Raw genomic sequence first — 144,179 nt, 5'->3', positions numbered from 1 at the left:
CAGGGGCTTCTGGATGCATGGGGTGAAATTTTTCCATATTACCTCAGCAAATTAACTGCTAGAATGCCAAAGGTCTGCAATGCTGTAATTGCTGCAAAGAGAGCATTCTTTGATGAAAGCAAAATTGAAGGAGAAAATTATTATTTCAAATAAAAATCTTTATTTTGAAGCTTGTCAATGTCTGGACTAGATTTTCAATTCATTTGGCAACTCATTTGATTAATAAAAGTATGATTTTTCATGGAAAACACAAAATTGTCTGGGTGACCCTAAACTTTTAAACGGTAGTGTATATCTCTAATTCCAATTATTTTGTCAGTGTGTGGATATTATTATTATTACAGCGCTATTTATTCAATGGCGCTTTACATGTGAGGAGGGGTATACATAATAAAAACAAGTACAATAATCTGAAAAAATACAAGTCACAACTGGTACAGTAGGAGAGAGGACCCTGCCCGTGAGGGCTCACAATCTACAAGGGATGGGTGAGGATACAGTAGGCGAGGGTAGAGCTGGTCGTGCAGCAGATTGGTCGATTGGTGGTTAATGAAGGTTGTACGCTTGTCAGAAGAGGTAGGTCTTCAGGTAGGTTCTTTTTGAAGGTTTCGATGGTAGAGGAGAGTCTGATATGTTGTGGTAGAGGGTTCCAGAGTAGGGGTGATGCACGAGAGAAATCTTGTTTGCACTTGTGGGAAGAGGAGATAAGAGGGGAGTAGAGAAGGAGATCTTGTGAGTATCAGAGGTTGCATGCAGGTAAGTACCAGGAGACGAGGTGACCGATGTATGGAGGAGACAGGTTGTGGATGGCTTTGTATGTAATGGTTAGGGTTTTGTACTGGAGGCTCTGGGCAGTGGGGAGCCAGTGAAGGGATTTACAGAGGGGAGAGGTTGGGGAATAGCTGAGGGACAGGTGGATTAGTCAGGCAGCAGAGTTTAGAATAGATTGGAAGGATGCGAGAGTGTTCGAGGGGAGGCCACAGAGCAGGAGGTTGCAGTAGTCAAGGCGGCAGATGATGAGGGCATGGACTAGGATTGTTGCCGATTCTTGATTTAGGAATGTACAGATTCATGAAATATTTTTGAGTTGAAGTCGGCAGGAAGTGGAAAGGGCTTGAATATGTGGTTTGAAGGAGAGATCAGTGTCAAGGATTACCCCGAGGCAGCGAGCTTGTGGGACTGGGGAGAGTGGGCAGCCGTTTACTGTAATGGATAGGTCCGTTGGGAGGTTAACATGAGATGGAGAAAGATGATGAATTCTGTTTTCTCCATGTTAAATTTTAGAAATCTAGCAGAGAAGAAGGATGAAACAGCAGACAGACATTCAGGGATTCTGGTTAGTAGGGTGGTGATATCTGGTCCAGAGATGTAGATCTGTGTGTCATCAGCATAGAGGTGATAATGAAAGCCGTGAGGCCAAAGGTGTAAATGGAGAAGAGCAGGGGCCCTAGGACTGAACCTTGCGGGATTCCAACAGATAGTGGGAGAGGTGAGTAGGTGGTGTGTGAGTGGGAGACGCTGAATGTTTGGTCTGTTAGATATGATGAGATCCAGGATAGGGCCAAGTCTGTGATTCCAAGGGATGAGAGGGTCTGTAATAATAGGGAATGGTCCACTATGTGAAAGGCAGAGGACAGGTCCAGGAGGAGGACAGAATAGTGTCTCTTGCTCTTGGCGGTTAATAGGTCACTGGTGACCTTAGTTAGGGCAGTTTCAGTGGAGTGGTGTGACCGGAAGCCAGATTGTAAGCGGTTGAAGAGGGAGCAGGAAGATAGATGGGAGGACAGTTCAAGATGGACGTGTTGTTCTAGCCGTTTTGAGGCATAGGGGAGAAGTGATATAGGGCGATAGCTAGATACAGAGGATGGGTCAAGAGAGGGCTTTTTGAGGATAGGTGTGATTGAGGCATGTTTAAAGCTTGAGGGGAAAATACCAATTGTTAGTTATAGGTTGAAGAGATGGGTTAGGGTTGGGATGAAGACTGTGGCGAGGTTTGGGATGAAGATGGGATCGGGTCAAGTGCACAGGTGGTGAGATGCGATCTTGTGAGTAGAGTGGAGAGTCGATCTTCTGCAATGGTGGAGAAGTTGATTTTGGAGGTGGAGGGCTGGGCAGTTGGGAGGAAGGGCTCTGGGGGTTGTTGACCAAAACTGTCTCTGATGTTATCAATCTTCTGCTTGAAAAATGAGGCAAAGTCTTCAGCTGAGATGACTGGGGAGGGAGGATGTGCTGGGGGATAGAGGAGAGAATTGAAGGTGTTGAATAACTGAATAACTGTTTAGGGTTGTGAGACGGAGAATATGAGAGATGAGAAGTAAATTTGTTTAGCTGTGGCGAGTGTGGTCTTGAAAATAGTGATGGACTGTTTGAATGCGATGAAGTGCTTGTTGGAGTGGGATCTTTTCCATCTCCGCTCAGCAGCCCTGGAAGCTCTCCTCAGTTCTTTAGTCAGGCTGGTGTGCCAGGGCTGTCTGTTGATTTTGCAAGCTTTGGTATGTGTGAGAGGGGCAACAGATTCCAATGCTCCAGCTATTGTGGTGTTATATAGAGTGGCAGCGGCATCCCCATTGTGTAGGGAATTTATGTCTGTGAGAGGGAGGAGGGATTCAGAAAGTGAGTGTAGATCAAGGTGTTTAAGATTTCTGTGAGGGTGTGCAAGTTTGTGGGTTGGCGATTGCAGACAAGGACTGGAGAGGGAAGAGAATGTGAGTAGGCTGTGGTCAGAAAGAGGAATTGGTGAGTTAGAGAGGTTAGATAGGGAGCAGAGGCGGTTGAAGATGAGGTCCAATGTGTCGCCATCTTTGTGGGTGGCTGCAGAAGACCATTGAGTGAGGTCGAAGGAGGAAGTGAGAAAGAGAAGTTTAGTGGCAGCTGAGAGTGAAGTGTCAATGGGGATGTTGAAGTCACCCAAGATGATAGTGGGGATGTTAGCAGAGAGAAAGTGCACAGAGTGCACCTCAAAGGAAGGGAGAGTGTTATGATAAGGTAATTCAGTACCACAATGGACATAGAAGTCAGAGCACATACAGTGACCTGACAATAACCCAAAAACATAGAACGAGCTCTGAGACGTGGGAACTCTGCTGACCGCAATCCCTAATCCTCTCCAACCACACTAGAGGCAGCCGTGGATTGCGCCTAACGCTCCCTATGCAACTCGGCACAGCCTGAGAAACTAGCTAGCCTGAAGATAGAAAATAAGCCTACCTTGCCTCAGAGAAATACCCCAAAGGAAAAGGCAGCCCCCACACATAATGACTGTGAGTTAAGATGAAAAGACAAACGTAGAGATGAAATAGATTTAGCAAAGTGAGGCCCGACTTTCTGAATAGAGTGAGGATAGGAAAGGTAACTTTGCGGTCAACACAAAACCCTACAAACAACCACGCAAAGGGGGCAAAAAGATCCTCCGTACCGACTAACGGCACGGAGGTACACCCTCTGCGTCCCAGAGCTTCCAGCAAGCAAGAAAAAGCAAATAAGCAAGCTGGACAGAAAAAAACAGCAAACAAAATAACAAAAGCGGAACTTAGCTATACAGAGCAGCAGGCCACAGGAACGATCCAGGAGGAAGCAAGTCCTATACTAGAACATTGACTGGAGGCCAGGATCAAAGCACTAGGTGGAGTTAAATAGAGCAGCACCTAACGACTTCCCCACATCACCTGAGGAAGGAAACTCAGAAGCCGCAGTACCACTCTCCTCCACCAACGGAAGCTCATAGAGAGAATCAGCCGAAGTACCACTTGTGACCACAGGAGGGAGCTCTGCCACAGAATTCACAACAGGAGGGTAACAGAGGGTGGTAATTGGATTGGGGTGAAGGAGCAGTTATCTGACAGGAAAAACCAACTCCTTCACCATGCTTGCTGCTGGGGCGGGGTGTGTGGGAAAAGTGGAATCCACCATACGATAGTGCAGCGGGGGGCTCTGTCAGAAGGGGTGAGCCAGGTTTCGGTGATGGCGAGGAAGGAAAGTTTGTGAGTAATGAAAAGATCATGGATGTAGGAGAGCTTGTTGCAAACAGAGCGAGGGTTCCACAGAGCTCCTGTTAGTGGGACTGGGGAGAAGCGGGGGTTGGGCGAATGGGTATAAGGATAGAGGTGTTACGGAAATTAAGGAAGTTACAGAAATATATTATTCTTCTAATTATTTTACTTGTTTAAAATAACATTTCATGCAAAATTTATCGGTAAATTTAATCCTATGCCATTATTTTCATCCATAAATATTTTCCTTTCATCAGAATCTATAACATGTTGGAATATACATACAAAAAAAATAAAAAAAACAGCAAATCTATGTGTATGATCCTGTTCTTTTCATAACTTTCACTAGGTGGCAACACTCCTGAACAACAAAGTGGAACCCCTCATGGCTCTGACTTTTTTTCTGATTTTTTCCCCATAGGCCACACATCAGAATGGGGAAATTTTACTTCCACAATCTTCAGTTATCTCAACTAAATAGAACTATGAAATCGATAAGGGAATGGAAAAGGGAAGATATATATATATATATATATATATATATACATATATATATGTATATATATATATATATACATATATATATATATATATATATATATATATATATATATATATATGTAAAATGCAGACAACACTACTAAAGAAACACCTAGAAGTAGATAGGGGTGAAAAGAGCAGGGTCATACATATACATAATTCTCTATTCATTTGTGTGTTTTTTGGATATTTTGGTCTATCTTCCAGCATGTTATAGATTCTGATGCAAAGGCCATATTTATGGATAAAAATAATGGCATGGGAATAAATTTACAGATGAATTTTGCATGAAAAGTGATTTTGGAGCAGAGAAATAATTAACCCCTTCATGACCCAGCCTATTTTGACCTTAACCCCTCTGTGACCTTAGACGTACTATCCCGTCGAGGTGCCCTGGGCTTATCTGACCCTGGACGGGATAGTACGTCCAGCGCGATCGGCAGCGCTCACGGGGGGAGCGCGGCCGATCGCGGCCGGGTGTCAGCTGCTTATCGCAGCTGACATCCGGCACTATGTGCCAGGAGCGGTCACGGACCGTCCCCAGCACATTAACCCCTGGCACACCGCGATCAAACATGATCGCGATGTGCCGGCGGTGCAGGGAAGCACCGCGCAGGGAGGGGGCTCCCTGCGGGCTTCCCTGAGCCCCCCGCAGCAACGCGATGTGATCGCGTTGCTGCGAGGGTCTCCTCACCTCCCTCCCTGCTCGAGCCCCGGATCCAAGATGGCCGCGGATCCGGGTCCTGCAGGGAGGGAGGTGGCTTCACAGCGCCTGCTCAGAGCAGGCACTGTGAAGGCTGCAGCGCTGCTAGTCAGATCAGTGATCTGACAGAGTGCTGTGCAAACTGTCAGATCACTGATCTGTGATGTCCCCACCTGGGACAAAGTAAAAAAGTAAAAAAAAAAATTTCCAAATGTGTAAAAAAAAAATTAAAAAAAATATTCCAAAATAATGAAAAAAAAAAAATTATTCCCATAAATACATTTCTTCATCTAAATAAAAAAAAAACCAATAAAAGTACACATATTTAGTATCGCCGCGTCCGTAATGACCCAACCTATAAAATTGGTCCACTAGTTAACCCCTTCAGTAAACACCGTAAGAAAAAAAAAAAAACCGAGGCAAAAAACAACGCTTTATTATCATACCGCCGAAGAAAAAGTGGAATAACACGTGAACAAAAGGACAGATATAAATAACCATGGTACCGCTGAAAACGTCATATTGTCCCGCAAAAAACGAGCCACCACACAGCATCATCAGCAAAAAAATAAAAAAGTTATAGTCCTGAGAATAAAGCGATGCAAAAATAATTATTTTTTCTGTAAAATAGTTTTTATCGTATAAAAGCTTCAAACCATAAAAAAAGATATAAATGAGGTATCGCTGTAATTGTACTGACCCGAAGAATAAAACTGATTTATCAATTTTACCAAACGCGGAACGGTATAAACGCCTCCCCCAATAGAAATTCATGAATAGCTGTTTTTTGGTAATTCTTCCTCATAAAAATCGGAATAAAAAGCGATCAAAAAATGTCACGTGCCCGAAAATGTTTTCAATAAAAACGTCAACTCGTCCCGCAAAAAACAAGACCTCACATGACTCTGTGGACCAAAATATGGAAAAATTATAGCTCTCAAAATGTGGTATTGCAAAAAATATTTTTTGCAATAAAAAGCGTCTTTCAGTGTGTGACGGCAGCCAATTATAAAAATCCGCTAACAAACTCGCTATAAAAGTAAATCAAACCCCCCTTCATCACCCCCTTAGTTAGGGAAAAATAAAAAAAAAATGTATTTATTTCCATTTTCCCATTAGGGCTAGGGTTAGGGCTAGGGTTAGGGCTAGGGTTAGGGCTAGGGTTAGGGCTAGGGTTAGGGTTAGGGTTAGGGTTAGGGCTAGGGTTAGGGTTAGGGCTAGGGTTAGGGCTAGGGCTAGGGTTAGGGCTAGGGCTAGGGTTAGGGCTAGGGCTAGGGTTAGGGCTAGGGTTAGGGTTAGGGCTAGGGTTAGGGTTAGGGCTAGAGTTAGGGCTAGGATTAGGGCTAGGGTTAGGGCTAGGGTTAGGGCTAGGGTTAGGGTTAGGGCTAGGGTTAGGGCTAGGGTTAGGGTTGGGGCTACAGTTAGGGTTGGGGCTAAAGTTAGGGTTAGGGTTTAGATTACATTTACAGTTGGGAATAGGGTTGGGATTAGGGTTAGGGGTGTGTCAGGGTTAGAGGTGTGGTTAGGGTTACCGTTGGAATTAGGGTTAGGGGTGTGTTTAGATTAGGGTTTCAGTTATAATTGGGGGGTTTCCACTGTTTCGGCACATCAGGGGCTCTCCAAACACGACATGGTGTCCGATCTCAATTCCAGGCAATTCTGCGTTGAAAAAGTAAAACAGTGCTCCTTCCCTTCCGAGCTCTCCTGTGTGCCCAAACAGGGGTTTACCCCAACATATGGGGTATCAGCGTACTCAGGACAAATTGGACAACAACTTTTGTGGACCAATTTCTCCTGTTACCCTTGGGAAAATACAAAACTGGGGGCTAAAAAATAATTTTTGTGGGAAAACAAAAAGATTTTTTATTTTCACGGCTCTGCGTTATAAACTGTAGTGAAACACTTGGGGGTTCAAAGTTCTCACAACACATCTAGATAAGTTCATTAAGGGGTCTAGTTTCCAATATGGGGTCACTTGTGGGGGGTTTCTACTGTTTAGGTACATTAGGGGCTCTGCAAACGCAATGTGACGCCTGCAGACCAATCCATCTAAGTCTGCATTCCAAATGATGCTCCTTCCCTTCCGAGCCCTCCCATGCGCCCAAACGGTGGTTCCCCCCCACATATCGGGTATCAGCGTACTCAGGACAAATTGGACAACAACATTTAGGGTCCAATTTCTCCTGCTAACCTTGGAAAAATACAAAACTGGGGGCTAAAATATAATTTTTGTGGAAAAAAAAATATTTTTTATTTGCACGGCTCTGCGTTATAAACTGTAGTGAAAAACTTGGGAGTTCAAAGCTCTCACAACACATCAAGATGAGTTCCTTAGGGGGTCTACATTCCAAAATGGTGTCACTTGTGGGGGGTTTCTACTGTTTAGGTACATTAGGGGCTCTGCAAACGCAATGTGACGCCTGTAGACCATTCCATCTAAGTCTGCATTCCAAATGGCGCTCCTTCCCTTCCGAGCCCTCCCATCCGCCAAAACGGTGGTTCCCCCCCCACATATGGGGTATCAGCGTACTCAGGACAAATTGGACAACAACTTTTGGGGTCCAATTTCTCCTGTTACCCTAGGGAAAAATACAAAACTGGGGGCTAAAAAATAATTTTTGTGGGAAAAAAATTTTGTTTTATTTTTATGGCTCTGCATTATAAACTTCTGTGAAGCACTTGGTGGGTCAAAGTGCTCACCACACATCCAGATTAGTTCCTTAGGGGGTCTACTTTCCAAAATGGTGTCACTTGTGGGGGGTTTCAATGTTTAGGCATATCAGTGGCTCTCCAAACGCAACATGGCGCCCCATCTCAATTCCTGTCAATTTTGCATTGAAAAGTCAAACGGCGCTCCTTCCCTTCCGAGCTCTCCCATGCGCCCAAACAGTGGTTTACTGCCACATATGGGGTATCAGCATACTCAGGACAAATTGGACAACAACTTTTGAGGTCCAATTTCTTCTCTTACCCTTGGAAAAATAAAAAATTGGGGGCAAAAATATAATTTTTGTGAAAAAATATGATTTTTTATTTTTACGGTTCTGCATTATAAACTTCTGTGAAGCACTGGGTGGGTCAAAGTGCTCACCACACCTCTAGATAAGTTCCTTAGGGGGTCTACTTTCCAAAATGTTGTCACTTGTGGGGGGTTTCAATGTTTAGGCACATTAGTGGCTCTCCAAACGCAACATGGCGTCCCATCTCAATTCCTGTCAATTTTGCATTGAAAAGTCAAACGGCGCTCCTTCCCTTCAGAGCTCTCCCATGCGCCCAAACAGTGGTTTACTGCCACATATGGGGTATCAGCGTACTCAGGACAAATTGGACAACAACCTTTGGGGTCCATTTTCTCCTGTTACCCTTGGTAAAATAAAACAAATTGGAGCTGAAGTAAATTTTTTGTGTAAAAAAGTTAAATGTTCATTTTTATTTAAACATTCCAAAAATTCCTATTAAACACCTGAAGGGTTAATAAACTTCTTGAATGTGGTTTTGAGCACCTTGAGGGGTGCAGTTTTTAGAATGGTGTCACACTTGGGCATTTTATATCATATAGACCCCTCAAAATGACTTCAAATGAGATGTGGTCCCTAAAAAAAAAATGGTGTTGTAAAAATGAGAAATTGCTGGTCAACTTTTAACCCTTATAACTACCTAACAAAAAAAAAATTTGGTTCCAAAATTATGCTGATGTAAAGGAGACATGTGGGAAATGTTACTTATTAAGTATTTTGTGTGACATATCTCTGTGATTTAATTGCATAAAAATTCAAAGTTTGAAAATTGCAAAATTTTCAAAATTTTCGCCAAATTTCCGTTTTTTTCACAAATAAACGCAGGTACTATCAAAGAAATTTTACCACTATCATGAAGTACAATATGTCACGAGAAAACAGTGTCAGAGTCACCAGGATCCGTTGATGCGTTCCAGAGTTATAACCTCATAAAGGGACAGTGGTCAGAATTATAAAAATTGGCCTGGTCATTGACGTGCAAACCACCCTTGGGGGTAAAGGGGTTAAAGACCTTGCCGTTTTTTGCAATTCTGACCAGTGTCCCTTTATGAGGTAATAACTCAGGAACGCTTCAACGGATCCTAGCGGTTCTGAGATTGTTTTTTCGTGACATATTGGGCTTCATGTTAGTGGTAAATTTAGGTCAATAAATTATGCGTTTATTTGTGATAAAAACGGAAATTTGGCGAAAATGTTGAAAATTTTGCAATTTTCACATTTTGAATTTTTATTCTGTTAAACCAGAGAGTTATGTGACACAAAATAGTTAATAAATAACATTTCCACATGTATTCTTTACATCAGCACAATTTTGGAAACAAAATTTTTTTTTGCTAGGAAGTTATAAGGGTTAAAATTTGACCAGCGATTTCTCATTTTTACAACGAAATTTACAAAACCATTTTTTTTAGGGACCACCTCACATTTGAAGTCAGTTTACGGGGTCTATATGGCTGAAAATACCCAAAAGTGACACCATTCTAAAAACTGCACCCCTCAAGGTGCACAAAACCACATTCAAGAAGTTTATTAACCCTTCAGGTGCTTCACAGCAGCAGAAGCAACATGGAAGGAAAAAATGAACATTTAATTTTTTAGTCACAAAAATTATCTTTTAGCAACAATTTCTTTGATTTCACAATGGTAAAAGGAGAAACTGAACCACGAAAGTTGTTGTCCAATTTGTCCTGAGTATGCTGATACCTCATATGTAGGGGTAAACCACTGTTTGGGCACACGGCAGGGCTTGGAAGGGAAGGAGCGCCATTTGACTTTTTGAATGAAAAATTGGCTCCACTCTTTAGCGGACACCATGTCACGTTTGGAGAGCCCCCGTGTGCCTAAAAATTTAAGCTCCCCCACAAGTGACCCCATTTTGGAAACTGGACACCCCAAGGAACTTATTTAGATGCATAGTGAGCACTTTGAACCCCCAGGTGCTTCACAAATTGATCCGTAAAAATGAAAAAGTACTTTTTTTCACAAAAAAATTCTTTTAGCCTAATTTTTTTCTTTTTCACATGGGTATCAGGATAAAATGGATACTAACATTTGTTGGGCAATTTCTCCTGAGTACACCGATACCTCACATGTGGGGGTAAACCACTGTTTGGGCACATGGTAAGGCTCGGAAGGGAAGGAGTGCCATTTGACTTTTTGAATGAAAAATTATGTCCATCGTTAGCGGACACCATGTCGCGTTTGGAGAGCCTCTGTGTGCCTAAACATTGGAGCTCCCCCACAAGTGACCCCCTTTTGGAAACTAGACCCCCCAAGGAACTTATCTAGATGCCTAGTGAGCACTTTAAACCCTCAGGTGCTTCACAAATTGATCTGTAAAAATGAAAAAGTACTTTTTTTTCACAAAAAATTTCTTTTCGCCTCAATTTTTTCATTTTCACATGGGCAATAGGATAAAATGGATCCTAAAATTTGTTGGGCAATTTCTCCCGAGTACGCCGATACTTTATATGTGGGGGTAAACCACTGTTTGGGCACACGGCAGGGCTCGGAACGGAAGGCGCGCCATTTGACTTTTTGAATGGAAAATTAGCTCCAATTGTTAGCGGACACCATGTCGCGTTTGGAGAGCCCCTGTGTGCCTAAACATTGGAGCTCCCCCACAAGTGACCCCATTTTGGACACTAGACCCCCCAAGGAACTTATCTAGATGCATATTGAGCACTTTAAACCCCCAGCTGCTTCACAGAAGTTTATAACGCAGAGCCAAGAAAATAAAAAATAACTTTTCTTTCCTCAAAAATGATTTTTTAGCCTGGAATTTCCTATTTTGCCAAGGGTATTAGGAGAAATTGGACCCCAAATGTTATTGTCCAGTTTGTACGCTGATACCCCATATGTGGGGGTAAACCACTGTTTGGGCGCACAGCAGGGCTCGGAAGGGAAGGCACGCCATTTGGCTTTTTAAATGGAAAATTAGCTCCAATCATTAGCGGACACCATGTCACGTTTGGAGAGCCCTTGTGTGCCTAAACATTAGAGATCCCCCACAAATGACCCCATTTTGGAAACTAGACCCCCAAAGGAACTAATCTAGATGTGTGGTGAGGACTTTGAACCCCCAAGTGCTTCACAGAAGTTTATAACGCAGAGCCATGAAAATAAAATAAAAAATTATTTTCTCAAAAATGATCTTTTAGCCTGAAATTTTTTATTTTCCCAAGGGTAACAGGAGAAATTTGACCCCAAAAGTTGTTGTCCAGTTTCTCCTGAGTACGGTAATACCCCATATGTGGGGGTAAACCACTGTTTGGGCACATGCCGGGGCTCGGAAATGAAGCAGTGACGTTTTGAAATGCAGACTTTAATGGAATGCTCTGCGGGCGTCACGTTGCGTTTGCAGAGCCTTTGATGTGGCTAAACAGTAGAAACCCCCCACAAGTGACCCCATTTTGGAAACTAGACCCCGAACGGAACTTATCTAGATGTGTGGTGAGCACTTTGAACCCCCAAGTGCTTCACAGAAGTTTATAACGCAGAGCCGTGAAAATAATAAATATGTTTTCTTTCCTCAAAAATAATTATTTAGCCCAGAATTTTTTAATTTTCCCAAGGGTAACAGGAGAAATTTGACCCCAATATTTGTTGTCCAGTTTCTCCTGAGTACGGTGATACCCCATATGTGGGGGTAAACCACTGTTTGGGCACACGTTGGGGCTCGGAAGTGAAGTAGTGACGTTTTGAAATGCAGACTTTGATGGAATGCTCTGTGGGCGTCACGTTGCGTTTGCAGAGCCCCTGATGTGGCTAAACAGTAGAAACCCCCCACAAGTGACCCCATTTTGGAAACTAGACCCCGAAAGGAACTTATCTAGATGTGTGGTGAGCACTTTGAACCCCCAAGTGCTTCACAGAAGTTTATAACGCAGAGCCGTGAAAATAATAAATACGTTTTCTTTCCTCAAAAATAATTATTTAGCCCAGAATTTTTTATTTTCCCAAGGGTTACAGGAGAAATTGGACCCCAATATTTGTCGTCCAGTTTTTCCTGAGTACGCTGATACCCCATGTGTGGGGGTAAACCACTGTTTGGGCACACGTCGGGGCTCGGAAGTGAGGGAGCACCATTTGACTTTTTGAATACAAGATTGGCTGGAATCAATGGTGGCGCCATGTTGCGTTTGGAGACCCCTGATGTGCCTAAACAGTGGAAACCCCTCAATTCTAACTCCAACACTAACCCCCTCACACCCCTAACCCTAATCCCAACTGTAGCCATAACCCTAATCACAACCCTAACCGCAACACACCCCTAACCACAACCCTAACCCCAACACACCCCTAACCCTAACCACAACCCTAATTTCAACCCTAACCCTAAGGCTATGTGCCCACATTGCGGATTCGTGTGAGATTTTTCAGCATCATTTTTGAAAAATCCGCGGGTAAAAGGCAATGCGTTTTACCTGCGGATTTACTGTGGATTTCCAGTGATTTTTATGCGGATTTCACCTGCGGATTCCTATTGAGGAACAGGTGTAAAACGCCGCGGAATCCGCACAAAGAATTGACATGCTGCGGAAAATACAACGCAGCGTTTCCGCGTGGTATTTTCTGCACCATGGGCACAGCGGATTTGGTTTTCCATAGGTTTACTTGGTACTGTAAACCTGATGGAACACTGCTGCGGATGCGCAGCCAAATCCGCACCGTGTGCACATGGCCTAATTCTATAGGTATGTGCACATGCTGCGGAAAACGCTGCGGATCCGCAGCAGCTTCCCATGAGTTTACAGTTCAATGTAAACCTATGGAAAACAAAAATCGCTGTACACATGCTGCAGAAAAACTGCACGGAAACGCAGCGGTTTACATTCCGCAGCATGTCGCTTCTTTCTGCGGATTCCGCAGCGGTTTTACAACTGCTACAATAGAAAATCGCAGTTGTAAATCCGCAGTGAAATGCGCAGAAAAACCGCGGTAAATCCGCGATAAATCCGCAGTAGTTTAGCACTGCGGATTTATCAAATCCGCAGTGGAAAAATCCGCAGAGGACCAGAATACGTGTGCACATACCGAAACCCTAACCCTAACCCTAGCCCTAACCCTAACCCTACCCCTAACCCTAGCCCTAACCCTACCCCTAACCCTACCCCTAACCCTACCCCTAACCCTACCCCTACCCCTAACCCTACCCCTAACCCTACCCCTAACCCTACCCCTAACCCTAACCCTACCCCTAACCCTATCCCTAATTCTTACCAAAACTTAGTGGAAGAAAAAAAAAATCTTTATTTTATTATTGTCCCTACCTATGGGGGTGACAAAGGGGGGGTCATTCAGTATTTTTTTAATTTTGATCACTGCGATAGGCTTTATCGCAGTGATCAAAATGCACTTGAAACGAATATGCTGGCCGGCAGATTCGGCGGGCGCACTGCGCATGCGCCCACCATTTTGGAAGATGGCGGCGCCCAGGAAAGAAGACCACGGACCACGGGAGGCTCGGTAAGTATGATGAGGTGGGGGGGAGCACGGGGGGTGGATCGGAGCATGGGGGGGTAAATCGGAGCACGGGTGGTGGATCGGAGCACTGGGGGGTGCATTGGAGCATCGGGGGGTGGATCGGACTGCAGGGGGGTGGATCGGACTGCAGGGGGGGTGGATCGGAGTGCAGGGGGGGGTGGTTGGAGCACGGGGGGTGATTGGAGCACAGGGGTGAGCGGACAAGAGCACGGGGGGGAGCGGACAGGAGGACGGAGGGGAGCGGAGCAGCGTAAAGGACAGATCGGAGGGCTGGGGGGGCGATCGGTGGGGTGGGCTGGGGGCACATCAATGTTTCCAGCCATGGCCGATGATATTGCAGCATCGGCCATGGCTGGATTGTAATATTTCACCAGTCATAATAGGTGAAATATTACAAATCGCTCTGATTGGCAGTTTCACTTTCAACAGCCAATCAGAGCGATCGTGGCCACGGGGGGGTGAAGCCACTCCCCCTGTCCCTGCAGATTGGGTGAAATGGGAGTTAACCCTTTCACCGGATCTGCAGAGACGCGATCATTCTGTGACACAGCATATGCGTCACAGGTCGGATTGGCACCGACTTTCATGACGCATACGCTGTGTCACAGGTCGGGAAGGGGTTAATAATAATAGGGATAATATATCCGTACACTGACAAAATTAATGAAACTAGAGATATATGTGGAAAATTTCCACTCTTGAGTTAGGTTACCCTATATGGGGAGCCCCACCCATTGAAATAAGAAAAATATAAATTGATGAAGGCGAAACATATTGTGTTGCTGACTTATATATTTCATATCTATCTATCTATCTATCTATCTATCTATCTATCTATCTAATTGTCTAAGGGGTACTTCCGTCTGTTTGTCTGTAACTAACTTCCGTAACGGAAATCCCGCATTGCTGATTGGTCGTGGCTGGCGACCAATAAGCGACAGGCTTAGTCCGGCCGCAAATTGGCCCCTCCCTACTCCCCTCCAGTCAGTGCCAGTGTGTCGCCCCATCCCAAACCAACTTTTTAATATTGATGCTGCCTATGCAGCATCAATAGTAAAAAGATATAATGTTAAAAATAATAATAATAAAAAAAATTGTGCTATTCTCACCTTCCAACATCCACCAATGCGCGCGATGCTGCCGCCAGCTTCCGTTCCCAGTGATGCATTGTGAAATTACCCAGATGACTTTTATTTTAATTTTTTTTAACAGGGATATGGTGCCCACACTGCTATATACTATGTGGGCTGTGTTATATACCGTGTGGGCTGTGTTATATACTACGTGGCTGCTATATACTATGTGGGCTGTTATATATTGCGTGGGCTGTGTTATATACTACGTGGCTGATATATACTACGTGGGCTGTGTTATATACTGCGTGGGCTGTGTTATATACTACATGGCTGCTATATACTACGTGGGCAGTGTTATATACTACATGGACAGTGTTATATACTGCAGTGCCTGTGTTATATACTACGTGGGCTGTGTTATATATACTATGTGGGCTGTGCTATATATTACGTGGGCTGTGCTATATATTACGTGGGCTGTGTTATATACTATGTGGGCTGTGTAATATACTGCCTGGCTGCTATATACTTTGTGGGCTGTGCTATATATTATGTGGGCTGTGCTATATATTATGTGGGCTGTGTTATATACTACATGGCTACTATATACTACGTGGCTGTTATATACTACATGGCTGTTATATACTACGTGGCTGCTATATACTAAGTGGCTGTGTTATATACTACGTGGTGGTCTGTGTTGCGTAGGCTGTGCTATATACTATGTGGCTGCTATATACTATTTGGCTGTCCTATATACTATGTGGCTGTGCTATATACTACGTGGCTGTCTGTGTTATATACTATGTGGCTGTGTTATATACTATGTGGCTGTGTTATTTACTACGTGACTGTGCTATATGGTACGTGGCTGTGTTATGCGCCACGTACATACATACATATTCTAGAATACCCGATGCTTTAGAATCGGGCCAGCATCTAGTTTTTAATATATTTTTCTAATAAATCTAATTTTATTTACAACCAATTTAATCCATAGCTTGCAAAAAGTTAAAAACATATGTGTCATTAAACATCAAGGGGCAAACATCCCCCTTATGCCTGACGCATTTCAGACTTCATGTCCTTACTCATAGGCATCTATAAATACAATGAGTATACAAAGTTTATAACACATACACAAACCCAGCCCCACATGTGAAAACACTTACAAAACAAATGGATCAATCATTATACAGGGTGGGCCATTTATACGGATACACCTAACTAAAATGGGAATGGTTGGTGATATCAACTTCCTGTTTGTGGCACTTTAGTATATGGGAGGGGGAAAACTTTTCAAGATGGGTGGTGACCATGGCAGCCATAGTGAAGTCGGACATTTTGGATCCAACTTAATTTTTTCCAATGGGAAGAGGGTCATGTGACACATCAAACTTATTGAGAATTTCACAAGAAAAACAATGGTGTGCTTGGTTTTAACGTAACTTTATTCTTTCATGAGTTATTTACAAGTTTATGACCACTTATAAAATGTGTTGAAATTGCTGCCCGTTGTGTTGGATTGTCAATGCAACCCTCTTCTCCCACTCTTGACACACTGATAGCAACACCGCAGAAGAAATGCTAGCACAGGCTTCCAGTATCCGTTGTTTCAGATGCTGGTCCCCTGTTGAAGGTGGTGCATTGTGGTGGGGATGGATGATGTATCATAAGCTCACTCTTCTTTTGTTGTCCTCGTGCTCCAAATCTTCCTCCTCTTCAGATCTAGGGAGTCTGTAGCCTCCTCTAAAAGTAATTTCAAGTATCTTGAATCTCTAAGCTATAAAACTAATTTTAAAGATCTTTAAATAATTTATAACTTCATAATACTATTTTCAAACACCTTGAAAAAATATCTAGTTTCAAAATCCCACCCGAATCATAGTTAGCTACACACTATCTGTTCATTAGTTCTTATGAGGTCTTTGAGGCCAGTTTTACCACTAGAATTAGTGGTATTACTCTGTATTACTCTGGGCAAAACCGTCAATGAAAAATACCTGGGTGTATGGGTGGATGACAAACTTATATTCAGTGGCCAGTGTCAGGCAGCTGCTACAAAGGCAAATAAAATAATGGGATGCATTAAAAGAGGCATAGTCGCTCATGAGGAGAATATAATTTTACCTCTATACAAGTCATTAGTTCGACCACACTTAGAATACTGTGCACAGTTCTGGTCTCCGGTGTATAAGAAAGACATAGCTGAACTGGAGCGGGTGCAGAGAAGAGCGACCAAGGTTATTAGAGGACTGGGGGGTCTGCAATACCAAGATAGGTTATTACACTTGGGGCTATTTAGTTTGGAAAAACGAAGACTAAGGGGTGATCTTATTTTAATGTATAAATATATGAGGGGACAGTACAAAGACCTTTCTGATGATCTTCTTAATCATAGACCTGAAACAGGGACAAGGGGGCATCCTCTGCGGTTGGAGGAAAAAAGGTTTAAGCATAATAACAGACGCGAATTCTTTACTGTAAGAGCAGTGAGACTATGGAACTCTCTGCCGTATGATGTTGTAATGAGTGATTCATTACTTAAATTTAAGAGGGGACTGGATACCTTTCTGGAAAAGTATAATGTTACAGGGTATATACACTAGATTCCTTGATAGGGCGTTAATCCAGGGAACTAGTCTGATTGCCGTATGTGGAGTCGGGAAGGAATTTTTTTCCCCAATGTAGAGCTTACTCTTTGCCACATGGGTTTTTTTTGCCTTCCTCTGGATCAACATGTTAGGGCATGTTAGGTTAGGCTATGGGTTGAACTAGATGGACATATAGTCTTCCTTCAACCTTAATAACTATCTAACTTTGTATGGTTTAAATAGGAGTCTGTCTGATACAAATTTAATTTGCCTTTAATTGCACAAATAAAATTAGGATTTTCTTGATTCTGCAAATTTTTTGTGTGTTTTGCCTTGTGCAAACTTAGCGAAAAGGTTGGTGGCTGCTAATCGGCTAATTTGCATAGGGCTCAGAAATAGGTGAAAAAAATAACAATACTCACCTCATCACTCCCGTGTCCCATCGCCCCCGGCAGCACATGTCATGACAACAGATACCTGTTCTGCGCCAGAAGCCCCAGCACATAGTGAAGATGGAATCAAGAGTACACTACAGGAGAGAAAAGTGCCAATAGGGTCTTATATGATGATTATTTCAAGTTCACAATCAGTTTGCACTCATCTGATATTTCTTAAAGTCAAAGTGTAAAAACTCCTTGGAGTTTGACAGCTGCTGCAGATCCACTGATCAAACTGATGACCGAATCATAGTTTTAAAATTGGAAAACTTGTGGATATCATCCACGCTGGTGTATAAATATTGGTCCAAGCATGTAGAAAATAGGAAATGGTGTTTTATTCTCAACTCGTTTCGAAGTCAATAGGACTTCTTCCTATAGCATCTCCTGAGGAAAAAGTCCTATTGACTTCGAAACGCATTGAGAATAAAACACCATTTCCTATCTTCTGCACGCTTGGACCATTATTTGTACAGCAGCGCAGATGATATCCACAAGTTTTCCAATTTTAAAAATAGTGAAGATGGAGAAAGAGGGTGCCGTACACCAGGGGTGTCAAACTGCATTCCTCGAGGGCTGCAAACAGGTCATGTTTTCAGGATTTCCTTGTACGGCACAGGTGATAATTTAATCACCAACTCATTATTTGTGTAGGTGATTAAATTATCACCTGTGCAGTACAAGGAAATCCTGAAAACATGACCTGTTTGCAGCCCTCGAGGAATGCAGTTTGACACCCCTGCCGTACACAGTGCAAAATGAAAAAGGCCGGAGGAGTTGTGTTGAGAGCCTAACAGGGCTGAGGTGGTGAAAAAGGTCAACATCAAGGTAATATTATCTTTTCTTCTCCCTACTCTTATTATGCTCAGGGGCTGGAAAGACCCCATAAGAAACATTCAAATCACTTGAAAAAATTCAATGAAAATCGGATCTCCTTGACAAATTTGTATGAGCTTCCTCATTTCGACAAATTCGCCGCACATCACATGTATAGTCGTAAACATGCTTGGTCCAGTCTCGTGTGCCACTCATAAGAAATCCACTGTAGAAGACACATGCAGTACTTTAAGTGCTCGGACACATCCCCATTGCACTTCTAGCCTAATTTGCATATGACGTTGAAGGTATAGCTGACTTCTCATGGTTATTGGGGATCAAGCGCCTATGCAGCCATATCACTACTTCCATATGTACAAATGTAGGTTCCCTTTAAGCAATTCTGTTATTGGGACAAGGTGTAGCTGAAAAGTAGAACAACAGATGAATTATCTTTGGTCTTTCCAGCCCAGAGCAAGAGATTACAAGGATGTGAGTAAATTGCAGTTTTTTTGTATACTTTATATCAGTGGTTATCCTGGTAGAAGCAATAATCCTAGACGGAGTAGGGAAATAATAGGGTATGGTAAATTGGTGACAATTTAGGCAAAATGTATCCCATCTATGTATGAAAGACATTTCCAGAGAGATCGGGCTGCTCGTCAACAAGTGTCTTAGATTATTTAAATGTTTATTTTTTTGGCTTAAGTTGCTAAGCAATTCACTATATTGTCACCTTGTTGCCACAGCAACTAATGAGCAAACTGAAAAACACAAAGCGAAATCTGCAATACTTCTTTTTTTCCATTTCTGTAAGTCATTTAATTCTAATATATAATGCTTGTAAGCAGACAGTAATTCAATTTTCCATGGCTAAACCAAACTCCATCACTACGTAATTTAAGCAAGGAAGATAGCTGAAGAAGTAGCGCTGCATTACATCATAAGATTTATGGAATGTCTATTTACATCACATTAAATGCTTCAATGTTATGGGCGATTAAAGACCGTTAAGTAGGAGTATTTAGGCCACTAAAATATTAGATTAAGCAATTGTGTGTATTTTATGTATCCTCAACAGAAAATTCCTTACAGTTAAAAGGTTTCATTACAAGCATCAAGCAGTGTCGGACTGGTGAGCTAAGGGCCCACCAGTAACCAACTCCAGGGCCCCACTTTTCAACTACTGTACATACAAGTGTGACATTATTCTCAATCACACATTAATATAATAATGAACTGGGTAGATTGTTACATGAATAAGATGCCGCCTGCGTCTCTACATAGTGATTAATGTGTATTGTGCCAAGTACTGCTCATATAAGAGGGAGGTGGCCCACTCCTGCATCGGGGCCCACCGGAGGATTCTCCTGAGGGACAGTCAGAGCCTGGTATCAAGACACTTAGCCTCAAAACTGCCACCAGTGTCTGTCACAACCCTATTTCTGCATTTTACCCGCTTAAGAAGGGGGCAATTATTCATTTTTGAAATTCCAAAATGTTCATTTTCCCACCGAAATAGCAGTATGAGGTTTTGTTTTTTTGCAGGATGATTTGTACTTTTTAATGACACCATCCATTTTTGCCATGCAATGTACTGGAAAACAGGAAACAAATTCAAAGTGCAGTGAAATTGCAAATAAAAAAGCAATTCCGCCATTGATTTTTATGTTTTTACTTTATGGCGTTTAAGTCACAGTAAAAATAACCTGGTCAATATGATGACAGGGATACCAAACTTGAATATTTTTGTTTTACTTTAGCAATTTCTAAATTTCTTTTCATTACTTAAGAAAAAGTATTTATCTTGTTTCACCACTTTCCAAATATTTTTTATTTGGCCAACAGAGCTTGCGTGATGGCTTGTTTTTTGCATGCAGAGCTAATGTTTTTATTTATACCATTTTGCGGCAGATACATTTTGATAGTTTCTTACTGCCTTTTTTGTCACTCATAGCGTAGGACAGACTAAGTGCAACACAAAGGGATGAGGGAAGGGGAACCAAACACTAGGGAAGGGGGAGAGTGGAGACCCCTAGACCGATCTAACGTCGCCCTGTCTGTCCTATTATCCCTATATAGGTTTCGCACCTATCGCCAAGCAGGATACCTAAACCCTGCCTGACCCTGGCAAAAAGCCCTGTATCGGGGAGGACAGGATGAGTGCTAGTCAATCCTCACTACCACTGAAGACAACTGGGAGATACAAAAGAAACAAGGGGACACTTAGCTTGAGAAGACTCAGAGAGAAACACCAAAGTCCTCCAAACTCCAAAAATGATGATAGCTGACAGCTACTAAATCACTAGGGAAGGGGAAAGTGGAGATCCCTAGACTGATATAATGTCACCCTGTCTGTCCTATCGTCCCTATGTAGGTTCCGCACCTATCACCGAGCAGGATACCTAGTTCCTGTGTAACCCTGGCGATAAGCCCTGCAACGGGAAGGACAGGATAACGCTAGTCAATACCACTAACACTAAAGACAGTAAGGATAAATGAAACCAGCGGAACACTTAGTTTGAGAAGACTCCGAGAGAAACGCCAACAATCTTCAAACTCGAAGAGGACGCCAGTGGACACCAGCAGCTCCAAGCTTCAACAGTGAATTGCAAACAGGAAATATCACCAGCTACTCCCAACAGGAAGTTGTGGGTTATAAACACCCAGGTGCAGGCATGGCCATTAGCACCTGGGCAGGTGGCCACTAGTCTGCAAAAGAAAACAACTGAGACCTTCTGCAGACAGATGCAATGGTCTACGCTCTGACACATCTGTGACATTTTCCTTCAAAGTTGATAGCAACCAAAAAAACTACAATTCTGGCATCATTCCAATTTTCTTTTGTCTTTACTGTTTAATGATCGGATTAAGGTTATATTTCAATAGACCAGACTTTTATGGATGTGGCGATACCAAATATGTGTATTTTTCTTACTTTTTAAAAAATATCTTTATCTTTACTATAAACTGCATTAATGGCAGTGGATATTGATGTAACTAACAGGCAAACAAGCTGCACTTCCCATCTCAGTTATGTGTCTTATGCATTGGGTCTTACTCACACTTTAGATGCATAAGTGGCACGGGAATACTTTTGCACAAAACATATCATTATAACAAAAAAATATATTAAGTAATGGAAAGTTTCATAAGTTCCTAGTAAGTTGAACCAAAAAAGTTAAAGTACCCCTCTAGCGTTTTCTTTTTATTGCATCGCTGGAGTGGTGCTTTAAATATAAGTTCCCTGACTCCTGTCTGATACTCATCTGCCACCTTCATTGTTATCCAGCATCGCTTCCCTGGCAAAAAAAGTGACCTGCCGGCTGCTCCAGTGTTTCATGGAGTGGGCCGGAGGTCACTTTTCAATACGTCCATGAGAGCCTTGTTCTGGGCTCATTTTAGCTCCCCTAGACTTTTATTGAGCTCTTGTGACATAACCTCTGTCTTCCGCCCAGTCATAAGTCACGGGAACAAGATGACGCTGCGGGACAGGAGCAGCGTCGGTAAAAAGTGAAGTAATCGGCGGGCGAGTATAAAACTTGGCTCAGGAGACTTAAATTTAAAGCACGACTCAGGTGCTGAAAAACAAAACAATACCGCAATTATTGTCTTACATCGTGAATCGTTCTTTTACAAATACACATAACCAAATGAATATTCAATATTTAATCAAGGCAGTCGTTCTTTTGGATGAAGAGCCTAATAATCCAATAGAAACTAGGGGGCACGTCTATAGCACGAGTTAGACTCTGCCCTGCTGAATGTGTATTATCTTGTACAGCTCTACAAAATCACAAAGTGTCACCAGTAAATATGTGGTGTATGATTTTATGGAAATATGGAGGATTTGTGGAGTTATTTCGCGCTGCAGGTTATTAAAGATGTCAACGGTCAGGAAATATTAAACATGCAGTCATATTCAACTCATTTCAAAGTACAACACATTTCTTCAGGAAGTAACCATATGAACACATAGACATAGAGGGCATGGAGGGTCATTCTGCCTGGTAATTTGTACTGCACAAAGAATGTTTTTAACCCCCCCCCCCAAAAAAAAAGAAGAAGTCAGAATTGCGATATTTACCAAACTTGGATTTTTCCCAATCTTCAGTAGACTAAATGGTAAATTGTATAGTGTCATTCAAAAATATAACTCAACCTGCAAAAAGTATAAATACACTGCTCAAAAAAACAAAGGGAACACTAAAATACCACATCCTAGATATCACTGAATGAAATATTTCAGTTGAAAATCTTTATTCATTACATAGTGGAATGTAAAAAAAATAAATAAAAGCAAAGCAATATTCCAGGGACCAAAAAAGAAGAAAAACATACACGGCAAAGAACTATTAAAAATATGGCTTTATTAAAAAGAATTGCCAATGATTTACTTAATTTAAAAACAGAAAAACCACATCCGCGAGGCAACAGGATTATGAAGCTGTATATATTAACAAGCAATGGCCCCCACAATATCAGAATAAAAATATTAAAATTAACAAGTTGTACACCAGACACTTTAACATATAAGAATAAAAATCTACGAGTGGAAAATATTATGTGTGTGAGTAAAAAAATATATATGTGGTAATATAAAAATTATCGTGTGCAAGATAAAAAAATAAAAATAAATAAATCAGACTAATGTTTCACCTAAAAAAATCCCATATATTGCACAAAAACAACAAAATTGTGTAAACCACAGAACCAGGGGTTTAATAAAACAGGGGATTTAATAAAATCCAATATTATAACTCCCACACACCAGTAAGGTGCAAACTTGTTAAAGTGATAATGTGCCGTCACACAACTCAGAAATAGTTAAATAACACAGGGGATTAATAAAATCCAATATTCTAACTACCGGAACACCAGTAAGGTGCAAACTTGTTAAAGTGATAATGTGCCATCACACGACTCAGAAATAGTTAAATAAAACAGGGGATTAATAGAATCCAATATTATAACTACCAGCACACCAGTAAGGTGCAAACTTGTTTAAAGTGATAATGTGCCGTCACACGACTCTGAAATAGTTAAAGTGCACACCTGCAACTCACTGTCAAGCAGACATAATCATAGCGTCTGTCTGAATGTGCATGGTATAAAGTGCGGTTGTACAAACAAAGTATACGATCTCTCTACCTGTGGGGGCTCTCTCCAGCGCCAGCGCATACCCGACGCACATTTCGGTCTTTAACCTTCGTCAGTGGAATGTGTTGAAAACAATAAAACATAAAATTACTAATACTAACCTTCTACTAACCTCACTCTACCCAACATCAAAATTACCCTGGAGGTTTCAACCATAACTCCCAAGCAGCATGCCCGCTGTCTTGGGGTCATATTCGACACCGATCTTTCCTTTAATCACTATATCCGATCACTCACTCGCTCTTGTCACCTGCATCTTAAAAACATCTCCAGAATCCGACCTTTTCTCACCTTTGAAACTGCTAATTCTCTTACTGTCGCTCTTTTTCATTCTCGTCTGGACTACTGCAACTCTCTTCTGATCGGTCTCCCTCTTACCAAACTTTCTCCTCTCCAATCCATCTTGAATGCGGCAGCCAGGGTCATATTTCTGTCCAGCCGCTTCACCGATGCCTCCATCTTGTGCCAGTCATTACACTGGCAACCCATTCACTACAGGGTCCAGTATAAACTCATCTCTCTCACCCACAAAGCTGTCCACAGTTCTGCACCGCCTTATATCTCCTCTCTCATCTCTGTCTATCGCCCTACACCTGCCCTCCATTCTCCAAATGACCTAAGACTAACATCCCCCGTAATCCGAACCTCGCATCTCCGGCTCCAAGACTTCTCTCGTGCTGCGCCAGCTCTCTGGAATGCACTTCCCCAGACGATCAGACTGATACCTAGCCCCGACCTATTCAAGCGCGCTTTAAAAACCCATCTCTTCAAACTAGCCTACCACATCAACTACTCAGTAAACTTTGTCCAGTTCCCTCCTTCCAAATATTACTCTGACTCTGCACCCTTCTATTCATCTGTCTCCACACCCTCCATGCACATGATAACTGCACTTGATACTTGACTATTGCACTTAAAAACACACGGGCTGATGACCGGATCATGCAGCTTTATATGAAAATCCCTATTTATTATAATTGCCAGACCTGAAATAACAAGCACTTTTCACCTATTGTGTCCCATTTACTTGTAGATTGTAAGCTTGTGAGCAGGGACCTCACCCCTAATGTCAGTTTAAATTGTCTTAACTTGTACTGAATTTATTGTCTGTACATGCCCCCACTTAATTGTAAAGTGCTGCGGAATATGTTGGCGCTATATAAATAAAAATTATTATTATTATAAAAATGAAAAATGAAATTCAAAATGAATATCCCATGGAGGTCTGGATTTGGAATGATACTCAAAATCAAAGTGGAAAATCAAATTACAGGCTGATCCAACTTCAGTGGAAATGCCTCACGAAAAGGAAATTATATTCATTTGTGTGTGTTGCCTCCATGTGCCTGTATGATCTCCCTACAATGCCTGGGCATGCTCCTGATGAGGTGGCGGATGGTCTCCTGAGGGATCTCCTCCCAGACCTGGACTAAAGCATCCAACTCCTGGACAGTCTGTGGTGCAACGTGACGTTGGTGGATAGTGGGACACATGTCCTAGATGTGTTCAATCGGATTCAGGTCTGGAGAACGGGCGGGCCAGTCCGTAGCTTCAATGCCTTCATCTTGCAGGAACTGCTGACACACTCCAGTCACGAGGTCTGGCATTGTCCTGCATTAGGAGGAACACAGGGCCAACCACACCAGCAAGTGGTCTCACAAGGGACCTGAGGATCTCATCACGGTACCTAATCGCAGTCAGGCTACCTCTGGCGAGCACAAGGAGGGATGTGCGGCCCTCCAAAAAAATGCCACCAGTACTTACCCACTGCCAAATCGTTCATGCTGAAGGATGTTGCAGACAGATTGCTCTACACGGTGTCTCCAGACTGTCACGTCTGTCACATGTGCTCAGTGTGAACCTGCTTTCACCTGTGAAGAGCACAGGGTGCCAGTGGTAAATGTGCCAATCCTGGTGTTCTGTGGCAAATGCCAAGCATTGTGCACGGTATTGGGCTGTGAGCACAACCCCCATCTGTGGACGTCGGGCACTCAGACCATCCTCATGGAGTCGGTTTCTAACCGTTTATGCAGACACATGCACATTTGTGGCCTGCAGGAGGTCATTTTGCAGGGCTCTGGCACTGCTCCTCCTTGCACAAAGGCTGAGGTAGCGGTTCTGCTGCTGGGTTGTTGCCCTCCTACAGCCCCCTCCACATCTCCTGGTAGCGCCTCCAGACACAGCAAACCTTCTTGCCACAGCTCGCAATGATGTGCCATCCTGGATGAGCTGCACTACCTGAGCCACTTGTGTGGGTTGTAGAGTCTGTCTCATGCTACCAGGAGTGTGAAGGCACAACCAACATTGAAAAGTGACCAAAACATCAGCCAGAAAACATTGGTAGTGAGATGTGGTCTGTAGTCCCACCTGTAGAACCACTCCTTTATTGAGTGTGTCTTGATAATTGCCAAAAAATTCCATCTGTTGTCTATTCCATTTGCACAACAGCATGTGAAATTGACTGTCAGTGTTGCTTCCTAAGTGAACAGTTTGATTTCACAGAAGTTTGATTTACTTGGAGTTACAGTTATATGAAAAAGTTTGGGCACCCCTATTAATCTTAAGCTTAATGTTTTATAAAAATTGTTTTTTTTTGCAACAGCCATTTCAGTTTCATATATCTAATAACTGTTGGACACATAGTAACATAGTAACATAGTTAGTAAGGCCGAAAAAAGACATTTGTCCATCCAGTTCAGCCTATATTCCATTATAATAAATACCCAGATCTACGTCCTTCTACAGAACCTAATAATTGTATGATACAATATTGTTCTGCTCCAGGAAGACATCCAGGCCTCTCTTGAACCCCTCGACTGAGTTCGCCATCACCACCTCCTCAGGCAAGCAATTCCAGATTCTCACCGCCCTAACAGTAAAGAATCCTCTTCTATGTTGGTGGAAAAACCTTCTCTCCTCCAGACGCAAAGAATGCCCCCTTGTGCCCGTCACCTTCCTTGGTATAAACAGATCCTCAGCGAGATATTTGTATTGTCCCCTTATATACTTATACATGGTTATTAGATCGCCCCTCAGTCGTCTTTTTTCTAGACTAAATAATCCTAATTTCGCTAATCTATCTGGGTATTGTAGTTCTCCCATCCCCTTTATTAATTTTGTTGCCCTCCTTTGTACTCTCTCTAGTTCCATTATATCCTTCCTGAGCACCGGTGCCCAAAACTGGACACAGTACTCCATGTGCGGTCTAACTAGGGATTTGTACAGAGGCAGTATAATGCTCTCATCATGTGTATCCAGACACAGTAATGTTTCTGCCTTGAAATGAGATTTATTGTACTAACAGAAAATGTGCAATCTGCATTCAAACAAAATTTGACAGGTGCATAAGTATGGGCACCCCACCAGAAAAGTAACATTAATATTTAGTAGATCCTCCTTTTGCAAAAAATAACAGCCTCTAGTCGCTTCCTGTAGCTTTTAATGAGTTCCTGGATGAAGGTATTTTTGACCATTCCTCTTTACAGAACAATTCCAGTTAAGTTTGATGGTCGCCGAGCATGGACAGCCCTCTTCAAATGATCTCACAGATGTTCAATGATATTCAGGTCTGGGGACTGGGATGGCCATTCAAGAACAGTGTAATTGTTCCGCTGCATGAATGCCTGAGTAGATTTGGAGTGGTAAAGAGTGGTATTCACCTGCGCTGTCTACAAAAACGAACAATAAAATGAAAAATAGATGAATGAATAAGAGAGCACTTACTTAATGAGTAATCATTGGTTATGCAGTGGATGTTGTAATAGGTCCTTAAAGTACTACCAGAATCTTAGGGGAATGAGGGGAAAAAAAAAAAAGGTAAATGTATTGGTGAATATAGTGAGACTAAATAGATTTATAATATATACTCACTCAGATATTAAATGGAAATGTGCAATGAAGAGACGTGATCCCTGTGTATCTGCAAGTGATGCGAGTATTGTGATGACCACGGTTGTTTAATTTTCAGAGGCTTATAGTAGATGCCCCTGCTTAAATAAATGTACAACCTTTATAGGTGTGGTTTTAAATAAATGCGGTCTAGTTTTCCCAGTACACAATAAACTTACTGCTGGTGGGAGTAGCGCAGGATTCCGTTAGGTTAAGGCTACTTTCACAATAGCGTTTTTTGCCATACGTCGCAATGCGTCGTTTAGGGGAAAAACGCATCCTGCAAAGCTGTTTGCAGGATGTGTTTTTGCCCCATAGAGTAACATTACCGACGCATTGCGACGTATTGTCACACATCGCAACCGTCGTGCGACGGTTGCGCCGTGTTGTGGCAGACCGCCGGGAGCAAAAAAACGTTAACTAACGTTTTTTGCTGCCGACGGACCGCTTTTTCCGACCGCGCATGCGCGGCCGGAACTAAGCACCCACCTCCCCGCACCTCACAGTGGGGCAGCGGATGCGGCGGAGAAATGCATCCGCTGCACTCGTTGTGCGGCGCATCAAACGCTAGCGTCGGAAACTCGGCCCGACGCAATGCGACGGGCCGAATCCGACGCTAGTGTGAAAGTAGCTTAAGGTACTAAGATGACCATCAGGTGCTGGCTGACAAGGATTACTGTGATTAGAATTGATTGCCCATATGTTGAGATGAGGAGAAATGCTCCCCTAGTATGTTGGAGCACTAATATGCCACAATTGCTATGTGCACATAAAATATGCTGTACTCACTGCAGTGAGTGCGGAGGGAAGCGGTTCCGGAAAGTCTGAGCCACCGCTAGGTGTACCGCTATGGCAGAGCGGTGGGTTAAGGAGTGGAGGCAGAAGCCGTGCGACCGCGAGACCTCGCGTGCCCCGGCCGGATGCAGCGCTGAGGTAGCGGTCGGAGAGGGTGGGCGGAGCTACTGGTGACGCCACCACGCGACGGGGCTAAAGAGGACAGGTGTGCTAGTATAGCTGACTGGTTTGCTGACTAGCACCGTCCCGGGCCGTGAACGAGATGGCTTTTTAAGGCTGCAATAAAGAATTTGTACCACACTTGGACCGGTGAGTGTTGCCGTATTGTTCTTCATATTTCCTGATGGTTTACTTTTTTCTATACGAGCACCTCTACCGTGATGTCAGGCTCATGCTGTCCTTGATCCGGCAGCAGCTGTGCAGTCGTGCTTTTTTTCTTATATAGAAAAAGGACACCTTTGCACCTCTAATAGTCTTGTAGTCAAGATGGTAGTGCGTTTCTATTCACAGTACCCGGTCTAGCAGCCATGTCAGTAATTTGTGGTCACCAAATACGAGCCTGGCAAACAGTCTCTTACCTAACGGCATCCCATGCTCTTTTGCTTAGCTGGTCTGGTGCAACATCATTGCTGATGCACGAGGGACTCACGGCTGGGAACTGTGGGTGTAAGGCTGGTGTCACACTTGCGAGTGCAATGCGAGAAACTTGGGCGAATCTCTCACATCAATACCCGGCACCCTCCAGTCCCGAGTGCCGGCGGCAGAGCCAGATATTGATGAGTGAGTTTCTCGCATTGCACTCGCAAGTGTGACACCGGTCTAACATGGATGCTATAGGGCCTTGGGAAGAGAAATAGAGAACAATTCCTAAGGCATTTTACAGAACCAATCAGTACAGACCTTTTTCTGTATTTAGAAAGGAAACAAGTCACATCATGTGACAAATTCTGCTCTATGTTATCTGTACTTTACGCCTTTTGCATAGTGAAATCATCAGTTCCCAGTGCATAAGTAGACTGACTGACATCCGGTAGCGCAATAGAGTAGACGACACAATAGCTGCTAATGGAAGAAGGAAAAAAAAAAAAGAAAAAGGGGCTACAAGGCTTTAATTCAGTCAACCAATTCAATTAGCAGAGGAAGATCAAACTTTATTGAAACTGCTTGCATACAAAATATATTGCACTATAACCAAACAAATGTCAACATAAAGTCCGATATATTGTAGCTATTATGTACAGAGGATGCCACACGGGCACTTACAAGGTTAGACTACCTTGGTTAATTATCTACAGTATTTTAAACCAAACCAGCGTAGAGATGATGTGTGCAATGTACCAATTCATTCAGTTTCCAAATACTATACATTCCCAAAAAATAAATAACTAAAATTAGTGTTTGGCAATACTTGTAAGTCTTTCCTTTTTTTTTATTATTCCTTTTTTTTTTTTTAAATCTGTTAAATTAAGTGCAGCAAATTGCCATTGTGTATTCACTTGAATGCAAGAAGATGGGAATCCAAACTAAAATGGGATCCCGTTAGAAGAAGGAGGGCTTATCTGAAAGTCTCTGGAGAGAAGGAGAAGCTCTTATTCCGAACATGCAAAATCATAGGCAAAAAAGAAATGGAGCATAGGAAATTAGAAGGACAGAAGCTACATGGTAGAGTTGGATTGTTGGTACAACTCATTCTTGGGATAGATTTACTTTACAGATATAGGAAACCATCCAACGTAATGGGTATAAAGTCTTCGGGTGAATACAAGCATCTACTAACCCTTCCTGCATGGCGGATGAGGGGACATTTAAAAAAAAAAAAAAAAAGTCCAGATACTAAATAGGTTCTCAAGCATCCGTAAGATACAAATCGCCGATTATCTCATCATTCACATCCTAAAAAAAATGGTCCCATCTATTCTGTCACTGAGTCCCTGGCATGATTAATAATTGCTAGAATATCGGTGCAGAACCAAGTTTCTACTGTTGGCAGCTGAGGCTTATGTCTACGTATGTATGGACAGCATGCACTCACCTTAAGAGTCCTATTGGGTTTTAAAGATTTGCTACATATATTTTTTACACTTACACTTTTCTCTCCCCCGATTCCTGAATTCAAATACTAGCCATACAAGTTGAGATATAAAAAAGGCACAGATCATACAACTTTTTTTTTTTTCTCTTTTTCTTTTTATACCAAATGAGAAATGCCAATACGTTGCACAATTATAATGTCCCACTAAGATATTGTCCAATGAGCTGGAGGTGACGGAATGACGTATCACATGAGTGGGACCATGAGCCCGGCTGAATGCATGAGTTCAGTATAGCAGTGGATTTGTTTGTTTTTTAGTCTACTGTTCTAATCAGCTGCCTGAAAATAGTGCAACTGAACACAATTATACCAACACACAGCTTAGTATTTTTTCATTTATTTTCTCTTTTAAACAAAAAATACTTTTTTATTATTTTTTTTTTATTTTTTAAGTCAAGTGCAATATGTACTTGAAAGCCTCAGAAGGTTTGATATTTAATGCAAATAAGTTTCCAATCTGACCTTTTGAAAACTGTTTTATAGCCAATACTAACAAAATAAGGCTAACAGGAACGCTCGGTTTCATGCCCCGTGTCTTCTCGCCTATTTGTCTTTGGCCTAACAGGCTTCTATAACGTGAATTATGATGTATCTTAGAATTTGCTTAGAGTGTTAAGGGTTGACAGGAGACATGTAAAGTTACGGTACGCCGTTAACAAGCATCTGCTGCCCGTCCACAGACTCAGACTTTTCTTTCTTCTGAATCCGATCTTTGCCGGTGCGAAGCCGATTACCCTCAATGGGCGTGCTCTGCAAGCTTTTAGTATGTACACTCCTCTCATTATTGCAGTCAATTCGGATCTGAAACATAGATAAATTTGATATACAACGTCAAAATAGTTTATATGGGCCCGACTCAAGCTGAATGCAAAATTAATGTGGTTTCCTGGAAGCTAGCAACATTTTAGAAACGTAATGTAAGGGCCGGTTCACGCAGTGTTTCTTTCCACTGCCACAACCCCCAGGCCTTAAGGCTATGTGCACACACTGCAGATCCGCAGCGGATTTGACGCTAAGGATCTGCAACAGTTTTCCATGAGTTTACAGTACCATGTAAACCTATGAAAAACAAAACCACAGTGCACATGCTGCGGAAAAAAACAAACGGAAACGCAGTGGTTTATATTCCGCAGCATGTCAATTCTTTGTGCGGATTCTGCAGTGGTTTACACCTGCTCCTTAATAGGAATCCGCAGAGGTAAAACCACAGGTGGAATCCGCACAAAAACCGCGGTCAATCCATGGTAAATCTGCACTGCAATTTACCTGCGGATTTAACAAAATCAGTGTGGAAAAATCCGCACACCATTCAGCAGCATGTGCACATACGCATACTGTCCTGTTGGGAAAAGACCCTATTTTTGTGTTCAATAAGTCTTTATTGATGAAGAGTAAGATCATGGTTTGCACGTTAATGATCAGGCCAATTTTTACAATTCTGACCACTGTTTCTTTATGAGGTAGTAACTCTGGAATGCTTCCATGGATCCCGGTGATTCTGACATTGTTTTCTCGTGACATATTTTACTTCACGTTACTGCTAAAATTTCTTTGATATGACTTGCATTTATTTGTGAAAAAAATAGAGATTTTTGTGTACTCACCGTAAAATCCTTTTCTCTGAGCCATTCATAGGAGGACACAGACCGTGGGTTTATGTTGTTGCCACTAGGAGGCTGACACTAAGTGATACAAATAAAGTTAGCTCCTCCTCTGCAGTATACACCCTCCTGCTGACTCTTAGAGAACCAATTCAGTGCAAAAGCAGTAGGAGACCAATAACAACATATGAGAGTATAACATGTCAAATCATAAAACAAGCACAAGCTAATAACAGGGTGGGAGCTATGTCCCCCAATGAATGGCTTGGAGAAAAGGATTTTACGGTGAGTACACAAAAATCCCTATTTCTCCTTCGTCTCATTGGGGGACACAGACCGTGGGACGTCCCAAAGCAGTCCTTAGGTGGGGACAACATCAGATCAGGCCCGGTGTAACCGCTACTTACAAGTGCGCCACCGCGGCCTGCAGAGTCTGCCTGCCCAGACTCACATCTGCGGAAGTCTGGGAATTATAGTGCTTCAAGAATGCATGTGGACTGGATGAACCACAAGCTTGCAGGCGTGCTTTGCCGACGCCTGGGGCCTAGAACCTAAGAAACCACGATAAGCAGGGTTGGAAATAGGCTGACATCTAACACGGAAGGACTCCTGGATGGTGAAATGAATCCACCAGGCTAACATGGCCGATGAAACGGCTAAACCCTTCCTGTAACCGTCAGGAAGCCTTCCTCTTACCGTCAGGAAGCCCAAATAAAGTGTCCAACCTTCGGAAGGACGCCGTCCTCGATACATACATACTCAGAGCACTCATTTCGTCCAGAATATGGGAAACCCATTATGTTTTGTGGACTGGAGCCGAGAGAGATGAGGGAAGAACGATGTCCTCGTAACAGTGGGAATACGATACCACCTTGGTAACAAGGGGCAGAGATGGCATGAGGACAACTTTGCCTTGATGGTAATAAGGAAAAAAGTCTGAAAGAACAGAGCAGCTAGCTCCGAAGACTTGTCAGGATGACGAGATCGCAGAGAAAGAGGGCGACCTTCCCTGATAGTAAAGTCTGTCCGGAACAAAAGGAGTCTACTGTAAGACTCCCAGGACCATTAAGGACCCAAAGATCTAACGATATGCGATAGGGAAGAACCACATGTGAAAACTCCCTGTGAGAAAGTCCCTACTTGCAGTTTCGTTACAATATGACGGAAAAGTACTAGCTCCCCAAACGAAAAACCTGACGTGGTCAGTGCGGATCTCCCAGGATCACTGGGGCCCTTCCTGCTTCCGAAAGGCTCTCAGAAGTAATGGAAGAGGAAACTGGTACCACGGAAGAACCAGCGCATGCACTGTAATGGCTTTTGGATTTCGAGGCCGAACCATGAACTTGAAGTACATTGGCGATCAGTCTGGGCGCCATCCAATCTACATCTGGAGTGCTCCAATGAAGGCAGATCTGATGGAAGACTTCCGGGTGAAGTTCCCACTCACTTGAGGTGGGACCCTGACGGCTGAATAAGTCTGCCACCCAGAGTTCTACTCCTGGGGTGTGTACTGCCAAGATCACTGAATGCTAGATCTCGGCCCATCAGAGAATGTGAGGTACCTCGGCCATGGCGTCTGACCGTGGGTACCTGCTAGATGATTGATGTATCGCACAGCCGTGGCAGTATTAGATTGCCCTCTGGCGGGTCACCCCATCCGAATTCAGTGGACCTGCTGTAGGACTAGCCGTTCGGATCCCCAGAAGAATGATCGGGAGAAGAAGGCATCGGTAGTCACTTATAACCATTGAACCGGGAGAAAAGATCTCCCCTGGATGGGGGAAGAACTCAGAGACTACCCTCTGAAAACTTGTTTGACCTGCAGAAATCGAGCGGAGTGAAGGAAACTGCTTCCAATGCCGTCACCATTTTTCCTCAGAACCCTCCTAGCAAATTGAATGGATGAGGGGATGAGTGATCAAGTGCGCGAGCTCCATGTTGAAGGGGCACGGCCTTGTCTCAAGGGAGAATTACCAACATTCTGGAAGTGTCCAGGATCATCCTCAAAAAGGATATCTGCTGGGCTGGAAATGAGGAAAACTTGTCTAAGTTTAGCTGCCAGCCCAGGTGAAAGAGGGTCTCGCAAGTGATATAGACAACTCAGAGCAGTCCTGGAGGAGTGGCTAGAAAGTCGACCAGATAGGGAAGGACTACCACGCCTCTAAAGTGCAAGAGGAACATGACAGCAGCCATGACCCTTGCGAACACTCTGGGTGCGGTAGCAAGGCCGAAGGGCATGGTCGTGACTTAAAAATGCTGTTCGCAAATAGAAAAGCGAAGGAATTTTTGAAGAGGGGAAAAATAGGAATGTGAGACTAAGCATGCCGAATGTCGATGGATGCCAGAAACTCCACCCTTTTCTATTGAAGTAATGGCTGAGCGGAGGAACTTCATCCGAAGATGGAGGACCTTGTCAAGTTTGATAGAAGTTTGAGGTCCAGGATCGGTCTTACTTTTCGGTCCCCTTTTTGAAACCAAGAAACCTTAGATCTAGACTGTCCTGGACAACGCTTCCACTGTTGAATGAGTCTATAGGAAACATGCGATCCTTTGTTCCTGCATGGGAAACGCTCCCAATTTCTCACCAAATAACAGACCACTCTGTTAAGTGAGTGATGTCAGAGGCTTTTTGAACGCAGAATATGTTTCCATTCTCAGAGCTATAATGCCCTTCTGAGTGTAATGGCATTTGCTGCTGACCGCGCCGTGCAACTAGGCCGCATCCAAAAGGCGTGAACCACAGTCTCCCGCTCAAGAGATTTGACTGGCCACCTGTACGGTCTACGGGAAAAGGTTACTGTTGTGAACCAAAGTAGTTAAGGTCTCCAACCAGGAGACCATTGCTCTAGAAACCCATGCGGCAGCTGAGGAAAAGCAGAGCGCTGAACCCGAGGCTGCAAGACGGAACGAACCAGATTTGCTGTCTGACAGTCCGTTGTATTTTTAATTGATGACTCATCGGCCAGGGATACTGGTAGGTATACCACAGGAGATTCTACCCGGTTAATCTGCCATGTGGCGGAGTGCGCGGCTGCATCCAGCAGGTCAGGAAAAAGCAGTCGATCGCCGCTCTCTTTTGACGGTGCAGAGTTAAAATGATGAACCCTCGATCCACCATCCTCTGAACAGGGAAGTGGAGAGGTATCGTCCGCCTTCTTGCATCATCTGCTAAAGAGTGGTCATGCAGAGGGGGGTGCTCGGACGCCAAAAAGGGAGCCTCTGTACATCCACAGAGTTCAGATCCCTGGGTGGACAGGGCTGGTTGTCTGGCGTTAGGCCTGACTGCAGAAGAGGATACATGGAGGCGACACTCCATGTGCTTGTCTGTTGATGGCGTGGGGAGATCGGTGCCCTTTAAAGGACCGGTCGCCCCTAAAAATCAGAACAGGTATGGTATTCCATGTCGTAGGTGGGCATACGTGGAGTGGACACCCCACGTGTTTGCATATTGGCTGAAAAAGGATACCGCGCTTGAAGAGGCTTCTGTCCAGTGAATCGCTTATCCGGACACTCCCTGTCCGGGTAAATGGCAAATGCTCTATGAGGGAGTTTAGTCTCCTTATGAGGGACACTGCATGATCTAAAGCAGAATCGGAGTCCTCGTCAATCTACAGAGATTGGTTGATGATGTAAATAGGAGAATCCATCCTTTTCTGAAGCTATGGCGAGACCAGATCCAAGGCAATATCCGATCCATACTCATAGTCTTGTTCTCAGCAAATCATTGGCGAGGGAGATCAGGAAATTAAGCTTCCGTTTTCTAGACGCCTGTATGTTTCTAGGCACCTGTACGTTTCTAGAATACTTGCGGCCCCTGCTAGTCGACGGCTCCCATGTAGGAAAGGGACCATCTATATAGGTCCTGCGAGCACTCCGAGCCACAGAAGATTAACAGAGGGATTCAATCTCTTGGTCCGAGAAGCCATGGATTGCGGTCTGGTCTGGTCATGTGCCTTTAAGACAAAGGAATACTGGTCATGTGCCTTTAAGACAAGGTTATACTGGTCATGTGCCTTAAAGACCAGGGGTGGTCATGTGCCTTTAAGACTAGGGGATACTGGTCATATGCCTTTAAGTACAGGTGAAAATGCAGGGGGAGAGTGCAGTACTTCCTTACCCGGGTATCTGATGCTGCAGAGTCGTTGCGCCCCTTTAATGAAAACCGTCGCCCCTGTGTGAGCCGGCCGGGTGGATCAAGATGGCCACCATGAGTTGCAGAGGTGGTAAAGTCTTGCAGAGAGTGTGAGGCGCCAATTCGGGGGGCGGAGCCTCATGACTTCCATGAATAGGCCCAAGCCGGGGCCTAAATTTCTGCAGCTGGTGGGTAGAAGTGAGGGGCGTTGGAGTGGCCGAGAAAAGTGAGCGCTCCCATGCCAGGCAAGAAGCGCCAGAAAAGTGGGCGGAGCAGCCTTAGCATGCCACAGTGTGGGTGTGGCTTCCGGGATGCGGCCTACACATCGGCCGAAGCCGGGGTTACATTTTTGCAGCCGGCCAGAGCGTAACCTCAGGGAGGTGGGTCACAGGGAAACCATGGCTGATGCTGCCTGACAGCATGTGAATATCCCACTGCAGAGGCCCACCGCCGACTGATCCACTCACCATCGGTGCGTGTCCCGACATAGAGCCGCTGCAGATGACTGGGCTTCAGCGCGCGCACACTACTGTTCTGCTGCAGGTCAGGTATTGCAGCATGGACGGTGCAGGGATAAAGGGGTAAACCTCAATCCACCATCCCTTTTTTAGGGAGATGGAGAGGAACCGTCCACCTCCTTTGTGCCATCCGCTTTAACAGTGGTGGTACAGTGGGGGCTGCTCGACCGCCAAAGAGAGGGTGCCTCTGTGCATCTTGGACAGGGGCAGTTGTGCGGCATTAGGCCTGGCTGCAGAAGAGGATACGTGGAGGAGACACTCCATGTGTTCGTCTGTTGATGTTGCGGGGAAATCGGTGCCCTTGAAGGGACCCATTGCCCCTAAGGATCAGCTCAGGCATCGCATCCCACGTCGCAGGAGAGGATACGGAGAGGCGACACTCTCCGTGCTCGTCTGTTGATGGTTCGAGGGAAATTGGAACCTTGAAAGGATCCATCGCCCCATTCGTGCGTGGAAAAATTAAAAATCAAAAAGAGTAAGGCCATGTTCACACAGTGCGGTTTTTACTGCGGAACCGCCGCGATTTTGCCGCTGCGGGTCCGCAGCTGCTTTCCATGCAGGGTACAGTACAATGTACCCTATGGAAAACAGGAACTGCTGTGCACATGATGCGGAAATTCACTAAAAAAGCCGCGATGAATAGCTGCGGTAAAAAAGAAGGACCATGTCACTTCTTTGTGCGGAACTGCAGCGGTTCTGCACCCATTGACCTCCATTGTGAGGGTCAAACCCGCAGTAAAACCCGCAGACGAAAAAAATATCTGCGGGTTTTCTGCGGCTTGTGGTGCAGAACCGCTGCAGCAGGAAGTGCGTGGGCAGAGTGTGGCTGTCCCCCGTGCCCCAATCCCACCCCCCCATGCCCTCATCTCCCCCCCTTATACTTACCGGGCCTCCCGGTGTCCGTCCGTCTTCTCCCTGGGCGCCGCCATCTTCCAAAATGGCGGGCGCATGCGCAGTGCGCCCGCCGAATCTGCCGGCCGGCAGATTCGTTCCAGGCACATTTTGATCACTGTGATAACCTCACAGTGATCAAAATAAAAAAAAAAGTAAATGACCCCCCCCCCCTTTATCACCCCCATAGGTAGTAACAATAATAAAATAAAGAAATTTTTTTTTTCCCCACTACAGTTAGAACTAGGGTTAGGGTTAGGGGTAGGGTTAGGGGTAGGGTATTTTCAGCCATTTTAACCCTAAAAAAAACTTCCTAGAAAACACACAGACTCTGCAGAGAAAACTGCATAAAAAAAGCACTAAAAACCGCATCAAAAAACGCATCAAAAAACGCACCAAAAACGCACCTGCGTTTTCTGCCAAGAGCTTTTTAGTGCAGAAAAAACAGCAGGGAAATCAGGAACGTGTGAACATGGCCTAAAAATTGAAAAGATAATAAATGATAAAAAAAGAGTTTTGGGTCTGAATAGCAGACCCGTCCGTGTGCCTCCTACGGACACTAAGCAAGAACTGGTTAGCCGAGAGCCAGCAGGAGGGTGTATACTGCAGAGGAGGAGCTAACTTTCTTTGTATCACTTAGTGTCAGCCTCGTAGTGGCAGCAGCATACACCCACGGTCTGTGTTCCCCAATAAGGCGAAGGAGAAAACGGAAATTTGGCAAAAATTTAGAAAATTTTACAATTTTCCAACTTTGAATTTTCATGCCCTTAAATCACAGAGATATGTCACACAAAATACTTAATAAGTAACATTTCCCACATGTCTATATTACATCAGCACAATTTTGGATCCAACATTTTTTTGTTAGGAAGTTATAAGGGTTAGAAGTTGACCAGCAATTTCTCATTTTTACAACACCATTTGAAGTCATTTTGAGAGGTCTATATGATAGAAAATACCCAAAAGTGACACCATTCTAAAAACTGCACCCCTCAAGTTTATTAACCCTTCAGGTGCTTCACAGGAATTTTTGGAATGTTTAAAAAAAAAAAAAAAAAATAAATAAATAAATAAATAAATAAATAAATAAATATATATATATATATATATATATATATATATATATATATATATATATATATATATATACACACACACACACACACACACACACACACACACACACACATATATATATATACACACACACACACACATTTAACTTTTTTTTTTTTCACAAAAAATTTACTTCAGATCCAATTTGTTTTATTTTACCAGGGGTAACTGGAGACATTGGACCTCAAAAGTTGTTGTGCAATTTCTCCCGAGTACGCCGATGCCTCATGTGGGGGTAAACCACTGTTTGGGTGCATGGCAGAGCTCGGAAGGGAAGGAGAGCCGTTTGACTTTTCAATGCAAAATTGGCTAGAATTGAGATAGGACGCCATATCGCGTTTGGAGAGCCCCTGATGTGCCTAAACAGTGGAAACCCCCCACAAGCGACACCATTTTGGAAAGTAGACCCCCTTAGGAACTTATCTGAATGTGTGGTGAGCACTTTAAACCCCCAATAAAAAAAAATAAATCATATTTTGACAAAAATGATATTTTTGCCCCCAATTTTTTATTTTCCCAAGGGTAACAGGAGAAATTGGACCCCAAAACTTGTGGTCTAAATTGTCATGAGTACGCCAATACCCCATATATGGGAGAAAACTACTGTTTGGGCGCACGACAAAGCTGGGAAGGAGCACCATTTTACTTTTTCAATGCAGAATTGGCTGAAATTGAGATCGAACGCAATGTCGCGTTTGGAGAGCCCCTGATGTGCCTAAACAGTGGAACCCCCCTAATTCTAACTCCAACCCTAACCCGAACACACCCCTAACCCCATCCCTAATCACACCCCTTACCTGAGCACACCCAACCCTAAGCATAACCCTAACCACACCCTTAACCCTGACACACCCCTAACCCTAATCCCAACCCTAACCTCAACCGTAAACATAATCCAAACCCTAACCCTAGCCCCAACTGTAACCCTAACTTTAGCCCCAAGCCTAACTTTAACCCCAACCGTAACCCTAACGGGAAAATGGAAATACATTTTTTAATTTTATTATTTTTCCCTAACTAAGGGGGTGATAAAGGGGGGTTTGCTTTACTATTTATAGCGGATTTTTATGTTTGACAGCTGTCACACACTAAAAGACGTTTTTTATTGCAAAAAATAGTTTGTGCATCACCACATTTGGAGAGTTATAATTTTTCCATATTTTGGCCCACAGAGTCATGTGAAGTCTTGTTTTTTTGCGGGACGAGTTGACGTTTTTATTGGTAACATTTTCGGGCACACGACATTTTTTGATCGCTTTTTATTACGATTGTTGAGAGGCAGAATGAACAAAAAACAGCTATTCATTAATTTCTTTTGGGTGGGGAGTTTATAAAGTTCCGCGTGTGATAAAATTGATAAAGCAGTTTTATTCTTCGGATTAGTACGATTACAGCAATAACTCTTTTTAGGTTTTGGCGCTTTTATACAATAAAATTTTTTTATATAAAAAATAATTATTTTTGCATTGCTTTATTCTGAGGGCTATAACTTTTTTATTTTTTCGATGATGACGCTGTATGGCAGCTCGTATTTTAGGGGACAAGATGACATTTTCAGCGGTACCATGCTTATTTATATCCGTCTTTTTGATTGCGTGTTATTCCACTTTTTGTTCGGTGGTATGATGATAAAGCATTGTTTTTTGCCTCATCGTTAAATTATTTTTTTTTTACGGTGTTCACTGAAGGGGTTAACTAGTGGGACAGTTTTATAGGTCGGGTTGTTACGGACACAGCGATACTAAATATGTGTACTTTTATTGTTCTTTTTTTATTTACATAAAGAAATATATTTATTGGAACAATATTTATTTATTTCTTCTTTACTTAGGAATTATTTTACAAATATTTTTACAGTATATATATATATATATATATATATATATATATATATATATATATATATATATATATATATATATATTTATTAACTTTTTCACATTGTCCCAGGGTGGGACATCACTGTATAAAGTCAGTGACTTCACAGCACTGTGTCAGATCAGCAATCTGACAGTGAAGGAGGCTTCTAAGGTCCTGCTCTCAGCAAGCACTGACAAGCCACCTCCCTGCAGGACCCGGAAGGACCCCGCGGCCATCTTGGATCCGGGGGTCTGAAGGCAGGGAGAACCTCAGAACAACGCAATCACATCGCGTTGTTCTGAGGGTCTCAGGGAAGCACGCAGGGAGCCCCCTCCCTGCACGATGCTTCTCTATGCCACCGGAACGCTGCGATCTTGCTTGATTGCAGTGTTCCGGGGGTTAAAGTGCCAGGAGAGGTCAGTGACAGCTCCTGGCACTTAGTCCCGGGTGTCAGCTGTGATAACCAGCTGACACCCACTCCCCCTGTGAGCGCGGCTGATCACGTATGACGTACTATCACGTCCATGGGAATTAAGTCCCAAGTCACATGAACGGGATAGTACACAATAAAAGAACGTTTTGTTTGAACTTGCTTGGGTCACTGCCGTTTCACTGTGTATGGTCCTACCGCTGCAACACAATATAATATATATATATAATTAGATGGTGGCCCGATTCTAACGCATCGGGTATTCTAGAATATGCATGTCCACGTAGTATATTGCCCAGCGATGTAGTATATTGGCCAGTCACGCAGTATATTGGCCAGTCACGCAGTATATTGGCCAGCCACGCAGTATATTGGCCAGCCACGCAGTATATAGCAGAGCCACGTAGTATATTGCCCAGTCACGTAGTATATTGCACAGCCCACGTAGTATATTGGCCAGTCACGTAGTATATTGGCCAGTCACGTAGTATATTGGCCAGTCACGTAGTATATTGCCCAGCTAAGTAGTATATTGCACAGCGATGTAGTATACAGCACAGAGCTACGTAGTATATTGCACAGCGACGGAGTATATTGTCCAGCCACATAGTATATTGCCCAGCCACGTAGTATATTGCACAGCGACGGAGTATATTGTCCAGCCACATAGTATATTGCCCAGCCACGTAGTATATTGCCCAGCCACGTAGTATATTGCCCAGTCACGTAGTATATTGCACAGCGACGGAGTATACAGAACAGAGCCACGTAGTATAGAGACTTAAAAAAAAAAAAAAAAAAAAAAAAAAAAAAAAAACCTGCTATACTCACCATCCGCCGCCTTTCCCGCTCCCGGGACCGCTCCATTGCAAGCGGCAGCTTCCGGTCCCAGGGCTGGTGTGCGACAAGGACCTGCCGTGACGTCATCACAGGTCCTGCTCATACCAGCCCTGGGAACGGAAGCTGCAGCTTAACCCTGTGTGAGTGGTGAGTGGAGGGGATCATGGAGCGGGCGCCGGGCAGTGAGTGCAGGGGAGGGACTAATCGGACTGTGCCCGTCGCTGATTGGTCCCGGCAGCCATGACAGGCAGCTGCTGAGACCAATCAGCGAATGAATAACCGTGACAGAAGGACAGACAGACAGACGGAAGTGCCCCTTGGACGATATATATATATATATATATATATATATATATATATATATATATATATATATATATATATATATATATATATATATATATATATATATATATATATATATATATATATATATATATATATATACTAGATTGTGGCCCGATTCTAACGCATCGGGTATTCTAGAATATGCATGTCCCCGTAGTATATGGACAATGATGATTCCAGAATTCGCGGCACACTGTGCCCGTCGCTGATTGGTCGAGGCAACCTTTATGACATCATCGTCGCCATGGCAACCATTATGACATCTACGTCGATACTGTGCCCGTTGCTGAATCAGAAACGTGAGATGTCTACGTCCTTTATGACATCATCGTCGCTGTGCCCGTTGCTGATTGGTCGAGGCCTGGCGGCCTCGACCAATCAGACGCGGGATTTCTACGTCCTTTATGACATCATCGTTGTTGTGCCTGTTGCTGATTGGTCGAGGCCTGGCGGCCTCGACCAATCAGAGACGCGGGATTTCTACGTCGATGCTGTGCCGCCAGGCCTCGACCAATCAGAGAGCCGGAATTTCCAGGACAGACAGACAGAGACGGAAAACCCCTTAGACAATTATATATATAGATATATATATAGATATATATATAGATATATATATATAGATATATATATAGATATATATAGATATATATATCTATATATATATATATATATATATCTATATATATATAGATATATAGATATATAGATATATCTATATATCTATATATCTATATATATATAGATATATATATATATATATATCGTCTAAGGGGCACTTCCGTCTGTCACGGAAATCCTGCGTCGCGACCAATCAGTGTCAGGCACACTCCGGCCGCAAATTCGCCCTTTCCTACTTTCTGTCAGTGCCTATGCAGCATCAATGGTAAAAAGATATGTTAAAAATAATAAAAAAAATAAAAAAATTATATACTCACCTTTTGGCGCCTTTCTCGCTCCTCGCGACGCTCCGGGCCATGCATTGCGGTCTCGCGAGATGATGACGTAGCGGTCTCGCCTGACCGCTACGTCATCATCTCGCGAGACCGCAAATGCATTCTTGGGACCGGAGCGTCGCGAGGAGCATCGCTAAACGCCTCGACTGGATCCGGGGGCCGCCCCGGAAGGTGAGTATATAACTTTTTTATTTTAATTCTTTTTTAACAGGGATATGGTGCCCACATTGCTATATACTACGTGGGCTGTGCTATATACTACGTGGCCTGTGCTATATACTATGTGGCCTGTGCTATATACTACGTGGCTATGCTATATGCTACGTGGGCTGTGTTATATGCTACGTGGGCTGTGGTATATTTCTCTGCTGTATCTGTGCATCATGAATCGTGGTATGTGTTAAAGAGGGGGGCCCACTGAGACACTCACCTGGAGCCCTCAAAAACCTGGAGCCGCCCTGGCTTCACTGATTGTTCGCGGCCGGCCGGGCGTGACCAATCAGCGATAGGGGCAGTCCGGCCACAAATTGGTGCAGAATTTGAACCACGCCTCACTAATTGGTCGCGCCCGGCTGGCCGAATCCTGTATATATATATATATTGCATTATTCTGAAAACTTCATAAATAAACTACATACATATTGTAGAATACCCGATTCGTTAGAATCGGGCCACCATCTAGTACAGTATATACAGGTCCTTCTCAAAAAATTAGCATATAGTGTTAAATTTCATTATTTACCATAATGTAATGATTACAATTAAACTTTCATATATTATAGATTCATTATCCACCAACTGAAATTTGTCAGGTCTTTTATTGTTTTAATACTGATGATTTTGGCATACAACTCCTGATAACCCAAAAAACCTGTCTCAATAAATTAGCATATTTCACCCATCCAATCAAATAAAAGTGTTTTTTAATAACAAACAAAAAAACCAACAAATAATAATGTTCAGTTATGCACTCAATACTTGGTCGGGAATCCTTTGGCAGAAATGACTGCTTCAATGCGGCGTGGCATGGAGGCAATCAGCCTGTGACACTGCTGAGATGTTATGGAGGCCCAGGATGCTTCAATAGCGGCCTTAAGCTCATCCAGAGTGTTGGGTCTTGCGTCTCTCAACTTTCTCTTCACAATATCCCACAGATTCTCTATGGGGTTCAGGTCAGGAGAGTTGGCAGGCCAATTGAGCACAGTAATACCATGGTCAGTAAACCATTTACCAGTGGTTTTGGCACTGTGAGCAGGTGCCAGGTCGTGCTGAAAAATGAAATCTTCATCTCCATAAAGCATTTCAGCCGATGGAAGCATGAAGTGCTCCAAAATCTCCTGATAGCTAGCTGCATTGACCCTGCCCTTGATGAAACACAGTGGACCAACACCAGCAGCTGACATGGCACCCCACACCATCACTGACTGTGGGTACTTGACACTGGACTTCAGGCATTTTGGCATTTCCTTCTCCCCAGTCTTCCTCCAGACTCTGGCACCTTGATTTCCGAATGACATGCAAAATTTGCTTTCATCAGAAAAAAGTACTTGGGACCACTTAGCAACAGTCCAGTGCTGCTTCTCTGTAGCCCAGGTCAGGCGCCTCTGCCGCTGTTTATGGTTCAAAAGTGGCTTTACCTGGGGAATGCGGCACCTGTAGCCCATTTCCTGCACACGCCTGTGCACGGTGGCTCTGGATGTTTCCACACCAGACTCAGTCCACTGCTTCCTCAGGTTCCCCAAGGTCTGGAATTTGTCCTTCTCCACAATCTTCCTCAGGGTCCGGTCTCCTCTTCTCGTTGTACAGCGTTTTCTGCCACATTGTTTCCTTCCAACAGACTTACCATTGAGGTGCCTTGATACAGCACTCTGGGAACAGCCTATTTGTTGAGAAATTTCTTTCTGGGCCTTACCCTCTTGCTTGAGGGTGTCAATGATGGCCTTCTTGACATCTGTCAGGTCGCTAGTCTTACCCATGATGGGGGTTTTGAGTAATGAACCAGGCAGGGAGTTTATAAAAGCCTCAGGTATCTTTTGCATGTGTTTAGAGTTAATTAGTTGATTCAGAAGATTAGGGTAATAGGTCGTTTAGAGAACCTTTTCTTGATATGCTAATTTATTGAGACAGGTTTTTTGGGTTATTAGGAGTTGTATGCCAAAATCATCAGTATTAAAACAATAAAAGACCTGACAAATTTCAGTTAGTGGATAATGAATCTATAATATATGAAAGTTTAATTGTAATCATTACATTATGGTAAATAATGAAATTTAACACTATATGCTAATTTTTTGAGAAGGACCTGTATGTCCTAAAAAAACTTGACAAAATATTAGCGTTGGTGCAAATTGATTCTCAGGACCATTGATCACGTCGGTGATCTGTGGCCGCTAGATGGGACAGTTGAGAACCGCCTGTTACCTCCTGGCATTCCCTGTAAAGATGACAAAAGGTGAACAGAGGAGACTGCAGTCACTGTGGAGATGATGGGAGGTGAAGAGGGGAAGCTGCTATCACTGTGGATATGACGGGAGGAGAACAGAGGAGGCTGCCGTCCCTGTGGAGATGACGGGAGGTGTACAGAGGAAGCTGCCATTATTGTGGAGATGACGGGAGGCGAACAGAGGAGGCTGCTGTCACTGTGGAGATTACGGGAGGTGTACAGAGGAGGCTGCTGTCCCTGTGGAGATGACGGGAGGTGAACAGAGGAGGCTGCCATTACAGTGGAGATGACGGGAGGTGAACAGAGGAGGCTGCTGTCAATGTGGAGATGACGGGGGGGGGAGAGGGGAAAAGAGGAGGCTGCTGTCACTGTGGAGATGACGGAAGGTGAACAGAGGAGGCTGCTGTCACTGTGGAGATGACGGGAGGGGAACAGAGGAGGCTGCTGTCACTGTGGAGATGACGGGAGGGGAACAGAGGAGGCTGCTGTCACTGTGGAGATGACGGGAGGTGTGCAGAGGAGGCTGCCATTACTGTGGAGATGACGGGAGGTGTACAGAGGAGGCTGCCATTATTGTGGAGATGACGGGAGGGGAACAGAGGAGGCTGCTGTCACTGTGGAGATGACGGGAGGTGTACAGAGGAGGCTGCCATTATTGTGGAGATGACGGGAGGCGAACAGAGGAGGCTGCTGTCCCTGTAGAGATGACGAGAGGGGAACAGAGGAGGATGCTGTCCCTGTAGAGATGACAGGAGGTGTACAGAGGAGGTTGGTGTCCCTGTGGAGATGACGGGAGGTGAACAGAGGAGGCTGCCATTACTGTTGAGATGACGGGAGGTGAACAGAGGAGGCTGGTGTCCCTGTGGAGATGACGGGAGGTGAACAGAGGAGGCCGCCATTACTGTGGAGATGACGGGAGGTGTACAGAGGAGGCTGGTGTCCCTGTGGAGATGACGGGAGGTGTGCAGAGGAGGCTGCCATTACTGTGGAGATGACGGGAGGTGTACAGAGGAGGCTGGTGTCCCTGTGGAGATGACGGGAGGTGAACAGAGGAGGCTGCTGTCCCTGTGGAGATGACGGGAGGTGAACAGAGGAGGATACTGTCCCTGTGGAGATGACAGGAGGGGAACAGAGGAGGCTGGTGTCCCTGTGGAGATGACGGGAGGTGAACAGAGGAGGATACTGTCCCTGTGGAGATGACGGGAGGTGTACAGAGGAGGATGCCATTACTGTGGAGATGACGGGAGGTGAACAGAGGAGGATACTGTCCCTGTGGAGATGACGGGAGGTGTACAGAGGAGGATGCCATTACTGTGGAGATGACGGGAGGTGTACAGAGGAGGCTGGTGTCCCTATGGAGATGACAGGAGGTGAACAGATGAGGCTGGTGTCCCTGTGGAGATGACGGGAGGTGAACAGAGGAGGCTGCCATTACTGTGGAGATGACGGGAGGTGAACAGTCACTGCATAGGTAGAACGGACAGAAGGTATAATAGGAGGGAAGGATTAGGGAACTGGATTGGACATTTTTATTGGTGTTTGGTACCACAACATAACAGCAAAATAAATGTGGGGGATTGCAGGGAGTACACACAATTCCCATCCCTCTCCAAGTCTTGGTCCATACCCGGAGACTGCAGCAGATACCCACCGCAGTCTGCATACTACAGGTAAACACTTACCTACAAAGCATTCACTACATGCCAAGTGGTCTCATAGTTTACATAATGGGTCACATGACTGATGCCATGCTTAGTCCTATCCAGTAAGGGATGCATTACTCTAATCTGGGGCATTTCTCCTTTTTTCATCAGACATACTATAACACTAGGAACAGATAGATATGGAAGCAGAATTGTGGATCGATGTCTAAATAGAAATATATACAAGATCTTATTCAAATATACAATTACACCACATGATCCGTTGTACTCCCTTTAAATACTCATTGACCGACCTGGAGAGAGCCATCTGCTGTCCTCGTTTTGGGCTCCCGGGAATTACGCTGTCTGTTGTCTGTCCGAGACTGGTCATCATTCGCTGAAAGATGCAGAAGAAAATATTACAGTGTTATAAAATCTGCATACTATAAGGGTATGTTCACACTATGCGGTTTTTACTGCGGAACCGCCGCGATTTTGCCGCTGCGGGTCCGCAGCTGTTTTCCATGCAGGGTACAGTACAATGTTACCCTATGGAAAACAAAAACCGCTGTGCCCACATTGCGGAAAATCCCGAAAAAACCCGCGCCGAATTGCTGCGGAAAAAAAGAAGGACCATGTCACTTCTTTGTGCAGAATCGCAGCGATTCTGCACCCATAGAAATGCATTGATCCGCTTACTTCTCGCATGGGGCTGTGCCCACCATGCGGGAAGTAATGCGGATAATGTGCGGGTTATACCCGGGGTGGAGGAGAGGAGACTCTCCTCCAGGCCCCGGGAACCATATTTGAGTAAAAAAAAAAAAGAATTAAAATAAAAAAATCATGATATACTCACCTCTGAAGTCTCAGCGCTGCACGCGGCCGTCCTGTCTCAGGTTTGCTATGCGACCAGGACCTGCGGTGACGTCGCGGTCACATGACCGTGACGTCACGAAGGTCCTGGTCGCACAGCATCTTTGGAACCGGACCGCCTCCTGCAGCGCCGAGGAGATCGGGACGTCGGAGGGTGAGTATATCATTATTTTATTATTTTTAACATTACTATTGATGCTGCATATGCAGCATCAATAGTAGGAGTAAAATCCAGCAGCGGAACCCGCAGGACAAACCGCGATAAATCTGCAGGGATAACCGCAGCGGGTTTGCCCTGCAGATTTATCAAATCTGCTGCGGGAGAACCCGCAGGGACAGGACGCAACGTGTGAATGTGGCCTAAGGGTATGTGCACACGATGCAGATTTAGTGCAGAACTGCAGCAGATTTTTCTGCAGCAGAAACGCAGCAGAACTGCACTGTGATTTACAGTACAATGTAAATCAAAGTAAAAAAAAAAAAGCTGTGCACGTGGTGCAGAAAAATCTGCGCAGGAACGCTGCAGATTTCAAAGAAGTGCATGTCACTTCTTTTGTGCAGTTTTGCAGCGTTTCTGCACCCCTCCATAATAGAAATTCATTGGTAAAATCTGCATAAAAAACGCACAAAAAACGCATAAAAAAACGCACCTGCGGATTCTGCCAGGAGATGCAGATTTAGTGCAGATTTTATGCAGAAAATTCTGCACCAAATCTGCATCGTGTGCACACAGCCCATTGTAACAAGTGTTGCATGGATTCTAGAAATGGAGAAAAGCCACAGTACTTTTTTCTGCTGCTAAATTAGAATTTTTTGTTCATTTGACTAGGACAAAAAACAAAAACAAAACTTAAGAGGACCTAGCTTCTGTCACAGTAGCTGCCTTATTATTTGAAGGGACTGTACCACCAAGTTTTTGCTACCCCATTTGAGAGCAGCATGACGTAGGGGGAAGAGACCGGAATTCCAACGATGTGTCACTTACTGGCTGCTTGCTATTGATTGTACAAAATCAGTGTTTTATTAGCAGGAGATTATCACTAGAGGACTAGTAAACCTGCTGTCAAGTAGTCTAGCCACACCCCCATCACGATTGGCAGCTTTTTGCCTATGCACAGTGTACACAGAAATCTGCCAATCAGTGATATGGGTGGGGTTTACATAGCACTTAGCCAGAGGCAGATATAAAGGTCGCAGAAAAAGAAAAAAAAAATGTTCTCCAGCATAGAGGAGTAAAACTTCACATTTATTCCAAACTTGATAAAACAAGGACATGTTGGCACACCAAAGAGATTCCAGGGGGGCTTGACCGACGCGTTTCGACTTAGAAAGTCTTAGTCATGGTTTGTCAAAGCTAAAAAGTAGTAATAAAAAAATAAAGTTACCTTTAAACCCCCCACGCCCCCTCAGTCCTTGACCTCGTGCTCCGCCACGCCTTCTTCCATCACCCCTCCGGATATAATTGTCGCGCTCTTCCTCTGCAGGTGCCAAGGACCAGTCGCTGAGCTCATCTCGGTGGTCAGACTCGTTCTCTGATGCATTCGATGCCTCAGAATTTGTACCTGCAATAAAATCGCATCATTACTTCACTTTAAATGTGGGATCAGTAACATCCAGACTTTAGTCGTTACAATAAATGTGAGCAGAAGGATGGGAAACCTCAGTCGTGCAGCATGTGGAGGGTGCTGGCCTACCTGATGCATAACCGGTTCCCCTCCTGTTGCGCCCCCTGCTGTTATAGGGCCGACTTCCTCGTCCAATCCCACTGCAGTCTTCGCTCAGATAGCCCTTCTCTTTGTCGGGGCGATTTGGTGGAGGCCTCGAGCTGGCGCCAATTTGCCGGAGCTGTTCGTCAATCTGCAGCCGCTCCAGGCGGAGTTGGTCCACTTCCTATGAGGATTAGAAATGAGGACATACGGGACACAGTGATATATAGGATGAGGATCATACAGGTATTTCTCTTCTACGTGACTACATCTTATTTCCTCATACAAGACATGCAGCAGTATTCACCCCGGTCACCTTGTACAAGGCTTCACCTTATTTGTATAGCAGTGGAGAATCCCGCCACCTCTCCCCAGAAAGCAGGGAGCGACAGGTTTTTTTCCCCCAAATAGAGGCAGATCTCATTGCTAGGATTTACAGCTGTCATAAATAGCAATTTAAAGAGGATATGTCTGCAGATGTCACAATATAAACAGCAGGTAAGATTGAATAGAGGCATTCATCCTGATGAGGCTGGTGTACTAACCATGATGTGGGTTTTGGAAGAAAATAAATAGAGAAAAAAGGAAAATTGGACATAATTTCACACAAATCCCCAAAATGGGCCCGCAAAATTGTTGCCACCCTCAACTTAATATTTGGTTTCACACCTTTTGGAATAAATAACTGCAATCAATCTTACACCTCAACTTAAATTTTGGACCACTCTTCTTTTCCAAACTGCTCCAGGTCTCTCATACAGTGGGTACGGAAAGCATTCCTACCCCTTTACATTTTTCACTCTTTGTTTCGTTGCAGCCATTTGGTAAATTAAAAAAAAAAAAAAAGTTAATTTTCTTCTCATTAATGTACACTCTGCACCCCATCTTGACTGAAAAAAAACCAAACAGAAATGTAGACATTTTTGCAAATTTATTAAAAAAGAAAAACTGAAATATCTCATGGTCATAAGTATTCAGACCCTTTGCTCAGTATTGAGTAGAAGCACCTTTTGAGCTAGTACAGCCATGAGTCTTCTTGGGAATGATGCAACAAGTTTTTCACCGCTGGATTTGGGGATCCTCTGCCATTCTTCCTTGCAGATCCACTCCAGTTCCATCAGGTTGGATGTGAATGTTGGTGGACAGCCATTTTCAGGTCTCTCCAGAGATGCTCAGTTGGGTTTAGGTCAGGGCTTTGGCTGGGCCAGTCAAGAATGGTCAGAGTTGTTCTGAAGCCACTCCTTTGTTATTTTAGCTCTGTGCTTAGGGTCATTGTCTTGTTGGAAGGTGAACCTTCGGCCAAATCTGAGGTCCAGAAAACTGTTGAAGAGGTTTTCATCCAGGATCTCTCTGTACTTGGCCGCATTCATGTTTCCTTCAATGACAACCAGTCGTCCTGTCCCTGCAGCTGAAAAACACTCCATAGCATAATGCTGCCACCACCATGTTTTACTGTTGGGATTGTATTGGGAAGGTGATGGGCAGTGCCTGGTTTTCTCCACACATACCGCTTAGAATGATGATCAAAAAGGTCCATCTTCGTCTCATCAGACCAGAGAATCTTATTTCTCATAAATTGGGAGTCCTTCCTGTCTTGCACTGAGGAGAGGCTTCCGTATGGCCACTCTGCCATAAAGGCCCAACTAGTGGAGGGCTGCAGTGATAGTTGACTTTGTGGAACTTTCTCCCATTTCTGGAGCTCAGCCACAGTGATCTTGGGGTTCTTCTTTACCTCTCACCAAGGCTCTTCTCCCACGATTGCTCACTTTGGCTGGATGGCCAGGTCTAGGAAGACTTCTTGAGGTCCCAAACGTCTTCCATTTAAGGATTACGGAGGCCACTGTGCTCTTAGGAACCTTGAGTACTGCAGAAATTCTGTTGTACCCTTGGCCAGATCTGTGCCTTGCCACAATTCTATCTCTGAGCTCCTTGGCCAGTTCCTTTGACCTCATGATTCTCATTTGGTCTGACATGCACTGTGAGCTGTGAGGTCTTATACAGACAGGTGTGTGCCCTTCCAAATCAAGTCCTATCAGTTTAATTAAACACGGCTGGACTCCAATGAAGGATAAGAACTATCTTAAGGAGGATCACAAGGAAATGGACAGCATGTGACTTAAATATGAGTGTCTGAATACTTATGACCATGTGAATTTTCAGTTTTTCTTTTCTAATAAATTTGCAAAAATGCAAGGAAACAAAGGGGGAAAAATTTAAAGGGGTCTGAATACTTTCCGTACCCACTGTAAGTAACAAAAAAATGGAGCAATACAAAAAAGTTCTAAAAACAATAAAAAAAGGGCCAATAACCCAAACAATTACACACAAACGTGAGAGACTGTAATAAGACCAACACCTAACCTCACTAGTCAAACAAGTAGTAATAACATACAAGGTATCCGTGGGTCACATTAATTGAATATATACCAATGTGCAAACATAACAATATGCAAGATAAAGGTAATGTTCTATCTACGGCTAACTAGAGACACAATAATATTCATCATGGCAAAATGAACAAAATACCCAAGCACTATGTAACATGCATAGTAAAAACCCTATATGCACTATGCAACATTTGTTGGGGTATTTTTTCATCTTGCTATGATGATGGTTTCTCTACTTAGCTGTAGATACAAAATTACCTTTATCTTGCATATTGTTATGTTTGCACATTGGTATATATTCAATTAATGTGACCCACAGATACCTTGTAAGAAATTAATATTTATTTGGCAATTCAGGATAGGTGTTAGTCCTATTACAGTTCATTCATATTCATATCTCTTTAATTGTACCCTTCATATTGGTCTCCTTTGTGGAGATATCCTACTCTCCCAAAGATGTTCTTTTTATAGGAAGTATAAAGAGTAGTCTTTATCCTCGTCTACCTGCCCAGACACGCACACATATAGACAGTCTACAGCCAGGTGGCCATTTAAAATCCCATCAGATAATATTCTCAGCATACATTGTACAGGTCCTTCTCAAAAAATTAGCATATAGTGTTAAATTTCATTATTTACCATAATGTAATGATTACAATTAAACTTTCATATATTATAGATTCATTATCCACCAACTGAAATTTGTCAGGTCTTTTATTGTTTTAATACTGATGATTTTGGCATACAACTCCTGATAACCCAAAAAACCTGTCTCAATAAATTAGCATATCAAGAAAAGGTTCTCTAAACGACCTATTACCCTAATCTTCTGAATCAACTAATTAACTCTAAACACATGCAAAAGATACCTGAGGCTTTTATAAACTCCCTGCCTGGTTCATTACTCAAAACCCCCATCATGGGAAAGACTAGCGACCTGACAGATGTCAAGAAGGCCATCATTGACACCCTCAAGCAAGAGGGTAAGACCCAGAAAGAAATTTCTCAACAAATAGGCTGTTCCCAGAGTGCTGTATCAAGGCACCTCAATGGTAAGTCTGTTGGAAGGAAACAATGTGGCAGAAAACGCTGTACAACGAGAAGAGGAGACCGGACCCTGAGGAAGATTGTGGAGAAGGACCGATTCCAGACCTTGGGGAACCTGAGGAAGCAGTGGACTGAGTCTGGTGTGGAAACATCCAGAGCCACCGTGCACAGGCGTGTGCAGGAAATGGGCTACAGGTGCCGCATTCCCCAGGTAAAGCCACTTTTGAACCATAAACAGCGGCAGAGGCGCCTGACCTGGGCTACAGAGAAGCAGCACTGGACTGTTGCTAAGTGGTCCCAAGTACTTTTTTCTGATGAAAGCAAATTTTGCATGTCATTCGGAAATCAAGGTGCCAGAGTCTGGAGGAAGACTGGGGAGAAGGAAATGCCAAAATGCCTGAAGTCCAGTGTCAAGTACCCACAGTCAGTGATGGTGTGGGGTGCCATGTCAGCTGCTGGTGTTGGTCCACTGTGTTTCATCAAGGGCAGGGTTAATGCAGCTAGCTATCAGGAGATTTTGGAGCACTTCATGCTTCCATCGGCTGAAATGCTTTATGGAGATGAAGATTTCATTTTTCAGCACGACCTGGCACCTGCTCACAGTGCCAAAACCACTGGTAAATGGTTTACTGACCATGGTATTACTGTGCTCAATTGGCCTGCCAACTCTCCTGACCTGAACCCCATAGAGAATCTGTGGGATATTGTGAAGAGAAAGTTGAGAGACGCAAGACCCAACACTCTGGATGAGCTTAAGGCCGCTATTGAAGCATCCTGGGCCTCCATAACATCTCAGCAGTGTCACAGGCTGATTGCCTCCATGCCACGCCGCATTGAAGCAGTCATCTCTGCCAAAGGATTCCCGACCAAGTATTGAGTGCATAACTGAACATTATTATTTGATGGTTTTTATGTTTGTTATTAAAAAACACTTTTATTTGATTGGATGGGTGAAATATGCTAATTTATTGAGACAGGTTTTTTGGGTTATCAGGAGTTGTATGCCAAAATCATCAGTATTAAAACAATAAAAGACCTGACAAATTTCAGTTGGTGGATAATGAATCTATAATATATGAAAGTTTAATTGTAATCATTACATTATGGTAAATAATGAAATTTAACACTATATGCTAATTTTTTGAGAAGGACCTGTATATGCCCTGAGCCAGACATTGAGAATTTTGATTAGTAAAAACTGAGTGAAAAGCTGAAATTAGAGAACAGAAAATATCTCCAATGAGAAGACGAGCCGACATTAGCAGTTGTGTTATGGGTGAATGTGCATTACACTGGAAAAAGTTACCTTTAAGTAGTTAAGGTGGTAGTCCAACAGAACGGTGGCGTTGGTGATACTGTCCTTTGTGCCCACAAATACAAAGGGAACCATTCCCTAAAAGTCAATGATCACAATGTCAGTATTAGCATGCTGCCGTTACGTTATGGCTTGTGTTATACTCTTATGGGATTTTACAGGTTACAACCAAAACAATATATATATTATATAGACATACATACACACAAACGAATGCCAGAAAAATAAACAAAACAAAAACACAGCACCGTGATAGTAGTTGGGTGCAAATCCTGGGAAAGCAACACCGGATCCCCGATAACAGTCCACAAGAAATAGAGCGCCGGAATCCAGGGAAAGCAAAAAAAAAAAAAAAAAGATCCTGTATTGACCCACACCCTAATGTGTGCAGCACTTGAAAGGGGCAAAACAAGGATTTTATTTTTGCTTTACCCAAATTTTGGAGCGCTGTCTTTTCTCTGGACTACACACGATAATGCTTGCACTAAAATCTATCATCAAGAAAGTGAGTAAATTTGTGTTGATCTGTCACAAGTTTTCACAGTACAATCTACATATATTACTAAGCAGATCTCATAGACCTGGTGAAACTGTTGTATTTGCTCTGAAAATACATGTCAAAATAGCTGTATAATCCTGATATTAAAAAGAACAATTTGTAAGTCCAGCTATAGAATGAAATATCTCATCAGTCTAAGGCTGCGTGCCCACGTTGCGTTTCTTATGCGTTTCTGCCGCAGCGAAAACACTTAAAAACAGCATTCCCATGCAATCCTATAAGATTCTGCAGTTGCTGTGCCCATGCTGCGGATTTTCCCATTGCAGAATTGCATAGCGGTAAAATCCGCAGCATCTTCATTATTTCTGTGGAATCGCGGCGATTCCGATGCCAAAGGATTGCATTAAAACGCTCACTTTACGCATGTGGCTATGCCCACCATGGGTAAACCGAGCGCTTTATGTGTGAATGGTACCCAGGTCTGGAGAAGTGGAGACTCTCCTCCAGGCCCTTGGGAACGGTATTTCTGTAAAAAAAAAAAAAAAGAAAAAAAAGAATCAAAATAAAAAATAGTGATATACTTACCGTACCTTCCGATGACGGTGCACACGGTGACTTCCGTTCCCAGGGATGCTTTGCGCAAAGGACCTGGGATGACGTCGCGGTCACGCGACCGTGACGTCACAAAGGTCCTTTGCGCAAAGCATCCCTGGGAAAGGAACGTACCGGAAGCGCTGCGGCGGAGACCGGGGGCCGTTGGAAGGTGAGACTAACCATATTTTTTTTTAAATTATTTTTAACATTCTATCTTTTACTATTGATTCTGCATAGGCAGCATCAATAGTAAAAAGTTGGTCACACTTGTCAAACACTGTGCTTGACAAGTGTGACCAACCTATCAATCACTTTACCAAGCGATGCTTCAAATCACTTGCAAAACGCTTGTGTTTTACCTGTGGTGGGGAGTTGCGGAAATGCTGCGGACATATCCAAGGCATTTCTGCAACGTGGGCACATAGCCTAAGTGTATTCAAGACTAGGTGGGTGGAGATTCAGCACAGCGGTGAGGAGGGGCACTGAGGAGCTGTCAATTAAGACTAGCTGGGAGGAAATTGAGGTAAACTTTCATACAGAATCACAAAACCATTCTGGCATAGATTTTCAAAAGAAATCCTCCAGCCTCATCAGGTTTAAGAGATCAATTTAAAAATGTTTGCAGTTTTTTTTTACGGAATCTAGCGACAGATCTGCTTCAATGAAGTAGTGATCACAGGATTATATAAGGGCTTTTATTACATACAGAAGTTGTGTCCATGGTTTCGGAAGAAAATTACTCAAATGGTTGTATCACATATACTTAAAATATCATGTAAATCTGATAAAAATATGAAGAAATCCAGGGAAATACTATTTTCATATAGCTTATATTTGTAATTGGCAGACTATGGGAATACAGCACCAGCTCTTTAGCTTCCTCTTTATAGGTCCATTAATATAAAGATCATGTAGAAGAATGGACACAATTCTCATATATCGCACACGTGGCAATACACACCACTTGTCTACAAGGTTTGTCATCAAATAATAAAATCATAATGACCAAATACTAAATAATTCGGCTATAATATAAGGGAATACAAACCTCTTCTTGGGAAATGTTTTTATCATTTTCGGCTTCAATCCGGACTCTGACAACCCCCGATTTGTCCACAATTTCCTGAATGAGTTTTCCGTTCTTCCCAATAACTTTTCCTAAATTTTTTTTTTTTTTTTAAAAAGTACAAAATCTATTAACTAGAAAACAGAACTGTGAAAGGTTTTAAAAATAAAAAATGGATTATGAAAATAAATAAATGCAGACATCAAACGTAATTGTTTAGAAGCCAAGAACCATGGAAAGAATGATTCTTAAAAGGGTTGTCATATATTAAAAATTACTACTTATTTTTAATCAGAGTGGCAAACACAAAAAACCCAGCTGGAGCTTTTAATCACCCTCCTGGAGTACAGCACTCTCTCTTGTCGCTGCCGGCTGCGATCTGTGCCGACAGGCTGCAGCGGTGACGCCATGTTCACAGCACAACAGCCAATCGCTGCGCTCTGTGGCTCTGCTACTGGAGGAGTGTAACAGAAAGCTGTACCCAGGAAACGTGAGAAAAAGCTAAATCATTTATTAGTTTGTCTTGCATCCCGGAGCCTATGCAGTAATATTCTTTGAAACGGTACAACTCATGACCCTCAGGTATCAGTAGATATGAAGTAACTCGCCCTGATACAGAAGTGAGCCGGGCTACCCCATCAACCATGGTCAGAAGAGCAAGTCAAACGCAACAGAACTAGGAAACAGGCTGTGTTGGCCACTGAAACGGGCAGTCGGTTACTCTACTTGATGCACCGCACTGATGACAATCTGATAAAAAGAAGGAAAAAAAATAACACTGGACCCCCAGGGACCCTAGAGCAGGGCATATACTCAAAGTGGCATCTTCTATAGCGGCTCGAACAGCTTACTCCTATTATGTCTATTATTCGAACCCAAACAAAAAGCCTCACTGGAGATGTGAGCAGAACCTTACAGAGAACCTGTAATCAGGTTTGGCGCATATGAGATATGGCCACCACCTTTCATGGGTGATATACAACAATCTATAATGCTGTATATCAGCCCCCAACCCGGCCTCCAAGACAAGAATAATAGTTTTTATTATACTCCCCTGTGGGGCGTTCTGAGGTGTGTGGCCGGTCTTGGTCCGGTGCCTCCCATCTTCTTGCGATGCTACCCTCCTTCTGTGATTTGTATAGAGGACGCCTCCTGTGTCATCCACACTCTCCCTGGCATCGCGCTCCTGCACAGGCGTACTCCAGTGTGCAGGCGCCATGAAAGGTCAAAGAGCCCGGCTCATGCGCACTGCAGTACTTTACTGTACCGTGGTCAGGGCAGAGACGTACGCCTGCGCAGGAACGTGATTTCGTGGAAGGTGTAGGGACACGTCATCCACACGAAGCAAGAAGGAGGGAGACACCAGACCATACCCAGCGACACCCATTAGACTGGACCGCTCGGCAGGGGTGTAATAAAAGCTCTTTTTTCTTGTCTTTCGGGACAGATATATTATAGAATGCTGTACATCAGCCCTGACAGGTGGTGGCCATATCTCATATCGGCCAAACCTGGTGACAGATTCCCTTTCAAGGGGCTGCCCGATCACACCATGCCGACAGCCTGCCCACAGGATACAATGCCCAGATAGACACAGCTAATCCTCCCCGTCTTGCTGTGTCACAGTTCTGGCGCTGTATGGTGTTTCTATACAAATTTTTGCTTTTAGGTCTACACTGTGTTCCAAATTATTATGCAAATAATATTTCCTCATATTTTCTCTAAATTACCTATCTGAATTGCAGTCATTGTTATTTTCCAGTCATCTACTATTCTAGTATAATTGCAATGTTTTGGAACAAACTGCCTATGAAAACAGTATCTTTTTTAAAAAGAAAATAAACACTCAAAATGCATGTTCCAAATTATTATGCACAGCAGAGTTTTCAACCTTTTTTATTTAATTTTGAACAAAAAAAATGGCCAATTGTGAAGTTATAAGCATTATCAGCTTATTACAAAATGAAATCAAACAGTGAAAACGTTATTCTGGGTGATGTTACATTTGCACATAGGACCCCTTGTTCGAAAGAAGTTTCTGGACTCTCTCGTCCATTGAATTTGTCAGATGGTTTCTACTTCAATTGTTTTGCATGTGGACAGAATACCCTCCCAGAGCTGTTGCTTAGATATGAACTGCCTCCCGCCATCATAGACACTCCTTTTGATGATGCTCCAGAGGTTCTCAATGGGGTTGAGGTCAGGGGATGATGGTGGCCACACCATAAGTTTGTCCTCTTTTATGCCCATAGCAGCCAGAGATGCAGATGTGTTTTTTGCAGCATGAGACGGTGCATTATCATGCATGAAAATGATCTTGCTGCGGAAAGCACGGTTCTTCCTCTTGAACCATGGCAGGAAGTATTGTTTTAGAAACTCCACATAGATTATGGAGTTTATCTTTATCCCTTCAGGGATCATAAAGGGGCTGACAATCTCTCTCCCCATGATTCCAGCCCAAAACATTACTCCACCTCCTCCTTGTTGGCGCCTTAGCCGTGTTTTCATGGGGTGTCCATCAACCAGCCATCCTCCACTCCATCCATCTGGACCATCAAGCGTTGCACGGCACTGATCGGTGAACAAAACAGTTTGGAAGTCAGTCTTCATGTATCGTTTGGCCCACTGGAGCCGTTTCTGCTTGTGTGCAGTGGATAGAGGTGGTCAACAGGATGGCTTACGCACAGCTGCAAACCTCTGAAGGACCCAGCATCTTGTTGGTCTTGGGAACGTTGGAGGCACCAGCAGCTTCAAAATCTTGTCTGCTGCCCTGACAAGGCATTTTTGCAGCTGCTCTTTTAACCTTACGCAATTGCCTGTTGGAAAGAGTCCTCAATTTTTCCTTATCAGCACGCACACGTGTGTGCTGGGAATCAGCTACATACTTCTTGATTGTGCGATGATCACGATGAAGTGTCTTGGCAATGTTGATTGTAGTCATGCCTTGACCTAAATACTCCACAATTTGTTGCTTCTCAGCAGCAGACACATCCTTTTGCTTTCCCATTTTGGCCAAACATGTAGGCTGCTTAATAATGTGGATCAGCCTTCTTAAGTAGTCTTTCCTTTATTTGGACAGACCTGCCGAACTAATTTGCACAGGTATCTGCAATTGCTTTCAGTGATATAAAGAGCCCTGACACACATCATCAATGAGTTTAAATGACAAACAAAAAAATTCTAACCTCATCACTCCTAAACTCTTTGTGCATAATAATTTGGAACACAGTGTATAAGTTTAACACCTATGTAAAGTTCCAGTGACCCTGACCAATGTCATATTGATAACCTATGGTTAACAATGATTTGTGATGCACATGGCGAGGCTATGTCTGGTGCAGACTGCCACCTGGCGGTCAACACATTGGCTTAATGAGTGTGACTAAGCAGGATAACCATCTACCTAGTGCAGCATTGCAATATGCTGTATGCAGGGCGCCATTAGTATATAATCGCCATGACGTCATGCAGGTCGTCACTGATCACTACCTCCGCCCTCTGCACATCAATGACTACATGCACTTTACTGCTGACAATAGGCCTTTAAATGCTGCAAGCCAAAAACTTACATACCTACTAAATTTCGAGGAACTTGGATTATGTCTTCAGCAAATTCTAAGTATGTCCTTGCTTTCTTTACAGCGTCTTGGTCCTAAGGAAAAGTGAACCATGCGAGAGGCAGAGTTACCGAAAGGTGATGCGATTTATTAGGGGTTATGCTCATTATTTCAGATTCTAGCCATTTCCAGCAGTGTAACTCTTACCTCACCATAAATATGAAACGTACAAGTGTCTTCATCCAGATCAATAGCAGTCACGCCTGGAACTCTCCGAGCTTGCTGTATATTGGCGCCATGAGTGCCTATAGCTAAACCCATCAGATCCTCCCGGACAACAAATTGCTCATGGAATCTGGATGCTAGCTGCCGTGAGCTCTGCAAAGACACAAATACTCCGTGTATTCCTCGACAACACGCTGGGAAGCATATTTTACCCTTGGTCATTACATTACATGGGTGGTCAAACTTGGGGATTAACTTTTTTTTTCACTTAAGTGCATGTAAATGGGGCTAAAAATAGTGGAATGGAACTGGATTCAGAGGAGAAAAAGAGGTTAGATTATACTCACCCAGGGGCGGTCCTGCACCGATGGGTGTTTCAGGTCCGGAACAGCGCCTCCCATCTTCATTCTATGACGTCCTCTTCTGGTCTTCACGCTGCGGCTCCGGCGCAGGCGTACTTTGACTGCCCTGTTGAGGGCAGAGCAAAGTACTGCAGTGCGCAGGCCCCGGAAAGGTCAGAGAAGCCCAGCACCTGCGCACTGCAGAACTTTGCTCTGCCGTCAACAGGGCAGACAAAGTACGCCTGCGACGGAGCCGCGGCGTGAAGACCAGAAGAGGATGTCATGGAATGAAGATAGGAGGCGCCAGAGCGGACCTGAGACACCCATTTGACCGAACCGCAGCAGGACAGCCCCTGGGTAAGTATAATCTAACCTCTTTTTCTCCTCTTTCAGGTTACATCGGGGGATTATCTACAGCATTACAGAATGCTGTAGATAAGCCCCTGATGACGGTGAGCTTACCTCACCATCGATTTTGGGGGTGACAGGTTCCCTTTAATAAACTTCTTGAATGTGGTTTTGAGCACATTGAGGGGTGCAGTTTTTAGAATGGTGTCACACTTGGTTATTTTCTATCATATAGACCCCTCAAAATGACTTCAAATGAGATGTGGTCCCTAAAAAAAAAAAATGGTGTTGTAAAAATGAGAAATTGCTGGTCAACTTTTAACCCTTATAACTATCTAACAAAAAAAAAAATGTTGGTTCCAAAATTGTGCTGATGTAAAGTAGACATGTGGGAAATGTTACTTATTAAGTATTTTGAGTGACATATCTGTGTGATTTAAGGGCATAAAAATTCAAAGTTGGAAAATTGCGAAATTTTCAAAATTTTCGCCAAATTTCCGTTTTTTTCACAAATAAACGCAAGTCTTATTGAAGAAATCTTAGCACTATCATGAATTACAATATGTCTCGAGAAATAATGTCAGAATCATCAGGATCCGTTGAAGCGTTCCAGAGTTATAACCTCATAAAGGGACAGTGGTCAGAATTGTAAAAATTGGTCCGGTCATTAACGTGCAAACCACCCTTGGGGCTTAAGGGGTTAAAAAGGTATAAAATAAGGAGAGTTTCACATATCGGGGCAGACTGCCAAGTCTCCTGAGCTACCTGCCTAATAGGTGGCCAGACCGAGTACTGAGACACAAGCAAGGTCCATGTTTCGTCAGCCTTAGGCTGTGTTCACACCAGTGTTGGAGGCTTTATTAAACAAATCTTTGTCGACGTTTATGTCGCATTTGCAATTCTGTAAATTTTCAGACAAAATTACAGGCACCTTGGTGGAACCCAACAGACCCCAAATTCAGTAGCGGGGGTCAATTAGGCACCAACAGTGTCAGATATGCAGCAGACCACAGCATTAAAGAGGTCGTCCACTAGTTTTACATTGATGACCTCTCTTTAGGGTAGGTAATCAATGCCTGATAGGTAGGACCCCGACGATCAGCTGTTAACGGTGTTGGCCGCCAGCCGGAAGAACTAATTAGCTGAGGTGCTCCATCTACTTGTAGTGGCCGGGCTTGGTACTGCACATCCTCCTCCTATTCAAATCAATAGGAGGCAGATGTGCAATACCCTGCGGCGGCCACTACCAGAAGATCGCCAGCTCTGCAAGTATTTCTGGCCAGCGGCCGCCGCCATTGATAACAGCTGATTGGCAGGGGTTCCGGGTGTCGGACCCTGATCGATCGGACATTGACCTATCCTTAGGATAGGTCATTATCAATGTAAAAGTAATGGAAGACCTATATATTTTTTTTAAGCTCCTACAATGGAAAAAAAAAAAAAAAAAAAAGGACTTCGCAACGCAAATGTAGAGCAAAGAAGGTTACTGAGTCTTGCGCCAAAGACACCTAATAGTTTGACTCGCAGAGAATAATGGCTGCATTGTAAAAAGGACATTAATGTCTACATACTTCAAGTTGCTTGCTGGCTTCTTCATTCCTCAGCATTAAAGACAACTTTGTCCGGAGGCTTCGGAAATGCATGTCGCTCAACATGTTCGCCCTTTTAATAGTAACTTCATTGACGGACTGTAAAGAGATAAAGTGGATGTAAAAAAAAAGTGAAAGTCGAGAGTTGTATACATATATATGTGCATACATACACAATTTTTTTTTAATGTATCTTTTTGTATATAGTAATTACAGGTATGTCAAACCGGACTCCCATGACTGCCCGGGGCTGTCAGTAAAGAACCAGCCTCAGGAACAATGAAAAGCTTACTGAAGTTATAAAAAAGTCCCTCCCCAGTCACAATTTGTACTGATCCCAACGTGTAAGAGGTTAAAACAGTCAGAAAGCCGAGCTCAGAGCTTTATCAGAGCGGCTGTCAATCAGAGCGGCTGTCAATCAGAGCGACTGTGCTGACCTGATGAACTTGTCACATACAGACGTCAGAGAGTAAAGTTCTCAGCGTCTTCTACAGATACATACATTAAGGAGCGGCAAGAGCTTCCTCGGGGCTTTTTTAGACCAACATATTGCATAACTGTGTGGGAACAGAATATTTAGCACCAAAAACAAGAATATCAGTTTGTTATGAGGTTTAGGAAAGCTTGGGTACTTTGACCTTGCAGCCATACTTTTTGCTAATGTACGGTAGCAAGAAAAAAAGGACCGAAGAGAGGAAGTGAACTGCAAGAGTCGGGTTCACAGGCCGGTTACCTGTGAATATGGAGATCCTAGGTCTGCATGGGAAAGATATTACATACACACAAGATTTTTATATTAATATCTACTATATAATTGTCTAAGGGCCACTTCCGTCTGTCTGTCACGGATATTCATTGGTCGTGGCCTCTTTCTGTCATGGAAATCCAAGTCGCTGATTGGTCGTGGCTGTTTTGCCGCGACCAATCAGCGACGTGCACAGTCCGGAAGAAAATGGCCGCTCCTTACTCCCCACAGTCACTGCCCGGCGCCCGCATACTCCCCTCCAGTCACCGCTCACACAGGGTTAATGCCTGCGGTAATGGACCGCGTTATGCCGCGGGTAACGCACTCCATTAACGCTATTAACCCTGTGTGTCCCCAACTTTTTACTATTGATGCTGCCTATGCGGCATCAATAGTAAAAAAAATGTAATGTTAAAAATAATAATAAAAAAAACCCCCTGCTATTCTCACCCTCCGTTGTCGAACGATCGGTTCGAAAGATCCGCTCGCCATCTTCCATTCCCGGCGATGCATTGCGAAATTACCCAGAAGACTTAGCGGTCTCGTGAGACCGCCAAGTCATCTGGGTAATTTCGCAATGCATCCTGGGAACGGAAGATGGCGGCAGCCGCGCGCATATCACCGGAGCTTCGGTGGATCCCAGGAGTGAGTATATAACTATTTTTTATTTTAATTATTTTTTTAACAGGGATATGGTGCCCACACTGTAGTATACTATGTGTGCGGTGTTCGATACCGCGTGGCTGCTATACACTACATAGGCAGTGTTATATACTCCGTGGGCTGTGCTATATACTGCGTGGGCTGTGCTATATATTACGTGGCAACGGATATATATTACGTGACTGGGCAATATACGACGTGACTGGGCAATATACTACGTGGCTGGGCAATATACTACGTGGCTCTGTGCTATATACATACATATTCTAGAATACCCGATGCGTTAGAAATCGGGCCACTAATATATACACACACACACACACACACACACACACACACACACACATATATATATACACACACACACACTTCATCTTTTAATCCAAGATACATTTGAGCTATAAATAAATTGAATCTGTCGTCTGCACTAGGTTGCCCCATGTAAAGGCAAAAGGAAGTAAAAGAAAATGACAAAGACTTTGACTATCCCGCCATTACAGTACACATCAATGCACGGGATGCAAAGTAAGGAGTTAGGAAGGTGCACGGAATGGTGACGCCAAGGGAGTAAAGTGCTTGGTTTGAACAGTCATTTTATGCCAACACACTCCCTTTATATAGACGAGCAGTCCCAGCACTCATTTATCACAAACCTTCGCCTTCGGTTACATAGTGTTGCGTTTGTGGCAAACTTTATATGTGACACAAAATAAACTAACATTGGACGATCTAACCTCGGTGTCAGTCGCAGTCATATAATCTTTAGATTTTGTCCTTTTTTACAATATTTTGTGTTCCAACAATAAAAGGACAAGTGCAGATTGTCTTAGATTCTGGTATAACAGAGAACGGCAATGCTTACCAAGATGACAAGCTGACCACTTTCCGAATCAAATGTTACGGAAAACGCCCCGACGGCCTTTTTGAAGTCTTTGTGAGCAGATTCTTTTGCACACCTGAGGAGAGGAAAAACACATTAAGAATACAAAATAATAATAAAAAATGCCAAAAGAAATGCACAAGCAGAAGACATTGCTATGTTATTGGGATGTACCCAATACTAGGGCAGATGCCACATCTGTGCGGATTACTTGTGTATCTGACATCTAACTCTCCGACATGGATTTCCTCTATTTGAACCAAACCATTTTCTGCCACAATACGTCCATTCAGGCTGCACGTGACTTATACGCATTACACACATTCCAAGATACCATAGATGTCAGGCGGACATGAGATTGAAAGTAGTCTGCTACCTGATAATGGGCTCCTGGTGCAGCCTAAACGTTTGCCCAGGGCTTTTGACCAGGCGTGCCCAAACGTTTACATGCCACTGTACATTAAGTGAATCAGGCTAGATGTAAGCGCCACTTAACCATGTCTGTGACCTTAGGATGAAGAACACACAGGCGGAGCTCAGGAGACCACAGACCATCAGGCACGTGGCCAATGCTGGAGTAATGACCTTGATGCGTCATGCTGAATCCTCTGACATTACTGGCACTATTACTGTTGAGCAAACATTGCTTGGGAAAATTATTTTTATTCATTTGGGAGGAGAATTTGTGGGCATTCACCATTCAGGAAGAGATTCAAGTTCCCATAGGAGCACTCTAATTGGTACAATTATTTTGTGGGGACTGTGTGGACACATTTAGGTCCAGATCACAATAACTTATGGTTAGCACAGTGCTGCACTATACCGTAAGGGACACCAAGTATGGTAAGATTATTATCAGCAATACTATTTAGTTAGCACCATTATTTTGGGGCACTGTGTATGTGGCACCATATATTTTAGGAGCACCATTTTTATGACAATATTTAGCAGGGTAGTACTGCATTTTGGAATCATTGGGTAGCCGCGCAGACAGCAGGATTATATTGTTATGGCACCAGGAGGATGGTCCATGTTCGAAGTGAGGAACCCATGTGGTTTTGGCAGAAAACTGCAGACAAGTCATGGCTAAAAGAATAAGCACCAAGGCAATCTAGGCTGAACAGAGAAGAAGAAAAAAAAAAAAAAAAGATGTGGTGGATTTTGCCTGTGACAGAATCTGATTAGTTGTGTAATCTCTCTCTGAAGAGCTAAATTTAAAGCACTAAGTACATATCCATCCCGGGTCAGTGCCTTTTAATCAATGTCATCAAACCAATCTCACTATGGTTTCAACATGGTATCCAGGGGATACCTTCTTTTTGAGACTTGGAAGGGTCTTTAGAGCTCCCCAAAGTTTCTATCCCTGCCTTGAAGAGCTTTTTATTTTAAAGTGATATTCCCATACTCACCACATACCCATGTCTGATAAATTTGAGTCCCACAACTACATGGTGAATGGGGGGGTCATCCAACTGCTAAGAGAGTCGGCTGTAAGTCAGAGCCGCGGGCACAGTTAGAGCTGCCGATCTGAACAATCAGCGTGGTGACTGAACCAGCGCCACTGTCGCCCCGTGACAAACCGAAACACTGCCAGGAAGAATAAAGTTAAAATTTCTTTATCGCTTCATTGGGGGACACAAGCAGCTATGGGTGTGAGGCCAACACTAGACAAAAAGAAAAAAAGGAGTTAGCTCCTCTTCAGCAGTGTACACCCACCGACAGGCACAAAGCTCGCAGTTTTAATTTAGTGTCAGTAGAAGGCAGACCTGAAATCTGATTCCAGATCGGTCTTTTTCTCCTTAGGTCACTATGCGGTGTTATTGATCATTTACATTTGTTTTTAGGGTTCTTCTCTGAAGGGTAACAGGGTGTAACTTCTCGTCCTGTTTTCCCAAAAATAAGCAACTGAGAGAATAGTGTGGTGTCATCCACATTGTACCCTCTCTGGTCTGCGGGGCAGGAACTTATGATGGAAGACTTCAAGAGTGTCTCAGGGCGGCTTGTCCTTGTCTTTTCCCCCCCATCTCAGCCCTCTCCTAAAGCGGGATGGGAGGAAGAGACTTGTCACTTCTCAAGTGACCCTACCCCCTCAGGGTCGACAAAACCTTCGGCACCATCTAGGAACTCGACGGTGCAGGAAGGAGGACGCCTAATGCTGTCCTCTGAATTGAGAAGGAGTCAGGACCTCGACAAACAGGTATTACCCTCACTTTCTCCACAGTCCCTCTTCAAGGTGGCAGGGGGCATCAGTAAAGATAGAGGAGAACACAGCTCCTCTCCTCTTTCCAGCATGTAAATTTTGAAGTGCTGAAAACTACACTTAAATTTAGTCCCCGGCTTTCTAAGGCTCTCCTTGTTCTGGCCCCAATCCCCACTTGCGCCCCAGCCAATCAGCACGCGAGGGCTCGCGCTTTCCCTCCTATGGGAACACTTGTTTAATTTCTTCAGGCGGCTTCTTCATGCCCCCTCTTGAGCGCCAGTCAATCAACACCTTTTTATGGGAGCACTAGTTTCATTTCCTACAGCGTGGGCTTTCAGCACGTCATTTCTAGGCCCGCCTTTTTGCTTCATTCTGGCTCCGACAGTGTTACATCTTCAGCTGCGGATGCACTGTGTCGTTTTCTGCAGAGCCTGTCTCTTCACAACTGGCGAACAGATCCACTCAGACGAAGTTCTCTGCATCCAGGACCGGGTAGGCTCTGTCCAGGTGTTTGTTTCTTTCCCTCTTTTAGGCTTAGCCTTCCTCAGCAGCCTCCCTAAGCCCCAGGCCTATATATGCAGACACATGGGGTTTTAACCGCATCCCTCCCCCACTATCATTCACTATGCCTGTGCCATCTGCAAAAAGAAGTGGCCCACAGGTCAGGACTCGGATTTTTGCCCAAATAGCAGCCATCCACTATGCAAGCCTCACAGGAGCCCCTCACCACCCAGAACGAGAGCACAACCCCTCCTCAAGAGTGGGCTGATGCCATTTCTTAATCAGTAACTGACATAACCAATGTGTCCCAGTCCCTGGTATAGGTCCTTGAACATTTACCTAACCTTTCAGACGCCACCAGTGCTCCAATCGTTTCTCAGGAAGAATCGGAGGCACCCACCCGTCACCCTCAGCACGATCAAGGATAAGGTCCAAGAGGCAAGCAAACTCCAGTTCCTCATCTGCTTCCCCTTTGCATCCTTGAAGATGCCTTCAGTATGCCACTCCTCTTCTCCTGAGGTGTCCCAGAGTCTGACCTTGATTCAGAGTCCGAATCTGATATGCTAGACAACCTCATATCTGTCGTCAATCAGACCCAAAATATTAAAAAGGAGTAGGAGGGTCCTTCCCCGAATCACTCATTCTCATTCAAAAAGGCAAAAACACTTTTTCCTGGGTGTTTTCCAACCACAAGGAATTTGAAGGAATCTTTACCAAACAGTGGGAGCACCTGGATAAGCGCTTTCCAGGTAGAAAGCAATTGGATATCTTATAACCTTTCGGTCCCGGTCTCCTCAGCAAATGGGCAAAATCCCTGGCTGTGGACCCCCCCAGTTTCACGCCTAAGACCACTAAGACTTTCCTGTCACTCCCTGATGGTTCCTCTCTCAAGAACTCCACTGACAGACAGATCAAGGCCCTAGCCATGTCCTGCTTTGAGGCTGCTGGAGCTATCTCTGTCCTGCCTTCGCTTCCACATGGGTGACCAAGTCAGTTTCCACCTGGGCAAAACTCCTTCGGCAGGGCATGTTATCAGCAGCCTGGCGGGACGAACTGGCTGATCTTACAGACCAGATTGCCCACACAGGTAAATATTTGCTTGCCACGTTTCTTGATGCTACCGGCTGTTCTGCTGGTGTTACTAACAATATTGTAGCCATACGCAGGGTTCTCTTGCTTAAGGTCTGGAATGCGGACCAGAGATCCAAAAAGTCCCTCAACAATATCGCCTTCTATGGATCATCTAATCTCGGACGCCACTGGCGACAAGAGCATCTCTCTTCCACAGCCTAAGCATCCATTCACCAGGAGACGTTCTCTTCAGTTTCAACCGTTCTCCTTCCCTGGTACCGCCTCTCAATGAGACCAGTCTCCTGCCCAGTGAGAGAGAAGGAAGCAGTCCTTCAAACCTGCCACGGCATGGCGCCCAAATGATCGCTCTACCAAGTCCTCAGGGTCCTGATACAATAAATTCTCTTCCACATGACAGGTCACCCCTACTTGAAAATCCGATCAGGATGGGTGGCTGTCTTCTTTAGCGTGACGCGCGGCTCTCCGTAGACAAGTCTGGGTTAATGACATCTATACCACAGGCTACAAGAGAGAATTCTCTCCCATGCAGACCTTTCTTCATATTCCACCCTCCAAGAGTCCCAGCCCAAGTCCCTGGTTTCTTTCAAGCCATCTCCTCTCTCATCCGGGCAGGGTTCATAGTACCCGTTCCCTCTCAAGAATGCTACTCAGGTATCTATTCCAACCTCTTCGTGGTCCCAAAGTAGGATGGCTCACGGTACTAAACAGGCAGGTGCAACTCCCTCATTTTAGGATGGAATCCCTCAACGTGGCGATTGCCTCTATGGAACCCGAAGAATTCCTCTGCTCGGTGGACATCCAGGATGCTCATCTCCACATTCCGATTTGCGTGGCACATCAGAGGTTTCGCGGCTTCGTGGTCCAGGGGAACCACCACCAGTTCACAGCTCTCCCCTTCAGACTGGCTTCAACCCCCAGAGTGTTTACGAAAGTTATGGCGACTGTCAAGGCCATTCATGGCCCTCCAAGGGGATAGTAATCATCTCCTACCTCAACGACCTTATCAAGGGCCCATCGTTCCAAGATTGTTACTAAAGTCTACAGATCACCCTGGACCCTGTTACCCATTTAGGTTGGGTAGTTAACACAGCAAAGTCATCTCTGATCTCGGCACAATACCTAGTTTTCTTAGGCATGCTGTTGAATACCGCTTGAGCCAGAGTCCTTCTTCCAGAACAGATCTGGGAACTCCTTCAGGGGATTCAATCATCCCCACAATCTCTTCGACTCTGCATGAGCGTACTATGCTAGATGATTGCTGTGAAGCAAGCTGTCCCTTATGCATGGTTTCATACCCGACTGTCCAACTGACCCTCCTTCCAGCTTCGGACAAAAGGATCTTTTCACTGGATCGCACCGTATTTCTGCCTCTCCGAGCGAAGCAGTCATTGGCATGGTGGAGTCGCTCTCCCTCTATTCAGCACCAGAGATCATTCCTCCCTCTCCACTGGCAAGTTGCCACAACGGCCCCAATCTCCTCTGATGGGAGGGTGGTCTTCCTTCGGCACACAGGCCAGGGCTGCTGGAACTCTCAGGAAACCTCTCTGTCCATCAACCTTCTGGAAATCAGAGCCATTTACCTCTTTTTATTCTCCACTGGCAGGACCGTCCAGCGGGCCGACCAGTTTACATTCAATCCAACAATTCCATGGCCGTGGCATACATAAACCACCAGAGCAGAATACGCAGCGAGTCGGTCATATTAGAGGTCTCATGGATTCATGCTTGGGCAGAGCGGCACATGTCAGCAATATCAGCGGTGCGCATTCCAACTTCATAAGTCACCAGGGCCTGTCATCAGGTGAGTGGTTTCCCAATCCCACTGTGTTCTAACAGATCTCTCAAAGGTGGGGCACTCCCGATGTCGATCTGATGGTGTCTCATATGAATCACAAGGTCCCTCGTTTCATGGCTGGTTTTACGACCCCCCTGGCGGTCTGTCACGACGCCTTGGTCATCCCATGGTCTCAGTTTCATCTTTCGTACCTTTTTCCACCTCTTCCTTTGATTCCTAGGCTCATCAAGAGCCACCCAGCCTCTGCAACCCAGATTGGCAAGGCCACTACCTGGCCAGCCCTTCATACATTTGCAAGATTCTACAGGGTAAATACCTACGCCTCAGCGGATGCTGGCTTAGGTAGAAAGGTGCTGCAAGTGGATGTTGTCCATCGTCCGACCTGATTGGAGCACGATATTCTCTTCTAGCCCTTGGGACTGCTTTAGGTACTCAAATGTAAAATTGTTTCTTGGAGCCTTCATTGGGTGACATAAACCTCCCTGTTTTGTGCCTATGATGGGACTACTGCTTTTTCACAAACTGATGAGCTTTGTGCCAGTCGGTGAGTGTACCCTGCTGAGGAGGAGCTAACTCTTTTTGCCTACTGTCAGCCTCCTAGTAACAGGAGCATACACCCATGGTTACCCGAATCCCCCAATGAAGGTTCTAAGAAAGATTTCAAAGGTACCAAAAATCCTTCTTTTCTCCCAGCAGCGGTTGGTTAAGTGCAGGCAGCTTAATAACGCTAATAACCTGCAGATTAACCCTAGATTTCCCTTTAAGTAATTCTGCTTTCAGTATACTGCATTGTTCTGACTTTTGAACACACTTTACTAAAAGACCCACTCCAGGTTTTGATAGAAAATATATGTTTTTCCTATTTTTTGCTACTCAATAAAATTCCCTAAAAATGTAAAGAGGTGGAGGGATGAAAAGCACTCATTTTAATAGCGATAGTAGTTCTCCTATGTTTATTATACGTATGTAGTTCTACAACACACACATTATGTACACGCTCTGGAGCACACACATATACACAACGCAGCTTCATGTATAGTAAAACACACACACCTTCTACATACACACACAGCTCAGCTTCTCACACACAGTCACATAGCTCTGCTACATTCATACATCCACACAGAGCTCTGATAAATACAGAAAAAGCTCAGCATCACACACAGTTATGCTACATATATACACAGTTCTGCCACATACACACAAACAGAGTTCTGCTTCATACACACAGCTGTCCTACATACAACACATACAGTTTTGCTACAAACACACAGCCACACACACAGCTCTGCTCCTTAAACACACAAAAACACACTCCATACATTACCACATTTTAAAATTTCTTCCAGGCATGTGAATGATCACATAACCGGAAAGGTCCTTCAGTTAGGACCTGCAGGATCTAGCAGCCATGATGATGTGCAAGTCCTGGTAGCTTCCTCTCCTGCCCTGCAACGATCACATAGATCATATTGGGTATGAGGAAAGAGAGCAGTTCTCTCATTGAACGGGAAGGATGCGGTCTCAGGGTTCTCCTCGTTCAAAGGAAGCTGTCTCTGGATTATTAAGACACCCCACTTTTAACAAGATAGTTTCTTGCTAAAAATGTGTCTAAGGCTACTTTCACACTAGCGTCGGAATCTCCCCGTCGCAATGCGTTGGGCGAAGATTCCGACGCTAGCGTTTAACGCACTGCACAACGGAGGCAGCGGATGCATTTCTCCGGTGCATCCGCTGCCCCATTGTGAGGTGCGGGTAGGTGGGGGCGGGGTTCCGACCGCGCATGCGCGGTTGGAAAAAGCGGTCCGTCAGGAGCAAAAAACGTTACATGTAGCGTTTTTTGCTCCCGACGGTCCGCCAAAGCACGACGCATCCGTCGTCAATACAAGTCTATGGGGAAAAAACGCATCCTGAAAGCACTTTTGCAGTATGCGTTTTTTCTGCAAAACGACGCATTGTGACGGATTGCAGTTAACGCTAGTGTGAAAGTAGCCTTAGGCTACTTTCACACTAGCGTTTTATTTTTAAATACGTCGCAATGCGTCATTTAGGGGAAAAAACGCATCCTTCAAAGTTGTTTGCAGGATGCGTTTTTGCCCCATAGAGTAACATTACCGACGCATTTCGATGTATTGACACACGTCGCAACCGTCGTGCAACGGTTGCGCCGTGTTGTGGCGGACCGCCGGGAGCAAAAAACGTTGAATTTAACTCCGCCCCCACCTCCCCGCACCTCACAATGGGGCAGCGGATGCGCCGGAGAAATGCATCCGCTGCACCCGTTGTGCGGCGCATCAAACGCTAGCGTCGGAATCTCGGCCCGACGCAATGCGACGGGCCGAATCCGACGCTAGTGTGAAACTAGCCTAATAGTCCAAAAAGATACAGTACTTACATTTGCCGCAAATCCTCGGGAACGTCCAGCTTCACTTTATGGAAGGTGTTTTTCGTTGCCGCCTTGTTTGGGTTAACAGACCGCAGCCTTTCTATGGTGACAATTTCATTATAGGTGGCGTCACAAGCCGCATATTCTATCACGTAGAACTAGGCAAGATGAAAAACAAACAATCATGCAAGGCGTCCGACTTTAACATGGCAGCTCTTCCCAGCTAAGAGAGCAAAGCTCCCTGTGTTCACAAACTATAGCAAAAATAGAACAAAAAATAAATGTAGACATATTCCTACCTCACCCTTTATCATTCTAACTTTAGCAAGCCACCAGCAGCATGGCTCTTTCTCATTTGCTCTGGAATACACCTGGAAAACATATTGAGGTTACATTAAAGAACAATGCTCAAAACACATAGGAAAATTATTTGCTCAATACATCGCATCTCAAATGTAGAAAATTAATCTAAAAAATCCGAAGACTCTGGAAACAAAAGTAGCTACAAATAAGAGAGCTGCTATTACAAACATTATAGGCTGACTTGTAAGACACGTGACTGGCAACCATCTTTAACCCCTTTCTGCCATTGGACGTAATATTCCGTCCATGTGGGGTGGGCCTTAATTCCCAAGGACGGAATATTACGTCCAGCGCGATCGGCCGCGCTCACGGGGGGAGCGCCGCCGATCGCGGCCGGGTGTCAGCTGCTTATCGCAGCTGACATCCGGCACTATGTGCCAGGAGCGGTCACGGACCGCCCCCGGCACATTAACCCCCGGCACACCGCGATCAAAGATGATCGCGATGTGCCGGCGGTGCAGGGAAGCATCGCGCAGGGAGGGGGCTCCCTGCGGGCTTCCCTGAGACCCCCGCAGCAACGCGATGTGATCGCGTTGCTCCGGGGGTCTCCTACCTCCCTCCCTGCAGTAAGTCCCGGATCCAAAATGGCCGCGGATCCGGGTCCTGCAGGGAGGGAGGTGGCTTACCAAGTGCCTGCTCAGAGCAGGCACTTGGTAACGCTGCACTGCTCTCAGACAGATCGGTGATCTGTCAGAGTGCTGTGCAAACTGGCAGATCACCGATCTGTATTGTCCCCCCCTGGGGCAAAGTAAAAAAGTAAAAAAAAAAATTTCCAAGTGTGTAAAAAAAAAAAAAAAAAAAAAAATCCTAAATAATGAAAAAAAAAAATATATATTATTCCCATAAATACATTTCTTTATCTAAATAAAAAAAACAAAACAATAAAAGTACACATATTTAGTATCTCCGCGTCCGTAACGACCCGACCTATAAAACTGGCCCACTAGTTAACCCCTTCAGTAAACACCGTAAGAAAAAAAAAAAAAAACGAGGCAAAAAACAACGCTTTATTATCATACCGCCAAACATAAAGTGGAATAACACGCGATCAAAAAGACGGATATAAATAACCATGGTACCGCTGAAAGCGTCATCTTGTCCCGCAAAAAACGAGCCACCATACAGCGACAACAGCAAAAAAATAAAAAAGTTATAGTCCTCAGAATAAAGCGATGCAAAAATAATTATTTTTTTCTATAAAATAGTTTTTATCGTATAAAAGCGCCAAAACATAAAAAAATGATATAAATGAGGTGTCGCTGTAATCGTACTGAACCGAAGATTAAAACTGCTTTATCAATTTTACCAAACGCGGAACGGTATAAACGCCTCCCCCAAAAGAAATTCATGAATAGCTGGTTTTTGGTCATTCTGCCTCACAAAAATCGGAATAAAAAGCGATCAAAAAATGTCACGTGCCCGAAAATGTTACCAATAAAAACGTCAACTCGTCCCGCAAAAAACAAGACCTCACATGACTCTGTGGACTCAAATATGGAAAAATTATAGCTCTCAAAATGTGGTAACGCAAAAAATATTTTTTGCAATAAAAAGCGTCTTTCAGTGTGTGACGGCTGCCAATCATAAAAATCCGCTAAAAAACCCGCTATAAAAGTAAATAAAAAAAATGTATTTATTTCCATTTTCCCGTTAGGGTTAGGGCTAGGGTTAGGGTTAGGGCTAGGGTTAGGGTTAGGGCTAGGGTTAGGGCTAGGGTTAGGGTTAGGGCTAGGGCTAGGGTTAGGGCTAGGGCTAGGGTTAGGGCTAGGATTAGGGCTAGGGTTAGGGCTAGGGTTAGGGTTAGGGCTAGGGTTAGGGCTAGGGTTAGGGCTAGGGTTAGGGTTGGGACTAGGGTTAGGGTTAGGGCTGGGGCTAGGGTTAGGGTTAGGGTTGGGGCTAGGGTTAGGGCTAGGGTAAGGGCTAGGGTTAGGGTTAAGGCTACAGTTAGGGTTGGGGCTAAAGTTAGGGTTAGGGTTTGGATTACATTTGCGATTGGGATTAGGATTAGGGGTGTGTCTGGGTTAGAGGTGTGGTTAGGGTTACCGTTGGGATTAGGGTTAGGGGTGTGTTTGGATTAGGGTTTCAGTTATAATTGGGGGGTTTCCACTATTTAGGCACATCAGGGGGATCTCCAAACGCGACATGGCGACCGATCTCAATTCCATCCAATTCTGCATTGAAAAAGTAAAACAGTGCTCCTTCCCTTCCGAGCTCTCCCGTGTGCCCAAACAGGAGTTTACCCCAACATATGGGGTATCAGCGTACTCAGGACAAATTGGACAACAACTTTTGGGGTCCAATTTCTCCTGTTACCCTTGGGAAAATACAAAACTGGGGGCTAAAAAATAATTTTTGTGGGAAAAAAAGAGATTTTTTATTTTCACGGCTCTGCGTTATAAACTGTAGTGAAACACTTGGGGGCTCAAAGTTCTCACAACACATCTAGATAAGTTCGTGGGGGGGTCTAGTTTCCAACATGGGGTCACTTGTGGGGGTTTCTACTGTTTAGGTATATTAGGGGCTCTGCAAACGCAATGTGACGCCTGCAGACCATTCCATTTAAGTCTGCATTCCAAATGGCGCTCCTTCCCTTCCGAGCCCTCCCATGCGCCCAAACGCTGGTTCACCCCACATATGGAGTATCAACGCACTCAGGACAAATTGGACAACAACTTTTGGGGTCCAATTTCTCCTTTTACCCTCGAGAAAATACAAAACTGGGGGCTAAAAAATAATTTTGAGGGGAAATTTTTTATTTTATTTTCACGGCTCTGCGTTATAAACTGTAGTGAAATACTTGGGGGCTCAAAGTTCTCAAAACACATCTAAATAAGTTCCTTGGGGGGTCTAGTTTCCAATATGGGGTCACTTGTGGGGGGTTTCTACTGTTTAGGTACATTAGGGGCTCTGCAAACACAATGTGACGCCTGCAGACCATTCCATCTAAGTCTGTATTCCAAATGGCTCTCCTTCCCTTCCGAGCCCTCCCATGCGCCCAAACGCTGGTTCTCCCCCACATATAGGGTATCAGCGCACTCATGACAAATTGCACAACAACTTTTGGGGTCCAATTTCTCCTGTTACCCTCAGGAAAATACAAAACTGGGGGCTAAAAAATTATTTTTGTGGGAAAAAAATTTTGTTTTATTTTTACGGCTCTGCATTATAAACTTCTGTGAAGCTCTTATTGGGTCAAAGTGCTCACCACACATCTAGATAAGTTCCTTAGGGGGTCTACTTTTCAAAATGGTGTCACTTGTGGGGGGTTTCAATGTTTAGGTACATCAGTGGCTCTCCAAACGCAACATGGCGTCCAATCTCAATTCCTGTCAATTTTGCATTGAAAGGTCAAACGGCGCTCCTTCCCTTCCGAGCTCTCCCATGCGCCCAAACAATGGTTTACCCCCACATATGGGGTATCAGAGTACTCAGGACAAATTGTGCCACAACTTTTGTGGTCCAATTTCTTCTCTTACCATTGGGAAAATAAAAAATTGGGGGCGAAAAGATAATTTTTGTGAAAAAAAAAAGATTTTTTATTTTTACGGTTCTGCATTATAAACTTCTGTGAAGCACTTGGTGGGTCAAAGTGCTCACCACACCTCTAGATAAGTTCCTTAGGGGGTCTACTTTCCAAAATGGTGTCACTTGTGGGGGGTTTCAATGTTTAGGCACATCAGTGGCTCTCCAAACGCAACATGGCGTCTCATCTCAATTCCTGTCAATTTTGCATTGAAAGGTCAAACGGCGCTCCTTCCCTTCCGAGCTCTCCCATGCGCCCAAACAATGGTTTACCCCCACATATGGGGTATCAGCGTACTCAGGACAAATTGTACAACAACTTTTGGGGTCCATTTTCTCCTGTTACCCTTGGCAAAATAAAACAAATTGGAGCTGAAGTAAATTTTTTGTGAAAAAAAGTTAAATGTTAATTTTTATTTAAACATTCCAAAAATTCCTGTGAAGCACCTGAAGGGTTAATAAACTTCTTGAATGTGGTTTTGAGAACCTTGAGGGGTGCAGTTTTTAGAATGGTGTCACACTTGGGTATTTTCTATCATATAGACCCCTCAAAATGACTTCAAATGAGATGTGGTCCCTAAAATAAAATGGTGTTGTAAAAATGAGAAATTGCTGGTCAACTTTTAACCCTTATAACTCCCTAACAAAAAAAAATTTTTGGTTCCAAAATTGTGCTGATGTAAAGTAGACATGTGGGAAATGTTACTTATTAAGTATTTTGTGTGACATATCTCTGTGATTTAATTGCATAAAAATTCAAAGTTGGAAAATTGCGAAATTTTCAAAATTTTCGCCAAATTTCCGTTTTTTTCACAAATAAACGCAGGTAATATCAAAGAAATTTTACCACTATCATGAAGTACAATATGTCACGAGAAAACAATGTCAGAATCACCGGGATCCGTTGAAGCGTTCCAGAGTTATAACCTCATAAAGGGACAGTGGTCAGAATTGTAAAAATTGACCCGGTCCATAACGTGCAAACCACCCTTGGGGGTAAAGGGGTTAAAAAAGACAGGTCACCAGGCCTCGTCATTACAGTCAATGAGAAGCTGGACTGTCACAGATAATTAGAGATTGGTAGCTTATTAAAAGGCACGTTAAGGTAATTTCTATAATTTTGTGCTATTAGCCATTCATTAATTTTAGAAATTTCATTTCCGTGACAGATAGTGCTCGGTACGTGAGACGTAACGCCATGATCATTTATTGTACAGTACAAGGCAATGTACTAGCAATTGAGAAATTTATGGCATGCTGCAAATTTTCCAAGCCTGAAACCCTTCATTTCCACAGGATTTACTCTACACTAAGGCAACATATTGCATGGTCAGAACAGACAGAACGAGGCATTTGTCTGTAAATCAGGGAAGTACAAAGCATAAGGGAAAAGATAAATGCTTTACTCCTTTTTCTGTGTTCATATTTGCTCTTGGCCTAAAGCAATCTTCCATTCCAGGGACGTTTGATAGGTGTAGGTGTATATGACATCTTACGACCAGATGTCTCTGCTGTGGACCCACCATGATTAGTTTAAGACATACCATGTGCATTGTGTACCCTTAGAGGCACTGGAGGTCCAAAAAAATGGTGAATCCAGAGCAACAGGAATGAAATACCAGGTAATATCAATCTAAATATTCCACCACGTCGGAGTAGAAGGTGGCGAGAGTCAGCTATGCATTTATTATAGCTGTTGGCTGAACGTTTATTTGGCCCATAGCCACTGTTCCCAACACCCCAATACCCTTGCACATCAGGCTCGTCACCTAGATATACCTCTGGCAGAACAAAAGCATTACCCATGATGAAACCAACATGGCCAACCCTTCTTTTTCTCAACATCTGCAGTAAGGGAAGAATCTTGACTATGCCCCCATCCTTCAAGTAGATTACTCCATCCTGCCATAATTATCAGGTTAGGCCAACATCCATCCCATGTATATGGGCACCTTGACAGCTGTCTTGGAACAACTTCTTGTCTATGGTCATTTCCCTAATGGCATTGTCCTGTACCAGGTCTGCATGAAGATTTTAGGTCCATTATTCAGTAAATCCTATTAGCAATACAAATAGCAGATGTACACGGCCGCACCAGTATCGACAAGAAAATGAGCCTTCATGCATTACCAGTCAAAAAGTTGGACACAACGGTTCGCATAATGGCTGTCCTTGTTCTTATTGGATAGTGCACATTGAAGATTACAACTGAAGGCAACAAAGTTATGAAGGAGCCAATATAGAAACAAGGAATATAGAAACATGCGTGAAACAGACCTGATTATGTGTTAAACCTTAGATTCCTCAAAGTACCTCCGTTTATTCGGAGGACAGCTTTACACACCCTTGACTCTCTCTCAAGCATCTTTTCAGATAGACACCTAGAATGGCTTTCTCTCAGTCGCGAAGGAGTTCCCAGAGGAGCTGAACATTTGTTGGCTGTTTTGCCTTCACTCTGTTGTTCAACTTATCCAAAAGAATTGCAATTGGGTGGAGGTGGATGATTGTGGAGGCCATGGTATCTGCTACAGCACTCCATCCTCCTCGTTCTTGGTCACATATCCATTTATATGGCCCAGAGTTGTGTTATGGCTCCTTATTCTGTTGCAACACAAATCATGGTCCCAAAAAGTGCAAACCAGATGGGATGGCAAGTCATTGCAGAATGCTGTATTACCAGTGCTGGGTAAGAGTGTCTTGAATTAGTCACAAACTTTCACCAGCAAAACAACCCCACCCCATCACACCTCCCCCATGTTTCACATCCAGGTCCACAGATGTAGAAACCATCCTCTATCCCTTTTGGTGTCTCAGATGAATAGTGTTTTGTACCAAAAATCTCATATTTTGACTCATCAAGTCATTGTACTGATTTCCACTGATCTTATGTTCAGTCTTTGTGTCACTTGGCTCAAACTAGTCTCATCTTTCTATTTGCGGTCCTCAGTAGGGGTTTCTGTGCAGCAACAGCTTCTTGTGGTCTCCTCCAGACAGTTGATGCTGAGATGTGCCTGCTACTTGTTGTCTTTGCATCATTTATGAGGGATGAATTTATCCTCTGCAGCAGAGGCCTTCCTTTCCTTGGGAGGTCCTCATGAGAGCCCGTTTCACCAAAAATGAGTAAGAATTTTCTTGACTGCACTTGAAGATACCTTCAAGGTTCTATCAATTTTTCGGATTAACTGATCTTAAAGTCTTAAAGTAAGGCTAAGGTCACACAAGCGTATGTTCTCTCGTCCGTGAAAATCGGGTCGATTATGAAGATGACACTCTGATCAAATTCAGATCAGAGTGTGCTCCAATTCTCTCAGATGAAGGAAAAAACCTTCTCCTCCATTGTGTCAGTCTCTGGAAATCGGATTGCACTCAGGTGCGATCCCAAGTGCAGTCCGATGGGGTTTCTATGTACTCGCTGATTTGAATGGCTGAGTTCGAAACGGCTCTGTCCGAGGGGAAAAACAAAAACAAAAAAATGGACATGTGAATGGCCCCATAGAATAACAATGGTCTGAGTGCGATCCAATCTTTTGTCTGAACACACTACGACCGATAATAAGGGCATGTGCATGAGCCCTAATAATGGATTGGTATTTACTTTACTTAGTTGAGTGGTTCTTGCCATATCCTGGCTTAGAACAGTTGAGGATTAGAGATCGGTACTGTATGGAGCTGTGCACCAACGCCGTCTGTGCACAACACACTTCATTTGAAGGTCAGTAATTCCACAAATGAACTCTTCATATGACATACCTGTTCATTGGAAATTATTCCGGGTGACTGCCTAATGAAGCTGCTTAAGAGAATGTCAAGGAGGTGTCAAGCTGTCATCAGAAGAAAAGGGTTGGAGAAATCTAAGGTTTATCACATATTCTGGTTACTGACAAGCGCTTCTTCAGTCTGAATCTACAATGTGCACATTAATAATCTTTAATAATAATAATAATAATCTTTATTTTTATATAGCGCTAACATATTCCGCAGCGCTTTACAGTTTTGCACACATTATCATCACTGTCCCCAATGGGGCTCACAATCTAGAATCCCTATCAGTATGTCTTTGGAATGTGGGAGGAAACCGGAGAACCCGGAGGAAACCCACGCAAACACGGAGAGGAACATACAAACTCTTTGCAGATGTTGTCCTGGGTGGGATTAGAACCCAGGACCCCAGCGCTGCAAGGCTGCTGTGCTAACCACTGTGCCACCGTGCTGCCCGTTACAAGAAGAACACAGATAGCACTGCACAAACTGGTATGGCCAACATTTGACCAGTACTGTACCCCAGTATACACAGTACAATCAGCAGATATAACGCCAGTGCACCTGGAACTGCAATACAACCAGTGCGCATACAAACATACTCTTTAGATTTCTAACTGGGAACTTGATGACTGTACCGCGAGTACAAACCAGAGTATTCGATGCGATTATTGTCGAGCTCCCCAATAACTCACTGCACTTCATGTTATTTCAGAACAAAGGCTCTGAACACATAGCCGAGTTACGCAGACTTTCTGGTGTACTACACAGACTTTCTGGTGTACTTTTTTTTAAACTGTATCTGCAGTACCCACTGCTTGATCTGGGAGCCATTTCTAAAACGGTCTTGCACCTTTTTTCAAGACACAGAAAAAACACACATAGCCTCCTTGTATTTCTGAGGGTGTGCAAAACAAAAACAAAAAAACTAAAAGGGGGGAAAGGGCAAAAGTAGCTTTTCCATTAAACACATGTCCTGCAATCTGAAAAGCACTTTAGAGTGGGGTCTATCAGGCCCAGTTCACACTGGTGGTGTGATTTCCATTTACGATGGACCCATGACAACTAAAATAAATGCTAAAAAATCCCACTGAATTATAATGAGTCTGTCAGGCTACCCTCTGCCATTGCGATGTCAACCAGCTAGGGTCTGTCTTCCATGTTTTCCCCCCCAAAGTAGTGGCAACAATGTAAGCAGTGATGTGATTAGCTACGAGCGTGCCCGGTACACAAATCACTATATACATACTACACACTAGATGTCAACAATATGAAGACGCACAATGAATAAAAAAACAACAAGAGTAGAGCAGTGTACAACGAATCTGCACCATTAACACGCACCTAACCTCACCCACAAATGGCTACTGAAAACTCTACGGCCCATAGACCAATCACACTGCAGCTTTCATTTTCAAGACCAGTTTGAAAAATGAAAGGCGAATTCTAATTGGTTGCTATGGGCAAGTCTAACTATGTCCTGGTTACTGGCCCACATTGGCCTCCATCTCTTTACTGACAGAATATATAGGGCCTCCATGGTCTATACTTGGTGATGTTTTCGGGGAGAGCCTTTGATTTGGTTACCTATGCGTTCTCATGTTACATATTTTATATACCAAGGCAGTGCAATAAATGTCATATATTAGCAAAGCTTCACCAAGCACAGGGCCCGATTCATCGATGTGTTTTTGACAAAATTCTGGAAAAAAACACCTAGAATTTCTGTGACTTTTAGTCGTTTTTACGCCAGTCTTGTGTAAGGTGGGCAGAGCCGATGTGGTTGGGCCGGGGTGAAGCCCACCCGACAATTTCACAAAAATTTAAGCCACATTAGTGGCGGAAATTACGACAAAGATATACATTAGCCCCTCGCTGGAGTAACATTGCTGGTGCAGGCCCAAGCCAGTTGTAAAATGCATTAAAAGACATATGGGAATGGGAAGCATCTTACTTTGATAAGGCTGTCGTAGAAAACTGCTGGAAATAGTTGAGTATAGTGCTCATTTTTCTCCAGCAGTCCCACAGACATTGAATGGAGCAGAGGTCGACCATATGAACCTCCGCTCCATTGAGAAGGGGGCAGCAGAATCCCATTCTCAAGGGTTCCAGCGCCTCAATCTCGAAAACACTAGAGGGCATAGAAGAGAAATCCCACAGCCATCAGCAAGTCATCCTGTTTCCTATGGGCTGGGGAAAACTCATCATTTCGGAAATAACCCTTTGTACAGTGGGTACAGAAAATATTCGGACCCCTTCACTCTGTTTCATTGCAGCCATTTGGTAAATTCAAAAAAGTTCATTTTTTCTCATTAATGTACACTCTGCGCCCCATCTTGACTGAAAAAAACAGAAATGCAGTAATTTTTGCAAATATAATAAAAAAGAAAAACTGAAATATCACATGGTCATAAGTATTCAGACCCTTTGCTCAGACACTCATATATAAGTCACATGCTGTCCATTTCCTTGTGATCCGCCTTGAGATGGTTCTACTCCTTCATTGGAGTCCAGCTGTGTTTAATTAAACTGATAGGACTTGATTTGGAAAGGCGCACACCTGTCTATATAAGACCTCACAGCTCACAGTGCATGTCAGACCAAATGAGAATCATGAGGTCAAAGGAACTGGCCACGGAGCTCAGAGACAGAATTGTGGCAAGGCACAGATCTGGCCAAGGGTACAACAGAATTTCTGCAGTACTCAAGGTTCCTAAGAGCACAGTGGCCTCCGTAATCCTTAAATGGAAGAAGTTTGGGACCATCAGAAGTCTTCCATCCAGCCAAAGTGAGCAATCGTGGGAGAAGAGCCTTGGTGAGAGAGGTAAAGAAGAACCCCAATATCACTGGCTGAGCTCTAGAGATGCAGTAGGGAGATGAGAAAAAGTTCTACAAAGTCAACTATCACTGCAGCCCTCCACCAGTCGGGCCTTTGTGGCAGAGTGGCCCGAAGGAAGCCTCCACTCAGTGCAAGACATATGAAAGCCGCATAGAGTTTGCTAAAAACACACGATGAACTCCCAGACTATGAGAAATAAGATTCTCTGGTCTGATGAGACGAAGATAGACCTTTTTGGTGAGAATTCTAAGCGGTATGTGTGTAGAAAACCAGGCACTGCTCATCACCTGCCCAATGCAATCCCAACAGTGAAACATGGTGGTGGCAGCAACATGCTATGGGGCTGCTGGGACAGGACGACTGGTTGTCATTGAAAGAAACATGAATGTGGCCAAGTACAGAGATATCCTGGATGAAAACCTCTTCCACAGTTTTCTGGACCTCAGACTTGGCCGAAGCTTCACCTTCCAACAAGACAATGACCCTAAGCACAGAGCTAAAATAACAAAGGAGAGGCTTCAGAACAACTCTGTGACCATTCTTGACTGGCCGCGCCAGAGCCCTGACCTAAACCCAACTGAGCATCTCCAGAGAGACCTGAAAATGGCTGTCCACCAACGTTCACCATCCAACCTGACGGAACTGGAGAGGATCTGCAAAGAAGAATGGCAGAGGATCCCCAAATCCAGGTGTGAAAAACTTGCATTATTCCCAAGAAGACTCATGGGTGTACTAACTCAAAAGCGTGCTTCTACTCAATACTGAGCAAAGGGGCTGAATACTTATGACCGTGTGATATTTCATTTTTTCTTTTTTAATAAATTTGCAAAAAATACTACATTTCTGTGTTATTCTAGTCAAGATGGGGTGCAGAGAACATTACTGAGAAAAAAGGAACTTTTTTTAATTTACTAAATGGCTGCAATGAAACAAATGGTGAAAAATGTAAAGCGGTCTGAATACTTTCCGTACTGTAGGTGTGCCTACACATGACTGATCTTGATAAAATCTGCATGTATTACTTGTGGATTTGCTGAGGATTTCACCCCATACACTGAAAGGAGTGAAAATTTAGCAACATAAGTTTACAACATGCGGAGTTAAAGACGGCACCTGCAGTTCAATTTCTGCAGAATGTGAATGGACCCTAAGACAATGTTCAAAAATGTTTTATTTTTCTTGGAAAGCTCATCCTACTCATTTCTATTGTAAAACAACTTTGCTCTTAACATGATGAGTTTTTGAGAGCATTTTTTTTTCCTGAAGAGGTTTGAAAAACATCTGATGGAGGGAAAAAAAGTGCATGTTATTTCTCTGAAGTAGATCCACTCGGAATCCACTCCAAACTAGGAGCTGTTGAATTATAAGGCTGAAAAAAAAAATCCAAAATTGCTTCAGGAAAAGCAAGACTCCTTGAAAACTTTCCACCCTCCAAAACAAAGCCTCTACTAAAGCCATTTTTTACTTAAAAAAAAAAAACTCATCCTTTGTGAATGCCTCAGAAAATTCCATGTGAACACAGCCTAATAACATAGTAACATAGTTAGTAAGGCCGAAAAAAGACATTTGTCCATCCAGTTCAGCCTATATTCCATCATAATAAATACCCAGATCTACGTCCTTCTACAGAACCTAATAATTGTATGATACAATATTGTTCTGCTCCAGGAAGACATCCAGGCCTCTCTTGAACCCCTTAATGTTCACTGCCAAGAAGCCTGGTGAACCTCAAGGATGTAGTCACACTTTTGTGACTGCAGACTTGTGAATCCTCACAGTGCGCGCATGCTATCAGCCACATTCCAACTAGACATGCACAGATTTGCTCAATACAAGAGAAACTAGCAAGGTCGCGCACGTCTAGTCGGAATGTGGCCGAGAGCATGCATCCCAGTCACGTTGCTGGCACTGGAGTGACGGTCACACAGTGTGACTGCCGACTTTCGTACTAAACCTTGACAGCCCTTTTAAACATGACATATGCAGCTCAGCAAATGAAAAGTAATGAGAGAGCCTTCTCAGAATTAACATGTTACCCTTCCTCCTAAATACAATATCAATACAAGCAAAACCCCACAAGAAGCAAAATCGTAAAAGCGCATTCACAAAGAACTGTGGCTACGTGCAGGGTAATACATGCAGGTTTTGCTGGAGATGTCCTCAATGTGGTGCTGAACACACATGGCTTACAAACTTGCCATGTCAGAAACAAATGTATTACATCTAAATTAAAGGCTACTTTCACACTGGCGTTTTTTTGCCAGACGTCGCAATGCGTCGTTTATGGCAAAAAACGCATCCTGCAAAGTTGTTTGCAGGATGCGTTTTTGCCCCATAGATTAACATTAGCGACGCTTTGCCACACGTCGCAACCGTCGTGCGACGGTTGCGCCGTGTTGTGGCGGACCGCCGGGAGCAAAAAACATTACATGTAACGTTTTTTGCTCCTGACGGACCGCTTTTTCCGACCGCGCATGCGCGGCCGGAACTCCGTCCCCACCTGCCCGCACCTCACAATGGGGCAGCGGATGCGCCGGAGAAATGCATCCGCTGCACCCGTTGTGCAGTGCGTCAAACGCTAGCGTCGGAATCTCTGCCCGACGCATTGCGACGGGGAGATTCCGACGCTAGTGTGAAAGTAACCTTATGTAACAATGGGTCAGAAAAGCATATCTAAAGGAAATCTGTCACCAGGTTGTTGCTACCTCATCTGAGATCAGCATGATATAGAAGCTGAGCAGAGACCCTGACTCCAGCCATGTGAAACTTACTGGGCTGCTTGCTGCAGTTTTGAGGAAAATAAGTCCTGTTTTATCAGCTGCAGATCTAGCAGTTCTCTGACTGCTGAGCTCTGTGTAACCCCGCCCCCACTTCTGATTGGCAGCTTTTTGGCTATGCCCAGTGTACTCAGAAAGCAGCCATTCAGTGGTGTGGGCGGGTTTATACAGAGCTCAACATTCAGAGAACTGCTAGATTTAGAGCAGATAAAACAGGGATTTTATCAAAACTACTGACAGAAGCCCAGTAAGTGACACATCACTGGAATCACTCTCTACCCCTACATAATGCTCTTAGATGGAGTATCATAGACTGGGGACAGATTCGTATTTAGCATGCAGATTTCAGGATTTTCCCACATTAGCTCTAGATTCTTCAACCCAAACAACGACTTTTCAGCGAAACAACACAACGAACGCACGGCCAAACACAATATAGATGGCAATACACGGCGCACGCCTTGTCTGCAGAAGAAGAGTAGGCTTTGGTTTAGTAAACTGGCATTCCTCACAACCTACCATGAAATCATCTTCGCCTTTCACCCTCAAAAACTAAAGAATAAATGGAAAAAAGAACAGTTCATTATCCATTATCGCAATGATATAGTAACACAGCACAGGGATGGGGATGGAAAAGATGCCACGCAACATCCGACTAATGCAATGGACGCTCCACTTACCTCAACTTCATCGCTCTCGTTTATGTCCTTATTGTAACCTGATGGCGGCGGGAACCTTACATCATGAAACGGTATCTGTCGCTCCGGTTGCCAGCTGCAAATAAAAGTCCATTACAATGGCTCTTTGTGATCCAATATACAAGATGGTTACTACAAGCAATGTATACAATATACAGGCCGGACCTTCCCTGAAACAACTACCACCACTACAATACTCAACTTTTGTTTATGCAACACATGTACCCCCCTCCATGTTACTTAGAAGCACTGGCTACCAATATGTGCCGCTGCTTTATATATGGGGCACGAACTGGAGGTGGATATCAGACCCTAGAGCTACGCGCGCCCCAGACAGACCCCAGAGCTACGCGCGCCCCAGACAGACCCCAGAGCTACGCGCGCCCCAGACAGACCCTAGAGCTACGCGCGCCCCAGACAGACCCCAGAGCTACGCGCGCCCCAGACAGACCCCAGAGCTACGCGCGCCCCAGACAGACCCCAGAGCTACGCGTGCCCAAGACAGACACTAGAGCTACGCGTGCCCATGACAGACACTAGAGCTACGCGTGCCCAAGACAGACACTAGACCTACGCGTGCCCAAGACAGACCCTAAACCTACGCGTGCCCAAGAGAGACCCTAGAGCTACGCGTGCCCAAGACAGACCCTAGAGCTACGCGTGCCCCAGACAAACACTAGACCTACATGTGCTCCAGACACTATCTGACTGACTATTCTATTGCTGGCTTTGAGATTTTTTTTTTGGTCCAAACTGAATGAGCAGTATAATAATAGGGCTATCAGGTGTTATGTAAAAAAATATGGAATTATATTGTCCATTCCTAGATATCAACCCTACATGTATGTTAAAGGGAATCTGTCACCCCAAAAATCATATATGAGATAAGGCCACCGGCATCAGGGGCTTATCTACAGCATTCTGTAATGCTGTAGATAAGCCCCAGATGTAACCCGAAAGGTAAAAAAAACAGGTTAGATTATACTCACCCAGGGGCGGTCCCGGTTACGTTCTGGTCCGATGGGTGTCGCGGTCCGGCGTGTCCTATCTTCATACGATGTCGCCCTCTTCTTGTCTTCCTGCCGCGTCTCCTGTGCAGGCGTACTTTATCTGCGCTGTTGAGGGTAGAGCCAAGTACTGCAGTGATCATGCGCCGGGAAAGGTCAGAGAGGCCCGATGCCTGCGCACTGCAGTACTTTGCTCTGCCCTCAACAGGGCAGACAAAGTACACCTGCGCCGGGGCAAGAAGAGGACATCATCGTATGAAGCTAGGAGGCGCTAGACCCGGACTGCGACGCCCATCGGACCCGGACCGCAGCGGGACCGCCCCTGGATGAGTATATAGTATAACCTGTTTTTCTTATCTTTCAGGATACATTGGGGGCTTATCAACGGCACTATAGAACGCTGTAGATAAGCCCCTGATGCCGGTGGCCTTATATCATATACGGTATTTGGGGTGACAGATTCCCTTTAAAAGTTGAGTGGGGATGTGTGAAGTTGGCTCAAGAAGAGCATCTGCTGCATACATAACATCAGAGTCATATGTACCTCAATATAGTACTAATCATAAAAAAAAAAATAACCCTCACACAGCTGCAGCAACAGAAAAATATAAAAGCAGTAGATTACAAAAGAGAAAAAAAAACCTATGTGAACTTGGCATGACCATAAGGGTCTGTGCACACGGCATCTTTTATACGACAATGTACCAGCATAATTTCTGCTAAAGGAAGACTTTTTGGGTAAACACCAGTGGTACTTAAAGAAATCGTCCAATACTTTTTTTTTTTTTAAATCGATGACCTATTTTTAGGATAGGTCTTCAATGTCTGATAGGTCAGGGTCCGACACCCCGAACCTCTGCAGGTCAGCTGTTAGTGGGGTCAGTGGCGGCACCCGGAAGCGCTCACTTGCGGAGATGGCTGTCTTCTCACAGTGACCGCCGCAGGGTACTGCACATCCACCTATTGATTGGACAGTGACAAGGTCACAATCCGCAGGTAATTTTTTTTTTTTTAACAGCTTCATGGCTTTTGAAACCAAAAGACAGCACTTGTGCACAGCGAGTCGTTTTCACATTGATGTGAACATGTTCAATTGTTTTGGTGTTTCTTTGGCACTTCATCATGCAGGTTGCAGTCAAAATACGACTGAAAAAAAGGTGCCGTGTGCACATACCCTAACCAAATTAACCAGTAGAATTGAGGAATTAGGATACTTTTACCACACAGTGAACACTGTTAAAATACACACAAAGATAATGCTATCTTTTTAACGTATATACATTAAAGTAGCATCCTGATATGGCAGCGCCTCCTGCCTGATGGGTATCCTTCACACATGACTTGGTGTTCAAAGTGGCGGAAAGCTACAGCATAGGAGAATAATTTGCTGGGCCATTACGTCAGTGCTTGTCGCTACAAGTACTAGCAAATATCATGGTAGCTTCAACTTCATAAGAAAAAGCAGAGCTCCGCTGGTATAAAGCCATCATTAGCGATTGTGACGGCTAACGCTGTTTATATATGGACTCGGCTCATCTGGCCGCAGACGCCATGAACCCAGGTACTTACTTATTTTCGAAAGTAACTGTTATGGAATCCTCATGCACGTCCTTCACAAAGGCCTGAAAAAGACAGAGTATGATAACGTGAAGCACAACAGGAATTGTATTGTGGAAGTATAAGGGAGCATTCACATTGCAGAAAAATGGCAAACATATCCAAAAGGCCACGAAAACACCTGGTCCAGGAGACAGTTTTCCACACTTTGGAGGATATATATAGAAAGCTAACCAATGTATACCTCCAACTACACCACAAGGACAGTCTTAACGCATCCAAATAAGGTGTATGACCAGGGGTACAATATTAATAATCGCAAAACAGAAAAGAAAGCTATTTAACCCCTTCACCCACTGGCCCTTTTTCGTTTTTGTGTTTGTCTTTCGCTCCCCTTCTTCCCAGAGCCATAACTTTTTTTATTTTTCCACCAGAATTGAACCAGAAGGGAACTGAAGGTAACTGGACACAGTCAATGTAAACAATGTTTCGGTTTATTTTCACATTCACCCCTATAATCCTTCACTTTCTGCTAACTCCCCTAATCCCTACTCCTAGTAAGGAACTGTTCATCTCTTCTTCAATCCTCCTCAGAACTGTTCCTCAACATACAATCCTCTATCTCCAACACAGACAGCCACCTCATGCCCTCTCCTGCTCCCACCTGCTAACACTTTCTCTGCTCCTTCTCACTGCTGGTGATATCTCTCCAAATCCTGGTCCTCCTCACCACATCCACACAGTCAGTTCAAAGGCTACGTTCACATTTGCGTTGTTGTGCGTTGCGTAGGCGTCGCAACGCACAACGCATGCAAAATGCATGCAAAAACGCATTGTTTTGTGACGCATGTGTCCATTTTTGGCTTGATTTTGGACGCAAAAAAATGCAACATGCAGCGTCCTCTGCGCCCTGACGCTTGCGCCAAAAATGACGCATGCATCACAAAACGCAAGACAACGCATGTCCATGCGCCCCCATGTTAAATATAGGGGCGCATAACGCATGCGTCGCCGCGGTTGCGCCCGACGCAACGCAAATGTGAACATAACCAAACTCAAATCCACGCTCTATCACAAATTTCCATAACCTCTCACCAATGACCTATTAACCGCCAAGAGCAAGCGACACTACTCTGTCCTCCTCCTCCTGGACCTGTCCTCTGCCTTTGACACAGTGGACCATTCCCTATTACTACAGACCCTCTCATCCCGTGACATCTCAGACTTGGCCCTATCCTGGATCTGGTCATACCTAACTGACAGGACATTCAGCGTCTCCCATTCCCACACCACCTCCTCACCTCGCTCCCTATCTGTCGGAGTCCCGCAAGGTTCAGTTCTAGGGCCCCTGCTCTTCTCTATTTACACTTTTGGCCTAGGACAGCTCATAGAATCTCACGGTTTTCAGTATCATCTCTATGCTGATGACACACAGATCTACATCTCTGGACCAGATATCACCACCCTACTAACCAGAATCCCTCAATGTCTATCCGCTATTTCATCCTTCTTCTCCGCTAGATTTCTAAAACTTAACATGGACAAAACAGAATTCATCATCTTTCTCCCATCTCACGCGATCCCCCAACAAACCTATCCATTCCAGTACCACTCTCCCCAGTCCCACAAGCTCGCTGCCTCGGGGTAATCCTTGACACTGATCTCTTCTTCAAACAGCATATCCAAGCCCTTTCCACTTCCTGCCGCCTTCAACTCAAAAATATTTCACGGATCCGTACATTCCTAAACCAAGAATCTGCAAAAACCCTAGTCCATGCCCTCATCATCTCTCGCCTTGATTACTGCAACCTCCTGCTCTGTGGCCTCCCCTCTAACACTCTCGCACCCCTCCAATCTATTCTAAACTCTGCTGCCCAACTAATCCACCTGTCCCCCGCTATTCCCCAGCCTCTCCCCTCTGTCAATCCCTTCACTGGCTCCCCATTACCCAGAGACTCCAGTACAAAACCCTAACCATGACATACAAAGCCATCTACAACCTGTCTTCTCCATACATCTGTGACCTCGTCTCCAGATACTTACCTGCACGCAACCTCCGATCCTCACAAGATCTTCTCTACTCCCCTCTTATCTCCTCTTCCCACAATCGCATACAAGATTTCTCTCGCGCATCACCCCTACTCTGGAACCCTCTACCACAACACATCAGAATCTCGCCTACCATCCAAACCTTCAAAAAGAACCTGAAGACCTACCTCTTCCGAAAAGCCTACAACCTGCAGTAACCACCGATCGACCAAACCACTGCATGACCAGCTCTATCCTCACCTACAGTATTCTCACCCATCCCTTATAGACTGTAAACCCTCGCGGGCAGGGTCCTCTCTCCTCCTGTACCAGTCATAACTTGTATCGTTCAAGATTATTGTACTTGTTTTTATTATGTATACCCCTCCTCACATGTAAAGCACCATGGAATAAATGGCGCTATAACAATAAATAATAATAATAATAATAATATGGCCATGTGATGGCTTGCTTTTGCGGGACAAGTTGTACTTTTGAACGAAACCATTGGTTTAACATATCGTGTACTGGAAAACGGGAAAAAAATTCCAAGTGCGGTGAAATTGCAAAAAAGTGCAATTCCACAACTGGTTTTCTGGATTTTTTTTTTTTTACCATGATCACCAAATGCTAAAACTGGCCTGCCATTAGGATTCTCCAGGTCATTACGAGTTCATAAACACCAAACAACGCTTGGTTGTTTTTTTACTAAACTGGCGGCAAAAAAAATCCAAAGTTTGTTTAACCCCTTCATGACCGTGGGATTTTTCATTTTTCCGTGTTCGTTTTTCACTCCCCTCCTTCCCAGAGCCATAACTTTTTTATTTTTTCGTCAATTTGGCCATGTGAGGGCTTATTTTTTGCGGGACGAGTTGTACTTTTGAATGACATCATTGGTTTTACCATGTCGTGTACTAGAAAACGGGAAAAAAATTCCAAGTGCGGTGAAATTGCACAAAAAGTGCAATCCCACACTTGTTTTTTGCTTGGCTTTTTTGCTAGGTTCACTAAATGTTAAAACTGACCTGCCATTATGATTCTCCAGGTCATTACGAGTTCATAGACACCTAACATGACTAGGTTATTTTTTACCTAAGTGGTGAAAAAAAATTCCAAACTTTGCTAAAAAAAAAACAAAAAAAAAAATTGTGCCATTTTCCGATACTCGTAGCGTCTTTATTTTTCATGATCTGGGGTCGGTTGAGGGCTTATTTTTTGCGTGCCGAGCTGGCGTTTTTAATGATTCCAATTCAGTGCAGATACGTGCTTTTGATCGCCCGTTATTGCATTTTAATGCAATGTCGCGGCGACCAAAAAAACGTAATTCTGGCGTTTCGATTTTTTTTCTCGTTACGCCGTTTAGCGATCAGGTTAATGCTTTTTTTTATTGATAGATCGGGCGATTCTGAACGTGGCGATACCAAATATGTGTAGATTTGTATTTTTTTTTAATTGATTTATTTTGATTGGGGCGAAAGGGGGGTGATTTAAACTTATATATTTTTTTATTTTTTCACATTTTTTTTTACTTTTTTTTTTTTTTTTTTTTACTTTTGCCATGCTTCAATAGCCTCCATGGGAGGCTAGAAGTAGGCACAACGCGATCGCCTCTGCTACATAGCAGCGATCTTATGTTCGCTGCTATGTAGTAGAAAATCAGGTGTGCTGTGAGCGCCGACCACACGGTGGCGCTCACAGCTACCGGCGATCAGTAACCATAGAGGTCTCAAGGACCTCTATGGTTACAATGGAGAAGCATCGAGGACCCCTGATCATGTGACGGGGGTCGGCGATGACGTCATTTCCGGCCGCCCGGCCGGATGCGGTAGTTAAATGCTGCTGTCTGCGTTTGACAGCGGCATTTAACTAGTTAATAGCGGTGGGTGAATCGCGATATTACCCGCCGCTATTGCAGGCACATGTCAGCTGTTCAAAACAGCGGGCACATGTCAGCTGTTCAAAACAGCTGACATGTCCCGGCTTTGATGCGGGCTCACCGCGGAGCCCTGCATCAAAGCAGGGGAGCTGACATCGGACGTACTATACCGTCAGATGTCAGTAAGGGGTTAAAAAACAAAAATAATAATTTGTCATCTTCTGATAGGGCTTATTTTTTGCGTGCCGAGCTGATGTTTTTAATTATCCCATTTTGGTGCAGATACAATATTTTGATCACCCGTTATTGCATTTATGGCTACGTTCACATTCGCAGCGTCGTCGCCGCAACACAACGCATGCGTCATGCATCCCTATCTTTAACATTGGGGACGCATAGGCAGGCGTTGTCATGCGTTTTGGTGCGTTTCGCGACGCATGCGTCGCAACATGTTACATTTTTTTTGCGTCCAAAATTTTTTTAAAAAACGCATGCATCGCACTTGCGTTGCATTTGCGTTGTCGATGCGTCAAAAACTCCATTGAAGTGTATTGGCAATGTAGAAGACGCAAGTACTTGCGTTGTGCGTTGTACGACGCATGCGTTCTTTACTTAAAAAATAGAGACACTGAAAAGACCCTATATATATAAAAATAGGTTGAACGCATGCGTCAAAAATGCCTGCGTTTTACTTGCGTCTTTCGTGCGTTGCGTCCACGACGCTGCGTCCAAAGACGCGAATGTGAAAATAGCTTTAATGCAGTTATGCCGGCAACCAAAAAAAAAAAATAAGAATTCTGGCATTTTAACTTTTTTTTTTTTTTCGCTACACCGTTTAACTATCGGGTTAATTTTTTTTTTATATTGATAGATCGGGCGATTCTGAACACAGCGATACCACATATGTGTACAGGTCCTTCTCAAAAAATTAGCATATAGTGTTAAATTTCATTATTTACCATAATGTAATGATTACAATTAAACTTTCATATATTATCCACCAACTGAAATTTGTCAGGTCTTTTATTGTTTTAATACTGATGATTTTGGCATACAACTCCTGATAACCCAAAAAACCTGTCTCAATAAATTAGCATATTTCACCCATCCAATCAAATAAAAGTGTTTTTTAATAACAAACAAAAAAAACATCAAATAATAATGTTCAGTTATGCACTCAATACTTGGTCGGGAATCCTTTGGCAGAAATGACTGCTTCAATGCGGCGTGGCATGGAGGCAATCAGCCTGTGACACTGCTGAGATGTTATGGAGGCCCAGGATGCTTCAATAGCGGCCTTAAGCTCATCCAGAGTGTTGGGTCTTGCGTCTCTCAACTTTCTCTTCACAATATCCCACAGATTCTCTATGGGGTTCAGGTCAGGAGAGTTGGCAGGCCAATTGAGCACAGTAATACCATGGTCAGTAAACCATTTACCAGTGGTTTTGGCACTGTGAGCAGGTGCCAGGTCGTGCTGAAAAATGAAATCTTCATCTCCATAAAGCATTTCAGCCGATGGAAGCATGAAGTGCTCCAAAATCTCCTGATAGCTAGCTGCATTGACCCTGCCCTTGATGAAACACAGTGGACCAACACCAGCAGCTGACATGGCACCCCACACCATCACTGACTGTGGGTACTTGACACTGGACTTCAGGCATTTTGGCATTTCCTTCTCCCCAGTCTTCCTCCAGACTCTGGCACCTTGATTTCCGAATGACATGCAAAATTTGCTTTCATCAGAAAAAAGTACTTGGGACCACTTAGCAACAGTCCAGTGCTGCTTCTCTGTAGCTCAAAAGTGGCTTTACCTGGGGAATGCGGCACCTGTAGCCCATTTCCTGCACACGCCTGTGCACGGTGGCTCTGGATGTTTCCACACCAGACTCAGTCCACTGCTTCCTCAGGTTCCCCAAGGTCTGGAATCGGTCCTTCTCCACAATCTTCCTCAGGGTCCGGTCTCCTCTTCTCGTTGTACAGCGTTTTCTGCCATATTGTTTCCTTCCAACAGACTTACCATTGAGGTGCCTTGATACAGCACTCTGGGAACAGCCTATTTGTTGAGAAATTTCTTTCTGGGTCTTACCCTCTTGCTTGAGGGTGTCAATGATGGCCTTCTTGACATCTGTCAGGTCGCTAGTCTTACCCATGATGGGGGTTTTGAGTAATGAACCAGGCAGGGAGTTTATAAAAGCCTCAGGTATCTTTTGCATGTGTTTAGAGTTAATTAGTTGATTCAGAAGATTAGGGTAATAGGTCGTTTAGAGAACCTTTTCTTGATATGCTAATTTATTGAGACAGGTTTTTTGGGTTATCAGGAGTTGTATGCCAAAATCATCAGTATTAAACAATAAAAGACCTGACAAATTTCAGTTGGTGGATAATGAATCTATAATATATGAAAGTTTAATTGTAATCATTACATTATGGTAAATATTGAAATTTAACACTATATGCTAATTTTTTGAGAAGGACCTGTATGTTTTTTTAGGGCAAAAGCGGGGTGATTTGAAATTTTATATATTTATTTATTTTTTTTTAAATTTTTCACATGCTTAAATAGTCTCCATGGGAGACTAGAAGCTGCCATAATCCGATTGGCTCTGCTACATACAGGCGATAATCAGATCGCCTGTATGTATCAGAATTGCTCACTTGCTATGAGCACCGTCCACCGAGCGGTGTTCATAACAATCCAGCAGTGAGAACCATAGCCATACCAACCCGATCATGTGCGATCATGTGACGGGTCACCGATTGGCGAGATTTCCGGCGCACTTGCTGGAAGCGAACGTAAAATATTGCTGTCAGAGATTGACAGCGGCATTTAACTAGTTAACAGCCGCAAGTGGATCGTGACATGTGCCGGGAACAGCTGACATGTTCCGGGAAAGATGTGGGCTAAGCGGGGCAGGCCACATCAAAGGGACGGACATTACATGCGCAGTACATGTATGGCGCATGTCGTGAAGGGGTTAAAATGCAACAAAAAAAATTTCCTAGAAAAAAATAAATTAAATCAGACACAATCTCACTTTACTTAGAAGTGGCTTAAACATTTTTAAAAGGTTTTTCCGCAACTGTGCTAAATAAGATTAAAAAAAAAATAAAATACACAATTAAAATTTTCTTTTGCCAATTATAGTATTTAAATATGCCAAACTCCACATTATGCAAATTGTCTCTTCAAAGAGATAGAAGAATAGAACTCTAGTGCCACCTATTGGAAGTAGCAATCCTAACAGTCAATGTCGACCCATTAACGAGACTTGTCACGTGACTCAGGATAAAAGCCAAAACCAAAATCTCAATTTGCAGACACTGTTTCGGGGTACTGCCCCTCATCAGTGCAAAGTGGAGATCTGGTGTGGCTGTGCGAGAGGTGTCTGACCGGGATCCAATAAGTATCGTTACTCCTTACAGAGAGTGACATCTTACGCGTGCGGAGATGAGGAGACTTAACCCCTTCCCGACCTGTGACACAGCGTATGCGTCATGAAAGTCGGTGCCAATCCGACCTGTGACGCATATGCTGTGTCACAGAATGATCGCGTCCCTGCAGATCGGGTGAAAGGGTTAACTCCCATTTCACCCGATCTGCAGGGACAGGGGGAGTGGTAGTTTAGCCCAGGGGGGGTGGCTTCACTCTGATTGGCTGTTGAAAGTGAAACTGCCAATCAGAGCGATTTGTAATATTTCACCTAAAAAACTGGTGAAATATTACAATCCAGCCATGGCCGATGCTGCAATATCATCGGCCATGGCTGGAAACACTTATGTGCACCCACCCCACCCCACCGATCCCCCCGCAGCCCTCCGATCTGTGGTCCGCTCCCCTCCGTCCTGTGCTCCGCTCCCCCGTCCTCCTGTCCGCTCCCCCGTGCTCCAATCACACCCCGTGCTCCAATCAAACCCCCCCCGCACTCCGATCCCCACCCCCGCACAGCGATCCCCCCCGTGCTCCGATCCACCCCCCGCACAGCGATCCCCCACCCCGTGCTCCAATCCACCCCACCGTGTTTCGATCCACCCCCCCATGCTCCGATCCACCCGCCCGTGCTCCGACGCCCCCCCGTGCCCTGACCTTCCCCCCCTTATACTTACCGAGCCTCCCGGGGTCCGTCCGTCTTCTTTCCTGGGCGCCGCCATCTTCCAAAATGGCGGGCGCATGTGCACATGCGCCCGCCGAATCAACCGGCCGGCAGATTCGTTCCAGAGTGAATTTTGATCACTGAGATATAACCTATCTCAGTGATCAAAATAAAAAAAATAGTAAATGACCCCCCCCCCCCTTTGTCACCCCCATAGGTAGGGACAATAAAAAAAAAATAAAGATTTTTTTTTTTTCCACTAAGGTTGGGGTAAGAACTAGGGTTAGGGTTAGGGTTAGGGTTAGGGTTCGGGATGTGCACACGTATTCTGGTCCTCTGCGGATTTTTCCGCAGAGGATTTGATAAATCCGCAGTGCTAAACCGCTGTGGATTTACCGCGGTTTTTCTGCGCATTTCACTGCGGTTTTACAACTGCGATTTTCTATTGGAGCAGTTGTAAAACCGCTGCGGAATCCGCAGAAAGAAGTGACATGCTGCGGAATGTAAACCGCTGCGTTTCCGTGCAGTTTTTCCGCAGCATGTGTACAGCGATTTTTGTTTCCCATAGGTTTACATTGAACTGTAAACTCATGGGAAACTGCTGCGGATCCGCAGCGTTTTCCGCAGCGTGTGCACATACCTTTAGAATTAGGCTATGTGCACACGGTGCGGATTTGGCTGCGGATCCGCAGCAGTGTTCCATCACGTTTACAGTACCATGTAAACATATGGAAAACCAAATCCGCTGTGCCCATGGTGCGGAAAATACCACGCGGAAACGCTGCTTTGTATTTTCCGCAGTATGTCAATTCTTTGTGCGGATTCCACAGCGTTTTACACCTGTTCCTCAATAGGAATCCACAGGTGAAATCCGCACAAAAAACAATGGCAATCCGCGGTAAATCCGCAGGTAAAACGCAGTGCTTTTAACCCGCGGATTTTTCAAAAATGGTGCAGAAATATCTCACACGAATCCGCAACGTTGGCACATAGCCTTAGGGTTAGGGTTGGGTTGGAATTAGGGTTGTGGTTAGGGGTGTGTTGGGGTTAGGGTTGTGATTAGGGTTACGGCTACAGTTGGGATAAGGGTTAGGGGTGTGTTGGCGTCAGAATTGAGGGGTTTCCACTGTTTAGGCACATCAGGGGGTCTCCAAACGCAACATGGCGCCACCATTGATTCCAGCCAATCTTGTATTCAAAAAGACAAATGGTGCTCCCTCACTTCCGAGCCCTGACGTGTGCCCAAACAGTGGTTTACCCCCACATATGGGGTACCAGCATACTCAGGACAAACTGCGCAACAATTACTGGGGTCCAATTTCTCCTGTTACCCTTGAGAAAATAAAAAATTGCTTGCTAAAACATCATTTTTGAGGAAAGAAAAATGATTTTTTATTTTCACGGCTCTGCGTTATAAACTTCTGTAAAGCACTTGGGGGTTCAAAGTGCTCACCACACATCTAGATTAGTTCCTTTGGGGGTCTAGTTTCCAAAATTGGGTCATTTGTGGGGGATCTCCAATGTTTAGGCAAACAGGGGCTCTCCAAATGTGACATGGTGTCCGCTAATGATTGGAGCTAATTTTCCATTTAAAAAGCCAAATGGCGTGCCTTCCCTTCTGAGCCCTGCCGTGCGCCCAAACAGTGGTTTACCCCCACATATGGGGTATCTGCGTACTCAGGACAAACTGGACAACAACATTTGTGGTCCAATTTCTCCTATTACCCTTGGCAAAATAGGAAATTCCAGGCTAAAAAATCATTTTTGAGAAAAGAAAAATTATTTTTTATTTTCATGGCTCTGCATTATAAACTTCTGTGAAGCACCTGGGGGTTTAAAGTGCTCAGTATGCATCTAGATAAATTCCTTGGGGGGTCTAGTTTCCAAAATGGGGTCACTTGTGGGGGAGCTCCAATGTTTAGGCACACAGGGGCTCTCCAAACGCGACATGGTGTCCGCTAAAGAGTGCAGCCAATTTTTCATTCAAAAAGTCAAATGGCGCTCCTTCCCTTCCAAGCCCTGCCGTGTGCCCGAACAGTGGTTTACCCCCACATATGAGGTATCGGCGTACTCGGGAGAAATTGCTCAACAAATTTTAGGATCCATTTTATCCTATTGCCCATGTGAAAATGAAAAAATTGAGGCGAAAAGAAATTTTTTGTGAAAAAAAAAGTACTTTTTCATTTTTACGGATCAATTTGTGAAACACCCGAGGGTTTCATTCAAAAAGTCAAATGGCGCTCCTTCCCTTCCAAGCCCTGCCGTGCGCCCAAACAGTGGTTTACCCCCACATATGAGGTATCAGCGTACTCAGGACAAATTGGACAACAACTTTCGTTGTTCAGTGTCTCCTTTTACTATTGGGAAAATAAAAAAAATTGTTGCTGAAAAATCATTTTTGTGACTAAAAAGTTAAATGTTCATTTTTTCCTTCCATGTTGCTTCTGCTGCTGTGAAGCACCTGAAGGGTTAATAAACTTCTTGAATGTGGTTTTGTGCAGCTTGAGGGGTGCAGTTTTTAGAATGGTGTCACTTTTGGGTATTTTCAGCCATATAGACCCCTCAAACTGACTTCAAATGTGAGGTGGTCCCTAAAAAAAATGGTTTTGTAAATTTCGTTGTAAAAATGAGAAATCGCTGGTCAAATTTTAACCCTTATAACTTCCTAGCAAAAAAAAAATTTTGTTTCCAAAATTGTGCTGATGTAAAGTATACGTGTGGGAAATATTATTTATTAACTATTTTGTGTCACATAACTCTCTGGTTTAACAGAATAAAAATTCAAAGTGTGAAAATTGCGAAATTTTTAAAATTTTCACCAAATTTCCGTTTTTATCACAAATAAACACAGAATTTATTGACCTAAATTTACCACTAACATGAAGCCCAATATGTCACGAAAAAAACAATCTCAGAACCGCTAGGATCCAATGAAGCGTTCCTGAGTTATTACCTCATAAAGGGACACTGGTCAGAATTGCAAAAAATGGCAAGGTCTTTAAGGTCAAAATAGGCTGGGTCATGAAGGGGTTAAAGCCTATAGGCACAAGAATGTTGACCTGTGCTCCCCATAAACAAATTTATGACTTAAAGGGAATCCGTCAGCAGATTTGTACTACGTAATACTCGAGAGCAGCATGATGTAGAGTTAGGCTATGTGCACACGGCGCGGATTTTTCGGCGCAGAATCTGCAGGTAAAACACCCTGCTTTTTACCTGAGGATTCACCCAGAATTTAGTGCAGATTTTGTGCGGATTCCACCTGCGCGTTTTTACACCTGCGGATTCCTATTATGGAACAGGTGTAAAACGCTGCGGAATCCGCAAAAAGAATTGACATGCCGCGAAAAATAAACCATAGCGTTTCCGCGCGGTATTTTCCGCAGCATGTGCACTGTGGATTTGGTTTTCCATAGGTTTAACTTTAAGCCCTTTATGCCATTAGGCGTAATAGTACGCCGCTTGTTATGAACAGGTAATTCAGAACCACAATGGACATTGAAGTTCAGAGCACACAAAGTGACCTGATATTTACCAAAAACATAGGACGAGCTCTGAGACGTGGAAACTCTGCTGACCGCAATCCCTAATCCTAACACACCACACTAGAGGTAGCCGTAGATTGCGCCTAACGCTCCCTATGCAACTCGGCACAGCCTGAGAAACTAACTAGCCCTGAAGATAGAAAAATAAGCCTACCTTGCCTCAGAGAAAGTCCCCAAAGGAAAAGGCAGCCCCCCACATATAATGACTGTGAGTAAGATGAAAATACAAACACAGAGATGAAATAGATTTAGCAAAGTGAGGCCCGACTTACTGAATAGACCGAGGATAGGAAAGATAGCTTTGCGGTCAACACAAAAACCTACAAACAACCACGCAGAGGGGCAAAAAGACCCTCCGCACCGACTAACGGTAAGGAGGTGCTCCCTCTGCGTCTCAGCGCTTCCAGCAAGCAAGAAAAACCAATATAGCAAGCTGGACAGAAAAAATAGCAAACAAAAAATAACACAAGCAAAACTTAGCTTATGCAGGATAGACAGGCCACAGGAACGATCCAGGAGGACGCAAGACCAATACTAGAACATTGACTGGAGGCCAGGATCAAAGCACCAGGTGGAGTTAAATAGATCAGCACCTAACGACTTAACCTCAGCACCTGAGGAAGGAAACTCAGAAGCCGCAGTACCACTCTCATCCACAGGAGGGAGCTTGGCCACAGAATTCACAACAGTAACCCCCCCCCCCCTTGAGGAGGGGTCACCGAACCCTCACCAGAGCCCCCAGGCCGACCAGGATGAGCCACATGAAAGGCACGAACCAGATCGGCAGCATGGACATCAGAGGCAAAGACCCAGGAATTATCTTCCTGACCATAACCTTTCCACTTAACCAGATACTGGAGTTTCCGTCTCGAAACACGAGAATCCAAAATCTTCTCCACTATATACTCCAATTCCCCTTCAACCAAAACCAGAGCAGGAGGATCAATAGATGGAACCACAGGTGCCACGTATCTCCGCAACAATGACCTATGGAACACGTTATGGATGGAAAAAGAAGCTGGAAGAGTCAAACGAAAAGACACAGGATTAAGAACCTCAGAAATCCTATATGGACCAATGAAACGAGGCTTAAATTTAGGAGAGGAAACCTTCATAGGAATATAACGAGATGACAACCAAACCAAATCCCCAACACGAAGTCGGGGACCCACACAGCGCCTGCGGTTAGTGAAACGTTGAGCCTTCTCCTGGGACAAAGTCAGATTGTCCACTACATGAGTCCAAATCTGCTGCAACCTATCCACCACAGTATCCACACCAGGACAGTCCGAAGACTCAACCTGCCCTGAAGAGAAACGAGGGTGGAACCCAGAATTGCAGAAAAACGGCAAAACCAAAGTAGCCGAGCTGGCCCGATTATTAAGAGCGAACTCAGCCAAAGGCAAAAAGGACACCCAATCAACCTGATCAGCAGAAACAAAGCATCTCAGATATGTTTTCAAGGTCTGATTGGTTCGTTCAGTCTGGCCATTTTTCTGAGGATGGAAAGCCAAGGAAAAAGACAAATCAATGCCCATCCTAGCACAAAAGGCTCGCCAAAACCTCGAAACAAACTGGGAACCTCTGTCAGAAACGATGTTCTCTGGAATGCCATGTAAACGAACCACATGCTGGAAAAACAACGGCACCAAATCAGAGGAGGAAGGCAATTTAGACAAGGGAACCAAATGGACCATCTTAGAGAAGTGATCACAAACCACCCAAATGACCGACATTCTTTGAGAGACGGGGAGATCCGAAATAAAATCCATAGAGATATGTGTCCAAGGCCTCTTCGGGACCGGCAAGGGCAAAAGCAACCCACTGGCACGAGAACAGCAGGGCTTAGCCCGAGCACAAATCCCACAGGACTGCACAAAAGAACGCACATCCCGCGACAGAGACGGCCACCAAAAGGATCTAGCCACCAAATCTCTGGAACCAAAGATTCCAGGATGACCAGCCAACACCGAACAATGAACCTCAGAGATAACTTTATTCGTCCACCTATCAGGGACAAACAGTTTCTCCGCTGGGCAACGGTCAGGTTTATTAGCCTGAAATTTTTGCAGCACCCGCCGCAAATCAGGGGAGATGGCAGACAAAATTACCCCCTCTTTGAGAATACCCGCCGGCTCAGGCAAACCCGGAGAATCGGGCACAAAACTCCTAGACAGGGCATCCGCCTTCACACTTTTAGAGCCCGGAAGGTACGAAACCACAAAGTCAAAACAGGAGAAAAACAGCGACCAACGAGCCTGTCTAGGATTCAACCGTTTGGCAGACTCGACATAAGTCAAGTTTTTGTGATCAGTCAAGACCACCACGCGATGCTTAGCTCCTTCAAGCCAATGACGCCACTCCTCGAATGCCCACTTCATGGCTAGCAACTCTCGATTGCCAACATCATAATTTCGCTCAGCAGGCGAAAATTTCCTGGAAAAGAAGGCGCATGATTTCATCACCGAGCAATCAGAACTTCTCTGCGACAAAACAGCCCCTGCTCCAATTTCAGAAGCATCAACCTCGACCTGGAACGGAAGCGAAACATCTGGTTGGCACAACACAGGGGCAGAAGAAAAACGACGCTTCAACTCCTGAAAAGCTTCCACAGCATCAGAAGACCAATTGACCACATCAGCACCCTTCTTGGTTAAATCAGTCAACGGTTTAGCAATGCTAGAAAAATTAGCGATGAAGCGACGATAAAAATTAGCAAAGCCCAGGAACTTCTGCAGACTCTTCAGAGATGTTGGCTGAGTCCAATCATAAATAGCCTGAACTTTAACAGGGTCCATCTCGATAGTAGAAGGAGAAAAAATGAACCCCAAAAATGAAATCTTCTGAACACCAAAGAGACACTTTGACCCCTTCACAAACAAAGAATTAGCACGCAGGACCTGGAACACCATTCTGACCTGCTTCACATGAGACTCCCAATCATCCGAGAAGACCAAAATATCATCCAAGTATACAATCAGGAATTTATCCAGGTACTCTCGGAAGATGTCATGCATAAAGGACTGAAACACTGATGGAGCATTAGAAAGTCCGAATGGCATAACCAGGTACTCAAAATGGCCTTAGGGCGTATTAAATGCTGTTTTCCATTCATCGCCCCGTTTAATACGCACAAGATTATACGCACCACGAAGATCTATCTTGGTAAACCAACTAGCCCCCTTAATCCGAGCAAACAAATCAGACAGCAGCGGCAAGGGGTACTGAAATTTGACCGTAATTTTATTTAGAAGGCGGTAATCAATACAAGGTCTCAGCGAACCATCCTTCTTGGCCACAAAAAAGAACCCCGCTACCAATGGCGACGATGACGGGCGAATATGACTCTTCTCCAAAGACTCCTTCACGTAACTCCGCATAGCGGCGTGCTCAGGTACAGATAAATTAAACAGTCGACCCTTAGGAAACTTACTACCAGGAATCATATCGATAGCACAATCACAATCCCTATGCGGAGGTAGGGCATTGGACTTGGGCTCATCGAATACATCCCGGTAATCAGACAAAAACTCTGGGACCTCAGAAGGGGTGGATGATGAGATAGACAGAGATGGAACATCACCATGTACCCCCTGACAACCCCAGCTGGACACAGACATTGATTTCCAATCTAATACTGGGTTATGGACTTGTAGCCATGGCAACCCCAACACGACCACATCATGCAGATTATGCAACACCAGAAAGCGAATATCCTCCTGGTGCACAGGAGCCACGCACATGGTCAGCTGGGTCCAATACTGAGGCTTATTCTTGGCCAAAGGCGTAGCATCAATTCCTCTCAATGGAATAGGACACTGCAAGGGCTCCAAGACAAACCCACAGCGCCTAGCAAACTCCAAGTCCATCAAATTCAGGGCAGCGCCTGAATCCACAAATGCCATGACAGAATAGGAAGACAAAGAGCAGATCAAAGTAACGGACAAAAGAAATTTCGACTGTACCGTACCAATGGTGGCAGACCTAGCGAACCGCTTAGTGCGCTTAGGACAATCGGAGATAGCATGAGTGGAATCACCACAGTAGAAACACAGCCCATTCTGACGTCTGTGTTCCTGCTTTTCAGCTCTGGTCAAAGTCCTATCGCACTGCATAGGCTCAGGTTCATGCTCAGATAATACCGCCAAATGGTGCACAGATTTACGCTCGCGCAAGCGTCGACCGATCTGAATGGCCAAAGACGTAGACTCATTCAGACCAGCAGGCATAGGAAATCCCACCATGACATCCTTAAGGGCTTCAGAGAGACCCTTTCTGAAAATAGCTGCCACCGCACATTCATTCCATTGAGTGAGCACGGACCACTTTCTAAACTTCTGACAATAAATCTCTATCTCATCCTGACCCTGACACAGAGCCAGCAAATTTTTCTCTGCCTGATCCACTGAATTTGGTTCGTCGTACAGCAATCCGAGCGCCAGAAAAAACGCATCAATATTACATAATGCAGGATCTCCTGGCGCAAGGGAAAATGCCCAGTCTTGAGGGTCACCACGTAATAAAGAAATAATGATCTTAACTTGTTGAACTGGGTCACCAGAGGAGCGGGGTTTCAAAGCCAGAAATAGTTTACAATTATTTTTAAAATTCAAAAACTTAGCTCTATCTCCAGAAAATAACTCAGGAATAGGAATTTTAGGTTCTAACATAGGATTCTGAACCACTAAATCTTGAATATTCTGTACATTTATAGCGAGATTATCCATCAAAGAGAACAGGGGAAAAGAAAGACAGAACACAGTGCAAAGAATAAAAAATGGTCTCAGAACTTCTCTTTTCCCTCTATTGAGAAGCATTAGTACTTTGGACCTCCAGTACTGTTATGAACAGGTAATTCAGAACCACAATGGACATTGAAGTTCAGAGCACACAAAGTGACCTGATATTTACCAAAAACATAGGACGAGCTCTGAGACGTGGAAACTCTGCTGACCGCAATCCCTAATCCTAACACACCACACTAGAGGTAGCCGTGGATTGCGCCTAACGCTCCCTATGCAACTCGGCACAGCCTGAGAAACTAACTAGCCCTGAAGATAGAAAAATAAGTCTACCTTGCCTCAGAGAAAGTCCCCAAAGGAAAAGGCAGCCCCCCACATATAATGACTGTGAGTAAGATGAAAATACAAACACAGAGATGAAATAGATTTAGCAAAGTGAGGCCCGACTTACTGAATAGACCGAGGATAGGAAAGATAGCTTTGCGGTCAACACAAAAACCTACAAACAACCACGCAGAGGGGCAAAAAGACCCTCCGCACCAACTAACGGTACGGAGGTGCTCCCTCTGCGTCTCAGAGCTTCCAGCAAGCAAGAAAAACCAATATAGCAAGCTGGACAGAAAAAATAGCAAACAAAAAATAACACAAGCAAAACTTAGCTTATGCAGGATAGACAGGCCACAGGAACGATCCAGGAGGAAGCAAGACCAATACTAGAACATTGACTGGAGGCCAGGATCAAAGCACCAGGTGGAGTTAAATAGAGCAGCACCTAACGACAACCTCATCACCTGAGGAAGGAAACTCAGAAGCCGCAGTACCACTCATCCACAGGAGGGAGCTTGGCCACAGAATTCACAACAGCCGCTGTCGGACTCCCTCCCTTTTATGTGGGGTCCGGCGCTGAGCCCACATCTTTTCTGGCACATGTCAGCTGTTTTGAACAGCTGACATGTGCCTCTAACAACCACGGGAACTGTACACCGCATGGAAAACTGCTGCAGATCCGCAGGGCCAAATCCGCAACATGTGCACATACTCTAAGACACCTTGATTTGAATGGTGTTTTACTTACTAGGCTATGTTTTGCTGTTCCAATACAGTCAGTGTTTTATCAGCAGGAGATTATCATTACAGGACAAACTGCCTCCTGCCTTCTAGTCCACACCCCCACCACTTATTAGCAGCTTTTTGTCACTGTACAATGTGCACAGAAAGATTCTAATCAATGGTGTAGGCAGGTTTACAAAGGGCTCAACATTCTGACCGCTGCTAGATCTGCAGCATAGAAAAATGTGACGCTGTCATAATTGTGGTACCCAGCAAACTAAGTGATGCATCTCTGGGATCAGGGTCACTTTACCTACATCATGCTGCTGACATATTACACTGCAAAATCTTGCTGACAGATTCCATTTAAAGTCAAACATAACCTCTGATTAACCACGGCTTTCTAGACCACTATATACTTTTGTGAGGTTGTTGCCATTTCCCCTCTTTCCTTTGTGCACAATAAAAACCAATAAAATTTGATTTTTGATGGACTTTGATATGTTTCCTTATTGAATATTCTGAGTGCACAAGGAAGCGTGCTTGTGAATTGGCTGCAGATGATTAGCTCTTTAATTTTTATGCTCCTTAGAGTTGATTTCATTAAAGTGAACCTGTCCCCAGGTTTTCCCCTTATAAAGTACAGCCAGAATCTTCCAGCCTGTTGCAGCATAGTAGAATGCAGTACACATGTCCTCAATCCTCTCTGCAAGGCAAAAAGACCTTGTATTATATGTACAAACTACAAGTGCATCTCACCAAATTAGAATAGCATCAAAAAGTTAGTTTTTTTCAGTTCTTCAATACAAAAAGTGAAATTCATATTATATAGTCATAAAAACTTGATTGCAGCTCACCTAGTAGCTCTATGCACCTGGGGCTCAGACACCAGCTCGCCCTGGCCTCACATCAAGGAAAATAGAAAAAATTGGAGTCCGGCTCAACAGGACTGGATTTTCCTTTTCATTTTCAAAAGAAAATATAGTGCATACAAAAGAAAAAAATTTACATGGTTGACATGACCCAGTCAACGCGTTTCGACTGCACTAAGCAGCATTACTCATGAAAAAGAAAAGGAAAATCCAGTCCTGTTGAACCGGACTCCAATGTTTTCTGTTTTCCTTATTAAATAGAGTCATTACAGAGTGATCTATTTCAACTGTTTATTTCTGTTAATGTCGATGATTACGGCTTACAGCCAATGAAAACCCCAAAGTCGTTATCTCAGTAAATTAGAATCTACTATATAATTGTCTAAGGGTCACTTCCGTCTTTCTGTCCTTCTGTCTGTCTGTCTTTCTTTCTGTCACGGATATTCATTGGTCGCAGCCTCTGTCTGTCATGGAATAGAAATCGCTGATTGGTTGTGGCAAAACGCCCACGACCACTGCCACAACCATTCAGCGACGGGCACAGTCCGGCGGCAACATGGCCGCTCCTTCCTCCCTGCAGTCAGTGCCCGCTCCATACTCCCCTCCAGTCAGCGCTCACACAGGGTTAATGGCAGCGCTAATGGACCGCGTTATGCCACGGTGTAACGCACTCCATTAACGCTGCTATTAACCCTGTGTGACCAACTTTTTTTACTACTGAGGCTGCCTATGCAGCCTCAATAGTAAAAAGATCTAATGTTAAAAATAATTAAAAAAATAAAAAATCATCATATTACTCACATTCCGGCACCTTTCCCGCTTCTCGCGACACTCCGGTAACCTTTCCATGCAAGCGGCAGGTTCCGGTGGCAAGGATGGTATGCGACAAGGACCTGCCATGACGTCACAATCATGTGACCGCGACATCATCACAGGCCCTGCGCCCATACCAACCCTGGGACCGGAAGCTGCCGCGTGCACCGCACACAGGGCCAGGACTTCAACGGATGGTGAGTATATGTTTATTTTAAGTCTGTATACTACATGGCTCTGTGCTGTATACTCTGTCACTGTGCAATATACTACGTGGCTGGGCAATATACTGCGTGGGCTGGGCAATATACGGCAATATACTGCAATATACTGCGTGGACATGCATATTCTAGAATACCCGATGCGTTAGAATCAGGCCACCATCTAGTTCTTTATAACACCAGCTTGAAAATTATTTTAAAATCCGAAAAGTTGGCCTACTGAAATGTATGTTCAGTAAATGCACTCAATACTTGGTCGGGGCTCCTTTTGCATCAATTACTGCATCAATGCGCGTGGCATTGGGGCAATCAGCCTGTGGCACTGCTGAGGTGTTATGGAAGCCCAGGTTGCTTTGATAGCAGCCTTCAGCTTGTCTGCATTGTTGGGTCTGGTGTCTCATCTTCCTCTTGACAATATTCCATAGATTCTCTATGGGGTTAAGGTCAGGCGAGTTTGCTGCCAATCAAGCACAGTGATACTGGTGTTTGTAAACCAGGTATTGGTACTTTTGGCAGTGTGGACAGGGGCCAAGTCCTGCTGGAGAATTACATTTCCATCTCCATAAAGCTTGTCGGCAGTGGGAAGCATGAAGTGCTGTAAAATTTCCTGGTAGATGGCTGCGCTGACTTTAGTCTTGATAACACAGTGGACCTACACCAGCAGATGATATGGCTCCCAAACCATCATTGATTGTGGAAACTTTACACTAGACCAGGGGTCCCCAACTCCAGGCCTCGAGGGCCGCCAACAGTGCAGGTTTTCAGGATTTCTTTAGTATTGCATCGGTGGTAATGTGATCATCTGCACAGGTGATGATTCCAACCCCTGTGCAATACTAAGGAAATCCTGAAAACCTGCACGGTTGGCGGCCCTCGAGGCCTGGAGTTGGGGACCACTGCACTAGACCTCAGGCAGCTTGGATTGTGGTCTCTCCACTCTTCCTCCAGACTCTGGGACCTTGATTTCCAAATGAAATGCAAAATTTACTTTCATCTGATAACAACACCTTAGACCACTGAGCAACAGTCCAGTTATTTTTCTCCTGGGCACAGGTAAGACGTTGTCTATTGGTCATGAGTGGCTTGACACAAGGAATGCGACACTTGTAGCCCATGTCCTGGATACATCTGTGTGTGTGGTGGCTCTTGAAGCAATGACTCCAGCAGCAGTCCACTCCTTGTGAATCTCCCTAAAATTTTTGAATGACCTTTTCTTAAACTTTTCAAGGTTGGTGTTATCATGGTTGCTTGTGCACCTTTTTTCTACCACACTATTTCCTTCCACTCAACCTTCCCGTAATATGCTTGGATACAGCACTCTGAACAGCCGGCTTCTTTAGCAATGACCTTTTGTGGCGTACCCTCCTTGTGGAGTGTGTCAGTGACTGCCTTCTGGACATCTGCCAAGTCAGCAATCTTCCCCATGATTGTGGAGCTACTGATACAGACTAATTATAAGTACATGTGGGGATTCCCTAGCAACCAGGCAACCCCCACATGTACTTATGCTGGCTAACAGATGTAAATCATTCAGCTGCGGTGATGAAAACTAAATCTCAGAGCACTAAAAAATACTCGGAGGTCACCTGAGCGTGCTCGTGAAATCTCGGGTAACGAGTATATTCGCTCTTCACTAATGATCAACCACATTAACTATATAATATGAGTTTCACTTTTTGTATTGAAAAACTGAAATAAATTAACTATTTGATGATATTCTAATTTAGTGAGATGTTGTATGTGGTTGGGTCTGATTGATGCCTCTGACCTGGATTTGGTACTCCCTCATTACGATCGCTGTCCCCTTTCCCTGCTTCATGTGGATGAAGCATCTTACGTCATCCGCAGTGTCCTCCATCGCGCTCCGGCGCAGGCGCACTTCTCTCTGCTCTGCTGAGGGCAGAGCACAGTACTGTAATGCACATGCACCGGCGGGTCATCGGCGCTCTTTGGCCTTTCCCGATGTATGTGCCCTACAGTAGTTTGCTCTGCCTTCGGCAGGGCAGATAGAAGTGTGCCTGTGCACGATGGGTGACGTAAGATGCTTCATCCATATGAAGCAGGGAAGGAGGACAATGATCGTAAGAAGAGGGGAGGTGCCGGATCCCCAATGGAATGTACCGTCTGAGTATAATAAAAGCTCTTTTTTGAGCCTTGCAGAGTGGACTGGGGACATGTATACGCCATACTAGAATGCTGCAGCAGAGGGCTAAACCACGCTGGCCATACTATACATGGGGAATATCTGGTGACTGGTTACCTTTAACCCCTTTATGCCATTAGGCGTAATATAGTACGCCGCTGTCGGACTCCCTCCCTTTTATGTGGGGTCTGGCGCTGAGCCCACATCTTTTCCGGCACATGTCAGCTGTTTTGAACAGCTGACATGTGCCTCTAACAACCGCGGGTGGAATCGCAATCCACCCACGGCTGTTAAATAGTTAAATGCCGATGTCAAACTCGGACAGCGGCATTTAACACGGGCTTCCAGCAAGCGCGCCGGAAATCCTGCCCATCGGCGCCCGTGTCCCATGACCGCGGGTCGCTAATGGGCTGGTATGACAACCAGAGATCTCCAGCAGACCTCGATGGTTGTCACTGCCAAACTGCTGTGAGCGCAGCCTGGGACATTGTTCACAAGACATTTCATGTACACATATGGGAAATGAGAGACGACTATTAAAGAGGTTGTTCACTTCACTACTTTTTGATTCATGACCTATCCTTATGATAGGACTATAAACAAAAGGATGAATGACCTCGGGGGATCAAAACATCCAACACCGCGGAGACACCATCACGTGTTTCTCAACGCAGTGATCCAGAACACTGCCCCAATCCCTTATGGGAAATATGCAAATGCATGTAGAAAAGCCACGGAGACACCATCACGTGTTTCTCAACGCAAGCAATAAATAGCCAGGTCTTTCACCGGGAAGGAACAACCACGGGAAGGGCAGCATCCAAAAGGGAAAACCACCTATGCCAAAACATGGTATCCATCCACAGACAGCTGTTTTGGGGTATTTGCCCCTCATCAGTGTGGAGTAGGAAACTGGCTATTAGGAGCAGTGCCCGAGGCCATTCATCCTTTTGTTTATAGTCCTTTTACTAGGCACTGCTCCTAATAGCCAGTTTCCTACTCCACACTGATAAGGGGCAAATACCCCGAAACAGCTGTCTGTGGATGGATACCATGTTTTGGCATAGGTGGTTTTCCCTTTTGGATGCTGCCCTTCCCGTGGTTGTTCCTTCCCGGTGAAAGACCTGGCTATTTATTGCTTGCGTTGAGAAACACGTGATGGTGTCTCCGTGGCTTTTCTACATGCTATCCTTATGATAGGTCATCAATATCGGATCGACCAGGGTCCGACACCTGTCACCCTCCCGATCAGCTGTCATTGGTGTCGGACGCCAACCGGAAATACTCGCTTGCAGAGCTGGGCGTCTTCTGGTAGTGGCTGAGGTTTAATACTACACATCCACCTGCTATTAAAATAAGAGGCGGATAGGCAGGACCCTGCAGCAGCCACTACCAGAAGATGTCCAGCTCCGCAAGGGAGTACTTCCTGCTGGCGGCCTCACCACCAATAACAGATTATTGGCTGGAGTGCCGGACCCCTGATGATCAAACAATGGTGAACTATCCTAAGGATAGGTCATCAAACAGTAATGGACCACCACTTTACTTTTCAATGTAGTAGATGCTACATCAAAAATGGCCCCAAACCCCGGCTCACCCCAAAACATCTGTTTTTAAAGATCTCTTATTTCTTCTTATTTACATGGAAAGAAAAAGTTACTTTTAAAGGGACTGTCAGCACAAAATGACTGTTCAAACCAAGCACATGAGTTTGGTGTTCCCTTGGTGTAGCCAAACAGTTTGGTTTCCCCCCTCCTTGTTTCCATCTATCACTGCCCTTCTCTTCCTAGACTGACAAGTTTGGCTTTATAGGAGCAAGTGGAGGATGAAGGATAGAAAACAAGTAGGTGGGAAGGTGAACTGAACTGTTCGGCCACACCAAGGGTGCACCGAGCACCTGTGCTTGGGTTGTGCAGGTATTTTGCATTGACAGGCTCAGTTCTAACATCTTGTTAATCAATGTTAAAAGGGTATTCTCACCTCAGACACATCAACAGGATATGGTAAGAATGTCTGATAGATGGAGGTCTAATAGGGGGGACCCAGTTCTGTCTATGGAAGAGGACCCGCACCTACCTGTCAGCTGTTACGGCCTCTGCATCTAGGCAGATAGTCAACTGGAGAGGTAGCCACAGATGTGGACAGCTCTCAAAATTCACTTCTGTGAACATGCTGGCCACCACCCCATTCATTCTCTGCCGGAATCCGGCTCTCCAGACACAATGTGGATCCGGAAACCCCTTTTATAGAGACCGATGTGGGACGTTTTCTAGCTGCTTTTACTACCTGCCAGAGCAAAGTGGTCATCCCGACAAGGAGATAATACACAGCAAGAAAGCGAGAGAGAAGAGATTGCACAAGGCATGCACGGACGGATGACATGATTACGGGAGCGCACAGTAGAGATTGAAGAGATTTCTAAATTCTCCAGAAACCTTGTAAGAGAACACAATGGGAAAATTGAGCTGACAATTATGCTCTTAAATTTGCCGAAAGTGTAATCAAACTTGACAAATCGACTTGCCCATTGAATTCTAAGTGCCACCGAATCGAAAATCGATTTCAGAATCTTGTAAACTCTAATAGGTAAAAAAAAAAAAAGAAGAAAAAAAAACACATACACAATCCACAGAAAGTCACATGCAAGCGCATAAAGGAACGCTCTATAGATCTTCTGTGAGACCCTTTAATTCAAAAAGTAGTAATAATTCCTCCATCTTTAATGGGAAAAAGATGTCAAAAATGGACCTGGCCGTGCAAAAAGGTGTGAGAAGAGCAATGGCATTTTAGTGATGTGCAGAACCAAGTTACTATAACGTAAGCCCACCTACCATATGTGCCAATATCCTGGCACAGACGTGCCGCACATCCGAGACCCTTACTCTACACCTATTTATTGGCCAAATTCGGAATAGAAGTCACATCTCACAACACGCTCAGGTCAACATTACGTTAGGGTCGAGTGACGGCGAAACGCTGGAGGTTTTCAAGTCTAGATTTCAGAACAGAAAATCCGTAACATATTACAGTACCAGGAAGATACATCAAATTAGAAAAAAAACTTCATCCACTCGCTGGAAAAAAATCACAGTGAAAATTGACATAAGGCATGGATTTTAAACCACCTGGATGTCAATGGTTTGCGCAGAATTTCTCAGAAAAGCTTTGGATATGCAACTAAGTCCACATTTACAGATATAGATTTTGTTGCAGCTAATTTCAGGGAAAGTTTTTCCGCTCAAATCAGGAAATGTGTAAAAGTCCCTTCCCATGATTAATAATAATCACCTATCCAAAGTATAGGTGATAACTTGTGGATCGGCCCGACCACTGGGACAACTATCAATCTTGAGCACGGGACTCCCGTCACAATAGAGACTACTTTTGGCCCACGCTTAGGTTGGGCTGGAAATATCAGCTTGATGGGGGCAGATTTTCAGCACCCAAACAATGGTCGGCTGATTAGCAAGATGACAGAATGTAATTTGTGATTAGCACACGTGCTCGGATAAGGTGTTATACGAGCATGCTCAGGTGCTAGCAGTGACTACGGCGTGCTTGAATAATATGTTCAAGTCCACGCGACTGAATATCCAGCTGCTGTTCGACAGCCACAACACATGCAGGGATTACCTTACAAACAGGATCCCTGCATGTGTTGAGGCTGCATAACAGCATTGAGACATGCAGCCACGGAGACTAAAACATATTTTTTGAGCACGCAAAAGACACTCTTGGCACCCGAGCATGCTCATATAACACCTTATCCGAGCACATGTGCTCATCACTAATGGTAATCCTTTTAATGAGATCTATATGAATATTGAGGAACTATTATTGCCTCCGATCACCGATCCCCTCTGAAGAAGCATATGTACGTAGTGTTCATTGGGCCCTTTTTTTGGCCACATGGAAGCCTTGATGACAACTCTACATCTGTTCTATTGGTGCAGGAACCACTCGCTCCTGGATAGGATTCAGAGGTTGATGGATCTGATGCACATTGATACTGGTAGCCATTTCTATAGCAGAAACTGGAAAAATTGTGACAAAATCCTCTCCCTGTAGCCATGAACCTGAAGAATAATAGGATTTCACTTTCTAACCTAGACTATGTCATTGGAAATACATATACTAAGCGACTAATAAGCCGACAAAGTACCAGAAGGCCAAGTAGATGTCTTGGATCTGAACGAATCAGGAACCAGACTGTGTAGGCCTTTAAAGGATAACCAAAGTGATCCCTTCATGACCCCAAAGCTCTGCTCCAGTACAAAGAAACAGCATATTAGCGTTGAGTCTGGAAGTGCACTGGGACGTGGCGATGCACTTCTACTGGTCATTTGCCCTGGTACAAGACTACTGACTGATCAATCGGCCCAAGGAGGGTGCTGCTAGGGAGGAAGTACAGCGTGAGGCTGAGGAGCTGTAAGTGCATCCTCACGCCCCAATGCACTACCTGTCACTTTACACGTCATAAATGGATCAAGTGTCTTATCTTTTAAAGGGAACCTGTCACCCCCAAAATCGATGGTGAGGTAAGCCCACCGTCATCAGGGGCTTATCTACAGCATTCTGTAATGCTGTAGATAAACCCCCGATGTAACCTGAAAGAGGAGAAAAAGAGGTTAGATTATACTAACCCAGGGGTGGTCCCGTTGCGGTCCGGTCAAATGGGTGTCTCAGGTCCGCTCCGGCACCTCCTATCTTCATTCCAAGATGTCCTCTTCTGGTCTTCACGCCGCGGCTCAGGTGCAGGTGTACTTTGTCTGTCCTGTTGAGGGCAGAGGTAAGCACTGCAGTGCGCAGGTGCCCGGCCTCTGACCTTTCCGGCGCCTGCGCACTGCAGTACTTTCCTCTGCCCTCAACAGGGCAGACAAAGTACGCCTGCGCCGGAGCCGCAGCGTGAAGACCAGAAGAGGACGTCATCGTAAGAAGATGGGAGGCGCTGTTCCGGACCTGAGACACCCATCGGAGCAGGACCGCCCCTGGGTGAGTATAATCTAACCTCTTTTTCTCCTCTCGGCGACTTATCTACAGCATTACAGAATGCTGTAGATAAGCCCCTGATGACGGTGAGCTTACCTCACCATCGATTTTGGGGGTGACAGGTTCCCTTTAAAGGGCTACACAATCATATGAATAGTTTGGAAGGGAGGTAAAAGCCAAGTAGTGCGGCCTTCGGAGAAATGTTTAAAAGCATGGCTTTTAGGGTCCGTTCCCAAGTTCAGATTTCACACCCAAGATCTACAAAATAATAAGTCCATAAGTGTGCTCTTACAAGCCGATGCAAATGTATGGAGGATGACCGACAGGCAATATGGTCGTTAGGGCCCCGTACAGTTTGCGTATCGCTGGCAGATCACACCTGGTTTACGATAGGAGGCATGCTGTCGACATTGATCAGCCCATAAATGAGCATGGGCAATGATTGAGGACATGTTACTGGCGCATATAAAATGGCCTTCAGGAATGTAAAGAGCATCATAACTCGAGAAAAAAAAAAGAAACAATAAAATGAAAGCTGGAAGCATACCTCTACAGCCTCCACCTTCCCTTAGATCAACTCCCAGAGTCATATCCCATCTATGGGCAATTTCATAAGCGTTCTAAAAACTAATGATATTATAAAATATAGCAGTTACAGTAAAAGGGTTTTCGGTCCTCAGATGCAGTTTACTGTAAAAAAACAAAACAAAACAAACAATCTTTACTCACCCTCCCCGGGTCCAAAGATGAGTCCGCACTGCTGCTCCCGGTGTGCGTTGTGGCATAAAGTACCGACGTGTGTAGATGTCTTGCTGGTTGGATGCAGAGCTGTGGACGTAACATCAGAGCTGCAGACAAGAACAGGCTCTGGGAGCAGGGGTGGAGGCTCACTGATGGACCCGGGGAGGGTGATTAAAGGATAGTTTGTAATTATACAACAAGCTGTGCCTAGGAAAAACTCTCCAAAGCATTAACTAAAGAACAAGAAAAGTTACATCACACTAATTTTTTGGGGTAAATGAATATATAGCTTTGGTAGGCCGCAGAGGCCTAGGCATATGTAAATGAACCAAACTACAACTGGTAGACCGGGATCACACATACGCGAGATACGGCCGAGTCTCGCAGGTGAAATCCCTCCTCTGGCGCCGGCACTCTGGAGCGGGGCGTGCAACCGCACAGCAACACATGGAGCTGCACGCTCCGCTCCCAAGTGCCGGAGGAGGGATTTCACCTGCGAGACTCGGCCGTATCTCACGTATGTGTGATCCCGACCGTAGGGGGATGCTCATGAGGTTATCAGACTATTCAGAAAAGATCACCCTTGTGCACTCAAAGTACTAGGTAGAAAGTAGAAGCTGACTCAGAAAACAATGTTCATAACAACGGAAGAGTCACTTTATACTTTACAGAAATGACAAAGAAAAATAATGTCGCCTTTCATTGGCATTATTTAGTCCACAGGAAGCTTGATGTCAGGAATCCATAATCTGTAAGTGGTCTGATGGCCGGGTACTTTACCCTGTCACTAATGCGTCATTTAGGAATTATTTGGAAACGTGGGAAAGAGACAAGTGTGATTATAAAAGGATTCTCCCTGAAAGAGGCGGTCATTACAGGATAACCCTTTTGTGAATGGACCCAATGAGCTAAAAATAAAAACAAAAACACAACATTCTTCCCTCCCGAACAGGTGCTGCTCCTCCGCTGCTGATGGGCTGCAGTGTTCACATGACATAATGTCACGAGATCTCTGAGGGACACAGTGCTCAGAGCAGCGCCAGTGCGGGACGTGCAGAACAACCCATCAATGGACCTAGAGCGCTGGAAAAAAAAAATATATATATATACATGCATACACATACTTATCTCTTGAACCGGAGCCACCGCTCTGCCGGTCTTCACCTGTAAATAATGTCATGTGGCTGCTGATCAGCTGCATCGTCCTCGTTTTTGTTCTTCCACTTGGACAAAACTGAGAATGCTGCAGCCCATCAGTGGCCCCTAGTTATCACACGACCCGTGGGGGGACGGGGGACATTGGGCTGAGAGTAGAATATAATATGTCGGTGTGCTGCCCATGTAAAAAAAACAGAGGGCACCCATGCAACTAACGCTCAGCTCCCTCTGGAGATCCCATCTTATGAGCAGAAAATCGGAATTCATTTTGATAAAGAATCTGTTGGAAACCAGATGCAAAGCAGAAGGTGAAGCAGGTGGGCCGCTTTGACTACACTGGGGTCTGTTTGATTTTCCCGCAACTTTGCAGGCACACAAAAGAAGGGCAATTTAAAGGGTTGTTCTATGTCCTCAGTCAGGAGCGCACCGCCACCCTGCGGTCAGCACTCCAGCCTGACAGGGACGCTGCAGTCCTGCTTGATGAACAGTTGTCATCACTGTGCCGCTGGCCGGAACGCTGCGTTCTCCGATGATCCTGGACAAGCCAGCTTAGCCTCCGCAGCGTCAGAAAGCAGTGACACTGAAGCTTGCCGCACGCAGCAATCCAGCCGTCTTCAGGGCAGTGCTTACAAGCTGTAGGACCGAGCTTGGAAGCACTGCTCTCCTTGTGAAGGAGATCGGCCACTGCTGGTTACCCGGGCAACGAGCAGTCATCTATAACATTAAATATCCCTCTGTTCTAGATAATGGAGAGGATTTTTAACAACAAGCACTTTGCAATTTTACCTTTTGATGATGAGGAAACAACCTCTTTAATATAGGGTTGTCCAAAAGTGAACAACCCCTTTAAAGGGACAAAACTTCACCAATGTCAAAGGGATATGTAACAAATGACAGGCAGCAGCAGCAGCTGATGTTTAACGAAGCGCTGCTCAAAGTCACCTGACCGCTGCAGCCAATCACATAAGCGCTCTGGCGAGATCACCGCTTTCTGACCCCGCACTGAGTCTAGGTGTGTCGGTAGGTGAGTAGCGCCGGATTTAGTGATTTGTTTTTTTACATATTCTGTGTCGAGAGCAGTTTTATTTTCTTTGTTATCTCCCCCCCCCCCAAAAAAAAAAAAAATGTAAACAAGAGGGCCGTTTAATGACTAGAAAATGTACTGACGGGACCCTGAGAAAGTAGGATGACAGCCGATACGTCCGGAGACCCTGGGAGTGCATTCACGGTCTGGACACCAGATCCTGGGAGTGGGAGCACAGCTGGGTGACTACCTAACCGGGGCGGCCATATTGGCTGTCATCCTACTTTCCCAGGGACAGATAGATAGAATGTGATGGATACAAATATGTCAGAAAATGCAGGAGGCAAAGTCAGATCCTCTGGTCACGAGTGGGTTAAGTCCAGAGGGTAAAGCCTTAAAGGCGTCATGCCCGGCCCAGTATAGAGATGACAGGATATATGTGGACAACCTAAAAGGGGAGGGTTACATGCTAGGTGCTAGCGGAGGCGGGAGGACCGGTGCCCGGAGGCGGGAGGACCGGTGCCCGCTGCACGCACGGAATATGAATGGAGGGAGGGGAAGTGTGCAAGTCATTCTGTGCAGCGGCAGGCCTGGAGCCAGCGCGGGCCCGCACGGAGCGCCATCCCTGCCCGTGGAGGACGCCCCGGCCGGGATGCACAGGCCTCACCTTGTAGAAGGCTCCATTGGAGCCCCGCACCTCCACCACCAGCTCCTCCATGTTGCTCGGCGCGATGCCCTGGTCACTGGCTGCGGATGAGGCGGTCCCTCCAGGCCTGTGTCTCCTCTCGTCAGTGGTTGGACCGCAGCATGAGCGCCGCTGGCCGGCCGTCCCCTCTCCTCCTCCTCCCGGGAAATGAAACCGAAACGGGCCCCCGTCTGGCGAAAGGATTCCCCCTACACCCGCCTCGAATGTAAACATTAAAACGAGATCACGTGACGGAGGCCGCGGCTGCGAGCACGCCCATTCAGAAACAGCGGGCGCAGCCTAACCTAGTGGCTCCGTGACGTCAGCGCCGATAGACAGCGGCGGGGACCAACAGCGAAGCGACGTTCGCTGGCCTCGTCCAATCAGATCGCACACCCCTGCTGGTTATTGATTTCTATAGTCTGAGTGTGTGGAGCGGGCGCGGATGACGTCAGGCATAGGGGCGGGACGTTCTGCCGGGGGTTGCCATGGAGGTGAGGGAGCAGACAGGGGTGTGGCTGAGGAGCGCGTCTGGCGGCGGGAGAGGAACGCGAGGGATGGGGGAGAGAGGACGCCGGGAATGGCCTGTGTGCCCCGGTACGCTCCGCTGCAGTGGGCAGTATGGGGAGACTGCTGAATGCTATAATCCCCCCCGTGTGCTGCCTCCGTGGTGACCTTCAGGGAGGGTAACCCGAGGGCAGGACCTGCACCACAGGCCCCAGTGAGGGCGTGATCCAGAGGGAACGTGGTATAAAAATAACAATAGAAAAATGTCAAACAGTAATGTTTCTTATAAGTTAGCACAGTATAAATTGTGAAAATAATTTTTAAAGACAGGAAAGATAAATAATTTTTAAAGGGAATCTGCCCACCCCCCCCCCAAGGACTTATGACCTATTACTATGGGCATACAGGTAATAGTAAATGTTATACTAGTGCTACCTGTATGCCCATAGTAATGGTCTGACTGAGAAATGTTATATTCTATCTTTATGCTAATGATTCCTTCCAGGCTTTGGGGCGTGTGATGCCTTAAAACACCCTGCCTCCTCTCATAGAACTACCCTCCCATGTATATCAGTTATGGCCGCGGAATCCTGCGCTCCCTCAAAAATCGTACCTCATCCTCCCTTCTATGGGCACTGCATTCAGGGATCTTCTACGCATTCGCCAGCGACTTATGCTCTCCCCACTTCCTCCCTGCATGGTCATTGCTATGTACACATGGTTCCTAGCGATGACTATGCATGGAGGAAGTGGGGAGAGCATCTTATGGGTGTACACCGGAGCTGAAGTCGCCTGCACAGAAGATTCATGAAAACAGTGCCCATGGAAGGCAGAGGTATGGATTTTTCAGGGTGCAGGATTCCGGGGCCTTAACTGACTTAGACTTCTTTCACACTAGCGTCGGAATCTCCCCGTCGCAATGCGTCGGGGAGAGATTCCGACGCTAGCGTTTAGCGCATTGCACAATGGAGGCAGCGGATGCATTTCTCTGGCGCATCCGCTGCCACATTGTAAGGTGGGGGCGGAGTTCCGGCCGCGCATGCGCGGTCGGAAAAAGCGGTCCGTCAGGAGCAAAAAACGTTACATGTAGCGTTTTTTGCTCCCGACGATCCGCAGAAGCACGACGCATTCGGTCGCTCGACGGATGCGACGTGTGGCAATCCGTCGCAAATGCGTCGTCAATACAAGTCTATGGGGAAAAAACGCATCCTGCAAGCACTTTTGCAGGATGCGTTTTTTCTGCAAAACGACGGATTGCAGAAAACGCTAGTGTGAAAGTAGCCTTACATGGGAGGGGGGTAGTATTGCAGTGAGGACAGGAGGCAAGGATTTCTTACAGCAACACACGCCCCGGAGCCTGAAAGAAATCATTAACATAAAGAATATAACATTTCTCAACAAGACCGTTAATATGGGCATACAGGTAGAAATGTTAAACTAGTCGTATTACCTGCCTGCCCATATTAAAGGGAATCTGTCATCCCAAAAATCGTATATGAGCTAAGCCCACCGGCATCAGGGGCTTATCTACAGCATTCTGTAACCTAAGAGGTAAGAAAAACAGGTTAGATTATACTCACCCAGGGGCGGTCCTGCTGCGGTCTGGGTCCGATGGGCGTCGCGGTCCGGGTCCGGCGCCTCCTAGCTTCATACGATCCCGTCCTCTTCTTTTTTTCCTGCTGCTGCTCCAGCGCAGGCGTACTTTGTCTGCCCTGTTGCCTGCGCCGGAGCCGCAGCGTGAAGACAAGAAGAGGACATCATCGTAAGAAGATGGGAGGCCTCGGACCGGATCACGACGCCCATCGGACCCGAACCAGGACCGCCCCTGGGTGAGTACAATCTAACTCGTTTTTCTCATCTTTCAGGTTACGTCGGGGGCTTATCTACAGCATTACAGAATGCTGTAGATAAGCCCCTGATGCTGGTGGCGGCAGCTCATACTCGAATTTTGGGGTGACAGGTTCCCTTTAAAGTTTGCGGGTTTCCACTTTTAAGCACTAGGAGGAGCAGCTGCTGACATGTGGTATAAGCCCCCACTCTGACTGACTGCAGGATCAGCCTTCGCTGCCAGGGAGGATCATAAGCTTTTAACCTGCAGTTTAACCCATAGCTGTAGGTTGATAGTGTTTTATTCACATGACTGATTCCCCTGAAGTGTGACTTCTGAGTCCAAAAGTAGAAAGGGATGATAGGTCCTAGCTGGTTTCAGGGTGGAGTAGCAGTACAAATCGAGTTAGGGATCCAGCAACTCCCAAATAAATAAATAAAAAATTAAAAAGTCATATTTATTTCCAAATCTTTAAAAAATAAAATGATGAAACAATAGAAAAGTAGCCAATGGCTGATTAAGAATCACGACTATTTAAAACTCGTCATTCATGTGATTTTTTTTTTTTTCACTTTTCCCTTCTATTTTTCTCACCATTTTTTTTTTTAAAGATTTGCAAATAAAACTTGACTTAAAGGGGTATTCCCATCTCCAAAATCCTATCCCAATATCTAGTAGGTATAATAATAATTATTCCAAATACCTCCATTTATAAATGTATAGTTTTTCTGATTCGCTATGTCTCTCTCATGTGCAGGCATGGCAGGACAGTTAGCTAGTTGCTAGTGGTCGTAACCATGGATACCTAAGGTCCTGCAATGCCTGCACATGAAGAAACATCGCAAATCAGAAGAACTGATTCTTATTGAAGGCATTTTCTAATATTATTACACCTATTACATGGTGGGATAGGATCTTGGAGATGGAAATACGCCTCTACGTTTTTTTTTCTTTTGGGTTTCTGGATTGATTTTCAGTGTGTGTGACGCCACTTCTCCCCTCCACTTCTGGGCATTTGCAAAAGGATAAGAAAGGATGAAGTGTAGGATCTCAGTGCGGAGACAATTTGTCGATGACTGCAAAGTGATACTGACATGTGAATCACCCTGAGGATGGCCGGCAACACGAATTCTGGCTTTCCGGCTAATTGAGGTTGCTTTAACCCCTTAATCCCATATGACGTACTATCCTGTCAAGGTGACCTGGGACTTAATTCCCAGGGACGGGATAGTAATAATAATAATAATCTTTATTTTTATATAGCGCTAACATATTCCGCAGCGCTTTACAGTTTTGCCCACATTATCATAGTACGTCATATGCGATCGGCCGCGCTCACGGGGGGAGCGCGGCCGGGTGTCAGCTGACCATCGCAGCTGACATCCGGCACTATGTTCCAGGAGCAGTCACGGACCGCTCCCGGCACATTAACCCCCGACACACTGCAATCAAACATGATCGCAGTGTTTCGGGGGCATAGGGAAGCATCGCGCAGGGAGGGGGCTCCCTGCGGGCTTCCCTGAGACGATCGGTACAAGGCGATGTGCTCACCTTGTACCGAGCGTCTCCTCCCTGCAGGCCCCGAATCCAAAATGGCCGCGGGGCTACATCCGGATCCTGCAGGGAGGTGGCTTACCAAGCGCCTGCTTAGAGCCGGCGCTGGTAAGCCAGGAGCAGGGCACGTCAGATCGCTGAACTGACTCAGTGCTCTGCAAAGTGTCAGATCAGCGATCTGTCACTATACAGTGATGTCCCCCCTGGACAAAGTAAAAAAGTGAAAAAAAAATGTTCCCATAAATACATTTCTTTATCTAAATAATAACAAAAATAATAAAAGTACACATATTTAGTATCGCCGCGTCCGTAACGACCCAACCTATAAAACTGTCCCACTAGTTCACCCCTTCAGTGAACACCGTAAAAAGAAAAAAAGAGGCAAAAAACAACGCTTTATTATCATACCTCCGAACAAAAAGTGGAATAACACGCAATCAAAAAGGCAGATATAAATATCCATGCTACCGCTGAAAACATCATCTTGTCTCGCAAAAAACGAGCCGCGATACAGCATCATCAGCGAAAAAATAAAAAAGCTAAACACAACGTATAAACGCCCCCCAAAAGAAATTCATGAATAGCTGGTTTTTGGTCATTCTGCCTCACAAAAATAAAAGCGATCAAAAAATGTCACGTGCCCGAAAATGTTACCAATAAAAACGTCAACTCGTCCCGCAAAATACAAGACCTCACATGACTCTGTAGACCAAAATATGGAAAAATGATAGCTCTCAAAATGTGGTAACGCAAAAAATATTTTTTTGTAATAAAAAGTCTTTTAGTGTGTGACAGCTGCCAATCATAAAAATCTGCTAAAAAACCCACTATACAAGTCAATCAAACCCCCCTTCATCACCCCCTTAGTTAGGTAAACAAAAAAAAATATTTATTTCCATTTTACTATTAGGGTTGGGGCTAAAGTTAGGGTTTGGATTACATTTACGGTTGGGATTAGGGTTAGGGGTGTGTCAGGGTTAGGGGTGTGGTTAGGGTTATGGTTGGGGTTAGGGGTGTGTTTGGGATAGGGTTTCAGTTCTAATTGGGGGTTTCCACTGTTTAGACACATCAGGGCTCTCCAAACGCGACATGGCGTCCGATCTCAATTCCAGCCAATTCTGCGTTGAAAAAGTGAAACAGTGCTCCTTCCCTTCCCGAGCTCTCCAGTGCGCCCAAACAGGGGTTTACCCCAACATATGGGGTATCAGCATACTCAGGAAAATTTGGACAACAAGTATTGGGGTCCAATTTCTCTTGTTACCCTTGGGAAAATAAAAATTGGGGGGGCTAAAAAAACATTTTTGTGGGAAAATTTTATTTTCACGACTGCGTTATAAAGTGTTGTGAAACACTTGGGGGTTCAAAGCTGTCAAAACAAATCTAGATAAGTTCATTGGACAACAACTTTTGGTGTCCAATTTCTCCTGTTACCCTTGGAAAAATACAAAACTGGGGGCTAAAAAATAATTTTTGTGGAAAAAAAATGATTTTTTATTTTCATGGCTCTGCGTTATAAACTGTAGTGAAACACTTGGGGGTTTAAAGTTCTCACAACACATCTAGATAAGTTCCTTGGGGGGTCTACTTTCCAAAAGGGTGTCACTGCTGGGGTGTTTCTACTATTTAGGTGCATCAGGGGCTCTGCAAATGCAACGTGACGCCTGCAGACCAATCCATCTAAGTGTGCATTCCAAACAGCCCTCCTTCCCTTCCGAGCTCTGCCGTGCGCCCAAACGGTGGTTCCCCCCACACATGGCGTACTCAGGACAAATTGGATAACAACTTTTGGGGTCGAATTTCTCCTGTTACCCTTGGAAAAATACAAAACTGGGGGCTAAAAAATAATTTTTGTGGGGAAAAAAAAAATAATTTTTATTTTCACAGCTCTGCGTTATAAACTGTAGTGAAACACTTGGGGGTTCAAAGCTGTCAAAACACATCTAGATAAGTTCCTTAGGGGGTCTACTTTCCAAAATGGTGTCACTTGTGGGGGGTTTCAATGTTTAGGCACATCAGGGGCTCTCCAAACGGAACATGTCGTCCCATCTCAATTCCAGTCAATTTTGCATTGAAAAGTGAAACGGCGCTCCTTCCCTTCCGAGCTCTGCCATGCGCCCAAACAGTGGTTTACCCCCACATGTGGGGTATCGGCGTACTCAGAACAAATGGCACAACAACTTTTGGGGTCCAATTTCTTCTCTTACCCTTGGGAAAATAAAAAATTAGGGGCAAAAGATCATATTTGTGAAGAAATATGATTTTTTATTTTTACGGCTCTGCATTATAAACTTCTGTGAAGCACTGGGTGGGTTAAAGTGCTCACCACACATCTAGATAAGTTCTTTAGGGGGTCTACTTTCCAAAATGGTGTCACTTGTGGGGGGTTTCACTGTTTAGGCACATCAGGGGCTCTACAAACGCAACATGGCATCCCATCTCAATTCCAGTCAATTTTGCATTGAAAAGTCAAACGGCGCTCCTTCCCTTCCGAGCTCTGCCATGCGCCCAAACAGTGGTTTACCCCCACATATTGGGTATCAGCGTACTCAGAACAAATTGTACAACAGCTTTTGGGGTCCATTTTCTCCTGTTACCCTTGGTAAAATCAAACAAATTGGAGCTGAAGTAAATTTTTTGTGAAAAAAAGTTAAATGTTAATTTTTTTTTTTAAACATTCCAAAACTTCTTGAATGTGGTTTTGAGCACCTTGAGGGGCGCAGTTTTTAGAATGGTGTCACACTTCATTATTTTCTATCATATAGACCCCTCAAAATGACTTCAAATGTGATGTGGTCCCTAAAAAAAAATGGTGTTGTAAAAATGAGAAATTGCTGGTCAACTTTTAACCCTTATAACTCCCTAACAAAAAAACTTTTGGTTCCAAAATTGTTCTGATGTAAAGTAGACATGTTTGAAATGTTACTTATTCATTATTTTGTGTGACATATCTCTGTGATTTAAGGGCATAAAAATTCAAAGTTGAAAAATTGCTAAATTTTCAAAATTTTCACCAAATTTCTATTTTTTTCACAAATAAACGCAAGTTATATTGAATAAATTTTACCACTGTCATGAAGTACAATATGTCACGAGAAAACAGTGTCAGAATCACCAAGATCCGTTCCAGAGTTATAACCTCCTAAAGGGACAGTGGTCAGAATTGTAAAAATTGGCCCGGTCATTAACGTGCAAACCACCCTTGGGGCTTAAGGGGTTAATGGACACCCCTCATGCAGTGCAGCATAAGCAAGCAGTGAATAAACGCAATTCCTCCATTGTGGGGTTCATTGTATGAAGAATATGACCTGATAATGTGATTCTCCAGGTCGGTATGATTCCTAAGATTGTTTAAAAAAAAAAAAAATCCCAAAGATTTCTTTTTTTCCAGTATTTTCCTGTGGGAGGGCTGCTGTTGTGTAGAGCGCTGACATGTTTATTTGGGGTACGTATGATGATTTGATTATTTGTTGCATTTTTTTTTAGCCAGGCAAGTTGACAACAAAAACAGTTCTGGCATTTTTCTGTTTATTACCTTTCCCTTAACCCCTTAGTGACAGAGCCAATTTGGTACTTAATGACCAGGCCAATTTTTGCAATTCTGACCACTGTCACTTTATGAGGTTATAACTCTGGAACGCTTCAACGGATCCCGCTGATTCTGAGATTGTTTTTTCGTGACATATTGTACTTCATGTTAGTGGTAACATTTCTTCGATATTACTTGCGATTATTTATGAAAAAAACGGAAATATGGCGAAAATTTTTAAAATTTTGCAGTTTTCAAACTTTGTATTTTTATGCCCTTAAATCAGAGAGATATGTCATAAAAAATAGTTAATAAATAACATTTCCCACATGTCTACTTTACATCAGCACAATTTTGGAAACAAAATTTTTTTTTGTTAGGGAGTTATAAGGGTTAAAAGTTGACCAGCAATTTCTCATTTTTACAACACCATTTTTTTTTAGGGACCACATCACATTTGAAGTCATTTTGAGGGGTCTATATGATAGAAAATAATGAAGTGTGACACCATTCTAAAAACTACACCCATCAAGGTTCTCAAAACCACATTCAAGAAGTTTATTAACCCTTTACGTGCTTCACAGGAACTGAAACAATGTGGAAGGAAAAAATGAACATTTAACTTTTTTTTGCAAACATCTTAATTCAGAACCATTTTTTTTATTTTCACAAGTGTAAAAACAGAAATGGAACCATAAATTTTGTTATGCAATTTCTCCTGAATACGCCAATACCCCATATGTGGGGGTAAACCACTGTTAGGGCGCACCGCAGAACTTAGAAGTGAAGGAGCGCCGTTTGACTTTTTCAATGCAGAATTGGCTGGAATTGAGATCGGACGCCATGTCACGTTTAGAGAGCCCCTGATGTGCCTAAACAGTGGAAACTCCCCACAAGTGACACCATTTTGGAAACTAGACCCCTTAAGGAACTTATCTAGATGTGTGGTGAGCACTTTGAACCCCCAAGTGCTTCACAGAAGTTTATAACGTAGAGCCGTGAAAATAAAAAATCGCTTTTGTTTACACAAAAATGATCTTTTTGCCCACAAATTCTTATTTTCACAAGGGTAACAGGAGAAATTAGACCACAAAAGTTGTTGTGCAATTTCTCCTGAGTACGCTGATACCCAATATGTGGGGGTAAACAACTGTTAGGGCGCACCGCAGAGCTTGGAAGAGAAGGAGTGCCGTTTTACTTTTTCAATGTAGAATTGGCTGGAATTGAGATTGGACGCCATGTCGCGTTTGGAGAGCCCCTGATGTGCCTAAACAGTGGAAACCCCCCACAAGTGACACCATTTTGGAAACTAGACCCCTTAAGGAACTTATCTAGATGTGTGGCGAGCACTTTGAACCCCCATGTGCTTCACAGAAGTTTATAACGTAGAGCCGTGAAAAAAAAAAATTGCATTTTTTCTACAAAAATGATCTTTTTGCCCACAAATTTTTATTTTCACAAGGGTAACAGGAGAAATTAGACCACAAAAGTTGTTGTGCAATTTCTCCTGAGTACGTCGATACCCAATATGTGGGGGTAAACCACTGTTTGGGCGCACCGCAGAGCTTGGAAGAGAAAGAGTGCCGTTTTACTTTTTCAATGTAGAATTGGCTGGAATTGAGATCGGACGCCATGTCGCGTTTGGAGAGCCCCTGATGTGCCTAAACAGTAGAAATCCCCCACAAGTGACCCCATTTTGGAAACTAGACCCCCCATGGAACTTATCTAGATGTGTGGTGAGAACCTTGAATGCCCAAGTGCTTCACAGAAGTTTAGAATGCAGAGTCGTGAAAATAAAAAATATTTTTTTTTCACAAAAAAGATTTTGTAGCCCCCAAGTTTTTATTTTCACAAGGGTAACAAGAGAAATTGGACCCCAGAAGTTGTTGTCCAATTTATCCCGAGTACGCTGATGCCCCATATGTGGGGGTAACCCACTGTTTGGGCGCACGGCAGAGCTCAGAAGGGAGGGAGCACCATTTGACTTTTTGAGCGCAAAATTGGCTGTCGTGTTTGGAGACCCCCTGATGTACCTAAACAGTGGAAACCCCCCAATTCTCGCTCCAACCCTAACCCCAACACACCCCTAACCCTAATCCCAACCTCATCCATAATCCTAATCACTAACCCTAACCATAATCACAACCCTTACCCCAAGTCAACCCTAACCATAACCCTAATCAAAACCCTAAATCCAACACACCCCTAATCCTAATCTCAACCCTAACCTCAAACCTAACCCTAATCCCAATACACCCCTAATCACAACCCTAACCTTAACCCTAATCCCAAACCTAACCCTAATCCCAAGCGTAACCCTAATGCCAACCCTAACCCTAATACGAACCCTAATCCAAACCCTAACCCTAATCCCAGCTCTAACCCTAACTTTAGCCCCAACCCTAGCCCTAACTTTAGCCCCAACCCTAATCCTAGCCCTAGGGCTACTTTCACACTTGCGTCGTTTGGCATTCCGTCGCAATCCGTCGTTTTGGACAAGAAACGGATCGTGCAAATGTGCCCGCAGGATGCGTTTTTTGCCCATAGACTTGTATTGCCGACGGATCGTGACGGATGGCCACACGTCGCGTCCGTCGTGCACTGGATCAGTTGTGTTTTGGCGGAGCGTCGGCACAAAAAACGTTCAATGAAACGTTTTTTTGTACGTCGCATCCGCCATTTCTGACCGCGCATGCGTGGCCGTAACTCCGCCCCCTCCTCCCCAGGACATAGATTGGGCAGCGGATGTGTTGAAAAACTACAGCTGCTGCCCACGTTGTGCACAATTTTCACAACGTGCGTCGGTATGTCGGGCCGACGCATTGCGACGGCCCCGTACCGACGTAAGTGTGAAAGAAGCCTAACCCTAAGTTTAGCCCCAACCCTAACCCTAAATTTAGCCCCAACCCTAACCCTAAATTTAGCCCCAACCCTAGCCCTACCCCTAACCTAACCCTACCCCTAACCTAACCCTACCCCTAACCTAACCCTACCCCTAACCCTACCCCTAACCTAACCCTACCCCTAACCCTACCCCTAACCTAACCCTACCCCTAACCCTAACCCTACCCCTACCCCTAACCCTACCCCTAACCCTAACCTAACCCTACCCCTAACCCTAACCTAACCCTACCCCTAATTTTAGCCCCAACTGCTGTTCTCCTGCCGGCCGGCAGATGGAGACAGATGGCGGGCGCACTGGGCATGCGTCCGCCATGTTCTGCTGCCGGCGGCCAGGAGGAGCAGCAAGAGGATCCAGGGACCTAGGTGAGTATGCTAGGGTCCCCGAATCCCCCTATTTCTCTGTCCTCTGATGTGCGATCACATCAGAGGACAGAGAATTACACTTTACTTTTTTTTTTTTTTTTTTGCGGTCGCCGGTAAACAGTTAATTACCGGCGATCGCAAAACAGGGGTCGGTAATACCGACCCCGATCGTGCTCTTTGGGGTCTCGGCTACCCCCGGCAGCCGAGACCCCAAAGATTCTCCCGGTGCCGGCCGGCGGGCGCACTGCGCATGCGCCCGCCATTTTGAAGATGGCGGCGCCCACCGGGAGACACGAGGAGCATCGGGGGAGCTAGGTGAGTATTGGGGGGCCACCTGGGACCCCTTTTCTCTGTCCTCCGATGTGCGATCACATCGGAGGACAGAGAAATTAAAAAGAGATCGCTTTTTTTTTTTTTTTTTTGCGATCGCCGGTAAACGGTTAATTACCGGCGATCGCAAATGCGGGGTGGGTTAAAAACCCCCCGAATCATGTTCTCTGGGGTCTCGGCTACCCTCGGCAGCCGAGACCCCGGAGAAAATCGGCCTCTGGGGGGCGCTATGGACTTTTTCCACAGCGCCGTTAATTAACGGCGCTGTGGTTTAAGTACCCTTAGCGGCCGCCGTTAAAAGGCGTATCGGCGGTCGCTAAGGGGTTAAGGGACAGTTTTATATTTCAATAACCTGGACTTTTTATGTGTTCTGCGATGCCTCGTGTGTGTTTTATAGATTTATTTGTTGTATCTCAGCCATCTGTATCGCACAATAGGATTAGATACACAACTCCGGACTGTCGCGCTCAGAGCACAGTAGTTAGCAGTGAGGTCTCGGCAGGGCACCCGCGTGCAGCCAAGGTTTTATCCTATGATGTGTGCCACTGGATGAAGTCACCTCCTCAGCCCAAGTGCTCAGTGCCGGGCTCCACCTACAGCTGTAAACAACGGGCGAGGGCATGCCCAGTCACAGCCAATGAAACCACGCATATGAAATGGGGTCAGACCCAGACCACAATTCTCTATGCCCTGTCGCTGCCATATTTAATGTGTGGAAGTGTTAAGCCGGGGTCACACATGCGAGTGCAATGCGAGAAACTCTCATCAATACCCGTCACTGCCGGCGGCCCTCGGGACCAAAGCGTTCAGCTGCACAGAAATACATACAGCCGCGCACTCCGGTCCCGACCGCTGGTATTGATGTGAGAGACTCGCGCTGGACACACAAGGGTGACCCCGGCCTTATACTCTGACGCTCACACAATAATAGCAAATGACAATGGCAGCCTCCAGTGGCGGAGTTGAAATGTTTTAACCCCTTAGTGACCGGGCCACATTTTTAAAATCTGACCAGTGTCCCTTTATCAAATCAACATATGTCCAATTGTACTACGGGCACTTCATCACAATGAAACAACCAATCCCATATGAAATAATATGTAGGACAAAGCGATCACAATCCTTATATAAAAAAATAAATTTTATGAATTACACCATAAAAGCAATATAATTAAAAAAAAACATACGTCCCCGGAAGAAGCTGGCGGCGAAACGCACGTCGGGGTAAAAACACCACGAGCACCATCACAATCTACTGGGTAATTATCTCATCACTATTATCATTTGGTACATCCAAATGGTTTGTGTGGCAGAGATTGTTATGGAGACAGTGTAATTGATTGTTATAACATATCTCCTGTGTACCTTGGTGTTACCATACACAAGGTTCCCTCTTTGTTTACCATTTTTTTGCCACATCCAAGGAGTGTATGGATTGTGTGATATACAGTTAGGTTCATATATATTTGGACAGAGACAACATTTTTCTAATTTTGGTTATAGACATCACCACAATGAATTTTAAACAAAACAATTCAGATGCAGTTGAAGTTCAGACTTTCAGCTTTCATTTGAGGGTATCCACATTAAAATTGAATGAAGGGTTTAGGAGTTTCAGCTCCTTAACATGTGCCACCCTGTTTTTAAAGGGACCAAAAGTAATTGGACAGATTCAATAATTTTAAATAAAATGTTCATTTCTAGTACTTGGTTGAAAACCCTTTGTTGGCAATGAGTGCCTGAAATCTTGAACACAAGGACATCACCAGACGCTGTGTTTCCTCATTTTTGACGCTCTGCCAGGCCTTCACTGCGGTGGTTTTCAGTTGCTGTTTGTTTGTGGGCCTTTCTGTCTGAAGTTTAGTCTTTAACAAGTGAAATGCATGCTCAATTGGGTGGAGATCAGGTGACTGACTTGGCCAATCAAGAATATTGCACTTCTTTGCTTTAATAAACTCCTGGGTTGCTTTGGCTTTATGTTTTGGGTCATTGTCCATCTGTAGTATGAAACGACGACCAATCAGTTTGGCTGGATCTGAGCACACAGTATGTCTCTGAATACCTCAGAATTCATTCGGCTGCTTCTGTCCTGTGTCACGCCATCAATAAACACTAGTGACCCAGTGCCACCGGCAGCCATGCATGCCCAAGCCATCACACTGCCTCCACCGTGTTTTACAGATGATGTGGTATGCTTTGGATCATGAGCTGTACCACGCCTTCATCATACTTTTCTCTTTCCATCATTCTGGTAGAGGTTGATCTTGGTTTCATCTGTCCAAAGAATGTTCTTCCAGAAATGTGCTGGCTTTTTTAGATGTTTTTTAGCAAAGTCCAGTCTAGCCTTTTTATTCTTGATGCTTATGAGTGGCTTGCACCGTTCAGTGAACCCTCTGCATTTACTTTCATGCAGTCTTCTCTTTATGGTAGATTTGGATATTGATACGCCTACCTCCTGGAGAGTGTTGTTCACTTGGTTGGCTGTTGTGAAGGGCTTTCTCTTCACCATGGAGATTATTCTGCGATCATCCACCACTGTTGTCTTCCGTGGGCGCCCAGGTCTTTTTGCATTGATGAGTTCCCCAGTGCTTTCTTTCTTTCTCAGTATGTATCAAACTGTAGATTTTGCCACTCCTAATATTGTAGCAAATTCTCGGATGGGTTTTTTCTGTTTTCGCAGCTTAAGGATGGCTTGTTTCACCTGCATGGAGAGCTCCTTTGACCTCATGTTTACTTCACAGCAAAACCTTCCAAATGCAAGCACCACACCTCAAATCAACTCCAAACCTTTTATCTGCTTAATTGAGAATGAAATAACGAAGGGATTGCCCACACGTGTCCATGAAATAACCTTGGAGTCAATTGTCCAATTACTTTTGGTCCCTTTAAAAACAGGATGGCACGTGTTAAGGAGCTGATACTCCTAAACCCTTCATCCAATTTTAATGTGGATACCCTCAAATGAAAGCTGAACGTCTGAACTTCAACTGCATCTGAATTGCTTTGTTTAAAATTCATTGTGGTAATGTCTATAACCAAAATTAGAAAAATGTTGTCTCTGTCCAAATATATATGGACCTAACTGTATTCTTATGGAGTATTGTCTCCTAAAGGAGCTTCTATTTTGAAATTGTGGACATTACGTGGTCTAGTACGTATTGACATTAAGACTGCACATAACATGCGCATTCTACGGCGCAATACTATTACTTTATATTATTTATACAGCAAAGGTTATATACAGTAACTATTTGTATTCACCTTGACCCACTTTTTTGGAGTTTGATATTTGAAGTATGATGTGCTCTAGCGTCCCCTAGATTACATTTTGCTTTTTATTATTGTTTTTTGTTATATTGCTTTTATGGTGTAATTAATACAATTGATTTTTTTATATAACGGTTGTGATCCCTTCTTTGTCCTACAGTGTCCCAAGGGTTGAGTGACTTTTACTTTTTTATGGTCGAGTCGGGTTTCACAAAACCCGACTATCTCAAAAGTCGAGTGAAATCGGCCGATTATGGCGAAAAGTCGGGGATCGACCGAAACACGAAACCCAATGCAAAGTCAATGGGAAATCTATCTTTTCTCTCTCTCTCTCTCTGTCTCTCTCTCTCTCTCACTGATTTTGAGATTGTTTTTTTTTCTTGACACATTGTATTTTATGATAATGGGAAATTTAGGTCGATATGTTTTGTGTTTATAAAAAATATCAGAAATTTGGTATCTGTGGGGGAAAAAAAGCAATTTTCAAACTTTGAATAATTCACTATGTAACAAATTTTCATTTTTTTTTGTTTGTTCTTGGGTTCCAATGGTGTTTTCCCAATCACTTATGTCTAAAGTGAAAAGAAAATGGCAAAAATGTCCAAGTAAGTTTGCTTTTGTGGTCAGGACATTGATGATTTGAAATCTATGTTTTTACCCTTCGCCACGACAGCACCCACTATGAGAGAGGGACCCGCCCATAGGAACAGGAAACCTACAGAGATAAAAAGGGCGGTCCCCCTCTCCTCCTCAGTTGGTTTCCTGTTCCTATCGGAAATCCTGGAACACCTACATGGAGGGAGGTGGTCGGAGCACCTCCATGTTACCTGACCCATGCACCCGCCTGTGTGGTATCCGTGGGAACAGCAGGAGCTGCGGTGTCAGAGGCAGCGTCCGGGGAGGCACTGCATGCATCCTCCCCCCTCGTCTGGGCACCATCCGGCAGGTTCCGGGCGACTGAAGTCCGGCCTATGGAGGAGGCAGGTGTGGAGGATCGTCCGCTCTCCAGCGGCGCTGCTGCGAGAATGTGCATAGGAGCGGCGGCGGCAGCATCGCGCGGGTAAGTCCGCGATGATTCACTGAACCGGAAGTGGATGGGTACACTTCCGGTTCGCGGCAGGCGGCGTTCTAATGGCCGCGCTTCTCAAATACAGGCCGGGGCACAGCGCTAACTGCTCACTATGCTGTCCCCGGCACATAACGAGCTTCCACCAGCGGTGGATGAGAGCATGAGCAGTGCTAAATCAGCAAAGAAGAGTGATCGCTCCATGGCAGGAGCTGATACTCACAGGAGCAAGACAAGAAGTAGAGAATCAGATCTACTTATTCCCCACACAAAATCTCCACCTCCAAGACCGGTATGGCGTTGGCTTCACTGGGTGAGTGTTTCATGATCCTCTACCTATAAGCTGATCCCTTCCTTAAGCTAAAAAGTCCAATAAAACTAAACACAAACAATGTGCTCTATGTTTGCAACCCCTGCCTGACACGTACCCCAAGAGGTTATGTCAGGACTGTATAAAGCAGACTTTGCAAGATGAGGAGGCTGTAACATCCACGAATATTAGAGCCATAATACGACAGGAGATCCAGTCTCTCGGGTCAAAATCCTTAGAGAAACGTGGAACTAAGGGTCTCTCCCCTGCCTCTAGTACAGAGTCCGAAGAGGGCCTCATCCGTTCTTCCAATACTTCAGGATCATCTTCCAGCTCGTCTGAAGATGAAGGCGGAGCATGTTTTCCTGTAGAAAGTATAGATAACCTCGTAAGATCCGTCAGGAACACTATGGGGTGTCCGGACACGAGAGCTGTAAAGTCTGCACAGGATATCATGTTTTCAGGTCTGGGTCATAAAAAAAGGCGAGTTTTTCCAGTGGTCTCTGCCGTCAAGGACCTTGTAAAAAAAGAGTGGGATAAACAAGGGAAAGGGTTTCTCCCATCCTCTTCTAAGAGACGTTACCCCTTCAGTGACGAGGAACTAACAGTATGGTCCAAGGTTCCTAAAGTAGATGCAGCAGTGGCATCCACCTCCAAACCGTCATCTCTTCCTGTGGAAGATGCAGGGATCTTACTAGATCCTTTGGATCGTAAGACTGAAGCACTCCTGAAAAGATCCTGGGAGACTAACACAGGAGCCTTTAAGCCTGCCATATCGGGCACGTGTACTGCAAGGTCATTACTGGTATGGGTAGACCAGCTTGAACAGCAGATAAAAGGAAAAGTCGCAAGGGACAAAATCTTACAAGCAGTCCCTTTAATTAAAGGGACACTGTCACCTGAATTTGGAGGGAACAATCTTCAGCCATGGAGGCGGGGTTTTTGGGTGTTTGATTCACCCTTTCCTTACCCGCTGGCTGCAATATTGGATTGAAGTTCATTCTCTGTCCTCCATAGTACACGCCTGCGCAAGGCAACATTGCCTTGTGCAGGCATGTAACATAGTAACATAGTTAATAAGGCCGAAAAAAGACATTTGTCCATCCAGTTCAGCCTATATTCCATCATAATAAATCCCCAGATCTACGTCCTTCTACAGAACCTAATAATTGTATGATACAATATTGTTCTGCTCCAGGAAGACATCCAGGCCTCTCTTGAACCCCTTGACTGAGTTTGCCATCACCACCTCCTCAGGCAAGCAATTCCAGATTCTCACTGCCCTAACAGTAAAGAATCCTCTTCTATGTTGGTGGAAAAACCTTCTCTCCTCCAGACGCAAAGAATGCCCCCTTGTGCCCGTCACCTTCCTTGGCATAAACAGATCCTCAGCGAGATATTTGTATTGTCCCCTTATATACTTATACATGGTTATTAGATCGCCCCTCAGTCGTCTTTTTTCTAGACTAAATAATCCTAATTTCGCTAATCTATCTGAGTATTGTAGTTCTCCCATCCCCTTTATTAATTTTGTTGCCCTCCTTTGTACTCTCTCTAGTTCCATTATATCCTTCCTGAGCACCGGTGCCCAAAACTGGACACAGTACTCCATGTGCGGTCTAACTAGGGATTTGTACAGAGGCAGTATAATGCTCTCATCATGTGTATCCAGACCTCTTTTAATGCACCCCATGATCCTGTTTGCCTTGGCAGCTGCTGCCTGGCACTGGCTGCTCCAGGTAAGTTTATCATTAACTAGGATCCCCAAGTCCTTCTCCCTGTCAGATTTACCCAGTGGTTTCCCATTCAGTGTGTAATGGTGATATTGATTCCTTCTTCCCATGTGTATAACCTTACATTTATCATTGTTAAACCTCATCTGCCACCTTTCAGCCCAAGTTTCCAACTTATCCAGATCCATCTGTAGCAGAATACTATCTTCTCTTGTATTAACTGCTTTACATAGTTTTGTATCATCTGCAAAAATCGATATTTTACTGTGTAAACCTTCTACCAGATCATTAATGAATATGTTGAAGAGAACAGGTCCCAATACCGACCCCTGCGGTACCCCACTGGTCACAGCGACCCAGTTAGAGACTATACCATTTATAACCACCCTCTGCTTTCTATCACTAAGCCAGTTACTAACCCATTTACACACATTTTCCCCCAGACCAAGCATTCTCATTTTGTGTACCAACCTCTTGTGCGGCACGGTATCAAACACTTTGGAAAAATCGAGATATACCACGCCCAATGACTCACCGTGGTCCAGCCTATAGCTTACCTCTTCATAAAAACTGATTAGATTGGTTTGACAGGAGTGATTTCTCATAAACCCATGCTGATATGGAGTTAAACAGTGTTTCTCATTGAGATAATCCAGAAAAACGTCCTTCAGAAACCCTTCAAATATTTTACCAACAATAGAGGTTAGACTTACTGGCCTATAATTTCCAGGTTCACTTTTAGAGCCCTTTTTGAATATTGGCACCACATTTGCTATGCGCCAGTCCTGCGTAACAGACCCCGTCGCTATAGAGTCCCTAAAAATAAGAAATAATGGTTTATCTATTACATTACTTAGTTCTCTTAGTACTCGTGGGTGTATGCCATCCGGACCCGGAGATTTATCTATTTTAATCTGATTTAGCCGGTTTCGCACCTCTTCTTGTACTACGGAGGACAGAGAATGAACTTCAATCCAATATTGCAGCCAGCATGCAGCCAGCGGGTAAGGAAAGGGTGAATCAAACACCCCAAAACCCCGCCTCCATGGCTGAAGATTGTTCCCTCCAAATTCAGGTGACAGTGTCCCTTTAAAAGTGCTGCGGCATTTTTGGCTGACGCTTCAGCAGATTCTTTAAGATTGGCGGCAAGGTCTGCAGGACTTGTCAATGCGGCTCGTCGAGCCCTCTGGTTGAAGGGATAGAAGGGCGATACACAATCTAAGTCCAGATTATGTACAATCCCATGCCAGGGTGTGTTCCTGTTTGGAAAGGTTCTTGACGAACTCCTTAATAAAGCAGGAGAAAGAAGGAAGGGATTCCCTAAACAGTTTCTTCCTTCTTATAGGAGAGCGTTTAGGAGACGGCCGTTCAACAGAAGGAGGCCGTATGAACAGCAGAGAGACCGTTGGGATCCGAAGGAAGCAAAATCGAAAGGTGCCTTATTCAGTAACCCCGAGACCTCTAGACGTGGTAGATACCATCAGTAGTATCCCAGTAGGGGGAAGACTGAAATATTTCCATCAACAGTGGGAGCAAATATCTTCAAACCAATGGATCCTTAACATAATCAAAAGGGGACTAAAATTAGAATTCTTCAAATTACCATCAAATACTTTTGTAGTTACATCATTAAAAGCGCCGGAACAACGTAAAGCGCTTCAAATAGAAATTCTGAGCCTTTTGGCTAAGAATGTTCTTATAGAGGTACCAAAAAATCAGGAGGGGAAAGGATTCTATTCTTTGATTCTGATTCAGAAACCAGATGGTACCTTCCGTACTATAATAAATCTAAAAAGATTAAACTCCTATCTCCGTGATCATACCTTTAAAATGGAATCGATAAGATCAACCATTAAACTTTTGTTCCCTAGGTGCTTTATGGCGGGTCTAGATTTGAAAGATGCATACTACCATCTTCCCATCTGTGCAGAACACCAACCGTATCTCGGTACAGCTACAGGGCCGAATCCGCCACTTCCAGTTCACAGCCATGCCATTCGGTCTCTCCATGGCGCCTCGGATTTTCACAAAGGTTATGCTCGAGGTGATGGCTTATCTGCGTCATCAAGATACGTTAATTGTCCCTTATCTAGATGACTTCCTGATAATTGGTAACTCAGCTTCACAATGTAAAGAACGTCTGACTAATGCCATTTCATCATTACAGGATTTGGGTTGGATTGTGAACTTCAAAAAGTCCAGACTACAGCCAGAGACTCTCCAGTCCTTCCTAGGTCTAATCCTGGACTCTGTAAGTCAAAGATGTCTCTTGCCAGAAGACAAAAAATCAGTTATAATTTCTAAGGTGACTATGGCGAGGTCTAACCCTAGGATGTCACTCAGAGACGCTATGTCTCTCTTGGGTTCTCTGTCCTCTTGTATTCCTGCGGTTCAATGGGCCCAATACCATACTAGAACCTTACAACATCAAGTTCTGCAGGTTCAGTCGTATTGCCATGATCATTTAAATACAAAGATGACCCTGTCTAAAGACGTACTCAATTCTCTCCTTTGGTGGCTAGATAGAACACATTTATCCAGGGGAGTCTCATGGTCAATAAAATCCTCAAAATTGGTCACTACTGACGCAGGTCCAGAGGGTTGGGGGGCCCATCTGAATCAAGATTTAGCTCAAGGCCGCTGGAATTCTAATGAAATTCAGCAGTCCTCTAATTAGAAAGAATTAAGAGCAGTTTATTATGCGTTGAATTTGTTTCTTCCCCAGCTCCGAGGATCTCATATCAGAGTCCTATCGGACAATACGACAGTTGTCGCGTATTTAAATCATCAAGGAGGAACGCGATCAGGAAGTCTAATGTGTTCAGCGGCAAACATCTTCAACTTGGCAGAAAACAATTTCTTATCACTAACAGCTCTCCACATCAAAGGAGTAGAAAATGTAAAAGCCGACTTCTTAAGTCGCCACACACTCCGTCAAGGAGAATGGACTCTCAGTCCTCGGATGTTCAAGAACATAGTGGACATATGGGGCCTGCCGCAAATAGATTTATTTGCAACCAAAAACAACAGACAGGTACCGAGGTTTGCCTCCTTAAATCCAACAGACCATCCAGACATGATAGACTCACTCCAACATCCGTGGGAATACGATCTGGCTTATGCGTTCCCTCCAATGATGCTGATTCCTCTGGTCATCAAAAAGATAAGGGAAGAGAAAGCGAGGGTCATATTGATAGCACCATTTTGGCCAAAGCGGCCCTGGTTCTCATGTCTTCGAGCGATGTCAGTGTGCGATCCCTGGATTCTGCCAATGACCCCAGACCTACTATCTCAGGGTCCAATCTATCACCAGCAAGTCAAAAATCTTCGCCTAACGGCGTGGAACTTGAAAGGCAGATACTAACCCTAAGGGGTTTTTCTCAAGAACTTAACACGCTGCTGCTAAATAGGAAAAGGTCTACAACCCTAATATACAGCAGAGTATGGAAAAAATTCCTTACCTTCTATACAAAGCCCTTTTCTAGTAAGGTTCCTATTAAAGCTATCCTAGAGTTCCTACAAAAGGGTCATGAGCTCGGTCTATCAGTCAATACCTTAAGAGTTCAGGTGTCTGCTTTAGGAGCCCTCTACAGTGCTAATATAGCAGGTGATAGATGGATAGCTAGATTTATTAGAGCATGTGAACGATCTACTCCGGTTCATGTCCCACGTCTACCACCTTGGGATTTGAATCTCGTTCTAGACGCCTTAACGGGTCCTCCATTTGAGCCTTTAGATACCATCCCTCTAAAAAATGTCACATACAAGGTAGCTTTACTGATAGCCTTAACGTCAGCCAGACGAGTAGGAGACATCCAAGCACTCTCCATAGACCCTCCATTCCTAATGTCATACCAGGACAGAGTGGTTCTCAAACCAGATCCATCATATCTCCCTAAAGTAGCGACAAAATATCATAGATCTCAGGAAATTTTCCTACCTTCCTTTTATGATAATCCACTAAATCCAGAGGAAGAGAAGCTACATATGTTGGACGTAAAAAGAGCAGTCCTAAGCTACATAGCGAGAACCCAGTCCTGCAGACAGAGTAGGGCTCTGTTTGTATCTTTTCAGGGTCACCGAAAAGGCCACGGTGTCTCGAAAGCTACCTTGTCCCGTTGGATCAGAGAAGCTATCCATCTTGCATACTCATCAAAAGGCAAAGATCCTCCAGAGGGAGTGAAGGCGCATTCAGCTCGGGCTGTGTCATCCTCGTGGGCGGAGAATAAAGACATCTCCATCGAGCTTATATGTAAGGCCGCAACCTTCAACTTTCTATAAACATTATAGACTTGATCTGTCTTCCACATCTGACTTGGCATTCGGGAGAGCCGTCCTTAGTACGGTAATCCCACCCAGGTGAAGGTTCTCTGAAAGTCTCTCATAGTGGGTGCTGTCGTGGCGAAGGGTAAAAAGCCGGATTACTTACCGGTAATGCCCTTTTAATGAGCCACGACAGCACCCTGTCACTTCCCACCCTAGTTAAATATATAAATTTTTATAAAAAATATTCCATGGGTGAATATAAATTAAATGATTTATGCAATAATGAGCATATATACTAATTTGGACAATGGCGGTTCCTCTTGTACTCTGAAAAACAACTGAGGAGGAGAGGGGGACCGCCCTTTTTATCTCTGTAGGTTTCCTGTTCCTATGGGCGGGTCCCTCTCTCATAGTGGGTGCTGTCGTGGCTCATTGAAAGGGCATTACCGGTAAGTAATCCGGCTTTTCTCGAACATTAGCAAAACGTGCAACGTTGTGCAGACCGTGAGAAGCTTCCGGAAATGCGAGAACCGTCGATAAAGTAGTATTAATACAGGATCCTTAATTGTCCATATCTGTTTGTGTTACAGCTGATACATACCTGCATTTAATTTAGATGGGATCAAGAGGTTGTAAGTATCCGGCGGATGCATTGTGCTACATTTGTGGCGAATATATAAAAACACGAGCTAAAAGATACAACGTGGCGGCATCTTCTAAGGCTAGGTTCACATTGCATTAGTGCACTCCGTTTAGCGCATATGCTAACGGACTGCATTAACGCAATTGCCAAAAAGAGATCGCGTTATGCGATCGTGCTAGCGCAGATGCTCTATCTGCGCTAGCAGGAACCGAGCAAAAAACGCTGCAGACAGTGTTCGAGGGTCCGTCAGAAAATAACGGCACATCACTAACGCATGCCAACAATGGCATGCGTTAGCGATGCGTTACATAATTGCGGTCAATGGGTGCGCTAACGGATCCGTTACATAGCGTTAGTGCCGCTATGCAACGGATTCAGTCAGCGGACACCCACTAACTCAATGTGAACCTAGCCTTAGGCCTACAGAGCCTACTTCGGCATGCTTGTAGGGGATCAAGACAAGCCATGGGCGCCTCGTTTAACGTGTGAATACTACAAGAGAACTCTTGAGGGTAAGGTGAACAATTGTTGATAGCTGAGATATCAAGATTTTAATTTTTTAAATTCCTCATTACAGCTTAAAAGAACTGTTAAAATAAGTGCAACAATTTTTACTGCTATAGAAGAACATGTATAATTGTATATCATATAGTTCAATACACTTCTACATCTTATTCTCATGTTTAATAGCAGGCTGGTACAGAGGAGAAAAAGGGCAATAAAGTTTGCTATTCCACAAATTTGTCGAGTGCCTGCTGACCACGTCAACAACTGTTACTTCTGTATGGTGGCCCCATCCAAGCGTCGAACTGGCAAGCTTGGATGGGGCAAGCGTCGATCTGGAGAGATGTGCAACTGGTTCAGACTATGATAAAGAACTGGAAAAATGTGATGTAGGATGTCTCTCTAAGTACATATCTTGTATGCTCATCTTGACAAATTCAAAGAAAACATGGGGGCTTACTCAAAAGAACAAGGCAAGCGTTTTCATCAGAATATAAATGACTTTGAACGACGTTACCAAGGACAGTATAACGAGAACATGATGGGAGACTATGTTTGGGGGTTGATTCGTAAAAGTTTTTTGCAGTATAATCATAAATCGACAAGCTACTCACTTCTAAATCATTCTTGCTCATCTTGGCCAATATTAAACGCATATACAATGCCCCCCCTGTTGAGAGCAGAGCAAAGTACTGCAGTGCGCAGGCACTGGGCCTCTCTGACCTTTCCCGGCGCCTGCGCACTGCAGTACTTTGCCCTCAATAGGGCAGACAAAGTACGCCTGCGCCGGAGCCGAGGCAGGAAGACAAGAAGAGGACAGGATCATATGAAGATAGGAGGCGCCGGACCGCGACGCCTGTCGTACCCGGACCGCAGATTAGACCCTGATGCCGGCAGCCTTAGCTCATATATGATTTTTAGGGTGACAGATGACCTTTAATCCAGATAGTCATAACACAGAAAAAATAATAAACTAGATGGGTATTTCCTGAAGGAACTACAGATAGTGCTTTGGAATAGTGCCCAGGCTGCCCCTGTAAGACTTTCACACTTGGGTGCCCCTCAGGCGCTGATTTGGTGGGTGGGCCCCTCAGGGGCCGATTTGGTGGGTGCGGCCACTCTGGGTCTGATTTGGTGGGTGGGGCCATTCTGGGTCTGATTTGGTAGGTGGGGTCCGATTTGGTGGGCGGGGCCCCTCGGGGGCCAATCTGGTGGGTGGGGCCCCTGGGGAGCCTATTTGGTGGGTGGCGCCCCTCGGGGTCCGATTTGGTGGGTGGGGCCCTCAGGGGCAGATTTGGTGGGTGGGGTCACTCTGGGTCCGATTTGGTGGGCGGGGTCACTCTGGGTCTGATTTGGTGGGCGGGGTCACTCTGGTGCCGATTTGGTGGGCGGGGCCACTCGGAATCCAATTTGGTGGGCAGGGCCACACGGGGTCCGATTTGGTGGGCTGGGCACCTCAGGTGCCAATTTGGTGGGCGGGTCACTTTAAGAGCTGATATTATCTGGCAAAACCTGTGTCCTAGTGGGGTCATGTAGAGTTCGTAGGCGTTGGAATAGTAACTGGGTCTGACTTCGCATATCAATGAGCTAATCAGCCAGGTGGCAGTTGGCAGTTATTTTGAAATTGCCTCAGAAATCAGCCATTATAACCTTATGGGAAAATTTCCCTATTGAAATACATTGAGAAAATGCATTCCAAT

General features: G+C 44.6%; 1 protein-coding gene across 2 annotated transcripts; it reads right to left on the bottom strand.

The window, feature by feature from the left end:
• Positions 1-29,919: 29,919 nt before the first annotated feature.
• Positions 29,920-119,991, bottom strand: FMR1 (fragile X messenger ribonucleoprotein 1). Of its 2 annotated transcripts, XM_069747040.1 has the most exons (16): positions 119,661-119,991; positions 89,713-89,765; positions 87,119-87,212; positions 86,958-86,990; positions 73,478-73,549; positions 73,188-73,336; positions 65,187-65,280; positions 62,899-63,015; positions 60,621-60,791; positions 60,430-60,508; positions 56,839-56,948; positions 54,689-54,775; positions 49,937-50,132; positions 49,628-49,804; positions 47,684-47,766; positions 29,920-31,395 (listed from the first exon to the last, which is right to left on the bottom strand). In XM_069747040.1, exons 1-16 carry the CDS (start codon positions 119,910-119,912, stop codon positions 31,234-31,236), a joined length of 1,929 nt encoding a protein of 642 aa, XP_069603141.1. In that variant the 5' UTR covers positions 119,913-119,991; the 3' UTR covers positions 29,920-31,233. The 2 variants fall into 2 exon arrangements, with proteins under 2 accessions (XP_069603141.1, XP_069603142.1); XM_069747041.1 differs by lacking the exon at positions 86,958-86,990 and having other exon boundaries at positions 119,661-119,950.
• Positions 119,992-144,179: the final 24,188 nt, after the last annotated feature.

Source organism: Ranitomeya imitator, chromosome 2 (genome assembly GCF_032444005.1).
Source record: "Ranitomeya imitator isolate aRanImi1 chromosome 2, aRanImi1.pri, whole genome shotgun sequence".
NCBI lineage: Eukaryota > Metazoa > Chordata > Amphibia > Anura > Dendrobatidae > Ranitomeya > Ranitomeya imitator.
Note: the sequence above shows the minus strand (reverse complement) of the source record. Positions and strands in the feature narration are given on the sequence as shown.

Excerpts from the sequence above, each read along its gene's own strand:
- FMR1 (XM_069747040.1), bottom strand. The coding sequence starts at position 119,912 with ATGTTTACATTCGAGGCGGGTGTAGGGGGAATCCTTTCGCCAGACGGG. Across the intron at positions 89,766-119,660 it reads CCAATGGAGCCTTCTACAAG|GCCTTTGTGAAGGACGTGCA; the intron begins GTGAGGCCTGTG and ends TGTCTTTTTCAG. Across the intron at positions 49,805-49,936 it reads GGGAACCGGTTATGCATCAG|GTACAAATTCTGAGGCATCG; the intron begins GTAGGCCAGCAC and ends ATTTTATTGCAG.